This window comes from Salvelinus fontinalis, chromosome 30, assembly GCF_029448725.1.
Source record: "Salvelinus fontinalis isolate EN_2023a chromosome 30, ASM2944872v1, whole genome shotgun sequence".
NCBI classification, from domain to species: domain Eukaryota; kingdom Metazoa; phylum Chordata; class Actinopteri; order Salmoniformes; family Salmonidae; genus Salvelinus; species Salvelinus fontinalis.
Genome location: NC_074694.1, coordinates 29,459,855 through 29,581,750, shown reverse-complemented (window position 1 = coordinate 29,581,750; position 121,896 = coordinate 29,459,855). Strand labels below are relative to the sequence as shown.

The following is a 121,896-nucleotide window of genomic DNA, read 5'->3' as shown; positions in this document are numbered from 1 at the left end:
CCCCATATACTACCCACCACTGCAACCTGTATGATCTCGTTGGCTGGCACTCGCTTCATACTCGTCGCCAAACCCACTGGCTCAAGGTCACCTACAAGTCTCTGCTAGGTAAAGCCCCGCCTTATCTCAGCTCACTGGTCACCATAGCAGCAACCACCCGTAGCATGCGCTCCAGCAGGTATATCTCACTGGTCACCCCCAAAGCCAATTCTTCCTTTGGCCGCCTCTCCTTCCAGTTCTCTGCTGACAATGACTGGAACGAACTGCAAAAATCTCTGAAGCTGGAGACTCTTACCTCCCTCACTAGCTTTAGGCACCAGCTGTCAGAGCAGCTCACAGATCACTGCACCTGTACATAGCTCATCTGTAAATAGCCCATCCAATCTACCTCATCCCCATACTGTATTTATTTATTTATTTTGCTCCTATGCACCCCAGTATCTCAACTTGCACATTCATCTTCTGCACATCCTACCTTTCCAGTGTTTAATTGCTATTGTAACAGATGTATAATGTACTCTCCATGCGTTATGTTTTCTCAAAATAAATCACTTCGGCCAGTGGTCCCAGTTGAGCATCATTTATTTCTGTTGTTAAATAGGAAACAGCACGTTAGTTGTGCAGGGCTTAACACTATTGATGGCTGTCGATGGCAAAATCCCTTGCATCACATTTTCCTACTGGGCGAACAAAATACAAAAATACAATACAAAATATAACATGTGTAAATACCTGTTGTTAAATAGGAAACAGCACGTTAGTTGTGCAGGGCTTAACAGTATTGATGGCTGTCGATGGCAAAATCTGTAGCATGAAGACAACTGTGTTAGCAGTGGCTTATGTGACCATGACATCGGTGTATGCTAGCTAACACACTTATTTACAGCAATCATATGCCAAAGCACATCCCAGAAAGCCCCTCAATCCCTAACAGGTACCATATACCCACACATGTATAAATCAGTAACGTACAGCAAACTTGTACACATTGTAAAATAGAAAACAGTATTCAGAACGTGACCTACCCCTTGCATCACATTTTCCTACTGGGAAGACCTGACGTTCGCGATCTCCCCCTATCTGCAAGCGGGGCCAATCACAACACACCTTATTGTCATCAGAGTTGAACTAACCAATAAGAATACTTGAACATTAAATACACATATCTTTAGAGGGAAGTGGAAACATAACCAACCCCGTTACACTATATTGTAATTACTTTGCCACCATGGCCTATTTATTACCTTACCTCTCTTATTCTACCTCATTTGCACATGCTGTATAAACATTTTTCTACTGTATTATTGATTTTATGTCTGTTTATTCCATGTGTAACTCTGTGTCGAACTGCTTTGCTTTATCTTGGCCAGGTCGCAGTTGCAAATGAGAACTTGTTCTCAACTAGCCTACCTGGTTAAATAAAGGTGAGGGGGGAAAGGGTAGGGACGTCCCAAGGATTCTGGGTAGTACTAACCGTATTATTAGTAATGAAATCGCTGTTCGGCAGTCCTACTCTAAAATTATTCCCTATGGAATTGATTGCGCTGCTCAAATTTTCCGCTCCAGCGAACTTGTATCGGAACTATTACACTGTCGAAATAGCTTCCACACGGATGTAAAAGCGAGACATTTCGTATTTTGCAAACTTGGAGTAAACGTGGATATTATTAACCTCATTATCATACCAAACGTTTTCGGATGTAACTGCAAGGAACACTCAAGATGGAAAAACGCATCCGTGGGGCAAAAGGTAAAAACATACTAATCTAAGGAAGGTATATAGCTATAGTGGATAGACAGCTGTAGTAACCAGCAACATGGCGAGCGAGCGACCTAGATAGCTAGCTAAGTGGCTAACTTCCTGAAACCGAGTGTTGATTAACATGAACAAAACATTCTTATAAACCAACTTTCACAAGGTAGGTTCTATGTCGAGGTAGATGTTGTAATAGACGATTCCCCCCATCGGGAATTGAAAATATTGTTCCGATTGTTCAGGCAGTTGTCACAGACTTCAATAGGGTGGAATAATGTTTGAGATTATTTTTTTACATTTGTAGCACACAATTTGTCCTTGCAAATTGTGAAGAAAGTTGACATTATAGGCCATTTTAGACCTATACATGCCTCCTGTAAGATCCTATGATCCGTGAACAGTAGCTACATGATACAGACATCTTGGTATCATTATACTCATTATAGTGTGGTCCCAAATATGGAGTAAATCTAGATTCTGAAATAATTGTTTACGAAGAACTTATTCAACATATTAATATGAATATCTCAAAAGTACAATATACTCTTCAAATATGTCAAATTTACAAAGTGTGCTATCTGGTACTTTTGAAAATATTACCCATTTTATACTTAAATGTAACCAATCAGACCTTATATGCTCATATAATTGATCATTACTTAAAACGTAGCAGTGAGCTCACTCTGGAAATGGTATCTACTTATAGAGTGTAGTGTTTTAAACTATGTCTAAAAATGAACCAAATCAAAAAGGTACTTTTGATATTTTTTATGTTTAACAAATTTTCACATATATATTTCAGAATGTAGACTTACATATTTTAGAGCACACTATAAGGAGTATAATGACAGCAAGATGATGTCTGTATCATGTACTTTTCACAGATCGTAGGGTCTTACAGGAGACATGTATAGGCAGAGGCTAATGCTCTCCGTCACTGCAACGGATTTCCATCATATGGATTCTAGAGAGGTCGTTTTTGTGATCTGTGTAGATACGCAATAAAAATCTCCAGGGGGGATGGTTTGGAGATGACATTGCCTAATACAGACAGAAGCATGTCTGTTCTACGAAATATATTCCCAAATAAATGTATTCTCCCCCAAAAATAGCTGCTCTGTGCTCTGAACTGACATGCATGATTGTTGATGAAACGCTGATGTTAAAATGTAGGGAAATAAATAGTTTATAATGCACTGCTCAACTGCTGCCAAAGTAATTCAAAGCCTATACACTTTCACTCAGGATGTATCTTTCCAGTGCTGCTATTTTTGCCATGTAATGTTGTTATTAAAACAAAATCGGACAACCCTATAGAAGAATAGTTTTATCTAGTTGGCTTGTGTGTTCTATGAGAGATAAATATCCCTCTCGAGGCGCATTCTAGTTGGCTTGTGTGTTCTTTGAGAGATAAATATTCCTCGAGGCGCATTCTAGTTGCGAGAGCCATAGGAGGGAAATATGTGTTCTGACAAGCCGTCAAATGCACAGAAATTCTTAGTGCAATCGCGGAAAAAAACTTTTGAAGGCAGTTTTGGCAACTGTAGTTGAAGTCGATAGTTTACATACACCCTAGCCAAATACATTTTAACTCAGTTTTTCACAATTCCTGACATTTAATCCTAGTAAGAAGGTCCTGTCTTAGATCAGTTAGGATCACCACTTTATTTTAAGAATGTGAAATGTCAGAATAATAGTAGAGAATGATTTCTTTCATCACATTCCCAGTAGGTCGCACGTTTACACACACTCAATTAGTATTTTGTAGCATTGCCTTTAAATTGTGTAACTTGGGTCAAACGTTTCAGGTAGCCTTCCACAAGCTTCCCACAATAAGTTGGGTGAATTTGGCCCATTCCTCCTGACAGAGCTGGTGTAACTGAGTCAGGTTTGTAGGCCTCCTTACTCGCACACGCTTTTTCAGTTCTGCCCACAAATGTTCTATAGGATTGAGGTCAGGGCTTTGTGATGGCCACTCCAATACCTTGCCTTTGTTGTCCTTAAACCATTTTGCCACAACTTTGGAAGTATGCTTGGGGTCATTGTCCATTTGGAAGACCCATTTACGACCAAGCTTTAACTTCCTGACTGATATTGCTTCAATATATCCTCAAAATTTTCCTTCTCATGATGCCATATATTTTGTGAAGTGCACCAGTTACTCCTGCAGCAAAGCACCCCCACAACATGATGCTGCCACCCCCGTGTTTCACGGTTGGGATGGTGTTCTTCGGCTTGCAAGCGTCCCCCTTTTTCCTCCAAACATAACGATGGTCATTATGCCCAAACAGTTCTATTTTTGTTTCAGAGGACATTTCTCCAAGAAGTATAATCTTTGTCCCCATGTGCAGTTGCAAACTTTAGTCTGTTTTTTTTATGGCAGTTTTGGAGCAGTGGCTTCTTCCTTGCTGAGCGGCCTTTCAGGTTATGTCGATAGGACTTGATTTACTGTGGATATAGATACGTTTTCTCCAGCATCTTCACAAGGTCCTTTGCTGTTATTCTGGGATTGATTTGCACTTTTCGCACCAAAGTACGCTCATCTCTAGGAGACAGAACGCATCTCCTTCCTGAGCGGTATGACAGCTACGTGGTCCCATGGTGTTTCCACTTGTGTACTATTGTTTGTACCGCTGAACGTGGTACCTTCAGGCATTTGGAAATTGCTCCCAAGGATGAACTAGACTTGGGGGGGGTCTACAATTATTTTTCTGAGGTCTTGGCTGATTTCTTTTGATTTTCCCATAGTGCCGCATTGCTTGACATCGAGTTTGAAGGTATGCCTTGAAATACATCCACAGGTACACCCCCAATTGACTCAAATGATGCCAGTTAGCTTATCAGAAGCTTTTAAAGCCATGACATCATTTTCTGGAATTTTCCAAGCTGTTTAAAGGCACAGTCAACTTAGTGTATGTAAACTTCTGACCCACTGGAATTGTGATACAGTGAAATAATCTGTCTGTAAACAATTGTTGGAAAAATTACTTGTCATGCACAAAGTAGATGTCCTAACTGACTTGCCAAAACTGTAGTTTGTTAGCAAGAAATGTGTGGAGTGGTTGACAAACTATTTTTAATGACTCCAACCTAGGTGTTTGTAAACGTCCGACTTCAATTGTATATAGTGGTGTAATAATATTACATTATGTAGTGTTTTATATTTTGTTTTATGTGTGATGTAAATGCCTTAATGTGTTTAGACCCCAGGAAGAGAAGCAGCTGCCTTGGCAGCAGCTAATGGGGATCCCTAATAAATAGAAATACAAATCTCCATTTTTATAGGCACTATGTTTCATCAGTTGGGCAACAGGTGATAAATTATGCTTATTGCACATCTTATCATATAGACCACACATAGAATATATGCATCGTCCAATATGTTAAAATACGTAGAACACTTTTACCAATATGTTATTGGGCCCCTTTTTAGAGGTGGAAGTTCTATTTGAGATGGTGTCAGCATAATCTTTTCCATTGATTTGGAGTAGAATGTCCTTTTAAAAAGTCACCAGAACTAAGCCTCTCATTCCAACATACAAATTCTATAAACATTCTCCCTGGATCCCCTCAGCAAAGGGACTGGAATTGGTCAAACCTTTCTACATGTAAGCGGAGGTTAACTTGGCCCCAAACTATCGATCTGAGATTGACGTAAGTTTGTCATTGGATTTTTTTGTTGTTGCTTTAACCCCTGTGTCGGGACTAAAAGGAGCTTAAAATGGCCATTTACATCATGATTTAATAATAAAATAAATGTTTGTGAGACAAATGTAAAAAGCATATGAAACATTCTTCCTCCCATTTAAGTTTCTATGTGAGAATTGCCAAAACAATTGTAAGATACCCAAAATAGTTTCGTGCCACGCTGACGTGGAATCGCCCAAATCGATGATAACCAAGAAAATGTGAAGTCTGATCGTGACCAGTTCTGTAGCAATAAGGTAATTACTAAACAAAGATACTCAATGGCCTCTTTATTTTTCCAGATAACGTTGTTAGACCTAGCTAGCTAGCAAGCTAATATCTCTTTATATAATTTTCACTATCATTTTTTTACCTATTTGTTGTGATCATTGCCCATATGATTACATTTTTTAAACTAATTGATGTACGGTCAAAAGTTTTAGAACACCTACTCATTCAATGGTTTTTCTTAATTTTTACTATTTTCTACATTGTAGAATAATGGTGAAGACATCAACTATGAAATAACACAAGGAATCATGTAGTAACCAAAAAAGTGCTAAACAAATCTAAATATATTATATTTGAGGTTCTTCAAATAGCCACTCTTTGCCACGATGACAGCTTTGCACACGCTTGGCATTCTCTCAACCAGCTTCACCTGAAATGCTTTTCCAACCGTCTTGAAGGAATTCCCACATATGCTGAGCACTTTTTGGCTGCTTTTCCTTCACTCTGCGGTCCCGACTCATCCCAAACCATCTCAATTTGGTTGAGGTCGGGGGATTGTGGAGGCCAGGTCACCTAATGCAGCACACCATCACTCTTCTTCTTGGTCAAATAACCCTAACTCGGCCTGGAGGTGTGTTGGGCCATTGTCCTGTTGAAAAACAAATGATAGTCCTACTAAGCCTAAACCAGATGGGATGGCGTATCGCTGCAGAATGCTGTGGTAGCCATGCTGTATAAGTGTGCCTTGAATTCTAAATAAATCACTGACAGTGTCACCAGCAAAGCACCGCCACACCATAACACCTCCTCCTCCATGCTTTACGGTGGGAAATACACATGCGGAGATTATCCGTTCACCCACACAGCGTCTCCCAAAGACACAGTGGTTGGAACCAAAAATCTACAATTTGGACTCCAGACCAAAGGACAAATTTCCACCGGTCTAATGTCCATTGCTTGTGTTTCTTGGCCCAAGCAAGTCTCTTCTTATTATTGGTGTCCTTTAGTAGTGGTTTCTTTGCAGCAATACAACCATAAAGGCCTGATTTGCACAGTGCCCTCTGAACAGTTGATGTTGAGATGTCTGTTACCTGAACTCTGAAGAAATTATTTGGACTGCAATTTCTGAGGCTGGTAACTCCTGAACTTATCCTCTGCAGCAGAGGGAGCTCTGGGTCTTCCATTCATGTGGTGGTGCTCAGGAGAGCCAGTTTCATCATAGAGCTTGATGGTTTTTACGACTGCAATTGAAGAAACATTCAAAGTTCTTAATTTTCTGTATTGACTGACCTTCATCTTTTAAAGTAATGATGGACTGTCGTTTCTCTTTGCTTATTTGAGCTGTTCTTGCCATAATATGGACTTGGTCTTCTACCAAATAGGGCCATCTACTGTATTACCCACCTACCTTGTCACAACACAACAGACTGGCTCAAACACATTAAGAAGGAAAGAAATTCCACAAATTAACTTTTAAGAAGGCACACCTGTTGATTGAAATACATTCCAGGTGACTACCTCATGAAGCTGGTTGAGAGAATGCCAAGAGTGTGCAAAGCTGTCATCAAGGCAAAGGGTGGCTATTTGAAGATTCTGAAATGTAAAATATATTTTGATTTGTTTGGTTACTACATGATTCCATATGTGTTATTTCATAGTTTTGATGTCTTCGCTATAATTCTACAATGTATAAAATAGCACAAATAAAGAAAAACCCTTGAATGAGTAGGTGTTCTACAACTTTTGACTGGTAGTGTGTGTAACTTATTGTTCACTAGTCAGTACTCATTAATTCACTACTTGTTGCTCATCATTCAAACTCCTTTATTATTCTTTTATCGTTTGGTAAATTTCTGTGTTTCAGGTCCCTCGCTTCCTCTCCCCTCTCTGCGGCTTATGATTCCACCACTGCGGCTGGTCTCAGCAGCCATCTGGCAAACGATCCAGCAGAGACACGTGATGGATTATGGGATGCTGGAGGAGTTTGTTACCATGGTTACAGAGATGGTTCCAGAGCTTCTGAATGACAGTCAGAGGGCCCAACTTATTCTGGGTCTTCGAGCACGGGTGAGAGAGAGGGGTGGAGCTCGTGTTCATTATGACGGGAAAGATGAGATTAACATTTTTAGTAGTGTTTACTGTCTCAAGTACGTCTCCTGGACTGGTTTGCTCTGCTTTCAGCTGGTCCTGGAGTTGTGTCGCTCGAAGCCGATCGCTGACCTCCAGACCATTCAGCCACACCTGGACAGGATACAGACCCTTACACCTCTCTGGGGGACACAGGTGAGCTCCTTAAGGCAGAGCCTCAGCTAATGTTTAAATTGGTCAGTGATAGACATTTATGTATTTCTGATATGACAATGATATATTATGGAAAAAACATATGCAGACTAAATGTAGTGCTGAGCGATTGCTGTTTTTATGTAGTTTGTTACAAAATAATCACGGTTTTGAGTATTATATATTTTTTTACATTATGTGGGTTGAATGCTGTAACAACTATTTCACAACAAAGCATCCTTCACTCATGCTGCCAAACATACCCTTGTAAAACTGACCATCCTACCGATCCTCGACTTCGGCGATGTCATTTACAAAATAGCCTCCAATACCCTACTCAATAAATTGGATGCAGTCTATCACAGTGCCATCCGTTTTGTCACCAAAGCCCCATATACTACCCACCACTGCGACCTGTACGCGCTCGTTGGCTGGCCCTCACTTCATACTCGTCGCCAAACCCACTGGCTCAAGGTCATCTACAAGACCCTGCTAGGTAAAGCCCCCCCTTATCTCAGCTCGCTGGTCACCATCGCAGCACACACCTGTAGCACGCGCTCCAGCAGGTATATCTCTCTGGTCACCCCCAAAACCAATTCTTCCTTTGGCCGCCTCTCCTTCCAGTTCTCTGCTGCCAATGACTGGAACGAACTACAAAAATCTCTGAAACTGGAAAGACTTATCTCCCTCACTAGCTTTAAGCACCAGCTGTCAGAGCAGCTCACAGATTACTGCACCTGTACATAGCCCAACTATAATTTAGCCCAAACAACTACCTCAACCCCATACTGTATTTATTTATTTAGCTCCTTTGCACCCCATTATTTCTATCTCTACTTTGCACATTATTCCACTGCAAATCTACCATTCCAGTGTTTTACTTGCTATATTGTATTTACTTTGCCACCATGGCCTTTTTTTGCCTTTACCTCCCTTATCTCACCTCATTTGCTCACATTGTATATAGACTTATTTTTCTACTGTATTATTGACTGTATGTTTGTTTTACAACAACACAGAGTTACACATGGAGTATGTGTCGAACTGCTTTGCTTTATCTTGGCCAGGTCGCAATTGTAAATGAGAATTTGTTCTCAACTTGCCTACCTGGTTAAATAAAGAAATAAAATAAAAAAACTACGCAGAATAAAACAATTAATAAAAGTCCCATGATGGTAGTGACTGCCCATTAATGCTTATTAACCATCATTTATTCACTTTACTTTAATAAAATATCTCAGTTGTTGTGTATATTAGGCTACATTGGTTTTATTTGAAGACTATTGTTTCATTCCAAGTCATTTCATCCCTATAGAGCTGCTGTCTGACAAAATCAAAATTTTTCGAAGTACATGAGGCCTACTTTTACATCTGCTGAATACCAACTATCAATCACTTAGATCATGTATTTTCAGGTAGCGATACCTCACGAAGCAACAGCTGCTCTCTATATCACCTCAAGGTCACGCATTCTTCTCTTCGTAGCAGGCATAAAAGATACACAGACTGGACATGTAGATGCGCAATGAATTATGGTCATTGTAGTTAATTACTACGTTTGTTTGTGCTAAACTATGCAGAATATTGGCCTGTTGGAAACTACAACTCCCTACTACATTGCACAGTTCTGTCTAGATTTTATTTTTCTAGAGAAACTGCAATGTGTGCATTGAGCTCACAGAAGAAGGTGGAAAAAGAACAAAATGAATTCAAATAATTGAATCGAGGTTGGTCAATTAGTTGTTTAAAAACCAAAAATAATCATATTCTGTGTTTAAGGCGACTGATGCAGAGGTGGGATTATCTGAATCCAACTTCCTGGGGCTGGTTCAAACCCTTCTGAAAGACCCAGACGAGAGGGAACATTTCTTCCAGGTCAGTAAGTATTTGGCTATGGAATAGTTGTGGGTCATTTCCATTATGTGTATTTCCACTGCTGTGTATTTCCAGAAATTCAATAATACTCTTCTAAGATGTTTTCATAGCTTATTTTCCTTTACTCTGTTTTAGGATGTTTTTCCTGTAGAATTTGGTCCCAGTTATGACGTAAGCATACAGAAACTCATGTGGCAATTCCTTTCGAGACTGGAGAAGCTACTTCCTGTGTCAAACTTCCAACAGGTACTTGTAGAAATACAATTATATACAGTACCTTCGGAAAGTATTCAGACCCCTTGACTTGTTCAATATTTTTCTTAGAAATCTACACACAATACCCCAAAATGACAAAGCGAAAAACAGTTTTTTAATTTTTTTTTGCAAATGTATTAAAAATTAAAAATACCTTGTATTCAGACACTTTTTGCTATGAGACTCAAATTGAGCTCAGGTGCATCCTGTTTCTATTGATTATCCTTGATGTTTCTACAACTTTTTATTTTTTATTTAACCTCTAACTAGGCAAGTCAGTTAAGAACAAATTCTTATTTACAATGACGGCCTACCCCGGCCAAACCCTCCCCTAACCTGGACCATGCTGGGCCAATTGTACGCCCTATGGGACTCCTGATCACGGCTGGTTAAGATTGAACCCTGGTCAGTAGTGACGCCTCTAGCACAGCGATGCAGAGCCTTACACCGCTGCCCCACTCGGTCCCCCGCAACTTGGAGTCCACCTGTGGTAAATTCAATTGATTGGACATGATTTGGAAAGGCACACACCTGTCTATAAAAGGTTGACAGTTGACAGTGCATGTCAGAGCAAAAACCAAGCCATGAGGTTGAAGGAATTGTCCGTAGAGCTGCGAGACAGGATTGTGTCAAGGCACAGATCTGGGGAAGGCACAGATCTGGGGAAAGGTACCAAAATGATTCTGCAGCATTGAAGGTCGCCAAGAACACAGTGGCCTCCATCATTCTTAAATGGAAGAAGTTTGGAACCACCAAGACTCTTCCTAGAGCTGGCCACCAAGAACCCGGTGGTCACTTTTTAACAGAGCTCTAGAGTTTGTCTATCGAAATCGCTCCTCAGTAAAAGGCACATGACAGCCCGCTTGGAGAATGCCAAAAGGCACCTAAAGACTCTCAGACCACGAGAAACAAGATTCTTTGGTCTGATGAAACCAAGATTGAACTATTTGGCTGAATGCCAAGTGTCACATCTGGAAGAAAGCTGGCGCCATCCCTAAGGTGAAGCATGGTGGTGGCAGCATGCTTTGGGGATGTTTTTCAGCTGCAGGGACTGGGAGACAAGTCACGATCGAGGGAAGGAAGAACGGAGCAGAGTACAGTGATTGATGAAAACCTGTTCCAGAGCACTCAGTACCTCAGACTGGGGTGAAGGTTCACCTTCCAACAGGACCACAACCCTAAGCACACATCCAAGACTATGCAGGAGTGGCTTCGGAACAAGTCTCTGAATGTCCTTGAGTGGCCCAGCAAGAGAGGATCTGGACTTCTGTATACCTCCACTACCTTGTTACAACACAACAGATTGGCTCAACTGCATTAAGAAGGAAAGAAATTCCACAAATTATCTTTTAAAAAGGTACAACAGTTAATTGAAATGCATTCCAGGTGACTACCTCATAAAGCTGGTTGAGAGAATGCCAAGAGTTTGCGAAGCTGTCAAGGCAAAGGGTGGCTACTTTGAATAATCTGAAATATAAAATATATTTTGATTTGTTTAACACTTTGTTTAAGGTTACTACATGATTCCATGTGTTATTTCATAGTTTTGATGTCTTCACTATTATTCTACAATGTAGAAATTATAAAAATAAAGAAAAACCCTTGAATGAGTAGGTGTGTACAAACTTTTGACTGGTACAGTATATTCCTTCTAACTCTGTATTCCTTATTGTGTCAGGCTGCCTTGCTGCTCAGTGGCGTCCCCTCTGTTCTGGAGGAATGTGTTGAGTCCATATCTCACCCTCAGCAGCTGAAAACCCTGCTTCAGTACCACAGAGATCTCTGCCAGCTGGACAACCATGGTAGGCATCTCCCACAGGACCCATCATTTTCATGCTATATCATGGATTTGTTTTGGACACCCCATTGCAAATTTAAGTCTGTGTTGTGTTTTGGTTCTCCTTTTCAGACCCTCCATCTTCCACCGATGGGGACTGCATTCTCTCAGCTCTCTGTCTTCCTCCTGTGGAAAGGGTGGTAATTACAACAGAGGTGAAAAAAGAAGGAACACGAATGGATGTTAAAGAAAGAGAAGGGGTGGATAGCAGATCAGGGGAATGTGAGAAAAACAAAACATCCTCTGTTAGTGATGAGGAGGCAGAGGATGATGCAGAGTTTGCTGACCCAGGGACAGACAGGGTGGAACCAAAGTACGAAACAGTGATGGGTATAGGGGAAGATGGTATAGAGAAGCCTTTAAAACTAATCAAAACGCAAGAAGAAACCCATTATGAAAAATTCAGAAAAAAGCCCAAACCTGGACAAAAGAGAAGCATAGGCATGTCTAAAGAAATCAGATCCCCCATGATACAAAAGCCCTCGGTGGACCTACAAGGGATTGTCATCGCTAACATGACACAGACCCCCAAATCAAATCAACAGGTCCCAAGAGCCAAAAGGTCCTTGGAGCGTAGAACATGCAAGTTGTGCGGTAAGGTCGTACAGCGTCCTGCAGTCTTGAGGAAACACATGTTGACTCACACTGGTGACTGGCCCTATCAATGTCCTACCTGTAATAAGATTTACAAGGCCTTGGGAAGCTTCCAGGAACATACTGAAAGATGTGTCTTTCCTATTGAGGAAACACCTGAGGACAGTGAGTCATCCATATCAGTGATGCAATACAAGGGTCTGATGTTGAAGAAAATTTTACCACGTCCGCCAGGACAAAAAGCAGGCCCAAATGAAAAAAACCTCAAACGCATTGTCTGCAAGACATGTCCTGTTTGTGGGAAGACTTTTGCCACAGGTTCGAGCATGAAGCGGCATCAGATTATCCACACTGAGCCCAAAAAGTGCAGAGTGTGCGAACACATCTTCCCTAACTCTTCCGAACTGAAGATCCACATGGAGTCCCATCCGAAGAAAGGAATCCATCAATGTAGTAACTGTGAGAGGACCTTTAAGCACGATTACAGTGTGAAGGCTCATGAAGAGGCTTGTCTGTTTCTGAGTCGTCAACAGGGGGAGCTTGGAGAGAGCAGTGGTCTTCCAGCTACCGGGCAGACAGACCCAGGGCCATCGGGCAGTACACACCAGCAGAGCATGACATGTGAAGCTGGAATCATACAACTCTCTGCCACTCTGAGCAAACAGAATTCTGCCTTCACCTATATGCATTCTGTGGAGGGGTCATCAGCGAGAGCAAAAAGGTCCCTGGAGCGTAGGACATGCAAGGTGTGCGGTAAGGTTGTACAGCGTCCTGCAGTTCTGAGGAAACACATGGTGACCCACACTGGTGACTGGCCCTATCGATGTCCCACCTGTAAGAAGATTTACAAGACCCTGAGAAGCTTCCAGGAACATATTGAAAGATGTGTCTTTCCTATTGAGGAAACACCTGAGGACAGTGAGTTATCCTCCACCAATGCAACCACACACCCATCTTCTACCCCGGAACCAAACGCACCTATAGGATCATCCAAACGCTGTGCAAGGTGTCCTATTTGCCATAAATTTATATCAGGATACCTGAGATATCACATTCTCTCTCACTCCGATGAGCGCCCACACGCTTGCCCTCGTTGTGGGTCGAAATACAAGTTCGACTTTGTATTGAGGAGACACATGAGACTGTTCTGCAAGGTGAGGAAGGGTGAACCTGTTGAATTAGGGGAAAAGAAAATCCACAAGTGTAATGAATGTGGGAAGGAATTCGGGCTAAAATCCACACTGACGGCACACAAACGCATCCACAACCCGCTCCGCTGCGCCTATTGCCGAAGGATGTTCCCAGACCAAGAAACGCTTGCAATACACAAGGTAGAGCACAAACCGGTTCAATGCACCATGTGTGAGAAGAGCTTCAATGTGATAAGATACCTCTCCAGACACTACGTGGACGACCATCAGTTCAGCGGGCCGTTCCGCTGCACCTACTGCGAGAGAAGCTATGCTGAGTTATCTGTCTTCGTCCGACACGAGAGGACACACACCGGGGATCTTCCATATAAGTGCTCCCACTGTCCCAAGAAGTTCCATTTTGAAACTGCTCTTGTGACACACCAGAGAAAGCACACAGGAGAGAAACCGTGCCTTTGCTGGGAGTGTGGAAAGAGCTTCCAATCTAAGGGAATTCTGAAAACACACATGAATCGTGTTCACACTCCTCAGGTGAAACGTTTCCCTTGTTCCCAGTGTAACAAAGCTTTCAGGGACAAAGGTCAAATGAAGATGCATGAGAATGTATATCACAAAGGGGTGCGTTACCCGTGCTCCTACTGCGGTAAGGGATTCTATAGCCCTGCCCCATTGGCGAGACACGTGTTGATTCACACAGGGGAGAATCCTTATTCCTGCACATTTAAGGAATGTACCAGAGTTTTCAAATCTGCATCTGAACTGAGGATACACATGAGATACCATACTGGAGACCGGCCATTCAAGTGCAAGGACTGTGGGAAGGGTTTTGTTCAAGCCCATTATCTCACCATACACCGGCGAAGTCATACTGGGGAGAAACCGTATTCGTGTCTCACCTGCAACAAGTCCTTCAGCACCTCCCATCAGTTGAGCAGACACATGAAAACTCACACAGGTGAGAAGCCTTACCAATGTACGGATTGCGGGAAAGCTTTCAATCGTAGAGACCGTTTGCGGACTCATCAAGATAAATGCCATCCATCTTTTTAGTTGAAGTTAAGCTCCTTTTGTTCTCAATGTTCTATAAATGCTGATCGTGTTTTGCAATTGTTGTAAATTAACTGCTTATGTAGCCAGTAACAAATGACAGCCTAAACTCACCATGCATGTTTCTTTAGTTTTTGTTTTGCTATGGCTGTAATGACTTTCTCCTTCTGGGATTAATAAAATACCTTCAACACCCACCTCTTACTTCTCATTCAGTCAAGTCAGAGTCAAGTGTTTTCCATAAAATCTTTATTTGTGGTGGCAACAGCATGCAAAAGAACTCAGTAAAAAAATGGAATGATCTGCATGTGAGGCCAAATAAGTAAAGGCAGAAGTCTGGTTCCAATTCAACAATGCCCATAGAATCATGTGTCACGAAAATCAACAGATCTCTTCTAAAGTGAGCTCAACAATATGCACATCATGTAGACTAATCTATGGACATGGTTAAGAAACACTACATATGAATCTGCATAAAACATGACTGGTTTCAGGAGCTGATGTCTGCGTTGGTAGCCTACAGTATATTGCCTTTGAAATGACACTCAGGTAGTAAAGTATAGATACAGGTGATTTGATGGTGTAAATTTATATGAAGAAAGCCATTTACAGCAATGAAGATAAGGCAGTTTATCAATAGTTTATTTCAGTGAAACTCTTTGGGGGTGTAAGTGATAGATTTCAAATAGCTGGTGACAGTTACAGGTCAATTCAAACTTTTTAAATTGATTAGATTTGTTTAATCTTTTTGGAGGATATTTAGTATTGACCAGGGCATGAATGAACAGTAACTGGCTGTCTTTATACAGGAATGTACACTGGGTCAGAAAGCGAAACAAAAAGGTTTGCCAGCCAAAGCCAAGGGGATAACACTCCATTACACTTCCCCTCTTTCGGGAAGGGGGGAAAAAAGTACATTTGAGGTTGCAAATACTCTTAAACGGTTTTAGTCAATACTATCCCACCACAAGAAGTCCGCTCCAATATTTTACAGTGCCAAATCCCAGGCAATTTATCTTTTCAGCTCATTCCCTAATGTGTCGAATCATCATACAGAGTACACATTTTTATTTAGAAAACTGTTTTCTTCCTTTATACAGAGTAATAAAAAAAGGTCAGGCAAGATGCATCAAACAGAAGTCCGAAGGCTTCAGGATGGCCTTTTCGGGTTTGTTCTGGGTTGCATCCAGCAAGGTGGGAGTTAAAAGCATTGCAGATGGAAATATAATTAATAGAGCTGACAATTCCCTAGCTCTATACAATACATTTCTATCTGAACCCTCTGACATTTGCACCCTCCTGAACAGGTGTTGCTGATAGTGGTCAAAAAACAGGACAAACTAAGCGGCTCGCTCTGTCTCAGGCATCTTACACTGGCGGGGGGGGGGGGGGATGGGGGGCAACTGTGTCATGTGCCACCCCCCCAGCGAGTCTGCCAAATCGGTGATCTTTGGCACTTAGGCTGGTAGACTCAGCTTCTTTCCTTTCAGTACTGAAACAGAGGAGAGATTTTAGGTTCAACGCACCTGTTAACAGATGACCTTAGCACATTTTGTGACAAATACCAGAGGTTCCTGGTGAGTGTTTACAGTGAAGATGAGGGCAGTGGGCAGGTAATTCAAGAATGAACTTGAGAAAGAAGACGAGTAGGCGGCCAGTACATTGCAATAAACTTTAGTGAACTATTAACAGAAAATACTGACTAAAGAATACATATGAGCATATAAGCATCGTGCACAAGAATTCGAAATGCGGTGCAGTTGTGCGTCCTCATGTACAATGATGATCTGCTCCTATATGTAAATATTTTCTGTTAATAGTTCACAAAAGTTTATTGCAACATACTGGCCGCCTTCGTCTTTTTTCTTGAGTGTTTACAGTGACAAGGAAGTAGTATATACTGGAGTTTAAAGGTCCAATGCAGCCAGTTTTATCTCAATATTAAACAATTTTGGGATAACAAGTACCTTACTGGGATTGTTTTCAATTAAAATGGTCAAAAAACAAACAAAAATATCTTCACGAAGGGCAATTTCTCAAGCAGGAATTTTGCTAGGGCTGTCTGGGAATGGTCTGAGTGGGGGGGAAACTGAAAATGTGCTGTTATTGGCAGAGGGGTAACCTGCCACCCAGCATAACATGACCATGCCTGTACCTTCAACAGAAACCACTTCATGTCACTATTCCCCCAACACTTTCCCTGGTTGCCACTTCTTGCACAACTTTTTTTAAGTCACTCTCAGTGAATTGCAGAGCATGCTTAACCATGACCCTGCTAAAAACTCGGTTTAAAAATGGTGCAGGTCACACATTTGTGAGTTGAGAAATAAAGTAGGAATGGAAAGCTGGGATCACCCTCTTAACAAAGGCCATTAAAGCTGCTGTTTTCCTTGCGATTGCAATAATTTTTATACATTGACTGCTTGTCAGAATACATGTTTCCCTCCTATGGCTCTCGTAACTTGAATGCGCCTCGAGAGGAATATTTATCTTGTATAGAACACACAAGCCAACTAGGTAGATAGATAAAATATTCTACTACTACAAGGTTGTCTGATTTTTCTATTCATTACTTGTTTTGTTTGCAGAGGAAAAGTAAATGAAGACCGTTCTAACACCTTCAAAATGTGCCTCGACCAAAATATGTTTCCATGTTTTTTTGAGTGGTGGCAATTTTACCGTAGCCCAGTGCAACAGTTAAATGACTGCTGCGGAAATGCTGCACCAAACTTACTTAGTAAATAAGTCAGAAGACTGCAGCTCGACTCACCTTTTGTCACATACAGATAGAAGAAGTCGCAATAGAGGATCGTCTGAACAACACCGGCCACGATGGCGATCATGTCAAAGAATCCCTCGAAGTAGAAGCGCCAGATCCAGTTGATGAGGTAGAGAGCCCGGTACAGGCCCAGGAAGAACAGGTAGTGGGTGGTGATGGTCTCCGCCTCGCCCGTCTTACTGATCATGAAGAGCTGAGGCAAGATGGCCACCGACTCCAGGTAGATAGAGAACGTCCACAGGATCTAGAGGGAGAGGAGATGGGAGATAGTGAGAGGTGGAGTCTGTGGCTGTGTAGACACATTTCCCGGCTGTGTCATGAAAAGTTGAGTGCGCAGTTCCGAATCAGGAAGCAGTTTACATGAAAGTAAATACGATCACATCCGACTTATCGTCTTGACAACATCCCAAATGTCAGAGCATTGATTGCGGAGCAAGGTAAAATATCACAAGTGGAGCTAGAAGAACAATATACTTGTTGAGTATAGCTATAGTCATTAGTCTTGTGTGTTTTCATGGTCATCACTCACTGCTAAGTTTGAAGGTCCCGACATCAGCTACGGGCGTTTTGTTGCGAGAATGCGCACGCATCACTCGAATGTGACATTTGCTTTTAAACTATATCGGTTGCTGTATAATACGCTGATGCAGTATGCATTCATCTTAATGAGAGACAAGTAGGTGTGTCCTTACCTCGAGGGGAGAGAAGTCGTGGTTGACGAGGAACGCCAGCCCTCCTACGGGGACGACCAGGAACTCCACTCTGAAGGTGTCATGGTTACCATCATAGGTGGCCTTGAACTTAGCGTAGATCAGGTACACGGTGGCGTACGCACAGCCAATGTAGATTACCTGAAACATAATACAATACACCAATCACTAACTTGATCCCTTCACTGTAACTTGGAAGATGTGTGTATACATCCAATTAGGTTAAGCACACGGCAACCTCAGAAACCGATGAGAAAAGTGAGCAAATTAGCTGCTTGTGTTTTCAACGTACTAGCGCTTTCCATAATTAGAGGTACACATTCTTGATGCACCCACTCATACACCAATGAACCTTGGGTATACACGGGTGTGTCAACTTAACAGTACTTCAATATTGACTCGTGAGTAGATCTCTCTACTATAGAGAATGGGCAGGGTGTGTTGCTTGAAAAAAGATCTCTAAGAGGATTCGCCTGTCACCCTCACGAGGTCCATTGTTTGTGTGTGTGTGTGTCTCACCTTCATGGTGGTGTTGTAGAGGGAGATGAAGGAGGTGAGCAGGTCCAGGTAGCGACTGGTGAACACCAAGGCGAACAGGATCTGACTCTTCCCAGAGATACCTGTCAGAGAGACAAAAAACCAACAGGTGTATGAGACGTCAGATGTCTCTCTTCTCTTCCAAACTCACAACAGCCCACCATGAGTACATCTCAAAACCCCTAAGTGGCTTCACCTCCTTCAGTCTCATTTCCTTCATCTGAATTGTGAAAGAATTGAGATGTTAGCCTTGCATCTTTCCTTAGAGTAACCACTGATCTGACTGGACAGGGTTGGTGTGAGGCTATGAAGTTGAATCCTTGCTTTCACCTATCCAGTCAGGTCAGATCAGTGTTACTTCTCAGGGAGGCAGAAAGGAAAGAAGTGTTTTTGAACAGGGACTTTGGTGGCCCCTTGGTAGAAATCTAAACCTGGAAAGCTAATTTTGTCCCATTTCACTGGCTAACCCAGTTAGGACCTGCAGACTCATAACTACACAATGTTTTGTGTTCCATCTTACACTTGTCAATGTCATCAACTTGAAGGTACTGCTATGGCAATTCCTGACATTAGGCATTATGGCTGTGACTTATTCCACAAGCAGCAACATCAAATGAATATAAGGTGACCTTTGTTTGTGATGCTTGCGTACATTAATTTCTGATTCTAACTGCAGGAATGAAAACATGACAGATCAAATCCACTCAGCATCTGTGATGAGGTAAAAGCTAGTCGGACTCCATACAGGAGAATTGCAAACACACAACCAACTGAGGGTCTGATGAGAAGTAGGCTTAGTACAGTATTATCACATACAAATGCTTAGACCACCTGATGTACAATCCTGGGCTCGCCATGACAAAAACCTACTCGTTCAGACTGTGCTGAAAGAAGATCCATCCTCAACCTTCCTATGCCTGACCAATACACAAAGATATTATATGGCTACGGTCAGTGGCTACAATCTCAGTTATGTTTTGAGAACTTCTTTCCTCTCTAGCATGGCCAGGTAGTGACAACTGTGATTAAAATCCAAAGCATTTTATTACAGGTGATCTAAACACAGGCACAGAGACTTACAGCTGCTCCTGTAAGTCTATCTAGGCCAGCCTGGGCCAACCTGCAAACACTGGCAAGTGGTAGCACCCTCTTGTAGTCAAGAAGCTCACAATACATTAATAACATTGCTAGACTAGAGTATATGAAATATTTAATTCAACTTCAGTGCTGCGATTATGTTTCTAATGACAGGCCCAGTACCAGAGCACAAACTGATTTTTGCCTGACTGGAATGTCTCACAAATCCAATCTCTTGTGTGAGAAGCTACCTGCCTACTGAAGTTGTTGATTGTGACAGGTATCTGACAACTCAGATAATCTTAAACCTAACCTTCAACCCCACATGATTCGTAGACAACGGGTGTAGACTAACAGTGAAATGCTTACTTACAGGTCTATTTCCAACAATGCTGAGTTAAAGATTTAATAAATTGAAGTAATGACACAAGGAATAAATACACAGTGAATAACAAATAAAAATAACATGGCTATATATAGGGAGTAGAAAATAACAGTACCGAGTTCATGTGCAGGGAGGGGTACGAGTTAATTGAGGTACCTATGTACTGTACATTTAAGTAGGGGTGAAGTGACTAGGCAACAGGATAGATAAGACACTAGCAGCAGCATATGTGGTGAGTGTGAAAGTGTGTTTGTACGCATGTGTGTTGGGGTGTCAGTGTAAGTATGTCTGAGTGTGTGGGTAGAGTCAGTGCACGAGACAGTGCAAAAAAAGGTCAATGCAGGTAGTCCAGGTAGCCATTTGATTAGCTTGTTAGCAGTCTTGTTTAGAAGTCTTATGGCCTTACATAACAGACTGCAACAAGCCTTGTATTCCCAGGGGAAATTGGAAATGGACTACTTTAATTCTGTACAAGTTAAAGTAATAAAGTCCTGTATCAGCCGTGCATTTGACAGCAATTTGATTTTTTAAAACCATATTATCCGCGTTAAGTGACAGCGCTACCACGTCAAAGGACAGACCACCGTAGCGACGGCGAATTAGCGGACTAAGCTCAAAGGTTTCTGTACTACAACAGGGATGATGAGGCATGACATACCACACACACTGAAAAGCGTTTAGTGGGCCCTGTAAACTGACGTGCGCAGATGTTGACCTGATATCGCTAGCTAGCTAATAAATGAGCGGGGTACTCAACACAAGTCAACTAACGTTACTTAGCAACGGACATTGCATGCATTTCATTTGGGTATATTAGATTTGCTGGACTTTGTCCTTTCCCAACATTGTCCTGTTTACTAGGCCGTGCTAGCATCAAATGCTAACAATCTGATTTGATGAAGCCTCAAACTAACGTTAGTTGCCTAGTAGCAGTTAGCTTGTCAACAATAATCCACTGCAAGGAAACGTTGCTAGTTTAATAGTTAGATACATTGCACTGTAATTGAGATGGCAATCGGAGATGTATGCAGCTTGCAAATAGTCCAAATGTGAATCTTACTCACCGGCACAGGACCTGGTTTTCCATATTTTTAGCAGTAGGATGATGATGGCTGCTAAATGGGAGAGATCACCAGTGAGTCTGAAAATGTTCATGTTTCTGCTGGGTGCTGCAGGCGGCTGTGCCTTCGCTAGAACGAACCTATGCGGGTGAAATCAAATACGACCTTCAAGCCTCTGTTACTTGCAGGTTTAAAACCTTACAAGAGGGTCTGTCCGGCACCTAAATCGACGTTTTCCTCGGTCTGGATGGGAAAATGGCGAGTAATGCGCGACGTGGCCCGGAGACGTGGCCAAGGATAGTCGCGCCCAATGCAAGCCGGGAAAAAATTGACGTTCGCCTAATGAGAGGTTGGACACGCCCGTGATCACGGAAATGTATTTTATATTTTCAACTACTATATTTATAAAAACTAACCCACAGGCTCATTTGATAATTTGACAGTGGAATAAACAACAACTTTGCAGAACATATTCATATGAAAGTGAAATAATCACCAGTCAGTCAAATGCACATGATACATGATACATGACACACATCAAATACCCTTCATTCAAATGACATCCTAATCTGATACTGCATTTACCGTACACGTCATCTCAAACGTCTATTGCGCTTTCTAAAATATACAAAAGTTTACTATTGAATATGAAGATCAAGAATGACATGTCGCAGAAAAAAAACATGTATTTGTTGTTGAGGGGATATTATTTTTCAAGTAAAATACACAGTGAGTGGCACATTATTTAAAGTTAACGAGTTTCTGCCCACAACACTTCAGATGGGAGGTATTCACTGATAAGGCCTCGTATTGCTATCAATAATCAATCCAGATACCAGTGACATTGTAACAGAACGATAATGCCCAGTTGAAAATACAACAGGTAGAAAGAGCTTGACTGAATCAATGGAGATCCAACTATTCATATGTACAGTTTCACAATGTGATATTGCTGGAGAAATTAAGTATCAACCCAGAATAAGACAATAAATTTAAAGCAATATACTTCAACAAAGAACAGACAATTTGCAGAGTGATATGGAAAATTACTGAGGATAATAGCAGCCGATATTGCCACTCCTATTTGCCATATCTTCAATTTAAGCTTACTAGAAAGTGTGTGCCCTCAGGCTTGGAGGGAAGCAAAAGTTATCCCTCTACCTAAGCGTAGTAATGCCCCTTTACTGGTTCAAATAGCCAACCAATCAGCCTGTTACCAACCCGTAGTAAACTTTTGGGATTTTTTTGTTGTTGATCAGATACAATGCTACTTTCAGCATGCTTATAGGGAAGGACATACAAAAAGCAAAGCGCTTACATAATTGGCTGATGATTGGCTGAGAGAAATTGATGATAAAAAGATTGTGGGGGCTGTTTTGTTAGACTTCAGTGTGGCTTTTGACATTATCAACCATAGTCTGCTACTAGAACAAATGTATGTTTTAGGGTTTTACACCACCTGCTATATTGTGGATAAAGAGTTACCTGTCTAACATAACAAAGAGGTTGTTCTTTAATGGAAGCCTCTCCAACATAATCCAGGTAGAATCAGGAATTCCCCAGGGCAGCTTTTTTCAATCTTTACTAATGACATGTCACTGGCTTTGACTAAAGCCATGTGCCGTGTGTCTATGTATGCGGATGACTCAACACTATACACGTCAGCTAGTACAGTGACTGAAATGACTGCAACACTTAACAAAGAGCTGCAGTTAGTTTCAGAATGAGTGGCAAGGAATAAATTAGTCCTAAATATTTCATAAACTAAAAGCATTGTATTTGGGATTAATCATTTACTAAACCTCAACTAAATCTTGTAACGAATAATGTGGAAATCGAGCAAGTTGAGGTGACTAAACTGCTTGGAGTAATCCTGTATTGTAAACTGTCATGATCAAAACGTATTGATACAACAGTAGTTAAGATGGGTAGGAATCGATCCATAATAAAGCATTGCTCTGCCTTCTTAACGGCACTATCAACAAGGCAGGTCCTAGAAGCCCTTGTTTTGTCACACCTGGACTACTATTCAGTCGTGTGGTCAGGTGCCACAAAGAGGGAATTGCAATTGGCTCAGAACAGGGCAGCACAGCTGGCCCTTGGATGTACACAGAGAGCTAATGTTAATAATATGCATGTCAATCTCTCCTGGATGAAAGAGGAGAAATTGACTTCATCACTACTTGTATTTGTGAGCGGTTTTGACATGTTGAATGCACCGAGCTGTCTGTTTGAACTACTGGCACACAGCTCGGACACCAATGCATACCCCACAAGACATGCCAACAGAAGTCTCTTCACAGTCCCCAGGTCCAGAACAGACTATGGAAGGCGCACAGTACTACATAGAGCCACGACTACATGGAACTCTATTACACATCAAGTAACTCATGCAATCAGTAAAATTAGATTTAAAAAACTGATAAAAATACACCTTATGGTAAAGCGGGGACTGTGAAGGAACAAACACAGGCACAGACACATGCATACACACACACACACACAATAACATATGCACCATACACACACACGTACACATGGATTTTGTGTGGTAGTGGAGTATGTGCCTGAAGGCACACACTTGGTGTGTTGTGAAATCTTTTGTGAATGTGTTGTAATGTTTTAAAATTGTATAACGGACTTAATTTTGCTGGAACCCATGAAGAGTAGCAGCTAATGGGGATCCATAATAAATACTAGTAGTATATGACATCCTCCCTATCTCTCATTTACAGATCTATTACGTGTTTTTATATTCTATGGCAAACATCCATTTTGTGTGTTTCTTTGCTTAGAATGTAGAGGTATGACACGGTATGACACATGCTGGTTGGTAAACAGTGGAGCTACCTGAGTTTCAAACCAGGATTTAAAAAGATAATCAGAGTTTAAGAAAATATCTTGCTTCAGCTCCACCAGTTAAATAAAAATCCAGCACCCATTCAGATAGGGGCTTTTAGCAACACGGGTGTATTTACATTAGCGTTGCTTTCAATTATATTGGGTTGCACAAAAACAGTCCGCAGGAAGCCAGAAGTTAAATACAATTCCATTTTAACTGGCGGACAGGGCAGTTGATCATTATGACGGGAGGAATTTGAGACAAAATATCAGACTTTAAATAATACAATCCTTTAGATATTTTGTCTAAAATGTCTCCGTCATAATGACCAACCATCTTGCCACCCGGAACAGTATATTCAAATGGAATTGTATTTAACTTCTGGCTTCCTGCGGACTGTTTTTGTGCAACCCAATACAATTGAAAGCAAGTATGTAAGTATGTAAATACACCCGCGTTGCTAAAAGCACCTACCAGTAAGATTAAACCTTCTACTGTACACAGACGCTCTAGGAATATTCAGAGGATGCATCTCAATAGTCTGAAGTGGCTTCCTCTCTTCTACTCAGTCTGCATTCATCTGAAAACACAGGTTGGGTGAAAGCAACATTGCAAAAACCTCTCACTTGTTCAGTCCCGTTGGAAAGATAATCGGTTTAAGATTAGTGCTGATGAACGAAGGAAGAAATGGATGAAATTTTGGACAATTCAGAAGCATTTCAAGATACAGTAACTGACTTCACTCCTCCACAGGTTTCAGGACAAAGACGGCATCGTCCAGTACATAGTAATCTTTGTACGTGTCTCCCTCACACAGGTATGGCAGCCGAGTCCCTGTCTCCACCTCAAACCCCACCTCCTGGAACACCTCACTGACAGGTTGGTGACTTGCTCCTCTCACTTCTTCCCCGTCACTTTGATGTGCTCTCTGGGATGCTTCCTACCTATAGACAGAAAAAAAACTCATTCAGGAGACTAGTCTAGAAAAGGCCTTGTGGCAGCCGAAACAACAATAAAAGTATTCTACCTGTTCCCATGTCTTTGATTTTCAATACAGTTACTATCCAGCCCGAAAGGATAAAGGATGTTCCATGGCATTCACACAAATATCTCAAATGACATCAGTATATGATTTAGCTGAAAGTCTCAAGTAAGGACATGGCCCTAAGTCTTTATCCTGTCTCACTGATCTCTGCTCCATCTCACCTATCTACACCCAGGGCTGGAAGGGCAGGACAGTGGCCAGGATGAGTCTCCCTGTGCCGGGCACCAGCGAGCGATGGATGCCCCTGAGGAGATCCATGGGGCCGTCATAGCGGTCCAGCAGATTGAAACAGCTGATCAGGTCATACTGGAACCCAGTATGCTGCCACTCATCAATACCTAAAAGCCTGAGAGAAAGAAGAGACTGAGTGTTTGTTTGTTTGTGTGTTTGTGTGTCACTTACTTGCCACTTCATGGGAGGAGACCTCAGTAGTGTAGACTTCTCTGAAATGGGCTCCCATCACCTCAGTGACTCCCCTGTCCCCAACCCCTAGGTCCAGCAGTCTCTCCCCTCGCCACTCGGGAGCGACGCGGAGCAGCTGCTGAAACTGATTCGCAGTGAACACAAACAGAGACACGACCTAGGAACCTGGTAGCGAGGGAAAGAAGAATGAGTGAGGGGTGCAGCACCTGGCCAAAATACAATGAAAAGAGGTGAGAATAGAGAATAAGTGATGGGCATGGAAAGATCCAAGAAAGGAGAAGGGCGTGAGACAGACGGAGAGAGAAAATGACAGCATTAAAACGCTGTGTTTACCTACCCGTTGATGGACGTACGTGAGACCAGCGGGTTGAGGACAGTGGAGATGACAGAGTGGTAGAGCTGGGTGAACATCCAGCCAGACTTCTCTATGTTGCATCTCAGAAAAGCCTGGGTGTCCCGGTCCAGATGGCTCTGCGCAAACAGAGATGGATGCAACCTCAGGAGGCTGAAGAAATTTGGCTTGCCACCCAAAACCCTGACAAACTTTTACAGATGCACAATCGAGAACATCCTGTCGGGCTGTATCACAGCCTGGTACGGCAACTGCAGCGCCCTCAACTGCAAGGCTCTCCAGTGGGTGGTGCGATCTGCACAACGCATCACCGGAGGCAAACTACCTGCCCTCCATGACACCTACAGCACCCGATGTCGCAGGAAGGCCAAAAAGATCATCAAGGACATCAATCACCCGAGCCACTGCCTGTTCACACCGCTACCATCCAGAAGGCGAGGTCAGTACAGGTGCATCAAAGCTGAGACCGAGAGACTGAAAAACAGCTTATATCTCAAGGCCATCAGACTGTTAAACAGCAATCACTAACTCAGAGAGGCTGCTGCCTACATTGAGACCCAATCACTGGCCACTTTAATAAATGGATCACTAGTCACTTTATACAATGCCACTCTAAATAATGCCACTTTAATCATGTTTACATATCTTACATTACTCATCACATGTATATACTGTACGTTATACCATCTATTGCACCTTGTCTATACTGCTCTGCCATCGCTCATCCATATACTTACATGTACATATCTCATTTACCACTTTAGATTTGTGTATATTAGGTAGTTGTTGGGGATTGTTCGATTACTTGTTAGATATTACTGCACTGCCAGAACTGGAAACACAAGCATTTCGCTACACTTGCATTAACATCTGCTAACCGTGTGCATGTGACAAATCAAATTTGATTTTCTAACAGGTCTGGAGAGCACCTGTACCACTGATGGGGGGAGGGTCTGAGCGAGGGGGAGTCTGTGAGCAGGGGGGAGAGAGAGCAAAGGGGATAGTGCAAGAGCTGGGGAGAGGGGAAGGGAGATAGGAGAAAAACAGAGAGCGAAAGAGGGAGAGAATCGATAGCGAGATTTACAGTGATGACACCACTGGTTTATCAGGTTATTTGTATCAATCTCTTCATAAACAAGGACATCAAATTAAAAAGTATTGAATATGATTCAGAACGAATTATGACTTCTATTCCACCTGGCAACCAAGGGAATACGGTCTCTTGTTCTTGCTGATTGCACACTCCTGCCTTTAAATGCTCACTTCAGTAAAAATCATGACCGTGAGAAGTGTGATATCCTCTGACAGTAAATAGCTAGAGTTATTTATTTATTTAAAAGATAACTCTGTAACTAACTAATTACCTTCTGGGTTTCTTGTCCAGCTTCTGTGCTTTAGCTCATCATGTTCATGTAAGTGAACGGGCGGGTTGACTACGCACGTATTTCCCCATCCACATCGTTCTAGTACGAAGCAGCAAGGCAATGTAGCCAAACACCCACGCCACAAAAAGCAATGTGCTCACCTGCAGATGTTACATACCAACAATAACGCAACAGAATTGGCAGCTATAAAAGGTGCCTGTGGCAGCCTGGTTGTTGACTGACTGGCCATTAGATATTCAAGTTGTTAAACAGATGTAATATTAGCTATCCAGCTAGCCAGAGAGTCTCCCATTGTGATATCACACGAAGTGAATACCTTTAGGTTCAAACATAACATTCACACTAACCTGAGGGTGTGGTGAGCTTTTGGAGTCCGTATGTTATTTATTCAACATCTCAATCCGTTGTGCAAATATATACTCCGTTTATTAGGTACACCCATCTATTACCAGGTCGGAGCCCCCTTTGCCTCCAGAACAGCCTGAATTTTTCAGGGCGTGGTGTTCAATCGTTGCTCAATTGGTATCAAGGGATCTAATGTGTACCAGGAAAACATTCCCCACACCAGTACACCACCGGCACCAGCCTGTACCGTTGACACCAGGCAGGATGGGTCCATGGACGCATGCTGCTTACGCCAACTCCTAATTCTGCCATCAGCATGACGCAACAGAACCGGGATTCTTCGGACCAGGCGATGTTTTTCCACTCCTCAATTGTCCAGTGTTGGTGATTGGAGCTGCTGGAGCTGCTTCTTGTATAAGGACTGCTTGGATAGGTAAAAATCCTATGATATCGCCTATTGTGTTGAGGAAGTGGATCAATAGGGACTGCTTGGATAGGTAAAAATCCTGTATAATACCATTTCAGAGAAGGGCTGAATTTGCAGGAAAGCGTAAGAGGTGTGTGAAAGTGAGTGTGAAAGTTCTCTGCTGTTGCTGGTGAAGGGGTCGCGCACCTCTCCCGAATCATTGCTTAAGTGTGACCTGGTAGGGAGGACACACCCAGTCCCGCACTAAAGGAGAGGAGTGTGAATGGTACATGAATAACCATTTAAGTAATATAATAGAATTTTGAACAGTCAGGATAAATAAAAAAAATACATGAACATTATAGAATCAAATTAAATAGTCAAGACGACATCAGCGATTGCCCGGTAAGGCCATTAAAGATTGATTCGTGTGCTGCAAGGTAGAATAATATATAGTACAGAGAAACATAGAAGTAATAACATTTGAAGTAAGCACATACTCAAAAAGAGAGAACCGTTTTAAAAACTTAGAGACAGGGGTATAAACCAATAGACCGAATGCAATAATCAGAGAAAGAAAAATAACGTGGATATCAATAGGAGGGAATAGGGTGTGGTCAAGCCATCCAGGGCTTAACAGAACGTTAGGAAGATTTAACCCTGGACCAGTAGGGAGAAATATAAGAACAAGAGAAAGAGAGTGGTTTTAATAAAGTGAATAGCACAATAAAATTAAACTAGGAAGCAAAGAATAAATACGATTATCACAGGAATCTAAAGGAATAAACAGACAAATAAACTCGAAAACAAGAATATCAGTAGCGTTTGAACAAGATAAGGAAGATAATAAATTAAAGAGCATGTAACGATTTTCGTCTGAAGATGAGGACTCATCGGACCAAAGCGCAGCGTGGTAAGTGTTCATGTATTAAAAACAGACCACTAAACAAAAATAACAACGAGAACGAAACGAAACAGACCTGTCTGGTACAGACACAAAGACAGAAAACAACTACCCACAAAACAAAAATGGAAAATGGCAACCTAAATAGGATCCCCAATCAGAGACAACGATAAACAGCTGTCTCTGATTGGGAACCAATTCAGGCCACCATAAACCTACATTCCCCTAGACAATACAAAATCCCCATAGATAAACAAAAAAAACCTAGACAAGACAAAAAACCCTAAACAATACAAAAACTAAACAAACCACCCTTGTCACACCCTGACCTAACCAAATAATAAAGAAAACAAATATAACTAAAGTCAGGGCATGACAGAGCAGCAATAATAAAAGTATAAACTGTCATTAGACTAATATTAAAGAAAATACTAATAACTAGCAAACCTAACATAGAAAAAGGAATAAAACTGAGATTGATGGTAGGAAGACCAAAAATACAAACAGCAAAAATGAGTAAAACGGCAATAGAAATTCTGGGCGCTAGGCATCCCTTATGCAAGGAAGAACTAATATAAATATCTAAGAAATGGGAATAACGCACCAGGAAAATGGGTACTAAATGGCCAGAGGAGGGAACATTTGATGTCTCAGTGTGTGAGGAAATGGAAATTCGAATAAAAAAAATCATAAAACACATGATACAGGAAAGAAAAGGAAAAATAAAAGAGAAAGAGAAAATGAGGTGCTAAAAATGTTCAAAGCAGAAGGAGAAGGATTGCTGAAGAGCATGAAAACAGCAAGAGGAATGTTAAGGAAATGTCACGCACTGATCTGTTTCACCTGTCCTTGTTATTGACTCCACCCCCTCCAGGTGTCGCTTATTTTCCCCAGTGTATTTATCCTTGTGTTTCCTGTCTCTCTGTGCCAGTTTGTCTTGTATGTTTCCAAGTCAACCAGCGGTTTTCCCATTCTCCTGCTTTTTGCATTCTCTTTTTTTTTGTCCTCCCAGTTTTGACCCTTGCCTGTTTCTGGACTTTCCTGCCTGACCTCTCTGCCTGCCTTGACCACGAGCCTGTCTGCCACTCTGCACCTCCTGGAGTCTGATCTGGTTTTGACATTTTTGCCAGTCCACGACCATTCTCTTGCTTACCCCTTTGGATTAATAAACATTGGAAGATTCCAACCATCTGCCTCCTGTGTCTGAATTTGGGTCTCACCTTGTGCCTTGATAGGAAAGGTGATGAAAAAACAGACAAAAAGGAAGCCGTTTTTTTCAAAACCCCCACCATACACCAATGGACAATTTCCACTGGTGTCAGGGAAGGCAGAAATAAGGGGAAAAATAGAGATAGAGGATGAGAAGGAGACTCCCCCTACGCCCTCTCGGATAAAAGAAAAAGGAACTGAGCAAGCTACAGAAACAAGATTGGAAAGTTTTGACTGTTACAAAGGACTAAGGAAAGCCCTGGCAAAGATGCAAATAGGAGAAGAAGATCAGGATGAATAATCATTAGACAGAGATATAATGGCAGAACAGAGTGGTCTCAGAGAACAGGGTCTTAGGGAACTGAGTGAGGAAAGTGAACGGGAAGGATTTGACCTAAGGAAAGGACTCTTACAGAGAAAGAGAAGAAGAAGAACAGGAGAAAAGAAAAAGAAAATGAAAGAGGCCTTGGAAAGAAGGCAGGGTAGCAGAGAAGAATATGGGTGTGAGGAACCTCTGGAGGAAGACTCAGAGACTAATGAACACTTTAAATTGGTAAATAAAGAGTTAGAGAGAGTAGAATGACAACTAAGAGAGCAAAAACAACACTGGGCCCACAGGGAACAGAGTGGGGGAAGAAGAACTAGCATTGACAAAGAGCTAGAAGCAAGAACATGGGAAGACAGAAAGAAGCTGGAAAAAACTAACCGGCACCGAACGCATTGCCCAATTCTAATAAAAGGGACCTAAGGGCATTACGTTCCATGGGGCTCACAGGACCTGGAAGGGTTGGTTACCTGTCTACTTGACCTCCATGACGGAGCTGTAAAATAGATCAGAACCTTTGAAGAGCAAACCATGGGGAAACTACTGGCTGTGGGGGATCTGAAGGCACTGTTGGCGAGAGTAGTAGGAGCGGCAAAAATTGAGGATGTACTGGATGCCAGTGGCCTGAGAACGGCAGTATGGGATCCAATGAGGGATGGAGTAGACTTTGATACATACCGTCCTGGATTCTGGAGGGCCCTAAGAGAGGATTACCCTGCACGGATTGACCCAAAGTCAAAAAGGAATTTTAATTATGAGATTTTTGTTGTTTGAATTTGGCACCCTGCACTTTCACTGGCTGTTGTCATATCATCCCGTTAACGGGATTGCAACCATAAGAAGTTATTAAGGGCAATTAATGACATAGCACAGGACTGGGCTGCGGAAGTTCCTAACCCTCACATGCTGCTGACCAATGTTTCCCCAGATGTTTTTTTTTTTTACCGTTATTTTACCAGGTAAGTTGACTGAGAACACGTTCTCATTTGCAGCAACGACCTGGGGAATAGTTACAGGGGAGAGGAGGGGGATGAATGAGCCAATTGTAAACTGCCAAGATGCCAAGTACTTTACAGTGATTGATCTATGTGGAGCATTTTTTTGTGTGCCCCTGGCGGAGGAGTGTAGACATTTGTTTACGTTTACGTACAGAGGACAACAATATACGTATACTCATCTTCCCATGGATTTAAGTACTCACCTCATGTATTTAATCAAGTGCTGAGAGCAGATTTGGAAGAATTGGTGCTTGATGGAACGTTGAGTCAATACTTTGATGACTTACTAATCTGTGCTCCCTCTCTAGAGCAGTGTCACACAGACTCCATGAAAGTGCTAAAAAGACTGGCAGAGGGAGGACATAAAGTCTCAAAGAAAAAACTGCAATACTGCCAGCCCCAGGTTGAGTAACTAGGAAGAACTATAGCTCATGGAACCAAGGCAATAGCACCAGGACAGTTGGAAGGAATCAGTAAAGCACCGTTGCCACAAACAGTAGCTTAAATGATGACCTTTTTATGGATGACTGGATTTAGCTCAGACTGGATAGAAGAATATGTAGTGAAGACAGCCCCCTTGAGATAAATAATGAAAGAAGCAGGACAGCTTAATCTCAGGGCTAAACCAGACTGGAACATTGATGCCCTGGTTGCATTTGAAATACTAAAAAAGGAAATGCAAACAGCACCAGCTCAACTCTAGCGCCAGACTACACAAAACCATTTTTGTCATATTTAGCAAGCAGGTGCGATAAGTATGCAGCAGCAGTACTTATGCAGGAAACGTATAGTGGAAGACAGAAACAGCCTATTGCATACTACAGTACTAAACTGGACCCTGTTGCCCAGGGATATCCTCCTTGTTATCAGGGAGTGGCAGCATTGCAGTATGTGTATGACAAAGCTCTTACTGCAGCATGCGTTTAAAAAAAGGAAAAACAGTAAATATATATACTGACTCAGCATTTACACACGGAGTATGCCACTTATTTGGAGCTGTGTGGAAACAAAGAGGATTTAAGAAAAGTGATGGAACTCCCATACAACATCGCGTACAAATTCTAAAATTAATGATGGCATTGATGTATCCTAAAAGACTAGCGATAATTAAATGCCAAGCACATAAAAAAGGAAATTACTTTGTTGTTAAAGGAAACTGCTGATGAGGCGGCAAAAAAGGCATCTAAATGCACCATTCCAATTTTAACAGCCCCAATGGTTATCCTTGAACCCATACCTCAGCCAGATGATATCATTAGGATGCAGGAATGAGCCGGACCTTATGAGAAATCCATGTGGCACCAAAGGGGGCAACCAAAGATGACAGGGGATGTTGGAGATCTCATGAAGGGACCATAGTGGCACCTACTACATTACTTAATTTGGTTATTGCTGATGCACATGGTTTGGACCATTGCGCTAGGGGGTGCAAAGTGATAAGAAAGATTAAAAGACAAGGCTACTGGTCACCATACCTACAGGCAATGGTGGATGAGGCATTAGAAAAATGTGAGATATGTGCTCAAAACAATGTATGAAAAAGGATAACCACACCCATAGACCACATACCGGTCCCAGAAGGACCATTCCGACACCTAGTTATGGACTATGTGGATATGATAAAACCAGTAAATGGCAAGAGATACATGCTGGTTATCATAGACAGATTCAGCAGATGGGTAGAAGCAGTACCCTCAGCAGATCAGGGATCGGGAACAGTGATAAAATTCTTAACCAGAGAAGTAATACCTAGGTTTGGAATACCAACAGAAATGAGTTCAGACAATGGATCAGCATTTATTCAAAAGACAGTAAAACAGGTAATACAGCAGCTAAGGATTAAACAAAGACTAGGATGCGTTTATCATCCCCAGTCACAAGGAATGGTAGAAAGAATAATTGGAACTCTTAAGGCTAAGATAAATACAATTTGTGCTTGTGCAAGGCTTAATTGGGTGGATGCACTACAGCTTGCTCTAATGAGGTACCGCATGCAAATTAACAGAAATATGCATCTAACACCGCATGAAATGCTTACGGGTCAACCCATGCCAGTGCCAGATCTAAGAGGGCCCTATAAAGGTCCCCCATTAGAACAATTAGAAATGTAGTTAAAAGCATATATGAGACAACTAACTGCCGTACACAAAGTTATCTATCTCCAGGAAAAAGGGCGAGAACCTGAACCAGGATCAGAGGTTCCCCGGCCGGTGATACCAGGAGATCGGGTCTACATCCGAGTGTTCCGGAGGAAGTGCAACGAGCCAAGGCGAGAGGGTCCCTAAGAGGTGGTCAGAGCGACACGAACAGCCATCCAGGGGGAAGGAAGCACCACGTGGTACCATCTAAACCACTGCACCAAAGCTCAGAGGGTGATCGAGCGACCATTGAGCCCAGAGGGAACGTAAGGAGAGGATGCTGATACTCCCGGCAAGAGTCCGGAGGGAACAGAAGGAGATGATGCTAATACACCAGGCATGGGCCTGGAGGAAACAGAAGGAGAAGAGGACTAAGGCGCAACCCCCAATAGTCAACAGATACACTCGCCTGAAGATCCAGAGAGTCCAGGGATGGGGAGGTGTGACATGCCTGTTGCTCCTGATGACATACCTACTCTGGCAGATACCCCTGACGGAGGCGCTGTCCAAGGGGACGGAGAAACAACGACAGGAGAATGGGAAGGAGACTTCCCTACCATCGACTTCTCTTCCCTCACATGGTCTCCCTGACAGACAGTGGAAACCAAAACAACTGAAGAGTGGTGAAATGGCCTTGACAGCAACAGCAGCAAATCTAGGAAACATGGTAACAAACCCACCTACAACCATAAAGTATGTCAAAAGTAGGGTAAGAAAACAAGTTTCTACAAAATCTCCTTTAGAAAAAAATAGGATTAGCATCCCGATTCCATCCCAGACAATAACGAAAGCAGAAGTTCGGAGAGTTAGGAGAACCAGACCTCTACCAGAAATACGACTCTGTGGATGGACCCATCATCAGACGAGGGGAGAAGCCATCTGGGACTTAAAAGGATGCAACCTAAGAATAAACAAAGGAGAAGCTAATTGGCTGATTACCACGGAAAAGCGTGACCAAAAGAAAGGTGAAGAATATATGATAGAAATAGTTAGCACTAAATGGTCTGAAGGGAATAGTGTGACTATCATCCAGATTGACCCCATCCTAGAGCCTCTGACAAGACAGAAAATTGATAAGACTGCAACAAAAACAACAGCAGTAACGGCTGCGGAAAAAACAACAGCAGTAACGGCTGCGGAAAAAACAACAGCAGTAACGGCTGCGGAAAAAACAACAGCAGTAACGGCTGCGGAAAAAATAACAGCAGTAACGGCTGCAGAAAAAACAACAGCAGTAACGGCTATGGAAAAAACAACAGCAGTAACGGCTGCGGAAAAAACAACAGCAGTAACGGCTGCGGAAAAAACAACAGCAGTAAAGGCTGCGGAAAAAACAACAGCAGTAACGGCTATGGAAAAAACAACAGCAGTAACGGCTGCGGAAAAAACAACAGCAGTAACGGCTGCAGAAAAAACAACAGCAGTAACGGCTATGGAAAAAACAACAGCAGTAAAGGCTGCGGAAAAAACAACAGCAGTAAAGGCTGCGGAAAAAACAACAGTGGTAACGACTGCAGAAAAAACAACAGCAGTAACAACTCAGCTACCGTCCATTGCCGTTACAAAAAAGCCAGAAACATCAGAATCAGTTGGGTTCCTCCAAAACATTTGGAACCTTCTAACCAATCCCAGTAGTTTAAGTCAAGAAAAGGAGACTGTAACCCCAATTGGTGATTCAATCCCAGAACTATACAAGGACACATCTTTGAAGAAAGTAGCAAAAAATGAATGGTATGAATGGGCTCAATATACAGCATAAAATATTTTGACTGACAAATTGCTTATTGTGTGCGCCCTTTCCACTGAAATAATTAGTGGTGGTACATAATCCTTATGATTATAGGGCCTGTGCTGACTTTAATAAAAACTTTTGTTATTTGAGAAGATCAGAAAGGCCTTATTGTCCAGCTGAATGTTTGTCATATTTGGGTAATCCACACTATCAAAGATATTACAACCAAACTGGCTGGGGAAAATGGTGTCAAGAATTGGATGTACGGGTGGAAGCACAGAAGTTAGAGACCCCATATAAATATTGAATAGATTATAACCAACCATTTGAATGTTTTAACAGCACAGAAGGACAGCATGAGATGGGGAAGTTTAGAGGCACATGTGAGACCACATGGCACTCTATCTACTGTCCGTATAGATTTTTAGCACAAAGCAAAGCTGAGTAATATGATGCAGATCTGCAGTGGTCATATCAACAAAATGTCTGCAGGAAAGATGAACACACTAAAATCTTTTTGAATTAAACAGCATTTCATAATTGTGCAGGAAGCAAAGTGCCTCCCGTCCCATAGTGAGTTGTGTGTTCCTGTGCCCCCCTCCTCCACAGTTGGTTCTCCTAGGGTTCTACCTTAGTCCTGGTTTATTAACGGTTCTCCCTGACGTTCCCTTGCTTCGTCTAAATGTTCCTGTTTTTACATGAAACATGTTCTAAGCGTGATGAAAGTGTGTTGTCCAATAAGAAAGAGGATCATGAGAAACATTCTGGACAGAGTGACATGCGTGTGTCTCCTAGGCGACCCTGTAACAGTGACATGCGTGTCTCCTATGTGACCCTGTAACAGTGACATGCGTGTGTCTCCTAGGCGACCCTGTAACAGTGACATGCTTGTCTCCTAGGCGACCCTGTAACAGTGACATGCGTGTCTCCCCTAGTCTCCCCCACAGCAGTAGTGTGTGACAGCTCTCCATCTTGCTGTTTTTTTATTTTTTAGATGAGCGGTTCTCTGAGGTATCTGATGTTCTGGAATTCTCCAATAAAACAAGTCCTGTGAATTTTCCAAAAAAAAAAAAAAAAATCCTCCCTCGCCCTGCAAGTGTATACTCGTTAGACGTCATGAAACGTCACCAGAAGTGTCCACTTAATTTGAGGGTTGAGGGGATAGGGTGTGTATTTTAAATGTTTGGAATGATTGCACCCAAGTTGTTATGCCACAGAGGTACTTTAGTTATAAATGGTAGTTTACGAAATCCATGAGGCATTGTGGGTAAATGGTGACTGACTGATCTACAAATAATAACGAGTTGTTATTTATGATGGTTTGTAGATCAGTCAGCCGGCTGCAATGTCAAACAAGCCCGTTTACACGTTTCCCGCTACCTCATGTGTTACATTTAAATAGGTCCCCGCAATACGCACACACAGTGGCACCGAAGATTATTTCATATATTGGCAAGATTATCAAGTGTCCACTCCAAAAGTGGAACTGCATATCCTCAAAAATGGACGGCAGGTGGGAGGAGGCGAGATCAGGCGGCCCCATTCTAGCCAATGAGAAGGCAGATACGCGTGTGAACAGCATGCACTACTCCGATATAAAGTCATTGTTATCAAAGTTGCCGAAATGCCGCATGCGTTGCCTTATATCGGTGCATTCGTAACAACCTAACCATTACTAAACGTATATTCAATCAAATAAGCTGGACGTATCAAATTAGCAATTACATGTTTTGTTATCCAAATTGCCCTCCATACTAAAGTGCCTCACTTCCTGGCCTTATTTTCGTGGACAGATTTTGGGAGGTGTAAACCCTCTTGCTTCGCCTCTTCCTCGCTGGTGACGCCTTCTTATATGCAGTCATTGGGTGGCACACATTGGCAAAAACGATTGGCATTTTCGTGTGACTGCAGTGGAGAGACATGCAAAAACAAATGTCTGGGGGGAAAGGTAACATATGTATAGTTAGCTATGTATAAGATACTAGAGCTAGATAGGGCATAGTTAGCCATACTTAGCTAGCTAGCTAAGTATGGCTAACTTCCTGCTGTTTTGTGCGGGAACTGGACTCGTTCCAGAACGTCTATAATATGTTTTGCGGGTCTTTTATTTTGAATTATTGAAGTTGTGCAGCATTTCTAAACCTCTCTGATTTCATGCCCGGCCTTTTATTGAATAATGCAGTAGAAGAATTAAACTTCCTTGACGTTTTAGCTTGCTAGCTAACAAGCTAATTTATTTTCTGCTTTGCAGTCGTTTCACTGCTTCTCTAGGCCCTTCCAGAAACAACCCTACGACCTGTCCCCATTATTTTAGATCCACGCATTGATCAACTCCCCTAAGCTAATCAAAAGGAAGACTGACTCCAAGGGAAGGGCTAGGGGTTGTTTCTGGATGGACAAGGACAAGGTCTTCTCACTCACACACAACATTCTTGACAATGACACATAGTAGTTCCACACGCTAAAGTTTGATGTTCCGTGCAATAATAGGTGCTTGATTTGTAAACAACTTAAGTCAAATTCTCTGTTTCAGGGCCCCCTCTTCCTCTCCCCTCTCTGCGCCTCATGGTCCCACCACTGCGGCTGGTCTCAGCAGCCATCTGGCAAACGGTCCAGCAGAGACACGTGATGGATTATGGGATGCTGGAGGAGTTTGTTACCATGGTCACAGAGATGGTTCCAGAGCTTTTGAACCTCAGACAGAGGGCCCAACTTATTCTGGGTCTTCGAGCACGGGTGAGAGGGGTGGAGCTAGTGCTCATCATTAAGGGGGGGAATATGAGATATGATCATAATTAGTCATGTTTATGGTCTCAAATAAGTTTCCTGACTGGTTTGCTCTGGTTTCAGCTGGTCCTGGAGTTGTGTCGCTCCAAGCCGATCGCTGACCTCCAGACCATTCAGCCACACCTAGACAGGATACAGACCCTCACACCTCTCTGGGGGACACAGGTGAGCTCTTAAGGTCAGAGGCTCAGCAAAGGTTTACATCAGCCAGTCAGTCAGTCCCACACAACTGATTTGATAATGATCATTATAACAAAAGTGTTTTCTTTCTTGCAGACTGATGATGGAGATTTATCTGAATCTAACTTTCTGGGGCTGATTCAAAGCCTTCTGAACGACCCAAATGAGATGGAACACTTCTTCCAGGTCAGTGTGGCTTTGGAATAGCTGTGTAGGTATACTACTACCCAGAAGTGCACACTCGCAATCCGTCTTATTTATAAACAATGTTGACCTTTTTTTAAGACCTCCTTTTATTCTGATTACAGCTGTATGTGTCCATGTGAGTTGCAGGTGACAAATGTTCTTATATCAGATATGATTTATTTTATACTAATTTCTTATTCTCAGGATGTTTTTCCTGTGGAATTTGGTCCCAAGTATGATGCAGCAATAGAGAAACTCATGTGCCAGTTTCTGTCAAGACTTGAGAAGCTACTTCCAGTATCAAACTTTCAACAGGTACTGAAATTAGAATAGTACCTTCATCAAATCCGTGAAGGATCACTATTCACAAAGGTTCATTCATAGAGTATATTTTGAATCACCCCTAAATCGTATCTATTTTCCTTCCGTGTCAGGCTGCGTCCCTGCTCAGCGATGTCCCCTCTGTTCTGGAGGACTGTGTTCAGTCTGTGTCTCACCCTCAGCAGCTGAAAACCCTGCTTCAGTACCACAGAGACCTCAGCCAGCTGGACAACCATGGTAGACATCTCTCACAGGACCCATGTAGATATTGGCCAATCTTCTGTAGGGGACGTTGACATTTATCCACTATTTAACCATTGTCTTTAATTTCTCGCTTCCCTTTCTAGATACTCTGTCTTCTTCCGATGGGGACTGCATTCTTTCAGCTCTCTGTCTCCCTCCAGTAGAAAGGGTGGTGATTGCAACTGAACAGACAGAGTCAGAAACACAGACATTATCCTTGAATGTCTTCATGGATACATTCACCAAAGAGTTGGAGGTGGACTCAGCAACACTGACTGAGTACACAGAGATGGAACCCGGGACAAGTATGGATGTAATAAAAAGAGAGAAGCAGTTAGAATGTGAGAAAAACAACAAACAATCTATAGAGTTTGCTGACCCTGTGGAACATGAGGACATGGAGGTTTATGACGGTAATGAAGAAGAGAATGTTCTGGGGATTGGACAAGTACAAGTTGAGACTGAAGGTATTGTTGACGAAGTGGACCCCAGGTACGGAACAGTGATGGTTATCGGGGAAGATGGGGTGGCACAGCCTTATGAAGATTCAAGCATCAGAAAGCCCAAAATAAAGACTCATAAAGACAGTGGAAGTCATGGAGAGCAAATGAAAAGCATAGACGTATCTGATAAGATCATATCCTCAATGCTTCACAAGCCTTCAGTGGAGCTACAAAGAATTGACACTACTAACCTGATATTGCCATCTAGACCAGTTAGACAAAACAGGGGGCGTAAGATGAAGACATTGCTAGCACAAGAACGGCAACAAACCAAAACAGAACTTTCAGAAGAAAATATGTTCAAAAAATGCCCAATTTGTGGGAAGACTTTCAGTCGAGGTGCAGACATGAAGCGGCACCAGAAAATCCACACAGGTGAGCGCCCATTTCAGTGTCTCCAGTGTAAGAAACGCTTCCTGTACCATTTTGATCTGAGGAGACATCGGCAAAATGTGTGTAAAGTAGTTGTGTCAGAACCTAAAGGTGAAACATCTAAGCAGCTCAAAGGCAAGTTGAATATGTGTGATAAGAGTTACAAGGACCCACAAAGCTTGGAAAAACCGAGACTAAAGTGTGACAAAGACTCCAAGAAAAGGCGGAGTAGATCTCCAGCTAGTGATGAGAAGGACACAGTCCAGAAACCTGAGGGAGGAGACACGGAGCCGTCCAGTGGTGTTCCTCTTGTGGCAACACCTGAGGACAGTGACTCATCCTGCACCAGTACTCCCCAGGACCCATCTTACGACCCATCTGGCGAACCTAGCAAGACCGAAAAACACAAACAGTCAAAAGTGTGCTGCATTTGCAAAAAACGTTTGCCGAAATCTTACAGCATGAAAGTTCACATGAGATCCCACTCAGATCTGCGCCCTCACAAATGTCCTCATTGTGGACAGACGTTCAAGAACATCTATGATATGAGGAAGCACATTGTAAAGACTGTGTGCAAGGTGCTGCGAGCTGATCCTGAAGAGGCCCAGGCCCAGGTACATGCACTCACCCACAGCCCCCTCCACTGCACTGAGTGCAGTAGGATGTTTGCAGACCCAGTAAAGCTAGACAGGCACAAGCTGTCGCACAAGCCTTTGAAATGCACCATGTGTGAAAACAGCTTCAATGGGGTCAAGCCCCTTAAGAAACACTATCTGGATGCTCATAAATTCAGCGGGCCATTCCTCTGCACCTCCTGTGATAAAAGCTACACTGATCTAGCAGCTCTCATCAGACACGAGAGGACTCACACCGGAGATCTCCCATACCAGTGCTCCCACTGTCCACGGAAGTTCAACTTATCAGCGGTTCTTGTCGAACACGAGAGAATACATACAGGAGAGAAACGATGCCTTTGCTGGGAGTGTGGAAAGGGATTTATCAGCAATGCAAAACTGAAAATGCACATGCTGTGTGTTCACAAAAAACCTGGAGATAAACACTTTTCCTGCTCCCAGTGTGATAAATCATACGCATTACAAAGGACGTTACAAGTCCATGTGGCGAGACATCATGCTGGGGTGCGTTTCCCGTGCACATACTGCGGTAAGCTGTTTCTGAACATGTCCTCATTGACAAGGCATGACCTGATTCACACTCAGGAGAGGCCTTTTAAATGCACCGAATTGGAGTGCGGCAAAAGTTTCAAATCAAAATCTGAAGTGAAGGTACACATGAGATACCATACTGGGGAGCGGCCATTCAAGTGTAAAGTCTGTGGGAAGGGTTTTACTCAAAACTGTTATCTCACTCAACACATGCGAACTCATACGGGGGAGAAGCCATATCCTTGTTCTGTCTGTGGAAGAAAATTTGATGACTCTAGGAAACGGAAAAGGCACATGATGATTCACACTGGAGAGAAGCCCCACAAATGTTTGAAATGTGAGAAAGCTTTCAGTCGAGCAGACCTGTTGAAAGCACATGACAGGAAAGAACACTGAGCAAGTTCAAGTCAATTGTTTTTGTTGCTTTGTATTTTGTTTTCTGTATAGATGTTAGTAATGAAACATTTTGTCCCTCTGTTGTGAACTTATTCTAGATCTTTTCTGAAATATTGTTGTCTTAAAAATTAAGGATCTAAGAAACATGACATGTCTGGGAATATGTATCCCTGAGATGCTTTAAGGGACAAGAGTTGGAAATAATGCAAGCTATTAACACTGATGCAATAGATTGGATGGTTGTTAGGCAATGGGTTTTTATCTATCCCCATTCAAATAAAACCATGTGTATTTTGGTGCAGACCTGTACTCGCCGCTAGAGGGAGTTGGTAGTCTTTCTCAAGCATCCATTCACACTTCACCCTGAATAAAAGTAGATGGGGCCATGCTTTTGGAACGTATATTGTTTTTGTCAGTCAAAATAAGTTGTGCTTTCTGAAATGTATGGTGAAATGTATATTTTCAGTTTTGTATGTTACATAATTGGACAAAAACATGAGGGCAGCATCTGTTTATGAACAGTGATTATCAGCAGCATCACATCACAAAGGTGGAGCTCAAAGTTCAAGATGTTCAGGGGTTTTCTAAGATAAGGCTCTAACATTTTCATACTGTCAGATAGATACTAGACTAGTCTATGTATGCTGTAGTGTAGTGCATTCTACAGTGGAAGGGGTTTTCCGCCAATCATAGCCAATAGTGTTTCAGTTTTAATAATGGTCTGGCTGATTTTAGATGGGCAATTCTGATATATTTTTGACTAATTGTTCTTTTGACCAATCAGATCAGCTCTGAAAAATATCTGATGTGATTGATAAAATAAATTGTGGGAAAAATATCAGAATTGGTCTGCCTGTCTAAATGCAGCCTATGAGACCCCTGGGCCTGTTCTCATGCATAGGGCTTAGCTTTGTTGTTTCAAGTAAAAATAAAATGTATTGAATGATTGTGAATACAAAATAGTTTTTAAATAATGCTTTCAATGGTTAATTTGTATATTTATTATATGTATTTTATGGTCTGTGATAACTCTTTAATAGGTATATTCGGAGGTAGGTTATTAAGGTTGGCTGGAGTAGACATCAATGAACGAATCATGTGCACATGTTTTCCCAGACGCTACAAAATGCACATAGCTTAGTAGGCCTGTAAAGGAAGACAAGACTATTCATACTCGATAGTACAAGTCATTCAATGGCACACTCTTAGGATGCCTACGTCATTTCAACTTATCAGCAAAGGGAAGTGTGCAGTGCAATAGTAACTGATAGAAAAGAACAGTACAGTATGTTGCCAGGGACTTGTGTAATTGCAAGGTCAAGGGTGCAGCACGTTTTGCAAACATGGAGAAGTCAGAGATAGCCAGACTAGTAAATTGTGCTAAGGAACAGAAGTTGGGTATTGGAAAAAGGCCATCAGTGCATGTTCTGCAAACAATACAGTGGATGAAGGAGCAGCATGGGGATGGTGAACGGAACAGCGGATGAAGGCGCGGCATGAGCGTTGTGAACGGATAGATGTGGTTATGGACAGCGAGGAAGAAGGAGAAGTGCAGAGGGAAGATTGTGTGTTGAGGAAGAATACAAACCATGGCTCAGAAATTTTACCTGACGAGTGATGAAAATCTCAGAGTTCGAGCCTCACCCCGATGGTCATGCAAAGGATGATCCTTGCCTTTTGGCTGACCCACATGTAGTCTCAGGCTGGGTAGAAGTAACACAAACATAGGCACAGACACGTGCATACAAACATGATAACATATGCACTATACACACACGTACACATGGATTTTGCCTTGTAGATATGTGGTAGTGGAGTAGGGGCCTGAGGGCACACAGTGTTGTGAATTCTGTAATGAATATATTGTAATGTTTTTAAAATTGTATAACTGCATTAATTTTGTCAGACCCCAGGAAGAGTGCAGCTAATGGGGATCCATAATAAATACAAAATACATTGGGTACTGTTAAATTGCTGAAGGTAGCTCAAAGTGATGATTTTCTGTGTTTCACACGCCCTGGGATAAGACCTGAGAATTGCTTTGCTCTCCGGAGCATTGAAACGAGTGATGGCTTGGGTGGTATTAAGTGTTGAGGTGGAGCAACTGAAATTGACCCGGTGGCGAGCGTGGTGAAACTGAGAAGACACTGTTCTTTTGAGTTTTGAAGCAGAGTTTTTACCTGACAAAGTCATGTTAGGATATGTCAGTAGTGCCCAGTGCGAGAGAGACAGTTTAAGGTTGCCAGGGTCAGAGTTGAACAGATGGTGTCGTATGCTGAGGCAGTGAAGAGAGTAGAGGATGATGGGTCAAAGGTGAGTAGTAGGCCTAGGCCAATACAGAGTTATACGAATTTGTGCTTCAGTGAGGTTGGCTTTTTAGCATTCATTGCCATGGTTTTCAATTGTACCGCATAAATGTAATGTAAGTCACAGAAAATAGATGTGATGGCAGCTGCAGAGAAGTACTTAGGTGTACGACAGTGGAGGATGCTGAGGGGAGGACGGCTCATAATAATGTCTAAAATAAAGTGTTATGACTGGAATGGAGTGAATGGAATGGTATCAAACACATAAAAACCATGTGTTTGATACCATTCCATTCCAGCCAATATTATGAGCTGTCCTCCCCTCAGCAGCCTCCACTGCTGTACAAGGCTTTGCTGCAGAATAGTTACATGGTGTGTTGAACGAAAGAGTCTGTTGTTATGGTGTATGATCAATTAAGGTCAAAGTAGTGGAATGGGATGGTGTTATAATTATTATTTTTTTAAATAGTGGTATATAGGCGTAGAGATAGTCCCCCTTCCTTTTTTAGCATGTAATGTAACGCGAAAGACCACACACTACCGCACAGTAGGTGGCAGCATGCCCAAACAAAATGTGCGAACGTCATGATATCAAAGAAAGAGAAGAAGAATAGACCAGTGCGCGTTTACTGACGTGGTAAACTACGTTGCTGCTGGAGGGGATATGTGTGTGGAGTGCGATGCTTAGGCATTTTCATCATACTGTGGTTGTAGCCGGTGAATAGACATCCGCTTTAGACAGCACCAGTTGATGAGGGGAAACGCATTTGGTGGATTATTATATCTCAAAGGCATGTTGCATTGTCTGCTAAATTAGTATCCCACCAATTCCAATGAAAGCCCATTGATCAGTCGGGGATTCATTGTGGCCGAATATGCTTACAGATATGATTGAGGTGGAAGAATTCGAAATCAAGGAGGATGAACCTTGGTATGACAAGCAGGACCTTGAGCATGGTAAATATGATTATATCCATATTGATTACCGAGACTGGGAAAGCGCGGGTCGACCTGTGCTGTGCGTATCAGTGGCCGGCAGCAATAAACCAGGCAGTGGCCACAATTTGACACAGCGTAAAACAAAATTATTTTCAAGCAGGCGCTGAAACAATGAGCGCCTGGTGCACCGCCACTTTCATATGGCAGGTGTCATGTCACTAGCAAATGTAGTAGCCTACATGCTACGAGACACATTTGGTAGCCTACTGCGGCAGAACACACTGTCGGGCTTCGGACGAATATTTCAAGGTAGTCTCAGGCAGAATTTCCATCACCCCCGAGGCTATCATTCCATTGCCATGGATTTAGTAACCAACATTTGAAAAAAATAATCCTTTGTCTTAGATTTTCTACACATTTTAAAATGTTCATCTCTGCATATTAAGGTTTTATTCCACGAAATTGCATTGCTCAATATCTATCTTTGGCTATCTATTGATGAATGCTAGAATAGAAATAAGGAAACGGGAAATGGCTCTAGAAACATCTATTCATTTTTCATGCTCATAAACTCACCCCATCACAAATCCTGTACATGAGACATTCTCACAACGCATGAATTAGGCCAGAGTGATGAAGGTAGATACATATATATATAAATAGCTCTTACCTTTCTGATTGTAAATGCCCTGACTTGGGTCAAATAGCCTACATATCTCCAATATATTTGAGGTTTGTTTGATTTATCCCTTTTTGGGATTATATTCCATCAGTTCCATTGTAGGCAATTGTTGGCAAACTACTGTAAATCATGGGCAGCACAAGTAGCGTGTATTTGACACACCAACCCAGGTAGGATGTCTGCAAGATAGATGCATGTACCTGACCTTGAGCATTGAGGCACAGACACAGCCATAGATGCACACTGCACTCTGCAACCTCTTGTCGCACTAATGGACGTGTCTTTGCCCAAGCTATTATTTTGTTGGTGACACACAGTGATCATTTATCGATCCTATTCTCTGATCTCTCTTTCCTCCCATGTAGACCTGCACCTAGCTGCTGAGCTGGGGAAGACCCTACTGGACAGGAACAGAGAGCTGGAGCAGGGGCTGCAACAGATGTACTCCACCAATCAGGAACAGCTACAGGAGATAGAGGTAAGGGATTAACCAATCAGGTTGTAGCTACAAGGGTAGAGGTAACTGGGCTTGACCAATCAGGAGTCAGCAGAGACACAGTCCCAAACTATAGCTATAGGCATTTCCCGTAGTGTGTGCAAGTTTGTTTTCCATCCCAGCACAAGCACACATTATCCAAGTAATCGAGCACTAGTTGACACACCTGAGGCCTGTCCGTTAGGCTACAATCTGTTCCTGTTGAAAACAAGAGATGTTGAAAACAAAAGGATCTCTCCTCAGATTTATGCTCCTTTAATTCCTTAATCAAATCAGTGTTCCATATTGCCAAAAGACAGGCTACCATTAACTCCCTTTGAAGCTGAAATTAGAGGGTTGGACCCTGATGGACTGATTACTTCATCTCTCGGTTGCACCTGTTGTTTACCATGGGTCCATGTAGGGTAGGACCCTAGAAACACAAAGGTAACAGAATATAATGGCTATTTTATAATGCAGACTTCATCTGAAATGGTTTTGTCAAGACAAGGCTACAAAATCTATATTCCAATCCTTGTCTTTCTTTTTCTATACTATAAATCCCCAGGTAATAAGTTTACAAAACCATTATCAAACGGTAGTGCACCGATTGGGATCTCTTCCTCCTTTGAAAACAACATACCTCAATGCTTTTCACCTTGTTTAGGGAAGTTTCAGGTGCTTCTACACCTGCATTGCTAGCTGTTTGGGGTTTAGGCTGGGTTTCTGTGCAGCACTTTGATATATCAGCTGATGTAAGAAGGGCTATATAAATACATTTGATTTGATTTGACTAGGAAAGCTAGACTGCCCATATCAGTTGTCCTCTTTATTTTTTTCGGACATACCTTTGAACCAACATTGCCGCCATTGTATTGTTGTGACTCAAAATAACTTTAGAATAAATAGCCTCTCCATGCTAGAGAATCTATTAAGCCAATTATTGAGTTTGTATTTAAATATCACATTCAGTCTTGGTGTTTTCTTCTCTTGTATCAATACTAAATCTATATTGTATGGTCAGCAACCGCCACTCATTTCCAGATGAGCTCTGGATTTAATTTCCCTGAACAGGGTCAGCTCTGGTTGTGCGACTCCTAAATCCTTCCCCGTCTCTGAAACTGCTGACTGACAGAATTCATCTCTCTAAAGGTGCCATCCATTTCATGACCTGACTGCATGTAGAAACGGTATAGGAGAAAGCTGATACTGTGAATTATGTTACCTTTCCTATAATGTTATGTTACACTATAGATCATCGCCACAATTCTTCATGATATTAACATGCAGAATTCAAAATACTAAGTTATCTAAGTGAAATGCGTTGCAAGATCATTTATAGCTCCTATCTACTGTAGCAGTATTTGTTTTATTGCCAGGATTTATGTTTTTAGTAGGTGTTTTGTGGCTGATCTTACTTAATGAGCTGACTAAAGGTTCACAGCGTTCTCCATAGATATTGAACTGTTATTATCTATGACTTTCTCCCTGTTTTACCCTGATAAGATAAACTGTTCTCAAAGGAAAAGAGAGAGAGAGATGTATAGGGAGAAGCAGAGAAATGATGTGTGAGGAGAGATAGTGTTATGTTTACCCAGCACCATTGTTAGTGTATTTAGCTCTTCAGTCTGAATCAACCTGTGATAACGAGAAGAGCCTGACCTTTACCTTGTGTTGGTGCCTTTCTACATTCCTCAGGAGTCAGCCTCTCGCCAGAAGTGTTACGCTCTTACAGACACTCATTCAGACCACTCAAATGCTATTACAGACATGCTGCTATCAAAGCAATAATAGTCGCTCAGCCAGGAGGTAGTTGTCATTGATTCTGCCAAGTTTGATTGATCTCATTCATGGCTGAACAAGCAACCAAATTAAATAATGTGTATGCCTTGTATGTAGTGGCTTAACCAATCGTATTGACTTGAACAAGTACAATGGTGTAATCTCAATGGTAGAAAAAGTACTCACTTGTCATACTTGAGTTAAACTAAATATGCCTTAATAGAAAATGACTAAAGTGAAATTCACCCAGTAAAATACTACTTGACTAAAAGTCTAAAAGTATCTACACTGAACAAACTGTAAACGCAACATGTAAAGTGTTGGTCCCATGTTGCATGAGCTGAAATAAAAATGTGTCAAATGTTCCATACGCACAAAAACAATTATTTCTCAAATTCTGTGCACAAATTTGTTTAAATCCCTGTTAGTGAGCATTTCTCCTTTGACAAGATAATCCATCCACCTGACAGGTGTGGCATATTAAACAGCATGATCATTACACATGTGCACCTTGTGCTGGGTACAATAAAAGGCCACTCTAAAATGTGCAGTTTTGTCACACAACACAATGCCACAGATGTCTCAAGTTTTGAGTGAGTGTGCAATTGGCATGCTGACTGCAGGAATGTCCACCAGAGCTGTTGTCAAAGTATTTAATGTTAAGTTCTCTACCATAAGCCGCCCCAAACGTTGTTTTAGAGAATTTGGTAGTATATCCAACCGGCCTTTCAACCGCAGACCACGTGTATGGTGCTGTGTGGGCGAGCGGTTTGCTGATGTCAACGTTGTGAACAGAGTGCCCCATGGTGGCGGTGGGGTTAAGGTATGGGCAGGCATAATCTACGGACAATGAACACCATTGCATTTTATCGATGTCAATTTGAATGCACAGAGATACAGTGACGAGATCGTGAGGCCCATTGTCGTGCCATTCATCCGCCGCCATCACCTGCACAGTCCCATGCAAGCAGCATACCGCCATGCATCTCACTGCTGGCTTGCGTCTGAAGCTAAGCAGGGTTGGTCCCTGGATGGGAGATCAGATGCTCTCTATGATCTTTCATACCATCATGTCACCTAATCATCCCAGCTTACAATTGGCTGATTCACCCCCCTTCATCTCCCCTGTAACTTTTCCCCAGGTTGTTGCTGTAAATGAGAATGTGTTCTCAGTCAACTTACCTGGTAAAAAAAATGGTGCAAGGATCTGTACACAATTCCTGGAGCTGAACATGTCCCAGTTCTTCCATGGCCTGCATACTCACCAGAAATGTCACCCATGTCACCCTCTGGATCTATGTGTACACTAATATTCAGCAACTTCTCACAGCCATTGAAGAGGAGAGGGACAACAGGCCACAGTAACAGCCTGATAAACTCTATGCAAAGGAGATGTGTGGCGCTGCATGAGGAAAATGGTGGTAACACCAGATAGTGACTGGTTTTCTGATCCACACCCCTACTTTTTTTTTAAGGTATCAGTGACCAACAAATACATATCTGTATACCCAGTCATGTGAAATCCATAGATTAGGCCCTAATACATTTTTTTCAATTGACTGATTTCATTAAATGAACTTTAACTCAGTAAAATCTTTGAAATTGTTTCATGTTGCATTTTATATTTTTGTTCAGTATAGTTAAAAATGTACGGTGGTGTAAAAAGTACTAAATTGTCATAATTGAGTAAAATCAAATGCTATACATGAAGTTCCTTATATTAAAGCCAACAAGACGGCACTTTTTGTTTACGGACAGCCAAGGGCATACCAGCATATGTATAGAAGTAAAAAGTACAGATTTTCTTTAGGAAAGTAGTGGAGTATAAATTGTCAAAAATTGAAATAGTAAAGTACAGACACTCCCAAAAATGACTACATAGTACTTTAAAGTATTTTTACTTAAGTACTTTACACCAATGTGTAATCTGGATTCAAAGTAGAAATGAATTGTGAATTTGAAGGTGGCCGGTTATGTGATGATACTGAGTCCTGGTTCTCTCCTCCATCCCCCTCCCTCCAGTACCTGACTAAGCAGGTGGACCTCCTGAGACAGGTGAATGATCAGCATGCTAAGGTGTACGAGCAGCTAGATCAGTCCTCCAGAGAGCAGGAGCAGAGCAACACCCGCCTGGTACAGGACAACAGGACCGCCCAGCACAAGATCCAGGGGTGGGTTGAAACCTGAGGCTGCCTCCCAATTCTTCACCCTTCTCGCACATTTTCTCAAATTAATGTAACAGTAGTGGAAACTCCCTCCAGCCAATGCTTATATCAATCCTACGCATCTAAATCAATGACGGGGTGGAGAATCGGGACACAGCCCGAGTCTTTCTGCAGAGAATACAGATGGAATGGTGAACGACTTGAGTTGGTGAGATGAGAGCTAAATGTGTGAGGGCAAAAGCAACTTGATTAGTCAGTCTCTCTCCAGGCTCACAGAGATGATCGAGGTTCTGCAGACCCAGGTGGAGGATCTGCAATGTCAGGTAGAGGATCTGAAGACAGCCCCTGCTAATCCCCATAGGAAACCCCTTGCAGAATCATGGAGGCCCTACGGGGTGCAGAGTGTGTCCTGCCTGAATGAGTTGCAAAGCACACACAGGTGAGATCACAACACTCATACATGAAATACACACACTCTGCGTTCCCGTTCCTTGAGCTTGTGTGGCCTACCACTTCTAGACGTATCCACTTCACAATAACAGCACTTACAGCTGACTGGGGCAGCTCTAGCAGGGCAGAAATTTGACAAACTGACTTGTTGGAAAGGTGGCATCCTATGACTGTGCCATGTTGAAAGTCACTGAGCTCTTCAGTACGGGCCATTCTACTGCCAATGTTTGTCTATGGAGATTATGGAGATTGCATGGCTGTGTGCTTGATTTTATACACCTGTCAGCAACGGGTGTGGCTGAAATAGCTGAATCTAGTCATTTGAAGGGGTGTCCACATACTGTAGTGTATATACAATTGAAGTCAGAAGTTTACATACACTTAGGTTGGAGTCATTAAAACTAGTTTTTCAACCACTCCACACATTTCTTGTTAACAAACTATAGTTTTGGCAAGTCAGTTAGAACGTCTACTTTGTGCATGACACAAGTCAATTTTTCCAACAATTGTTTACAGACAGATTATTTCACTTATAATTCACTGCATCACAATTCCAGTGGGTCAGAAGTTTACATACACTAAGTTGACTGTGCCTTTAAACAGCTTGGAAAATTCCAGAAAATGATGTCATGGCTTTAGAAGCTTCTGATAGGCTAATTGACATAATTTTGAGTCTGTTGGAGGTGTACCTGTGGATGTATTTCAAGGCCTACCTTCAAACGCAGTGCCTCTTTGCTTGACATCATGGGAAAATCAAAAAGAAATCAGCCAAGACCTCAGAAAATAAATTGTAGACTTCCACAAGTCTAGTTCATCCTTGGGAGCAATTTCCAAATGCCTGAAGGTACCACGTTCATCTGTACAAACAATAGTACGCAAGTATAAACTCCATGGGACCACTCAGCCGTCATACTGCTCAGGAAGGAGACGCGTTCTGTCTCCTAGAGATGAACGTACTTTGGTGCGAAAAGTGCAAATCAATCCCAGAACAACAGCAAAGGACCTGGTGAAGATGCTGGAGGAAACGGGTACAAAGTATCTATACCACAGTAAAACGAGTCCTATATCGACATAACCTGAAAGGCCGCTCAGCAAGGAAGAAGCCACTGCTCCAAAACCGCCATAAAAAAGACAGACTACGGTTTGCAACTGCACATGGGGACAAAGATCATACTTTTTGGAGAAATGTCCTCTGGTCTGATGAAACAAAAATAGAACTGTTTGGCCAAAATGACCATCGTTATGTTTGGAGGAAAAAGGGGGATGCTTGCAAGCCGAAGAAAACCATCCCAACCATGAAGCATGGGGGTGGCAGCATCATGTTGTGGGGGTGCTTTGCTGCAGGAGGGACTGGTCACTTCACAAAATAGATGATAACATGAGGAAGGAAAATTTTGTGGATATATTGAAGCAACATCTCAAGACATCAATCAGGAAGTTAAAGCTTGGACGCAAATGGGTCTTCCAAATGGACAATGACCCCAAGCATACTTCCAAAGTTGTGGCAAAATGGCTAAAGGACCTGAATGTATTAACATTTAATATATTTACAGCTGAATAGCTTGTGCATTAATAATTGTTTTTAAGCTGCAGGTAGAAAGTGTTTTGTGATAAGACGTAGCCCCACTGAAGTTGCCATTAGTTTGTTCTATTCTAGATGGCCTAAGGCCCTAAGCCCCACTTTAGATTGCGTTCATTCAATACCACTATGTTTCAACAAGTCCCTCTTGGCCCTGCCCTAGCATTGCGGTTTGTCTCGCTCTCGCTCTCTTGCCGTACACTGCAGCTGTTGAAGGGGACTAGTGCTGCTGCTAGTACTCTAGCCCTATTCCTGTCCTCTGATGCCATAGCAGTTCAGACTGTGTTATTGAGTTAGGGATGGGCTCCTCTCCTTTAATCCAGGCCTAAACTCATAGGTCACTGATAAACACACATGCCAAGCAGATTATAGTACTCTCTCCCTACTGACCTCACTGGTCACAGTTGTCACCCACAGGATTTGATTTTGATTTGATTTAAGGTAATTTTCCACCCGTAAGGCCACTCATCTCTGCCTTCACTAAAGATCACTCCCTGATTAGTCTTATTGGCAGCTTATCAGTGACTTTATTACACTAATTAGGTGTAAGTGCTGGTCTGGACTGGAACAAAAGCTGTTTACCATCCTTTTTAAAGTTTGATTGGTTGGATTCTCTGACCCCTCTAAGGTACTCGAGTGTCGACTCTGGAGACCATTCGGATGACCTCTGGTCTCCCTCTGACGTCTCGTGGCAGGAGGAGGAGCAGGAGTCGCTACGGCGATCGCTCCGCTCCCTACAGACCCAGTTGGCCAATGAACGTGCTCGGAGGGAGGGGGCAGAGCGAGATGCAGACCACCTAGCCAATGAGAATGTTGCACTGGAGCAACGCCTGGGAATGATGGAGGGGTGCCAGGTGAGGAAGAGAAGCAACACACAGAATAGTTTGAAGCAGATGCGTGCTTCAAATTCAAATAGTATGTAGGGAAATGGTAAAGTCAAGAGTTCCATGTGACATTACTGAATCGTGTCTCTCTTTCTCTCTTCCGCCTTCTCTCTCTATCTCTCCTCTCTCTCTTTGTCCAGGCCAGACTAGTGGAGCTGGAGTGTGAAGCTGAGGAGCTTCGTCAGCTGTGGAGAGCCGACTACGGCAACAAAGCTTTGAGGTCAAGGGTCAGCCTGGGCATGCTGCCCAATGCCCTCTTCTTCCCCCTGAACCAGGAAAGGGGGATGGGGGAGGATGGAGAGAGTGAGGGAGAACTGATGGAGGTCAGCTACCATTCCAAGGTGAAAGGTTGTGATGTCCTAAAGCACTGCAACAGCGAGAAGCAGCTTAGGTCGCTGCGGGGTGAGGGGTCAGACGTATACGAGAGTCATGATCACGAGCGCTCGTGCGTCCGCCATTCGGAGGTGGTGAAGCAGCGTGGGATCTCCCTTCTCAACGAGGTTGACGCTCAGTACAGCGCCCTGCAGGTCAAATATGACGCGCTGCTGCGGCGCTGCCACCAGGGGGAGCCGGACCCAAGCCAACAGCACAGCCAAAAGGACGTCCAAAAGCCCAGTGGAGCCCCCTTGGTCCGCCCACGAAGCCCAGCCTCCCTCCGCCAGGGCCAGGAGGATGAACTTCACCAGCCTGAGTACAAGGCACTATTCAAGGAGATCTTTACCTGCATCCAGAAAACCAAAGAGGATCTGAGTGAGAACAGGGGAAAGTCTTGGCAGCTGGAGTAGCATTACTTTTGCAAATAAATGTAGAAAAATGGGTTTGTGTTGAACAAGCTATTTCTTTTCCCAATTGGAGCTGGGACGTACTGTATGTGCAAGCAAAGCACCATACTCAAACAATTTGAAAGAATTGTTTAAAAGTTTGCCTGGGAACTGACGTGTTAAATCTGGTAGAAGTGAAGATGAATTGATAACCTTCTCAAAGGGCTCATCGTTATCTATGGACGTTGGCACAGCTAAAGAAAGGCAAGATACACCAGCTCTTATGCATGGAAACAACAGTGCCTAACGTTCAGTCTATTGTACATAATTCTGCCTCAATCTCCCAGGTATACCTGAGCCAGTTGCTTAGCATCTAAGGGCAACTTTACTGTACACTGAGAAACCAAGGACCTCTGGAAACTATTTCTGTGGACTAGCTCTTTTCAATGGTACCTCTATGCACTGTTAAATCAAAAGTTGCATATCCTTTTAAAGTGAATTGTCTGAGCCTGATGGTCAAAACGGGAACTTGTTACCATCTTTGTGTGCCTAGAAATGCCACTGCTTCCTACTCTTGGTAATGAGTTACCTTGCAAGGCGAGGTGTGAAGGCAATCTGTGAATTTTAAAAAGGGAGAGCTTGTTATCGCTTTTGTTCAATGCAGCTATACAATAATCATCAATGCATCTTCAACTACAGCTATGAAATGTTTGGCCTAGATCTTTGTCATTATTAAAAGTTTCTGAATATTTTACCAGAAAAAACACCTGATGGTTTGTGGTGCTCATGTCAGGTCCATGATGCACTATAATTTCCGGAACTCTATCTTTCACAATTGTACTGTATGTCTTCAAAGTGTTTTGCCTGATCCTGAAGTTTAAAAACGAAAGTAATTGGGAACGAAGAATGAGTTGTTAATGAATAATGTAGTAGCTAGTGATAATCTACTGAGGCTATACCAAAACTCAGCTATATACTGTACGGTGCTATGATATTGATGTGCTTTACGAATACAATGACCGACAATGTAGACATTTCATAAGTGCTGTTCTGACTTTGTCAGAAACTGTCTGGTTAATCTTTTTTTTTTTTTTACTCATGCTATCCTAATTGTTCATGATAGCCACATCCTTAGTTGACATCACTGTAAAATCACATTGTATTGAGATGCACTTAAGACTTGCACAGGGATCGTTGTTCTTTTCTGACACTATGTAGCTTGCCACTGTATTGTATAACAAGTGCTATTAGTAGTTCCTGTTCATTGTATTAGATACCAAAATATTAAATGTATGTGTCATCTTTGATAAATGCAAACTCTGAGAGGATTCTGTGTTTCCATCCGTCAGTTATTACATGCCTAGTCATGTGGTTTGTCAAGGTGCTATCATCATCCATGCAATTTGAGCAAACCAGTTTATACACAGAGGGACATCACACTGGTATCACAAGACAGTGAAACCACTCTCACTTCGCAGAAGGGACAGGATGGAGGGCAGAGTACGGTGGGACTCTGTAAGTTGCTGTTTTGTACTGTATGCATGTGTATCATCCTGTGTGGCTCAGTTGGTAGAGCATGGTGCTTGCAACACCAGGGTTGTGGGGTTGATTCTCATGGGGAACCAGTACGAACATGTAACTTGCTCTGGGTAAGAGTGCTGCTAAATTACATTTATTTGTATTTAATAGTCTACATAGTAACAGATTCACTTGCCTTGTTTGGCATTTTACAAAATGGTTTAGTTGGAAGGAAGTAAAAAGTCTGGTGTATTGGAAATGAGGAGTAAGACAAATTCTGAGGGTTAGTATAATCTTTAGTTCCAGGCAATCTGTGCTCAAAATCAGTTTGTTGCAAATGCCAATAAGAATTGTATATTATGATTGTACCTGTACATAATTAGGCTATCTCTTTTGAAAGGAGAAAAGTTTGGTAAAATAGATAGATATAATTCAATGTATTTCCTGATGAAGTTTTATTTTATACATACTAAACACACGTAGCACTAACTGAAATGTAGACAAACCTTTTGCTGAACCTTACAGTATATGAATAGATTTGGTTTCTCGGTAAGAAATCAAACGGCATGAAGATAGCGGTGATGAGGACATATGGTGCTATGTTATAGATTTAAAAAGCTAAGAAACAAATAGACACGTTAATAATATCACTGACCTATTTTTTTTTAACAAATATGATTTCAAGATTTTCTGGGGGATAACTTTTTTTAAACTTTGTCTTCCATTGTTCCACTTCAAGACAAAACTGCATGTGTTCACTGTACACGGATGGGTTTCTGAAAGCCTTTATATCCGCCTCCAAAATCAGTCTCTCTGGGGAGAGAAGGGGACCACTGACTCTAAAAATTAGTCTCTGGGGAGAGTGAGAAGAGGACCACTGTCTCTCTGAGGAATGAATCAGGAGAGACCAGATTCACTTGTACCCAGCTGTGTGTCCATGAAGAATGACCAGTCTATGATACTGCCAATATAATTCAAGCATGGAGCCTTCTATGATAAACAAGTTTAAGACATTTGCATTCTTGGACATTGGCATTTTCTTAATGACTTTTCTTGGTAGAAACACCAATTCCCTGTAAATATTCATTTTCTGCTTAACCCTTTAGACTTGTGGGAATTGGCCTATATGAATAGGGCCAAATGTAAATGTTTCTAACAGAAGAAATATGAGAATTTTAAGCATAACCATTGTAACGATTGAAAAGGAACATTGGAGATAATTTCCCCATAATCAGACCAAACGTGGGGACACAACAGTTCACCTGACACAAGACTGAATCCAAACATTTTCATTTTACATTACTGTACTTTTGGCAGCATTTGTCGATAACTAAATCTAAAAATACTCTAGATACAATCAGTAGCATAACAATATTCATGAAAAATGTGGGGTAGGTGCAAAATAAGACAAATAAAAAGGCTGGGTTTAAGTGAGAGGTCTAGTTGGTGTCTTCAAGTGGCCACACACCTCTCCAAAGTGTGCACAGTTCCTAAGTCATTTCAATGGAGTTTTATGACTCGAGAAAAGAGCCTTCAACTATAAGGTGCTTTTTTGAGCTCACCGAGCTTTTCCATTAAATAACTGAAGCAAGTACACTTGTAGTTTTTGTTTGGAACACAGCCCTGCATCCCCACCATCACATATGGTGGTTTTTCTTTATTTTTACTATTTTCTGCATTGTAGAATAATAGTGAAGACATCAAAACTATTAAATAACACATGGAATCATGTAGTAACCAAACACGAGCAATGGACATTAGACCGGTGGAAATCTGTCCTTTGGTCTGATGAGTCCAAATTTGAGATTTTTGGTTCCAACCGCTGTGTCTGTGAGACGCAGAGTAGGTGAACGGATGATCTCTGCATGTGCGGAAGGAGAGTGACGGAGTGCTGCATCAGATGACCTGGCCTCCACAATTACCTGACATCAACCCAATTGAGATGGTTTGGGATAAGTTGGACCACAGAGTGAAGGAAAAGCAGCCAACAAGTGCTCAGTATATGTGGGAATTCCTTCAAGACTGTTGGAAAAGCATTGCAGGTGATGCTGGTTGAGATAATACCAAGAGTGTGCAAAGCTGTCATCAAAGCAAAGGGTAGCTACTTTGAAGAATCAAAAATCTAAAATATATTTTGATTTGTTTAACTCTTTTTTTGGTTAGTACATGATTCCATATGTGTTATTTCATAGTTTTGATGTCTTCACCATTATTCTACAATGTAGAACATAGGAAACATAAGGAAAAACCCTTGAATGAGTAGGTGTGTCCAAACGTTTGACTAGTACTGTACAAACACACATTTTAAAAGTAATATAGGATTGGATGAATCATTACAATATTTGTAAAACATAAATAGTGGTTGCAGTCTGGCATTTAATCTATTCTTTGTTTGTCAAAATAATATGGACTATAATGCAGGCTCAAACGCAGATGTACCAAATGTAAGTCCTGCCTACTATGGAGTCCAGGACTAAATTCAATTATGATATGTATAAAACCAACATATTATTTACATGAGAATATATTGTTAAAAAAAAAAAAAAAAATAGAAAACCTTTTAAGATTCATAGTTGAAATTTAGTGCAGTGGCATGATTGTTTGCGCTCACACTGGACACTAACACAGCACACAGACGCTCTCTTTCTGAAGACAACAAAAAGGTGACAGAGGTGAGAGAAGCAGCCCTGACCACCAAGAAAGATTTGAGCATTTGAAACAAATGCCGTGTAGAGAGGGTCTGTCAGGGATTTGTTACTGGGAGGCAGAGCGGGTTGGTATAGCTATGACATACAGTTGAAGTCGGAAGTTTACATACACCTTAGCCAAATACATTTAAACTCCGTTTTTTACAATTCCTGGCATTTAATCCTAGTAAAAATTCCCTGTCTTAGGTCAGTTAGTATCACCACTTTATTTTAAGAACGTGAAATGTCAGAATAATAGTAGAATGATTTATTTCAGCTTTTATTTCTTTCATCACATTTCCAGTGGGTCAGAAGTTTACATACACTCAATTAGTATTTGGTAGCATTGCCTTTAAATTGTTTAACTTGGGTCAAACATTTCAAGTAGCCTTCCACAAGCTTCCTACAATAAGTTGGGTCAATTCTGTCCCATTCCTCCTGACAGAGCTGGTGTAACTGAGTTAGGTTTGTAGGCCTCCTTGCTCGCACACGCTTTTTCAGTTCTGCCCACAAACTTTCTATAGGACTGAGGTCAGGGCTTTGTGATGGCCACTCCAATACCTTGACTTTGTTGTCCTTTAGCCATTTTGCCACAACTTTGGAAGCATGCTTGGGGTCATTGTCCATTTGGAAGACTCATTTGCGACCAAGCTTTAACTTCCCGACTGATTGATGTCTTGAGATGTTGCTTCAATATATCCACATAATTTTCCGTCCTCGTGATGCAATCTATTTTGTGAAGTGACCAGTCCCTCCTGCAGCAAAGCACCCCCACAACATGATGCTGCCACCCGTGCTTCATGGTTGGGATGGTGTTCTTCAGCTTGCAAGCCTCCCCCTTTTTCCTCCAAACATAACGATGGTCATTATGACCAAACATTTATATTTTTGTTTCATCAGACCAGAGGACATTTCTCCAAAAAGTACGATCTTTGTCCCCAAGTGCAGTTGCAAAACGTAGTCTGGCTTTTTAATGGCGGTTTTGGAGCAGTGGCTTCTTCCTTGCTGAGTGGCCTTTCAGGTTATGTCGATATAGGACTCGTTTTACTGTGGTATAGATTATTTTGTACCTGTTTCCTACAGCATCTTCACAATGTCCTTTGCTGTTGTTCTGGGATTGATTTGCACTTTTCGCACCAAAGTACGTTCATCTCTAGGAGACAGAACGCGTCTCCTTCCTGTGTGGTGTGACGGCTGAGTGGTCCCATGGTGGTTATACTTGCGTACTATTGTTTGTACAGATGAACGTGGTACCTTCAGGCATTTGGAAAATGCTCCCAAGGATGAACCAGACTTGTGGAGGTCTACAATTTATTTTCTGAGGTCTTGGCTGATTTCTTTTGATTTTCCCATGATGTCAAGCAAAGAGGCACTGAGTTTGAAGGTAGGCCTTGAAATACATCCACAGGTACACCTCCAATTGTCTCAAATGATGTCAATTAGTCTATCAGAAGCTTCTAAAGCCCTGACATCATTTTCTGGAATTTTCCAAGCTGTTTAAAGGTACAGTCAACTTAGTGTATGTAAACTTCTGACCCACTGGAATTGTGATACAGTGAATTATAAGTGAAATAACCTGCCTGTAAACAACTGTTGGAAAAATTACTTGTGTCATGCACAAAGTAGATGTCCTAACTGACTTGCCAAAACTATAGTTTCTTAACAAGAAATTTGTGGAGTGGTTGAAAAACTAGTTTTAATGACTCCAACCTAAGTGCATGTAAACTTCTGACTTTAACTGTATAAAGGAATCAGCAGAAAAGGAAGGGGTGACGATACCTGGCTCGGTTGCAATGCCAAGTCCTGGAGACTGCTGGTTTGCTCTGATGGCAACTACATTGCCTGGAACAATAATTAAAACACTACCTAACAAGTCCCCTCCTCCCACTCTTGCAGAATAAGGTGGTCTGGTCTGGTGGCACTCTGTCCTTTTACAGTCTTCTCTGATGCACTGAAACACCACGCCAAATTCACTGAGCCCCTCTATATAGGGTTTGGAGTTTGTGAAGGCTCTTCGGTAAGACGGAGAACAGCATTCTGTGTCCTGAGTCCTCAGGGAAGTCACGCTCCGGTTCAAACACAAACGTGCCATACATTTGCACATAGCATTTTTTCTTCCCATAAAACATGACCTTGTATAATCGGTTAACCCAGAAGTAAAATCTTGCGTACACGCAGAATCTGCCCACGGGAGATGAGTGATTGTGTGGGACATATGTACTACACTTCATTCACTGCTGTTTAAATGGTAATGTTGTATGTAATTAGCGTCTGCTAAATTACCAATGTTTTGTGTGATCATTCTGATAAATGCAGCATCATGATTTTTTTGTATGTAACATTAACTGTCCTATGATGCTGTTGCTGTTGATAGTAATCAAGGAATAAAATAGATTACCATTGAGTCCACACATCACTGCTTTAATCTGAGTGATAAAACACTGTTAACTGATGTATTTTACAGTTACTGTAAATGTCAACTGCAGTGTTCTTGGCAGACACATTATACTGATAAGGCTTGTACCAGTGGAGGCTGGTGGGAGGGGCTAAACTGGGGTCAGTCCCTGCACCTCTCCTGTTCCTCTGACTCACCTTAGACCTCACCACAAAATTGACCTTAGATCTGAGTCATTCAACTCAAAGGTCTTTAATTATACATGTTTAAAAATGGAACTGGCCACAGAGTAGACTGAATGATGGATGAAAGGGGCTGTGTTCTCTCCATTACAATTCAGTGAATCATTTATCACCACTAAAAGATCCTGTTTCCCTCTGATGTCGTTTGTGTCTCTGCTGTTTCTCATTAAATCACATCAAGACCTGTACATCAACGGGCTGGTAATACTGACATATCAGATAATCCACTCCTGTGTGTGACACCTACACCACCCGATGTCACAGGAAGGCCATAAAGATCACCATGGACAACAACCACCCGAGCCACTGCTTGTTCACCCCGCTATCATCCAGAAGGCGAGGTCAGTACAGGTGCATCACAGCAGGGACCGAGAGACTGAAAAACAGCTTCTGTCTCAAGGCCATCAGACTGTTAAACAGCCACCACTAACATCAAGTGACTGCTGCCAACATACTGACTCAACTCCAGCTCACTTTAATAATGGAATTGATCAAAAATGTATCACTAGCCACTTTTAAAATGCCACTTAATATAATGTATATACTGTACTCTATATCATCTACTGCATCTTGCCATTTTTATGTAATACATGTATCACTAGCCACTTTAAACTATGCACTTATGTTTACATACCCTGCATTACTCATCTCATATGTATAAACTGTACTCGATACCATCTACTGCATCTTGCCTATGCCGTTCTGTACCATCAGTCATTCATATATCTTTATGTACATATTCTTTATCCCTTTACACTTGTGTGTATAAGGTAGTAGTTGTGGAATTGTTAGGTTAGATTACCCGTTGGTTATTACTGCATTGTCGGAACTAGAAGCACAAGCATTTCGCTACACTCGCATTAACATCTGCTAACCATGTGTATGTGACAAATACAATTTGATTTGACATGTAATACTGACATATCAGGCAATCCACTCCTGTGTGACAGCTTATCTGAAGGAGATGAAAATCAGACAATAGGCTTTCCATTATTGCAATTTTTATTGAGCAAAAGAACATACCAACAGAAAAATAACCAATAGCCTATTGAGATCATTGATCAAATTAATTAACCTGAAAAACCTGAATATTGCATGGACAGAAAGTTGTGGAATGCTTCAGACGGTTGCACTGATTGTGCAAGTCTTCATGAAATGCCAGATAGATTCTTTTGTTGATGTTGAAAATAGCTATAGTCAGAAAAACATTCTAATTTGACCTCTTTTATATTAATATCAGTGATTACTTAGTTTGTCCTGAATGTCTGCGGAGGCACTTTTATAGAGACCTAAGATGGGAGCAAGGGGCGACACACAGCAGTAAGCATATCTTAACCAAATCATACCAGGTCCAAACAATGCTGGCAGATATTTTAACATGTACTCTGTTGGCTTCCTTTGAATGCGCCAACAATTAAATCCACTCATCTCCCAGACATCGCCAATCCTCTTTTCTTCTAAATACTCTAACCGTTAAATAATAGCAAACCAATCTCAACATTCAATTGTTTTTATTCACATTTTCCATGAGGATCCACTACCAAGTACATAACTGTGCAGTTTTGAAATATGTCTGTATCGAATATAAAATAAATTTGTTTAAGTTTCTTTCAAAGTAACATTCACCTCCACTCGTGGTACAACTTTGGGTTAACAGTTTAAAGGATTTGCTACCAGGCTGCGTCACATCCGGCTGTGATTGGGAGTCCTATAGGGCGGTGCACAATTGGCCCAGCGTCGGAGGGGTTTGGCCGTGGTAGGCTGTCATTGTAAATAAGAATTTGTTCTTAACTGACTTGCCTAGTTAAATAAAAGGTTCAATAAAAAAAATTACGTTTTATTCAGACAGTATTTGGTTGTAAATTATTGCGATAACTTCAACACCAATTCACTCCTGTATTATAATTCACCTCAGTCCTCGGCACACTCCTCTCTTTTAATTTACTCACAACAGTAGTTTAATGTGTCTATCTACTCATGTTGATCCAACTATTAATTGATCGCTGTACAACAATGTTTTCTAGACTAATTGTTTAGAAACAAAGCCAACGCGTGCGCAACTATGGGGAAAAATAGATGGGGGGTTAACGCCTTAGACTGTTGACATGTCAATTATATTCTCCAAATGTTAATTGAAAACAAATACATTAGCACAATGATCACTTGTCTCCTTAAATACATCATTAGAGTTGTTGGTTAGCGAGCTTGTGAATTTTTGCCATAATAGCATAGAAATGACATCAGTCAAAACATGACATTAACCTTTGGACACGCAAGTTCTAAATATGAATAAACAGCCCTTACAGAGTGAGTTTTTAGCACTTTAGGCTTTGGTATTAGCCTGTCTGCGGGGCTGCGTGTGAGATAGGGCGGGAAACCTGAGGCACTAAATCCGGTGTATTTGATACAATAGTGGCATACAACAAGTGAGAGAGTGGTATGAGCATATATAGTACATATGGCGACCATGTCTAAGGCCGGGAAAGGCTGGCATCCTAAATACTTTTTCTTCATTTTTAAAAATGACAAATTTATTCTCCCCTGGAAAAACTAGGCTATAGTGGTGGCTACATTTCATCACCATGTCAACGTATTATCACCACATGTAGCCTACAGATGCCTGCCTCGTCACCAAGCGAGGAAGATATTTCTCAAATGCGGTGAGTATTATGGCTTGGATAGGTTTTAGCCTGGTCGAGGCGGAGGATAATGAGAACAGGGTGGTGGACAAAGTCATGTAAGCAACAAAGTGAGGTAGTTTGTGCAGGCAATCAGATTGAATGGTGCGTGCGTCTAATCAGCTATATTGTATGCAGAGAACGTGGCATGAGTGAAGCGAGGTTGTAGATATAATGGGTTTTCGTAAACTATGGAGCTAGACAGGATTAAGCTTTGGTGCCATCTAAGGGGATGAATGTTGTGGGTGGATCAGTTATCATTCTCCTTCCAAAACTTGGTTACATTTATATAAACTTCAAGTATTACTAAGTACACAGTATATTTATAGTTTATAAACTTCTGTGTTTGTCCGCCAATTTATTGATAAATCCCCCTTCATAGTATTATTTCGTCCATCATATCCCCCCACGATACCTTCCCCCGTGCACTGAAACCCCCCCACAAATTAAATGAATGCCCCTCAAACTCCACTAAAATGGTTTCAACCAAATCTGTCAGCCCTGTTAGTGAAAACATGATATTTTCTGGGCAATGGGTGCAACCATCTTTGACTTTGTTTATTTGCGTCTTATGCTGTGTTCAAAACTACTTGGAACTCGGAAAAATACAAGGTAAAATCATGACACAAGTGATCTTCACATCGGAAAGTCAGAGCTTTAGAAAGAGGCCCCGAGTTGTACGATGTTCAAATCTATTTTTCACTAGTCGGAGCTCATTATTTTCAGAGTTCCCAGTGGTTTTCAATACACTGAAGTCGGAGATTTCCAATTTCCCAGCTTTGAATGCGGCATTATAGTGAAGTCTGGGATTAGGGAGTTCTCGCAAAACGTAAAGAAACATGGCTGCCATCATAAAGAATGTAGCTGCTGTTAGCTTAGCTGACACGCATTTATTTTCTAAACATTACATTAGTCTTTTGTGCCCACCAGAGATGTGGTATATTGTAAACTAGTCTAGCTGTTAGGTTGCCAACTTGTGTTTTGTTTTTTTGTCAGCGCAACTTAGACTGGTTTATTGAATGAGTTTGAGCTGTGGATGTGTTCCGTGTGATGCTTGGATGATGAAGTTCTTATCTTTGATATTTTATTGTAAAATGGAGGAATAAAGTTTAAGACCTTTACTTTCCATCAGTACAAAATAATATTTAGATGCTGTTCAGACAACGCGTTTGTTGCATCATACGTTATGTTGCTACTGTTCCAATCACGTATTTGAGATTGTACGCTGCAGGGACCACTCAACATTGATCACAAATAAGTGACTGTATGCGTCAAAGGGTTAACAAGTTACAAGCTGAAACGAGCCACCCACATGGCAACTTGTCATTGTTGCTAGCTATCTGACCGTTCAGAATCATAACAACTCACGCCTTCCAGCCACATCGATGCGCGCATCATGTTAGCCAACCGATCTATAACCCTCAACACGATGCTGGGCTGTCCTCTGTATCATTGACGGGGGAGTGAATATCTAACCAAAGTTATAATTCCTCCACTCTCCCTGAATTAAAAGTCAAGAAAAGAATAACGAGAATTTTAAAACTCAAGCCTGGCAATGTGCTACCCTGGTTACGGCCTTAAACTCCGGGGGAGGCGATTAGTAAAATGGATTTTTAAATATACATATTTTTTTTAGAGGCCACTATCAGGTTAAAATCATTGGACCTGGCCTCCCGAGTGACGCAGCGGTACAAGGCACTGTATCGCAGTGCTTGAGGTGTCACTACAGACCCGGGTTCAAGCGGGCGGGTGTTAAGCAGCGCAGTTTGGCAGGTCATGTTTCGGAGGACACATGACTCGACCTTCACCTCCCAAGCCGGCTGGAGAGTTGCAGCGATGAGACAAGATCGAAATTGTGGAGAAAAAAATAAAAAACAAATTGGACTATGAACTGCACTCACTTGCTTCCTTAGTGGACACCACCCTCAGTCTAGTAAAATACTTCTATTTAATTTCTTATTTAAATTTTTTGGATAATTTTCTTAACTGCATTGTTGGTTAAGGGCTTGTAAGTAAGCATTTCACTGTAAGGTCTACACATGTTGTATTTGAAGCATGTGACAAATACAATTTGATTTGCTTAATTCAAAAACAAAATAATTAAGGATCACTATCAAAATAGTCTAATTCTCAATGGCATAGTACAGTCATGACCAAAAGTTTTGAGAATGACACAAATATTAATTTCCACAAAGTTTGCTGCTTCAGTGTCTTTAGATATTTTTGTCAGATGTTACTATGGAATACTGAAGTATAATTACAGGCATTTCATAAGTGTCTAAGGCTTTTATTGACAATTACATGAAGTTGATGCAAAGAGTCAATATTTGCAGTGTTGACCCTTTTTCAAGACCTCTGCAATCCGCCCTGGCATGCTGTCAATTAACTTCTGGGCCACATCCTGACTGATGGCAGCCCATTCTTGCATAGTCAATGCTTGGAGTTTGTCAGAATTTGTGGGTTTTGTTTGTCCACCCGCCTCTTGAGGATTGACCACAAGTTCTCAATGGGATTAAGGTCTGGGGAATTCCCTGGCCATGGACCCAAAATATCGATATTTTGTTCCTCGAGCCACTTAGTTATCACTTCTGTATTATGGCAAGGTGCTCCATCATGCTGGAAAAGACATTGTTCATCACCAAACTGTTCCTGGATGGTTGGGAGAAGTTGCTCTCGGAGGATATATTGGTACCATTCTTTATTCATGGCTGTGTTCTTAGGCAAAATTGTGAGAGAGCCCACTCTCTTGGCTGAGAAGCAACCCCACACATGAATGGCCTCAGGATGCTTTACTGTTGGCATGTCACAAGACTGATGGTAGAGCTCACCTTTTCTTCTCAGGACAAGCTTTTTTTCCGGATTCCCCAAACAATTGGAAAGGGGATTCCCCAAACAATCGCAAAGTCATTTTTCATCAGAGAAAATGTCTTTACCCCAGTCCTCAGCAGTCTAATCCCTGTACCTTTTGCAGAATATCAGTCTGTCCCTGATGTTTTTCCTGGAGAGAAGTGGCTTCTTTGCTGCACTTCATCCAAAAGTCTTTGCCTCACTGTGCGTGCAGATGCACTTACACCTGCCTGCTGCCATTCCTGAGCAAGCTCTGTACTGGTGGTGCCCCACAGCGGAATCAACTTTATGAGATGGTCCTGGCGCTTGCTGGACTTTCTTGGGCGCCCTGAAGCCTTCTTCACAACAATTGAACCGCTCTCCTTGAAGTTCTTGATGATCCGATAAATGGTTGATTTAGGAACAATCTTACTGGCAGCAATATCCTTGCCTGTGAAGCCCTTTTTGTGCAAAGCAATGATGACGGCACGTGTTTCCTTGCAGGTAACCATGGTTGACAGAGGAAGAACAATGATTCCAAGCACCACCCTCCTTTTGAAGCTTCCAGTCTGTTATTCAAACTCAATCAGCATGACAGAGTGATCTCCAGCCTTGTCCTCGTCAACACTCACACCTGTGTTAACGAGAGAATCACTGACATGATGTCAGCTGGTCCTTTTGTGGCAGGGCTGAAATGCAGTGGAAATGTTTTTGGGGGATTCAGTTCATTTGCATGGCAAAGAGGGACTTTGCAATTAATTGCAATTCATCTGATCACTCTTCATAACATTCTGGAATATATGCAAATTGCCATGATACACACTGAGGCAGCAGACTTTGTGAAAATTAATGGGTGTGTCATTCTCAAAACTTTGGCCACGACTGTACAGTATTCCCCGATCCATTCCTCGAGTACCTCCAGGACTGCACATTTGTGCTCAGACCCTGAACCAGCCCACCTACATTAGTTGGATCAAGTGTACCGGTTCTGGGCTAGAGCAAAAATGTGCAGTTCTGGGGGTACTAGAGAAACAGATTGGGAAATAATGACATAGTACATCACCTCCAATTTTTTCAGTATTGTCTCGGTCATATACATCTCTTCTGCTCCTGCTCCAGCCCTTAGCGTGAATATGGAAGGTCTTCTGTCCAACAGATCGGCTCCGTTTGGGCCGAGCTTAGAAGTGACTTCTTTAGCTGCATTAACAACAAGTGTCATGTTCTGACCGGAGCAGATGACGGACATCTCAGTCCTCCAATCCCAGTCCGGAGAGCTGGGGGCAGGAGGGCTACAATTGGTTTGTGTGTCTGGCTGTCCCGCCTTCCCGTACAGAGCCCTCCCACTAGGCTCTGGGGGAGTGGGTTTGGTTGGTTGATGGTGGCCACAGGGGCGTGTCCTCAACGTTGTCAGGACTGTAGGGTACCCTTTAGGTACCACATCCCTCCAAAGCTCACACAGCACTCCTAATAAGAAAGGACCAGAGAACATAGGTTAGAAACACAGCTGGTTCTTGAGACATTTGCAAAGCTCTAGGAACCCCTTCAGAACTGTGTCAACTCTGTACCCACTCAGTTACTCAATGGCAACTCTATTATAAGTTGGTTCCCAGAACCCATTCTAAAGCTGGTTCCAGAGCCTATTATATAAAGTTGGTTCTAGAACCCATTCTAAAGCTGGTTCCAGAGCCTATTATAAAGTTGGTTCCAGAACCCATTCTAAAGCTGGTTCCAGAGCCTATTATAAAGTTGGTTCTAGAACCCATTCTAAAGCTGGTTCCAGAGCCTATTATAAAGTTGGTTCCAGAGCCTATTATAAAGTTGGTTCTAGAACCCATGCTAAAGCTGGTTCCAGAGCCTATTATAAAGTTGGTTCTAACAGCCCATTCTAGAGCCTGTTTCTAAAGCCAGTTTGAGACGCTGTTCAACAGTCTGTTCTATAACTATGTTCTGAGACCAGTCGTACCTTAAGCAGGCGGTCCACATCGGCCTTGGTAACCTGGTCTCCCATCTCCTGCGTCAGCCTGGTCTGGATCACGTTCCTCCTCACGCGGTAGTTCTTCATGAAGATCTCATACAGGACCTGACGATGCTGAGGGGCAGGACATACAACAAGATCTTAAATGTAGACTCCATAAACACATCCTGATCTCAAGTTAGAGAAGGCAAACGGCTTAAGACATGATCCATGTATTTCTCAATGACTTCAAAACCATAATACAGGACATACACATACTCCGAGTGATTCAGTAGGAAACAAACAGGGAAAAAAACATTTGTACAGACTTGATATAAAGAACCCCACCCTTGCCCCTGTCGTTGTTACCTTGTCGAAGGTCTCTCCTGTCTCCCACACAGCAAACACCTTCTGCTCATCAGCAGCTGCTGTGCTCTGGGCTGGAAACTACAGGGAAGAAAAGAGAGGAAGGAAACAACTATTGAAATGACAAGAAAGAGGAGAGGATAAAATAGATAGAACCAATGAAATGGAGTGAAGAGAAGAGAAAGACAACTGAAGAAACTAAGGGGACAGGAAAGAAACCGCTGAAGTGACCCACACAATCTCATTGCACTTGGATTTACAGACAGAAGAGACATTTTTTACAACACTTGTATTATTCCCAATCCCAACAAAACACTGAGGCAATGCACATCTACAGACAGGCGTGCTGTGTTCATAAAATGACTAAGAGCAACTGCTTGATAAGAGCAACTGCTAAATGACCAAAACAAATAAACCAATCACTAAATCAACCCTCTCCACTCCCAGTAAGCATTAAACCCTGCTGGGATAGGATGAAGTTGCCCTAGAGGGTGATCTAAAAGTTTTACCTTCCGTCTGCCTAATGTTTACGGTTAATCTGATCCTAGATCTGTGATTATGGCCAATTTCTAACCAGTAATAGGCTTTGTCCTCTCAGCCAATAACAGAAGCTATTTAACAGTGGGCTGGTTTCCTCCACCCCTCCAGGGCCTAAAATCCTACCACCTCCTGAGGAGAGAGAGGAGGATAAGAACCTAAGCCAGGTTGAAAGGGGATCTGGTACGAGGGAGAAGATGAGCTCCTTATCCATACAATAGGCATGTCTTGGTATTAATGCTAACAATGTTCATTCAACTGTTCCTCTGATGTGTCCTATGGAATTAAGACATAACAATGAGAGCAACGTTTGAAGAGCCACACCTCACAGGGAAATGTAGGCTTCGCCTAAGGTACAGTGCAGGCTGGTGGGTTGTAGTTCAATTGAACAGCTAGATTCTACAATCCCACAGTCATCAGGCTCTATTCAGAGCTGAACCTGAGAAGGCCAACCCTCCAGTGCATCACTGCTCTCTACCTACTACCCTCAGGAGCAAAGCTGGTGTGCTGCTACAGGGATAGGTCACATACCAAAACCACCGTTAGTTTGTTATTCTGTTTAGGAAAGGTGATAGCCGCACTCCTGAGGCAAGCAAGAGACCACCATTCAGGAGTAGCAGAGAGCCCAGGCAGGCTAAGTTTCATCTGGCTGGGAACCTAACGCCGATGTCTTTAGTTCAGGGAGAGGATGTTTCTTTGGATATCCAGGCTTACTCATCGGGTGGAAGAACAGGCCTGTCTAACTGAAATCATCCAGTACCACAGTGGGTTGTCAGTTTACGCTTTCCAGTGGAACTAACCCCATCCCCATGTCCTTTTCACAATCTTAAACCTCATCGGATAGTAATCCTGTAGCAGGGTTAGGGCTCTAATACTCACAGGCACCAGTATCTGTTTGCAGTGGCTCATCAGTATAGTATCCTGTAGCAGGCGGTCTGAGATGGAGTGGAACAGGCTGTCTCCGGGAGGCAGGGAGGCCAGGTGGAGGTTGAACAGCCTCTTGACTTCGCTCAGCGTCAGCACATGCTGCTTCCTGAACATGTTCCACACAAAGTCCCTCAGCTCAGGGGACGGTGAGTGCGTGTGAGTCCCGCCGTGCCCATTATGAGGATTCAAGGCAGCGGAAGTGGCGGCGGATGGGTAACCATTTACCAACCCGTTAGGGAGAGCGGAGGAGGAAGAGGATGTGTCCATAGGTTCGTCTTCACCGTCGCTGACAGGTTCCTCTTTGACTCTGACCCCGGTTCCACCGCTCGGTCCAGCTCCACCCTTTCCCTGTCGACGAGCGCTCAGGTCCTTCTGAAGAGAGGGCTGGTTCTGTCGTGCACGCTCATGGGCTGCCTTCAGACGCTGCTCGCCACTCACGTGCATAGCTTCTGTAACAGAGAGGCACACAGTTTTCAGCTAGAGACACATAAATACCTTATGCCAGAAGGACTTTCCTATGAGCACACAATCATTACACACCTGTTTGTGGGTGCTTTTTGGATACCACGTCCTCCTTAGAGAAGTTGAAGACCTTCTCCAATCTGCAAACAAAACCACCACAAACAATTAAATCAACCCAGTCTCTTTCCACATTACCATACCAAGAGAAACAGTGAGTGATAGTGTGTGTTCGCGTATATCGTCTCTTACTTGCTCTGTATCCCCATCCACAGCATGTGCTGCCGCTGGGCCACGTCAGGGTGCTTTTTGATGAAGTCACTGTCGCTTGGCAACATGAACTCCCAGCCACGGTTTATACGAGGCACCGCCATGTGTTCCAGGAAGTCCTTCACATCCTCCGGCGGGAGCTGAAAATAATAGGTGTGGACATAGATTTAGTAACACCCTCTAGGGATAACTGTTAGTGAGTGTGTTACACCATGTACTTTAAATAAAGTTGTACTTTAATTGGGTATATCATCTTTGGCCAGGTGAGAGACTAAAGGTCTATGTATCACTAGTAGTATCAACTGTTTAAACAGCTGATTACCTTGATGATGGCTGTGATCTCCTTCCTCATCACTGAGCGCTCCTGAGTGAATCTCCACATCTGAAAAGAGAAACCGGTAATTAACAGGATTCAAAACTGTTTTTTTTTCTTTCACCATGAATTCTCTTGAAATTTGAACGTGTGGTACATTTTACTGTGGACCTGTGCAGGAAGATATGCTATGAGATATGGTAGGGATATATACAGTGTAACTCACCACAAAGTCTCTTCCTCGACACAGCACTTCAGCAGGCACACCACTGTGGGGACTACAGCTGTTCTTAGGATACAGCACATCACTGAGGGAAGAAAAAAACTGTTCAATTGGTTTCAGGAACATGACCTGAAATATTTCTGGGACAATATAACTATATTTTTAGTATTCAAGCATTATCTCTGTTCATGAAATCACATATTTAGTTATTGAAAAACTAAACCCGAATTAGAACTACATTTTGGATCGATTTAATTTTGATGTGAACCTGGTCCCTAGGGCCTAGTGCCTCCACAGTCCTGCTCTGCTGGTCTCACCTCTTGACCACCCAGTTGCCCTGCACCAGTAGCGCCACCTGCTGGATGCAGCGCAGCACTGCAGTGGAGTCTGTCCCAGGGGTCAACAAACCCATCAGGTTGGCAAACGGTATCACTTTGACTAGAGGGGAAGAGAGAAATGATGGAAAGAATAAGATGGAGAAAAGCATGTACAAATATTTCAATTTCCGTTGGGGACAATAACAATTTATTGGATTGAAAGTAACAAGGTTAGCAGTTAGTGAGCGTACCATTCTTCAACAGGGTTTTGACCTGGTCACCTAGCGGCAGGGTCCGGAGCTGAGCCATGGACAGCACATTACTGGGACCTACGGGCCTCACACTGACACACACACAGGACATCGGTTTCATACCTGAAATTTTACATGGAATAAGTAGTACATTACACACTTCATGTAAGTGTTACTTACATCTTCTCCTCTGTGATAGGGGGCATGAGCATTGCCAGGTACTCCCTGAGAGAAGAGAGATGAATAAAGGGAGTGGGAGGAAAGAGACATAAGGGAGGTCACACAAAAGCAGCCCGACAGTCAAAAAACAGCACAAAAATAAAGCAAAAGCAGACACTTAAATAGGGACACTACAGGTTAGTACTCACTTTGGTGTTTTTACCAGTTCTGTGTTCTCAGAGCCTCCCATGGCCTGACAGTACAGGTATTGCCTCTCGTGGTCTGACCGGCCATCCTAAACACACACACATAAAGCAGGTGTTGAATTGGTATTGGCAGTGACTTGGATTAACAGAGGCCAGAAAAGAGTGCATGAGAACGCCTCATTACGTTGAGGCCGTGGTAATGCAGGTAGACCCAGGGCTCTTCTGCCTGTTTCTTCTGAAGGAAGTCATACGACTGGATACGCCGCTGACGAGCCTGGTCCGACTCAGGACGGGAAAACCTCACCTAGAGCGAAGAAACGGAGCTCAACAATTGTTTTAAGAGGATCATTGTGTGAGAACTGTGATTGTAACTGTGTGTTTCCTTACAGTGACGGCCTTGACGTCTTCCTCCACCTCATCCTGAGAAGAGTCTCCCCCTTCGTTAGCGGCCTCCCTCTCTCTGTGTTTGCCGTCAGCCTTATCCAGATAGGAGAAGCTGGGTCGCATCTGGAGGATACCCTGCAGCGGCGTGATGTGGAGCTCCCCTGGTGACAACACAAGTCAATGACAAACATTTAGATATTGACACTAACATAAACACAAGCAGGAGCAATGACAGTGCTGATCAGGGCCGATTGGATATGAATGTAGAGAAACACAGCTACCTTTCCTGAAGACAGCAGCAGCGTATCTGGAGGTGTTGGTTGTGGACTGGATGGATGTGAACGTCTGTTTGTCCATCATCTTCCTGCAAGGAGATTGATCAATGATCAGTGTCAATTCGCAGCATGCCACATACACAACTGAGACGTAAGGACTAACAGAGTACTAAGAAGCGAACCAGCACAACGTGCACTAAGTATTGCACTCACACAGAGTAGGTGTTGGAGTCCTCTGAGGTGGTTCCGTCCACATTGAGGGCAATCTGCTCTCCTTTACTTCGACAGTAGTTAGGACTCAGAGTGTTAATGGCCATCTCCAACTCCACCTACAGAGAGACAAATTGTAAGCCGAGAATGTTTTATAATTAACAGGCTGAGGAAGATAAATCATAAGTTGTCATTTAGGTATCAATGGGAGATGGAAATCTTTAACAAGGGAGCCCTGTCACACCTTCTGCTGCTTGGGCTTGATCTTGGCAGATAGATGAGTGACATCATCATAGGTCATAGAGGAAGGGCGTACTGGATACTATAAAAGGAGAAAAAAAATCAAGATAAAGAGTAACAAATTATTTTTTACCACAAACATATCAAATCGACACAGCTTGATGCCGAATAGATGTAGGTTTACCTGGAACAGATATAGCTTGTCCGCAAGGCTTTTAGCTAGGTATACATCAATCTAAAGACACAGAAAGAGAGAAAGCTTGGGTTCATATTCTTTTCATCACTCATCATGGCCTTGCCAAGAAGATCAAATCTAGGCTTGGGCAGAAACATACTGGAAAATGGGGAACCTAGTCACTCACCTCTTGTATGATGGGGTCATCGTCCTCCTCACTGGCCATAGTGAGGGGAGAGGTCTGGGGGAGACGTCAATGAGCAGCAGCAGACCTCTGGGGACCCAACCTAGGATGAAAGAAATGCTGAGTGACTGAGACACTCTAACAGAGGCTACTTTCCAATAAATATCAAGGGTCTTATTCTGGTTACATGATCAACGCTCGGCTTCCGCTTGACAAAAAGAATCTCGCTCTTTTTCCCATAATAATCTCATCATGTAGACTATACGTGCAGATACAGTGTAGAGCGCACGTGCCAATACCAGAGTGGGCACACTTGCTATACAACACAATGTTTCTTTGAGAAAACCATCAGTAGAGTTGATAATGCGATTAAAAAAAAAACTTTTTTTATTTGGTACGTGGGAATTTAACTCCCAAAGATATTTTTATGTGCACTCATCACACGCAGCCTTTTGTCAACTTGATGGAAACATCTCTGTTGGGAAAATGTGCATATTGTTTTAATGCAGATGATTAAATATTCACATGAAAATCTGTCACCAATTGGATGGAAAGCTAGCTAGAGATGCCACAGAATTGCTAAACCCAGAGGCCCAACATTGCGATACTTCCGGGAACCTTTCGTGAAGCAGATTCGACAGACCAGACGAGTTTGAGAAAATAACATTTCGTCCTTAGTTGTTAATTCTCAAAATCTAAAGGCACGACGTAAATTTGAGCCAATGTCTTAAGTAGCTCAACATCTTGTGAAAGTGACATGTTTTCCTTTGTCAAACATTTTCTAAAATCGACAGAGTGCCTTTCAAGGCCTGCACATGAACAGTTCGGCACGAGACAACCGTTAGACCTAATTACGTGTTTCTGCGCATAAGCTTAGCTAGCCAGGTGGAGACCGTGGCGAAGTTGGAGAGAAGTCTTGTGAATTATGACGCAGAAGAATGGCGCTAAAATCAAACCTGCGTCTTCAGAATATAGACCTACGTCTCCCGTATATACAGCTAGTACTGGAACTCGCAAATATAAAACAATGTCACGACTGACTACAAGAATCCAAATATGTCAGATCAGGTTTGCAATGAATAACTTCAATCAGACCCCCTGTCACCCAGAGGGGGAAGGAAAGAACTAGTGGTTTAAAGGACCAAAGCACACTCTTTGGTCCTTTAAAAACCTGCTGTATGTAATATCTTGTGTGCTATAGCTTAACTACATATAACTACATCTGACTCTGGATAACAAAATTGTTTGTTTCTAACATTAGGGCTGTTTTCCTAAAGAAGTTAAATCCGCTTCATGTTTTGTTTCCTTGCCAAGATACTAATGAGGATCGCGATACTGGTATCATCCCAGCCATAAGTTAATAGTGACAATGGAGGGAGTGTCATGGAGTTTAAGTATCAAAAAATTGTTGGAGTACGATTCAAGAAAAAAAACAAGTTTACATTTGAATATTTGTAGCTACTTTAACTAAGGAGGTATTTGGACATAAATGATGGACTTTATCGAACAAATCAAACATTTATTGTGGAACTGGGATTCCTGGGAGTGCATTCTGATGAAGATCATCAAAGGTAAGTGAATATTTATAATGTCATTTATGACTTCTGTTGACTACACAATATGGCGGATATCTGTTTTGGTTGTTTGTCTCTGAGCGCCGTACTCAGATTATTGCATGGTGTGCTTTTTCCGTAAAGTTTTTTTGAAATCTGACACAGTGGTTGCATAAGGAGAAGTGGATCTAAACTTCCATGCATAACAGTTGTATCTTTTAGCAATGTTTATTATGAGTATTTCTGTAAATTGATGTGGCTCTCTGCAAAATCACCGGATGTTTTGGAACTACTGAACATAATGCGCCAATGTAAACTCTGATTTTTGGATATAAATATGAACTTTACCGAACAAAACATACATGTATTGTGTAACATGAAGTCCTATGAGTGTCATCTGATGAAGATCATCAAAGGTTAGTGATTAATTGTATCTCTATTTCTGCTTTTTGTGACTCCTCTCTTTGGCTAGAAAAATGGCTGTGTTTTTCTGTGACTTGGATTTACAACAAGTGTATCTTTAAAATGGTGTAAAATACTTGTATGTTTGTGGAATTTTAATTATGGGCTTTCTGTCGTTTTGAATTTGGCGCCCTGCAGTTTCACTGTATGTTGACGAGGTGGGACGCCACCGTCCCACATACCCTAGTGAGGTTAACTTGTTTAAAAGTCTGGTTCGGTACCGAGAACATTAATCTGTTTTTTATTGGATATTTGGGTTTCTTTGTCAATAGCTATTGAACCAAGCATGCCATGAACATTTTATATTCTGAATCAGGGGAGGATTGAGATTTATTTAAAAAAAAATGTAGATATAAAAGTGTGTTCTCCATTCTCCCCTGATTCAGAATATACCATAATAATTGTCTCCCTCTGCAACTTGATTCTCGACTTTGATGGGCCACCCTCAGGTGGTGAGGGTAGGTAACAACATCTGCCATGCTGACCCTCAACACTGGGGCCCCTCAGGGGTGCGTGCTTAGTCCCCTCCTGTACTCCATGTTCACCCACGACTGTTTGACCATGAATGACTCCAACACCATCATCAAGTTTGCTGAGACGATGATGAGACTACAGGGAGAATGTCAGACACAACAACCACTTTCACACTCTCCACAAAAGCTGCTACTACTCTGTTTATTATCTATCCTGTTTGCCTAGTCACTTTTACCCCTATCTACATATTACCTCAACTACCTCGTACCTTCTTGTATATAGCCTTGTTATTGTTATGCATTACTTTTAAACTCTGCATTGTTGATCAAGGGTCAATAAGTTAGCAGCTCACAGTCAAGTTTACACACCTGTTGGGTTTTGGCGCATATGACAAATAACATTTCATTAGGTAAACAATACCTTCCTGAACCCACAGACAACTGGCAACTGGTCGAATAAGTGTAATTGTATTGAACATTCTGGCTGGTAAGGAACATTTCCCCTATTTTGCAGACGAACTATATAACGTTACCAATTACTTGTGTGTTACAGCCTGATTAATTAGACTACCATCGAGCTAGCTAACGTTAGCTACAGACACACATTATCACCATAAGCAACATAGCTAACTAGCCAACAACTAGCTATGTAGCTAAGTTAAAGGTGTAAGCTAAATACCTTTATCATCGTGTGTAGTTATCGCAGTAAAATAGCATGTGGAATTTGCTAGCGTTAGTGTACATAGCTTATTTACATTGACACATCATGACAAGTCACCTGTTTAAGACGGCTAGCGTTAGTAGCTAACGAGCTAGCATATCTGTGTTAGCGAGCTAGTCATTCGACCAAACCCAGTGACTCAAAACGAATCGCTAAAACAAAACGAATTCGTGAAATAACAAGAGTAACGCGGTCCAAAACCGCAAAGTAATTGTGGCTAGCTAGCTAACGTTATATCTGTAACGTTAGCTATTAATGTACCGAGCAATCAAAATAATTGAAAGTTATTTGCCAGGCCTCGATTGTTTTAAAATAAGTTTTCACTGGTATATCAATTAAACTGAGGACTAAATCTCACCTGCCCATTTGACCGTTCCCCTCCGTTTATGTCATTCACGTTCACTTCAAGTGAGCTGGCTAAAGTTGCGGTAGCTGTCTGCGAATGCTGCCATGTTGCTTGGCTAGAGCTTCACACAGACATGGCCACACGTGGGGAGGAGCTGCTATTTGTGTTCCCACAATGCAAAGCGATAAAAACGTTAACTTTCTTGCCTGCAGATGTCGCAAAAGCTCTTAAAATAAGATAATGTACTTGATGTCATAATACCGTGTGAAATTGAGTAGCATTGCTACGTTTTGTTAATACAGTGTATACATAATTATAGTCTGCTCTGTTCGCGAGTTATCGCTTGGACTGTCTGAGTACATCACCCGGGATAAAAAATAGCTTGGACTGTCTGAGTACATCACCCGGGATAAAAAATATACATATTGACAGCGGTGGGATTCGAACCCACGCCCCCGAAGAGACTGGAGCCTTAATCCAGCGCCTTAGACCGCTCGGCCACGCTATCATATAACATAAGAGTGGAAAATAACACAGTTAATATACAGATATTGTCGTCTTTAATTGTTTCCAAACAGTCAGTATTGCCGCTAAATATTGATAACTAAGCAGTAAGGCCCGAGGGGGTGTGGTACAGTGCCTGGATACAGCCCTTAGCCTTGGTATATTGGCCATGTCCCACAAGCCCCAGAGGTGCCTCGTTGCCATTATAAACTTGTTACCAATGTTTTTTTATTTTTTTTAATGTTTTTTTATTTTATTAACAACAAATCAATACAGAAAGTACATAAGGGAACACAAGTATATATAGATGATATATAATGGACAATCGAGCTAGGGGGTACAATATCACATTACAATTACACAAGGACCTTAATTAAGGGACATACATACACTTACAATTCAAACAGCTTTTTGTTAGTAGAGTGTTTAACTGTCTTAAAATACAGTTACAATGTGTTTTTTTGTTAGTAAATTTACATTTGTGTATATGAAATGTGGACAAAAGAATAATGAAATGAATTACATAAAAATGTTTCAGCTTATTTCTATCGTATGTAAAGAATCTCTCCACAATAGTGTAAAATCTTCATAAATGTGTTCAATTATAAATCTACTGATGTCTTGCCACAGTTTTCTTACGTGTATACAATGCCAAAAAAAGATGCAACACTGTTTCTGGGTCATCATTACAAAAGGAGCAATTTGAGCTGATGTTTTCCTTAAACTTCTTCATATAGTGGTTGGCAGGATAATATTTATGAATAATTTTAAAGGAAACTTCCTTAATTTTGTTAACAAGTAGGTATGTGTGTGGCAACATCCAAACTTTTTTCCAACAGATATTATCAATAAATCCATTCCAATAAGGCATGACATAAGGTATTGATACAACATCCTGCTGAAACAAGGTTCGTATCGCTCTGTTGTTGAATGGACCAAAAGAGAAACAAATCTTTCCTAATGATGAGTCAACAGGGTCAATAGAAGGTAGGCTCTGAGGATCAGGTCTTGACACGTTCCTGAATAACAGAGCAACACCTGAGGAAATGGCGTCTAAAACAATTGCAAAATCTTTAGGTGTTACAGGGACCTTGTAAAGTGATAAGAATTACTTATAACTGAGTAAAAGACCCTCTGCATTTACCAGTTGGCTCACCAATAGGATATTATTTCGGGAACCAATATTCTACAAACAAATAAGTATTTTTATACAATATATCCCGATTATTCTATATATAATATCTGTGTGGAGAAAAATTGTGTTTATAAATTAAGGACCATGATAAGAAAACCTGCCGATGAAAAGCAGAAAGTTTCACTGGAATTTTGTCAATATTATAATTGCAAAACAACATGAAGTTAAGGCCACCAAAAGTAGAGAAGACATGATGAGGAATAAAATTCCAGATAGAAGTGGGTCTTGTTTTATCCAATTGATCTTAAAAGTATTATTTAAAGTAGTAAAGTCCAGAAAATTCTGTCCACCATTCTCACAGTTTTCCTAATGTAATGGGTACGGTTTCTCCAAAGAAAGTTGAAAAGCATCTGGTCTATCTCCTTGCTTATTTTACTGTCAAGATATAAAGATAGAGCGCCATATGTTAGTCTAGAGATTCCTTCGGCCTTGGTTATTAGGACTCTACCTTTTAAAGATAAGTCCCTCTGTAGCCATTGATTTAGATTCTTCTGGGTATTTTTAATAAGAGGGTTAAAATTTAGTAAGCCTCTAGACTTCTGATCCTTTATAATGGTTATGCCTAAATATGTAAGTTCTTCTTTTACTGGAATACCATAATATGAAGGTGTCACACAATCTTTGACAGCTATGAGTTCACATTTATTAATGTTAAGGTATAGACCAGACGCTTTGGAAAAGGATTGTATCACATTGATCGATATGGGAATTTGGTTAGCATCTTTCAGAAAAAGTGTAGTATCATCAGCCAGCTGGCTGATAATAATTTCTTTACCAGCTATGGAAATACCTTGTACAGGACTATTTTTTAAAGAATTTGCAAGAAGTTGGGTGATTAATAAAAACAGGTACGGGGAGATAGGACAACCTTGCCTAATTCCTCTCTTTAACTCAAATCTAGGTGAGGTGCCATATTTCAATTTGATAGAGCTGTTACCATTTGCATAGAGAGTCTTAATAGCCTTACATAAAAAATCCCCAAAGCCAAGTCTCTCAAGGGAGTGGAAGAGAAACTGATGCTCTACTGTGTCAAATGCTTTATAAAAATCTAAAAATAATATGAAGCTATCCTCAGTTATTAGGTCTGAGTAGTCAAGTATGTCTAATACTAGTCTGACATTGTTAGAAATATGTCTGTTCCTCATGAAGCCAGACTGTGTTTCATCAATGATTGCATCCAGGACTTCTTTAATTATTTTTGCAAGTAGTAAGGCTAATATCTTATAGTCATTATTAAGAAGACAAATTGGACGCCAGTTATCGATGAGCAGCACTTATTTTTTAGGCTTAGGTATCAGTGTTATTAACCCCTGACTCATTGTAGGAGGGAGAACATTGTTTTTAATACTCTCTAAAAATACTTCAAATAGGAAGGGAGCTATTTGTTCAGAAAATAATTTGTAAAATTCTGATATAATTCCATCAACACCTGGTGATTTATTGTTCTTTAGATGTTTGATAGACTCTATAATCTCTTCAACTTTGATGGGTTCATCACACTGTTTAGATTCTATATCACTGATAGAGTGAACATTATTCAGTGAGTTAAGAAACCTATCTGTGGATTCCTGACAGTACGTAGAGCTATACAATTTTCTGTAAAAATTGCGACAGTATTTAGCAATTCATTTTTGGTCATCTGTAATAACACCATCAATGTTTAATTTATGGATAGTGTTATTTTTAGAGTGAAATTTCTCAAGTCAAAGAAATAGGATGAATTCTGTTCTCCCTCCTCAATCCATTTTTTCCTAGATCTAATAAAGGCTCCTTCTGCTTTTAATCTATATATATTATCCAGTTTATTTTGTAACTCAATCAGTTCCATCTTCTCCTCCCCCGAGAGGCCGGCTGGGGACCTCTGAGAAAGGGAAGTTATCTTAATGATCACCTTTTCCTCCTCAGCTCTTCTGGTCTTAGCAAGATTACTACCATATTTTCTAAGGTATTTGGACACCTCAAATTTAAAGAGCTCCCAGTTCTTGCAATAAGATTTTTCTTCACAAGCCCTTTCCCAAAAGTGTGAGAGCAGATCTTTAACCTCAAATAGAACTATATCATTATTTAATAATGAGCTATTTAGCTTCCAGTAGGATGCTCTGCCAAGGTTAGTATCAGGGGTAAATATTTTGATATCAATGTAAATGGCCCTATGGTCTGTGAGGGGAGTAGTACAGATATTTGTAGTAACACACTCACTATCAATACATTTGGATACAAGCCAAAAATCTATTCTGGACTGTCTGGAACCTGTTTTGTTACTCCAAGTGAATGATCTGTCGGCAGGAAACCTCTCTCTCCATATATCAGTAAGGTCAAACTTTTCCATAAAAGGTATTAAACCCAAATTCTGATTGGTTGGTCTACCTGGAGGCCATCTATCAGTTGAATTATCTATAGTAATGTTAAAGTCCCCTCCTATCAATAATAACAAATTGGTAAATTTAGATAACCAATGAAGTATATGTTTCTCTATAGATTCAAGCAACTCATCATTCTCATGTTTGGTGTTGTACCCATAGAAGTTTACAGTAATGAGCGTAATGTCATTGTAACTGATCACAAGACAAATAAAGTGACCAAAGGGGTCACATTCCGAGTGTAGAATATTACCACCAAAGGTATTTTTCGTTGTAGTGACACCAGCGGGGCGTTCAGATCCATGGGAAAGCCAAATATTGTTGCCCCACTGTGACCTCCAGAAGTTGGCATCGGCAGAAATTGAGTGAGACTCTTGAAGAAAGCAAAAATATGTTCGAAATTGTTTAGCAAATAAAAATAAGGCCTTGCGCTTCACATTGTTTCGTAACCCCCTAGCATTAAGAGAAACTAAAGACAAAGACAAAACAACAAAGATTATATACAAGTATAAACTGTAGTAGAATGAGTCAAAGACGTAGGAGCAGTGAACGTAAATGATAAGGAACCGAGATCTGCACCATTTAAGTCAATTTAAAGTGAAAATATCTTATTCCATAAACTTTGAGCTAGACGTTATCCGGCTTTGAAATTCAACTCAACTGAAAATTATGTTCAAGACCAAACCAAGGGTTCTTGTAGTAAGAGAGACTAAAAACCCTCTTTAGTGTAATCAGAAACTATTCTGAGAAATAAAATACAAAATAATAATTTAAATAAAAGGGTACCTACTATTTTAAGTGCATATGAAAACTGATCATAAAATAATTGAATAAGAAATGTTTTACATATACACGTTCCTAAGATCTTTTTTTGGAAATAAGTAATAATAACTAAATGGAACAATAACCGTGTAAAGTCAGAGCATACCTGTATGCCCTTTAAAACAGTATCTTAGTTACGGTATACATAAAAAATAAATCCAGCTTTCAATCTTCTTCATAAGTTTGTAAACAAAATAGGTCTTCTGGTCATACAAGAACAAACTAATAAATTGAAGTACCTGAGTATTCCTGAAAAATAGTCACCTGATGCTTGTTAGGTAAACAACATAAGGAAAATGAGAATACCATGGCTGAAACCTTCACCCTGTTCCTTCTGATGGGATTTTAGGGAGGAATATGGATTTCTGAACCGTTGATGAAGCCTCGTCCTCCGACGAAGTAAGCAGCCTTTCCCTCATTTCGTGCTATCTTGATCGTTGGCCACAACCTGTTCCTTCTTTCTATGTACTCCAGGCTGAGATGCTCGGCGAAACGCATACCATGGCTCTGAAGGAAGGCGTTCTTCCTAGCAGCTTTCCAGACAGCATCCCTGTAGAATCTGGCAGTGAACAGGATGATGATACCCCTTGGTCTTGAATCGTTTTGCTGTTGCTTCTTGTCGAGGCGATGCACAACGTCGATGGTATCACCAACTTTGTTCTTCTCTGCAGGCATAACTTCTTGGCAGATGCGGATGGCCTCTCCTCGCACATCTTCATTCTCCACCTCTGGCAAGCCGTAGAGTCTCAGGTTCCATCTTCGTGTGTATTGTTCCAGGTCAGTGAGACGTCTATGGTAGACATTGTTATTCTTTTCCATACTTTTTTCAACTTTTGCCACTCTCGTTTTCACATCCTTGATTTCACCACATGCAAACTCCAGTCTTTTTCAAGCCTTCGATAACCATGGTGTTCGCGCCAACCATTTTCTCAATGGCGTCAGACCTGGAGTTGATGAGTAAGGAGAGGGTAGCCACGATGTCAGAGTTCATGTTGGGTTTTTTGGAGGGTGGAGGTTTGCACGGAGTAACCGGTAAAGAGGGGAATTCGTCATCTTCAACAGCATTCGAAAGAATGAGATTATCCATAGGGCAAGCGTAGTTATGGCAGTTGTCTATAAGCACGTTCCTCTCTTGTTGATTAGCAATAGAACGGCTAACTTCTTCCTTTCTTTTTTTTGTCACGATTTTGCATGGACATGCCAAAATAAATTATCCAATTATTATTCCAGTAACAGGAAAGGTCTTATATCTTGAACAAATAAAAATAGTAATGACTGTAAACTTGTTGTTTTTTTCACAATCTTTCTGAAGTTTGGTACGGAGCTCGGTAAAAAAGCATCTGTTCAAGCCGCCATCTTGGCACCTTTCAACTGGTTACCAATGTAATTAGAGCAGTACAAATAACTGTTTCGTCATACCCGTTGTATATGGTCTGTTATAGCACAGACTGGAATATGTTTGGAGATTCATCAGATGGCATTGAGGATTTTACCACATCATCAGTCACCGGCTTCATTAATAATACGTGCTTTGACAACCTCCTCCCCACAGTGACCATACCGAGCTGGAGCCGAGCTGGAGAGCGTGCCCAATTTGAATCGAGCGCAGAGCGAGTTTCCCAAAGACTGGAGCTTTGGCTTTCTTGCCCTCTCCAATTTCGCTCCAGTACTATTAAAAGCGATTAAAGGGCTTTATAAATACATTTGATTTTGATTTGATTTTTGCTTTAGCTACTGTCATGGAGTTTGCTAAATATTTTCATAAATTAACATAATGAATGTACTAAGTGCACATGCTAACAGAATGGAATGAGGTGGATAGCTAGCTAAGTGTGTCAGTCACTGTAGCAAAGTATTTATAAACAAACAATCAAATCTCTTAAACGTTTAATTCATTTTCGTTATATTATCAATACAATAAACTATCATTGATTTTTCCCCGATAAGCCTGACATTACCTCTTTCAAGGAGCTTTCTGTTTTGATAGGGTTATTTTGCCTAAATGTTTTTGTTTTGTTGCCAAAAACAAGTCTGCATCCCTGCCCAGCCTGGCAAGAGTGGCCCGAAGGGTGTTTAGCATTCATAGTATGGTTCCTACCCCAGTGCCTCTGCAAGCACAGAGACGGTATTCTCCACTGCTGGCCTGCTCTCCAGGCACCATTGCATGAACCTGAACCTGAACCTGAAGCCACCAGACCCTGGACAAATTAGTGTTTCTAAAAGTGAATTCCAAGGCACTGCAAACGGAGCCTAATAAAGCAATTTCCATTTAATTTGTATTTAATTCTAAGTCACAGTAATTCACATTTATAGACTATAATGAATTATTACAAGGAAATGTTGTTTAAATGCTGAGCACATAATGTTCCTGCCAGCCTAGTGTGTTGCACTTGCATATGCTTGACAATGTATTTATTTGTAGGCTACAGCCTTGAAATAATTGAAATAACAGGCTAATAATAAAGCCTAAATTATTCAGTTTAGTTCCTTCTTTTGCTACCTGTCTGGCACCGGACCTATTTAGAGTGTTTATTTGATGTTTAATACGAGATGTAGACTATTTGAAATGATGAGCGCTTCTTACAGTCAGTTTTTCATGTTGTTTATTAAAATAATTTTCATTCAAATCATATGGTTTGCTATCAATACTTCAAAACCAAATGGTAGGTCCATGTAGTCACAAAAATAGATGGGTGTTTGTTAAATGGGGATTTTAATGAATGAAGCGAATTTGGAGCGACAGTTTTTTTTTTCTTCCTGTGAGCGATGCAGTTGAGCTGTCAACTCTGCACACATACTCTGGAGCATATGTACATATCCCAACCAGAAACCATGGATTACAGGCAACATCTGCACTGAGCTAAAGGCTAAAGCTGCCGCTTTCAATGAGCTGGACACTAACTGGACGCTTATAAGAAATCGCACGAACCATCAAACAGGCAAAGCATCAATATAGGTCTAAGATCGAATCCAACTACACCTGCTCTGACGTTCATTGTATGTGGCAGGGCCTTTACGGATTACAAAGGGAAACTCAGCCACAAGCTGCCCAGTGACAAGCCACGAGCTGCCCTACCAGACAAGCTAAATGCCTTCTACGCTCGCTTTGAGGCAAGCTGAACCATTCCTGAAAGCACCAGCTGTTCCGGATGACTGTGTGATCACTCTCTCTGAAGCCAATGTGAGTAAGATCTTCACAACATTCACAAGGCCGTAGGGCCAGACGGATAACCAGGAAGCTTACTCAGAGCATATGCTGACCAGCTGGCAAGACTCTTCACTGACATTTTCAACCCCTCCCTGACCCAGTCTGTAATACCTACATGTTAACAAGCAGACCACCATAGTCCCTGTGCCCAAGAACTGCAAGGTAACTTGTCTAAATGACTATCACCCCGTAGCACTCCGTGAAATGCTTTGAAAGGCTGGTCATGGCTCACATCAACACCAACATCCCAGATACCCTGGACCCACTCTAATTCGCATACTGCCCCAACAGATCCAGTGTACTTTTTGCTCCATACATTTTCCCTGACACCCAAAACTACTCATTACATTTTGAATGATTAGCAGGACAGAAAATTGTCAAATTCGCACACTTATCAAGAGAACATCCCTGGTCATCCCTACTGCCACTGATCTGGCGGACTCACTAAACACAATACCTTTTAAAATCAAAGTGGAATTATGTTTCTGGAAATGTTTACAAATTAATAAAAATGAAAAGCTGAAATGTCTTGAGTCAATAAGTATTCAAACCTTTTGTTATGGCAATCCTAAATCAGTTTAGGATAAAACATCTCACATAAGTTGCATGGACTCACTCTGTGTGCAATAATAGTGTTTAACATGATTTTTGAATGACTACCTCATCTCTGTACCCCACACATACAATTATCTCTAAGGTCCCTCAGTCAAGCAGTGCATTTCAAACACAGATTCAACCACAAAGACCAGGGAGGTTTTCCAATGCCTCAAAAATAAGGGCACCTATTGGTAGATGGGTAAAAAACAACAGACATTGAATATCCCTTTGAGCACAGGGAAGTTATTAATTACACTTTGGATGGTGTATAAATACACCCAAACACTACAAATATAAAGGCGTCCTTCTAATTCAGTTGCCGGAAAGGAAGGAAACCGCTCTGGGATTTCACCATGAGGCCAATGGTGACTTTAAAACAGTTACAGAGTTGGCCTCCCGAGTGGCACAGGGGTATAAGGTGTCACTACATACCTGGGTTCGATTCCAGGCTGTGTCACAGCCGGTCATGACCAGGAAACCCATGAAGCAGCACATAATTGGCCCAGCATCGTCCGGGTTAGGGGAGGGTTTGGCCTTGTGGCGGGCCGGGCTCCTGCAAGCTGACTTTGGTCGCCATCTGGACGGTGTTTCCTACGACACATTGGTGCGGCTGGCTTCTAGGTTAAGTGAGCAGTGTGTCAAGAAGCAGTGCAGCTTGGCAGGGAGGATGCATGGCTCTCGACCTTCACCTCTCCCGAGTCCGTAGTGGAGTTGCAGCAATGGGACAAGACTGTAACTACCAATTGGGGAGATTGTTTTTTAAAGAATAATAATAATAAGATATAAATAAATACAAATAAATAAAGTTTAATGGCTGTGATAGGAGAAAACTGAGGATGGATCAACCAAATTGTAGTTACTCCACAATACTAACCTAAATGACAGAGTGAAAAGAAGGAATCCTTTACCGAATAAAAAATGTATATATATATACATTTTTTGCAATAAGGCACTAAAGTAAAACTGCAAAAAATGTATTCAAAAAATTATCTTTATCATGAATATTTGGTATTTAATTAGGATCCCCATTAGCTGTTGCAAAAGCAGCAGCTACTCTTCCTGGGGTCCATACAAAACAGAATTACATATACAGAACATCATTAGACAAGAACTGCTCAAGGACAGAACTACATAAATTTTCTTTAAAGACACACATAGCCTACATATCAATGCATATACACAAACTATCTAGGTCAAATAGGGGAGAGGCGTTGTGCCACAAGGTGTTGCTTTATCTGTTTTTTGAAACCAGATTTGCTGTTTATTTGAGCAATATGAGATGGAAGGAAGTTCCATGCAATTAGGACTCTATATAATACTGAATGCTTTCTTGAATTTGTTCTGGATTTGGGGACTGTGAAAGACCCCTGGGGGCATGTCTGGTGGGATACATGTGTGTGTCTGAGCTGTGTGTAAGTTGACTATGCAAACAATTTGGGGGTTTTCAACACATTAATGTTTCTTATAAAATAAGAAGTGATGCAGTCAGTCTCTCCTCAACTCTTAGCCAAGAGAGACTGACATGCATAGTATCTATATCAGCCCTCTGACTACAATTAAGAGCAAAACGTGCCGCTCTGTTTTGGGACAACTGCAGTTTAACTAGGTCTTTCCTTGCACCACTGGACCACATAACTGGACAATAATCAAGATTAGACAAAACTAGAGCCTGCAGAACTTGCTTTTTGGAGTGTGGTGTCAAAAAAGCACAACTGTCACGAATCCTGCTTCCTGAGTCTGTTTTTGCCTGTGTTCTGTCCTGGAGTGTTTTTTCCGGTGTCCTGGAATGCACCCTGTCTGGTTGCCGGGCGACGTAGCTGGTTGGGAGATCTCTGATTTACCGTACCTGTTTCCAATCCGCTATCTGCACACCTGGTCCTGATCATCACCCCTCCACTTCATAAGCACTGACCTGACATCCATTCCCTGCCGGATCGTTAGCCATGAACAGTATGTTATGCCAGTGTATCAGCCTCCAGTTTGATAGAGTTTGTTTTGTTGTTTTGTACGTTTTGCTTGCCTTGAACTCACCTCCGTTTTTTCTGTCTACAGTCATTCACCCGGAACACTCATCGGTGACTTCAGTTACTTCATTGGATCTGCCTATTCAATCCCATCAACTCACCTCCGCTGCCCGCTCCGTCACTTGGATTTTTCTATCACTACATTCAAACTTGTAAATAAATACTCACCTTCGTCTTACTCTCCTTGTCCTGGTCTGCTTCTGGGTTCAACTTTAGAAAACCGTGACAACAACATATCTTTATTACGGCCAGACCTCTACTCATCTTTACAGCCATTGAATCTATATGTTTTGACCATGACAGTTTACAATCTAAAGTAACACCAAGTAAGGTCTAGAACTTAAGGAATGATTTGTACCAAATACAATGCTCTTAGTTTTAGAGATGTTTAGGACCAGTTTATTACTGGCCACCCATTCCAAAACAGACTGCAACTCTTTGTTAGCGTTTCAGTGACTTCTTAGCTGTGGATGCTGATGCGTATTTGGTTGAATCATCAGCATACATGGACACACATGCTTTGTTTAATGCCAGTGGCAGGTCATTGGTAAAAATAGAAAAGAGTAGAGAGCCTAGAGAGCTGCCCTGCGGTACACCACACTTTACATGTTTGACATTAGAGAAGGTTCCATTGAGTTCTATTAGATAGATAGCTCTGAATCCACGATATGTGTAATGAAAAGCCATAACACATATGTTTTTTCAACAGGTTATGGTCAATGGTCAACAGGTTATGGTCAATAATATCAAAGGCTGCACTGAAATCTAACAGTACAGCTCCCACAATCTTCTTATTATCAATTTCTATCAACCAATCATCAGTCATATGTGTTAGTGCAGTACATGTTGAGTTCCCTTCTCTATAAGCATGCTGAAAGTCTGTTGTTAATTTATTTACAGAGAAATATCATTGTATTTGGTCAAACACCATTTTTCCCAACAGTTTGCTTAGAGCTGTCAGAAAGCTTATAGGTCTGCTGTTAGAACCAGTAAAGGCCTGTTTAACACTCTTGGGTAGTGTAGTAGTGTAGTAGTAACATAAGATACATGGATAACATATAAAGATAAAAGATAGCTGAACATTAAAGTAACGAACCACATGTTAACATAGATCATGAGACCGTGGTAATGGAAATCTACTAAGGGACGTTCTGACCCTCTGACCCTTGTATATTCTCCATTGTGCTGACAGATTGACCAGACATACGGGCGCCTACTAGGCGCTTTGACACACTAGATTTATAGTCTACCCATTCCACTAAAAAAAACATACATACCAGAGAAATATGCCTAAAGTAACTGGACACTAATGAACAAGAAACACATAGTCTGCTGATTCCATTTAAGTGAAACTGACCAGACACATAGACGCCTATAAGCAATTGGATACCCTAAGGATAGGGGCGCACAAAGAGTGCATTGATTTAGTGGTGAAGGGACACAGAGTATGTTGATACACTAAGATAGAGGGTCTGACCACTATTATAATTTAACTGAAAGCAGATGATGGGCGTTAGTATGCGTGAACAAGCAGGAAGCCTGAACTAAAAAGATAATGATGTTGAAGAATTAGGGGAAGTATGTTTATTTGCATATGGGGTGGACTCATATGCTATTTGGGTATAAAGAGCGAACCAGTGCTCTGGGTGGGGGTGTGTTCCGCGGGACATTCGAGATGGTTATACAATTGTAAATAAAAGCATGTTTTGATTTCACAAGTTCTGATAAAGCGTTATATTTCTGAGATGATTTTCCACGACAGTAGCGGAATTACTTTGTCTTCCCTCCAGGCCTGAGGACAAAGACTTTCTTCTTGGCTCAGATCAAAAATATGACAGATAGGAGTGGCTATAGAGTCAGCTACCATCCTCAGTATCTTTCCATCGATAATAATTTTAAATTATTAATAATAATAATAATTTTTCCACTTCTCCCACACTAACTTTACAATATTCAAACTTGCAATGCTTTCTGTCATTATTTGTTTGTTTTTTATGCATGAATACAATTGCTCACTGTTCGTTGTTGGCATTTCCTGCCTAAGTTCGCACACTTTGCTAATGAAATAATAATTTAAATAATCGGCAACATCAAATGGTTTCGTGATGAATAAGCCATCTGATTCGATGAAAGATGGAGTTGAATTAGTCTTTCTGGCCATAATTTCATTTAAAGTACTCCAAAGTTTTATATCATTGTTCTTGGCTTCATAATACAGTTTCTTCTTCTTTTTGTTGAGTTTAGTCACATAATTTCTCAATTTGCAGTAAGTAAGCCAGTCAGATGTGCAGCCAGACTTATTAGCCACTCCTTTTGCCCCATCTCTTTCAACCATAGTTTTTCAATTCCTCATCAATCCATGGAGCCTTAGCAGGTCTAACAGCCAGTTTCTTAACAGGTGCATGTTTATCAATAATTGGAAGAAGCAATTTCATAAATTCATCAAGTGCAGCGTCTGGATGCTCCTAATTAATCACATCAGACCAACAAATACTTTTATCATCATCCACATAAGGGTCACAGCAAAATCTTTTGTATGATCTCTTATACACTATTTTAGGTCCGGCTGTTGGAACTTTGGCTTTTTCTGGATATAGCCACTATATTGTGATCACTGCTAGGGCTTGGCGCTATACCGTAATTTACTATATACCGATATTGATGCACGGACCGGTTTGGGTTTTTACTTTACCTTCTGTAACGGTATTTGAATGTTTGGTTTGTTAAATGTGATACGCCGTGTGTAACGTCCATTTGTATAGTTTACTCCGCTACTTGAGTCATCCCTCTCTGCTCTCTCTCTCTCTCTCCATGCCGCTTTCCACACAGACCTAGTCCCACCCCCTGTCACTCAAGGAGCACATTTATTGTTGCTTGACCACGAGACACTTTCGTTCAGTCTGCAGGGTCAATGCAGCACATGCAACAATGTTGATGACAACAATGTTGTTTCCACTTTGATCTTAATATAAATCCACAAGTGTTCTATAATTACAAAATTAGTTTGTTTTTTACATCTGCAAACAGTTAGTTTGTATTTTCTTAGCAAGTTAAGCTAAATTGTGTTGGCCACTAATGCCAATTGCTAGTTAACTGTATTCTAACTATAGAATTAGAAAAAACATCTATTTCCATGATTCCAAAAGTTCACCCAAGTGTTTTGATCTAAATCGCAATTGCAACATTTGGTTAAAAATAAGGTCTAGTTTTTTTGCCCATATTGTGGCAGTATGGAAATTATCTCAAATGAGTGCAGGAAATGCAGAAATTGATGGAAATGCAGGAAATTATTTTAGGTTGAAGTTGAATTGAACAGTATAAAACAATCAGAATGGAGAAAGACCCATTGAAATAATTTAGAATGTATGTGTTGCCACCCTAAGGTCACGCACCACTCATAAAGCAAATGTAGAACTTTTATCAATATAAAACACAGTCAAATACCGTCATATCATCAAAAAAAATGAAAAATACCATGATATGATATTTTTGCCATATCGCCCAGCCCTAATCACTGCATCCAATGGGTATGGATATAGCCTTAGAACAAAGTTCTACAGTATTAGTAAAAATGTGATTGATACATGTTGATGATCTTGTTCCTGTAGTGTTTGTAAACACCCTGGTAGATTGATTAATAACCTGAACCAGATTGCAGGCGCTGGTTACAGTAAGAAGCTTCCTCTTGAGCGGACAGCTTGATGAAAACCAGTCAATATTCAGGTCCCAAAGAAAGTAGACGTCTCTGTTTACATCACATACACTATCAAGCATTTCACACACCACAACTCTTCAATAACAATTGACATAAGATCTTTTCTAAGCATTACAGGGATATGGCTCTGAATATATACAGCAACACCTCCCCCATTAGCATTTCTATCTCTTCTATAGATGTTATATCTTTGTATTGCTACTGCTGTATCATCAAATTAATTATCTAAGTGAGTCTCAGAAATGGCTAATATATGAATGTTATCTGATGTTAGCAAGTTATTGATTTCATTAACCTCATTTCTAAGGCTACAAATATTAATATGGGCTATTTTCAGCCCTTTCCTGGGTAGCTTATCAGATATAGATATAACACTGAAAAGAGCAAACAAAGCAAGAGAAACAATATATTAATTCAGCAGTCCATTAATCAATTGGTGTGTGTGTGTGCTGCGGGGTTGAAGCTACGAACCCATAGACTCGGCTCTTTCATCCTTCCAGGCTTCTGGGAGGGAGGGTGGACAATGAGGCTGTCATAGTGGATGTAAGCAATATCCCCACCCGCTTTGGCAGCTTTCATGGCTGGGATCAGATCTTTCCTCTTCTGTGGCACAGCTTCAGGATAGTCCTTGTTGAGGAAGATATACGTTCCTCTCAAGTTCTTGGCTCTTTCCAGAACTGCTACCTTGTCCGTGAACCTCAGGAACTTGACCACTATTGGCCTGGGCCTATCACCTGGGCCGGTGGTGGGTTTTCCAGTCCTGTAGGCAGCGTCTACCTCAATATTCCTGTGGTCCATCTTCAATTTCTCAGAGATCGTTTCCCTCACTTTGTCCTCAGACTCTGTCCAGGTCTCATGTGGAGATTCTGCAATTCCATCCACAGCCATGTTGTTCCGCCTTGATTGTCCCTCAAGATAGTCTGATTTACTGGTCATTGTTATCATGGATTCACACACAGAACTGATGTCCTCTCTCAATGACTTACAGATTGCTGTCATCTTGCCATTCTCCTGTTTCAACTCATCAAGCTGACTCTCGGAGAACTGCAAACTGTTCTTCAGGTCCTGGGCCTCTCTGGTCAGGTCGTCCATTCTTTTATTAGTAGAATCCACAAGTATTTGGACAAAACACTTGAAGCTATTTTCTTGTTGTTGTAACAACTGCTTGTAGGTCTATATTTGTTCATTTAAAAGATCTTTCACGTGTGATAGAGAGACACCACTGTCCTCAACGGTACTCCTGCCGGCTTTGGTCTTTGTCACGGTAGCTAGCAACGTAGGTTATGCTGTTACTCCTCGCAGTTCCAGACAGGGCAGGTCATGGTGAAGATTCAAAACAACAAACAGCAGGATTCTAGACAGCCACAAACCCGGGACAATCCACGGTCCCAGCTACAATGGCTAATAGCGTCACGGGCTGCGTTCAAGAAAACCCCGCTAGCTTGATATGCAGCTAGCTAGCAGGTAGGCTAGCTGCGATGCCAAATAGCTCCTCAGACCCGTCCTTGGTCGGCAGGATCACTGGAGAGACAACCAGTCCCAGCAACTGATGCCAACTGCGTCACGGGATACAAACTAAGAAGCTAGCTAGCTACCAAGAATACAAAGCGTTATGTTTTGAGCAAATCCAACACAACACATCACTGACTACCACTCATATTTTCAAGCATGGTGGTTGCATCATGTTATGTGTATGCTTGTCATTTAGCAAGGACTAGGGAGTTTTTTAGGACAAAATGAAACGGAATAGAGCTAAGCACGGGCAAAATCCTAAAGGAAAACCTGGTTCAGTCTGCTTTCCAACAGACACTGGGAGACAAATTCCTCTTTCAGCAGGACAATAACCTAAAACACAAGGCCAAGTATACACTGGAGTTGAAGACGCCATTGAATGTTCTTGAGTGGCCTAGTTACCGTTTTGACTTAAATCATCTTGAAAATCTAGCAATAATCAAAACCAACTTGACAGAGCTTGAATAAAAAAAATAATAATAAAGTGCAAATATTGTACAATCCAGGTGTGCAAAGCTCTAAGAGACTTACCCAGAAAGACTCACAGCTGTAATCGCTGCCAAAGAGGATTCAAACACGTATTGACTCAGGGGGTTGAATACTTATCTAATCAAATCATGTTTATTTTTATTTTTTTACAAATGTTAGAATTTTGTGTAGATCGTTGACAATTTGTAAAACGTTTAAATTCATTTAAATCCCACTTTGTAACACAACAAAATGTAAGCAGTGTGAATACTTTCTGAAGGCACAAATATACACACACACACATACTGACACACACACACACACACACACACACTACGCTGTTGCTAGTCACTTACCTGCAGTATATATATATTTTTTATTTAACCTTTATTTAACCTTTATTTAACTAACAAATCAAGAAAGAATTCTTACTTACAGTGACGGCCTACTTGTAAAGCCCCCCCGGCCAAACCCTCCCATAAACCGGACGATGCAGGGCCAATTGTGCGCCGTTTGTGATAGAGCCTGGGATCAAACCTGGGTCTGTAGTGATGCCTCTAGCACTGTGATACAGTGCCTTTAGACCACTGTGCCACTCTGGAAGCCAAAATATATGTACATAGCTACCTTAATTACCTCGTACCGTTGCATATCAACTCAGTACAGGTACTCCTTGCATACAGTGCATTCGGAAAGTATTCCCCTTCACTTTTTCCACATTTTGTGATGTTACAGCCTTATTCTAAAATCGATAAAATTAATGTTTTTCCTCATGTACACACAATATCCAATAATGACTAAGCGAAAACAAGTTTTTAAAAATACCTTATTTACATAAGTATTCAGAACATTTGCTTTGAGATTCGAAATTGAGCTCAGGTGCATCCTGTTACCATTTATCATCCTTGACATGTTTCTACAACTTGATTGGAGTCCACCCATGGTAAATTCAATTGATTGGACAGGATTTGGAAAGGCACATACCTGTCTATATAAGGTCCCACAGTTGACAATGAATGTCAGAGCAAAAACCAAGCCATGAGGTCGAAGGAATTGTCTGTAAAACTCAGGATTTTGTCGAGGCATAGATCTGGGGAAGGGTACCAAAAAACTTCTGCAGCTTTGAAGGTCCAAGAACACAGTGGCCTACATCATTCTTAAATGGAAAAAGTTTGGAACCACCAACTCCTCCTAGAGCTGGGCTCCCGACCAAACTGAGCAATCGAGGGAGAAGGACCTTGGTCAGGGAGGTGACCAAGAACCTGATGGTCACTCTGACATAGCTCCAGAATTCCTCTGTGGAGATGGGAGAACCTTCCAGAAGGACAGCCATCTCTGCAGCACTCCACCAATCAAGCCTTTATATATTTTTTATTTAACTAGGCAAGTCAGTTAAGAACAAATTATTATTTACGATGAAAGCCTACCCCGGCCGACACTGGGCCAATTGTTTGCCACCCTATGGGACTGCCAATCACGGCCGGATGTGATACAGCCTGGATTCGAATCAGGGACTGGTAGCCCTATGGTAGAGTGGCCAGACGGAAGCCACTCCTCAGTAAATGGCACATGACAGCCTGCTTGGGGGTTTGCCAAAAGGCACCTAAAGGACAGACCATGAGAAACAAGATTCTCTGGTCTGATGAAACCAAGATTGAATGCCAAGTGTCACGTCTGGAGGAAACGAGGCACCGCTCATCACCTGGCATATACCAGGGGATGTTTTTCAGCAGCAGGAACTGGGAGACTAGTCAGGATGGAGGAAAAGATGAACGGAACAAAGTACAGAGCGATCCTTGATGAAAACCTGCTCCAGAGCACTCAGGACCTCAGACTGAGGATGAAGGTTCACCTTCCAACAGGACAAGACCCTAAGCACACAGCCAAGACAATACAGGAGTGACTTTGGGACAAGTCTCTGCATGTCCTTGAGTGTACCAGCCAGCGCCTGGACTTGAAACCGATTGAACATCTCTGGAGACCTGCAAATAGCAGTGCAGCGACGCTCCCCATCCAACCTAACAGCGCTTGAGAGGATCGGCAGAGAAGAATGGGAGACACTCCAAAAATACAGGTGCGCCAAGCTTGTAGCGTCAAACCCAAGAAGACTCTATAATCGCTGCCAAAGGTGCTCCAGAAAAGTACTGAGTAAAGGGTCTGAATACTTATGTAGATGTAATATTTCAGTCAATAATTAATACATTTGCAAAAATGTCTAAATCTGTATTTTCTTTGTCATTATGGGATATTGTGTGTAGATTGGGGGGAAAAAAACATGTAATCAATTTTAGAATAAGGCTGTAACCTAACAAAATCTGGAAAAGGTGATGGGGTCAGAATACTCGCCGAAGGCACTGTGTGTGTCTGTGTGTATATATGTATATAATAAAAAAAACATTTACAATGTCATTTAAATTATATTATATTTATTCCAAAGTCAAGAGACATTTACATATAGCTACTTCCATGCATTCATATACACAAGTATGCAAACAATGCAACAAGTGCCCTCTATTACAAAAGTGTTAGGCAAAACCAACACAAAGTAAACATTTGTTGATGAAATGTTTATTTCATGAATCAAACATTAATTAATGTGCTTGCTGAAGGCACGACCCCTCTAGACTTCTTAAAATGTAATATGCATTCTTATGATTGGATTTCTTCCTCCCGCTCTAGAGCTTAAATGATTTAAGTTATGAACTCATAACCAACTTTAAAAACATACAACCAGTCCAAACTTAGATTGCTTGAGAATTTGTATTCATTTTAGAGCATTTATACTTTTTGAACTACATTTTTACATTTTCTCCAATGCATTTAATGGCAATAAAAGGGCCATTACCTTTGAGTTAATGGCCCTTTTAGTTAAAAGTCAAAACGCATCTCCTCTTGAACCGTTTAAGAGTCTATTCTCATTGACGAGTATTAAGGAGAATTGAGGGATTCTCGAGAGACATAATCGTAATGTAAACTTGCACTTCTCACGTCTCGAACGCTACCTCCGGAGGTCGCGCACGACACTCGGCCGACCGTTGCCCTCTAAGCAGAAGCAGGGCAGTGTAAGCAGAATTGGCTCGTTGAGCCCAACATTTATACAGTAAAAATACTAATAGCAGAGCAATGTTTTTGAAATAGCTGAAATGTATAGACATTTTCATTATATTTGAGAGTTGTTTTGTGTTCACCTGAACTTGCAGTAACAGCCTGTTTCATTTCTAAAATTGTCACCGTATTTTTAAAAGGCCTCTGCACACTTTCCAGCCGAAACAGTTTGGTAGAGTTCGTGCACATATGACGACATTTTGTGACGTTTCTGACTCGGGCACACATTTCCTTCTGGAGGCAAGCCGAAGTTTGGAGCTGAACGAAGTCTACTGTAGGTCAACAGTAGGGATTCTTCCATAACGTCTGTCATTCAACGAGAGATGACTCGTTTTCATAAAATAATACTGCACCAAACATCCTAGTTAGATGTAAAATTGCAGGTCTAAGATCTCCTAGGCAAAAGCATCAAAATTAATGACATTTCTTGAGTTATCTTAGATTAATTCTGACTATTTTGAAGAAGTGTATACTTGCTACTTCATCTCAAAATGGACAAACCGTACTATTGGCGCTTTTTCCCCCTCTTTTTCAAGCGAATGTATTGTAAGGGAGTATGTGAGCACACTCGTTCAGTTTGGCTAGCCGAGTTTGGCTAAGGGCCAGCCGACCAGAAGCACGCCTTAAGAAAGGGATGCTGTACAGTGTCGGGATGCTTAGCTATCAACTCCAACCAGACTTTGAAATAAACTTAGCGTGCTTGCATTCTGATTTTTTAAACTATAACAATTTCACATTACCATATATTAACATGGGTTTGAATGAGACCCATGGAATAAGTTACAATACCAAATTTAAAACATTTAGGCTATCCCAAATTCAATTAATTTGTATAAACTATCATGAAACTTCATGAATTCAATGCCAACCATAAGAACACAATGGTAGACACTTCCAATGCTAATTATCTGTAACAATTTCAGCTTACAAATATTAACACAACTAGCTTTAACACAATGACTCTAAGTCTATGGGTATCTACTAGCATGCTAGCATAGACTTTGTCATTGTGCTAATCCAGTAAGAAGAACTTCCTTCTTACTGGACACAAAGACTTAAAAATGGCATACACAAGTGCATCTGACTCTGGGGAAGTAGATGAAGGGCCTCATTGAAAAAAATAAAAATATCCCTTTACGCTAGCAAGCACAATTTTTGGGGGGAAATTTACTTTTCTAGTTTGAAATGGCTTATTTTCAGTTAGGTAAATTGCCTCAAATGCAACCATATTCATCAGTCCAAAAGGAAATGGGGACAGGAATAGAAAAGGGGAAAAAAATGTACAAGACCAGGACCAGACATAATTCCCTCTGAAGCACCAAGAAAGATAGCTAGGCCGGAGGACGGCTGCATAAAAGGTCATATACAGATCAAACAATTACACAGCATTTTGGAAATCACACAGTAAATGTGTCTGTAAACTTTAAACCATTAGGGAGGAAAATCCATCACAACATTATCCTGGGTGCCAGCTTGTTTCTGCTTTAGCCGATTCCTTTGGCCTTGCAGAGTGCCAGCCCGTCTCCTACTCCTCTTCCTCCATCATGCCCCAGGCCTCCTCTGCTTTCATATAGTACTGGTTGGCCAGTCGGCCCTTCATCGCCTCCATGGCTGCGTCTGCTGCCTCTGTGAACAGATCACCTGCACAGGAGAGAGAGAGAAAGTGAGTCTTTGGTTAGTTACTGTAATTACAACAAAGGTTATCACACTGAAGGCTCAAGTTAGGACTGTTGGCTAATAGTTCTAGGTTCTAAGCTCAGGTGTGGTTCTCTCTGCTGTTTCTTACCTGCTCTCTGTGGGTCTGGGTCCAGGCTGTGGCCCCCCTCCTGGTACATCTCAGCCTCTCTGGCCAGCAGCTGGTAGCAAGGCTCGTCCTGCATGCCGTCAAACTCGCCCCCCTCATCATAGTCTGTCATGTTCAGGGCACAGTTGTACCATCTCATCGCCTCCTTCCAGTCCTGGGACCTGAGAACCACAGAGAAGGCTTATAATAGTTTTTATAATATCCATTTCACAGTCCTGATCAATTCTAATCTTTCTCAGATCTCTAGGTAGATATCACCATGTAGGCTAATCAATAAATATGGTGCCATTTTAGTCACAGCCCATCACAAGTTGATACTGTATCTGATATGTTCCACCAGTCTCTGACCTGTCTGGTGAGAGGTTGATGCCGGTGTCGAAGGCCCTGGCCACCAGGACCATGCAGGATCTGTGTCCTGCCTCAGCAGCCTGCAGCAGGAACTTAAAGCCCTTCATACGGCTCCCTGAGTTGTCCTGATGACAAGACAGCAACATATAGCATGTAATAAAAGAGAAATTCAAAAGACACCTCTCTAATACACATTATGTTACTGCCTTATTCGAAAATGGATTTAAAAAAAATTGAAATCCTCAAATCTACACACACAATAATGACAAAGTCATTTACAACTTGATTTGAGTCCACCTGTGGTAATTTCAATTGATTGTATATGTTTTGGAAAGGCACATGTCTATATAAGGTCCCACAGTTGACAGTGCATGTCAGAGCAAAAACCAAGCCATGAGCTCGTAAAGGATTGTCTATAGTGCTCTGAGACAGGATTGTGTCGAGGCACAGATCTGGGGAAGGGTACTAAAACATTTCTGAAGCATTGAAGGTCCATGAACAGTGGCCTACATCATTGTTAAATGGAATAAGTTTGGACCCACCAAGACTCTTCCTAGAGCTGGCTGCGCGGCCAAACTGAGTATTCGGGGAAGAAGGGCCTTGGTCACACTGACAGAGCTTCAGAGTTCTTCTGTGGAGATGTGAGAACCTTCCAGAAGGACAACCATCTCTGCAACACTCCACCAACTAGGCCTTTATGGTAGTGTGGCCTGATGGAAGCCACTCCTCAGTAAAAAGGCACATGAAGGCCCGCTTGGAGTTTGCCAAAAGGCACCTAAAGGACAGACCATGAATAACAAGATTCTCTGGTCTGATGAAACCAATATTGAATGCCAAGTGTCACATCTGGAGGAAACCAGGCACCGCTCATCACCTGGCATATACCAGGGGATGTTTTTCAGCAGCAGGAACTGGGAGACTAGTCAGGATGGAGGAAAAGATGAACGGAACAAAGTACAGAGAGATCCTTAATGAAAACCTACTCCAGAGCGCTCAGGACCTCAGACTGAGGATGAAGGTTCACCTTCCAACAGGACAAGACCCTAAGCACACAGCCAAGACAATACAGGAGTGACTTTGAGACAAGTCTCTGCATGTCCTTGAGTGGACCAGCCAGAGCCCGGACTTGAACCCAATCGAACATCTCTGGAGAGACCTGAAAACAGCTGTGCAGCGACGCACCCCATCCAAACTGACAGAGCTTGAGAGGATCTGCAGAGAACGGGAGAAACTCCCCAAATACAGGTGTGCCAAGCTTGTAGCGTCACACCCAAGAATACTCGAGGCTGTAATCGTTGCCAAAAGTGCTTCAACAAAGTACTGAGTAAAAGGTCTGAATACTTACGTAAATGTGATATTTCAGTTTTTTACTTTTTTATAAATTTGTTATGGGGTATTGTGTGCAATTTGATGAGGGGAAAAAGCAATCTAATACATTTTAGAATAAGGCTGTAATGTATTTTTTAAGTCAAGGGGTCTGAATATTTTCCGAATGCACTGTAAAAAAACTAACATCTTATGCTTCACGGAGTCGTGGCTGAACGACGTCAACATCAACCTACAGCTGGCTGGTTATACAATGTACCGGCAGGATAGAACAGTGGCACCTGATAAGACAAGGGGCGGCGGTCTATGTATTTTTGTAAACAACAGCTCGTGCACGATATCTAAGTCTCAAGCCATTGCTCGCCTGAGGTAGAGTTTCTCATGATAAGCTGTAGACCACACTACCTAACGAGAGAGTTTATCTTTATTCTTTGTAGCTGTTTACATACTGCCACAGTCAGAGGCTGGCACTAAGACAGCATTGAATGAGCTGTATTCCCCCATAAGCAAACAAGAAAACGCTCACCCAGAGGCGGCGCTCATAGTAGCCGGGGACTTTAATGCAGGGAAACTTAAATTAATTTTTCCACATTTCTATCAGCATGTTAAATGTACAACCAGAGGAAAAAGAACTCTGGACCACCTATACTCACACACAGAGATGCATACAAAGCTCTCCCTCGCACTCCATTTGGCAAATCTGACCATAATTCTATCCTCCTGATTCCTGCTTACAAGCAAAAATTAAAGCAGGAAGCACCGGTGACTATATCAATAAAAAAGTGGTCAGATGAAGCAGATACTAAGCTACAGGACTGTTTTGCTAGCACAGACTGGAATATGTTCCAGGATTCCTCCGATGGCATTGAGGAGTATTAGTCATTGGCTTCATCAATAAGTGCATTGATGACGTCGTCCCCACAGTGACCGTACGCACATACCCCAACCAGAAGCTATGGATTACAGGCAGCATCCGCACTGAGCTAAAGGCTAGAGCTGCCGCTTTCAAGGAGTGGGACTCGAACCCGGAAGCTTATAAGAAATCCTGCTATGCCCTGCGACGAACCATCAAACAGGCAAAGCATCAATACAGGACTAAGATCGAATCGTACTACACCGGCTCTGACGCTCATCGGATGTGGCAGGGCTTGCAAACTATTAGACTACAAAGGGAAGCACAGCCAAGAGCTGCTCAGAAACACAAGACGAGCTAAACTACTTCTAGCTCGCTTAGATGCAAATAACACTGAAACATGCACGAGAGCACCAGCTGTTCCGGAAGACTGTGATCACGCTCTCCGCAGCCAATGTAAGTAAGACCTTAAACTTCTTATGGCTGGGGGCAGTATTGAGTAGCTTGGATGAATAAGGTGCCCAGAGTAAACTGCCTGCTACTCAGTCCCAGAAGCTAAGATACGCATATTATTAGTAGATTTGGATAGAAAACACTGAAGTTTCTAAAACTGTTTGAATGATGTCTGAGTATAACAGAACTCATATGGCAGGCAAAAACCAGAGAAAAAATCCAACCAGGAAGTAGGAAATCTAAGGTTTGTAGGTTTGCCTATCCAATATACAGTAGGGCAAAAAAGTATTTAATCAGCCACCAATTGTGCAAGTTCTCCCACTTAAAAAGATGAGGCCTGTAATTTTCATCATAGGTACACTTCAACTATGACAGACAAAATGAGAAAAAAAATCCAGAAAATCACATTGTAGGATTTTTAATGAATTTATTTGCAAATTATGGTGGAAAATAAGTATTTGGTCACCTACAAACAAGCAAGATTTCTGTCTTTCACAGACCTGTAACTTCTTCTTTAAGAGGCTCCTCTGTCCTCCACTCGTTACCTGTATTAATGGCACCTGTTTGAACTTGTTATCAGTATAAAAGAAACCTGTCCACAACCTCAAACAGTCACACTCCAAACTCCACTATTGGCAAGACCAAAGAGCTGTCAAAGGCCACCAGAAACAAAATTGTAGACCTGCACCAGGCTGGGAAGACTGAATCTGCAATAGGTAAGCAGCTTGGTTTGAAGAAATCAACTGTGGGAGCAATTATTAGGAAATGGAAGACATACAAGACCACTGATAATCTCCCTCGATCTGGGGCTCCACGCAAGATCTCACCCCGTGGGGTCAAAATTATCACAAGAACGGTGAGCAAAAATCCCAGAACCACACGGGGGGACCTAGTGAATGACCTGCAGAGAGCTGGGACCAAAGTAACAAAGCCTACCATCAGTAACACACTACGCCGCCAGGGACTCAAATCCTGCAGTGCCAGACGTGTCCCCCTGCTTAAGCCAGTACATGTCCAGGCCCGTCTGAAGTTTGCTAGAGAGCATTTGGATGATCCAGAAGAAGATTGGGAGAATGTCATATGGTCAGATGAAACCAAAATAGAACTTTTTGGTAAAAACTCAACTCGTCGTGTTTGGAGGACAAAGAATGCTGAGTTGCATCCAAAGAACACCGAGGGAGTTGAAAGTCCGTGTTGCCCAGCAACAGCCCCAAAACATCACTGCTCTAGAGGAGATCTGCATGGAGGAATGGGCCAAAATACCAGCAACAGTGTGTGAAAACCTTTTGAAGACTTCCAGAAAACGTTTGACCTCTGTCATTGCCAACAAAGGGTATATAACAAAGTATTGAGATAAGTATTTGGTCAATAACAAAAGTTTATTTTCCACCATAATTTGCAAATAAATTAATTAAAAATCCTACAATGTGATTTTCTGGATTTTTTTCTCATTTTGTCTGTCATAGTTGAAGTGATGAAAATTACATGCCTCTCATCTTTTTAAGTGGGAGAACTTGCACAATTGGTGGCTGACTAAATACTTTTTTGCCCCACTGTACAGTGTCTATGGGATCATATTGCACTTCCTAATGCTTCCACTAGATGTCAACAGTCTTTAGAACCTTGTTTGATGCTTCTACTGTGAAGGATGAGGGAATGGGAGCTGTTTGAGTCAGGGCTCTGGCAGAGTGCCACGAGCTCACTCAGGTGCGCCCCCGTGAGAGGTAGCTGCGTTCCATCGCAGTTCTACAGACAAAGGAATTCTCCGGTTGAAACATTATTGAAGATTTATGTTAAACATCCTAAAGATTGATTCTATACTTCGTTTGACATGTTTCTACGAACTGTAATGGAATTTTTGACTTTGTCTGGCCTGCGCGTCATCAATTTGGATTTTGGAACTAAACGTGCGAACAAAACAAACATTTATTGTGGAACTGGGAGTCCTGGGAGTGCATTCTGATGAAGATCATCAAAGTGAATATTTATAATGCTATTTCTGACTTCTGTTGACTCCACAACATAGCGGATATTTGTATGGCTTGTTTTGGTCTCTGAGCGCTGTACTCAGATTATAGCATGGTGTGCTTTTTCCATAAAGTCTTTTTGAAATCTGACACAGAGGTTGCATTAAGTAGAAGTTTATCTAAAGTTTCTTTTATAATACTATTATCTTATATCAATGTTTATTATGAGTATTTCTGTAAATTGATGTGACTCTGCAAAATCACCGGATGTTTTGGAGACAAAACATTACTGAACATAACGCGCCAATGTAAACTAAGATTTTTGGATATAAATATGAACTTCATCAAACAAAACATACATGTATTGTGTAACATGAAGTCCTATGAGTGTCATCTGATGAAGATCATTAAAGGTTAGTGATTCATTTGATCTCTATTTCTGCTTTTTGTGAATCCTCTCTTCGGCTGGAAAAAATGGCTGTGTTTTTCTGTGACTAAGTATTGACCTAACATAATCGTTTAGTGTGCTTTCGTCGTAAAGCCTTTTTGAAATCGGACACTGTGGTGGGATTAACAACAAGTTTATCTTTAAAATGGTGTAAAATACTGGTATGTTTGAGGAATTTTAATTATGAGATTTATGTTGTTTGAATTTGGCGCCCTGCACTTTCACTGGCTGTTGTCAAGTCAATCCCGTTAACGGGATCTCAGCCGTAAGAAGTTAAACAGGTCCACATTCACAAGGCCGCAGGGCCAGACAGATTACCAAGACGTGTACTGCGAGCATGCGCTGACCAACTGGAAAGTGTCTTCACTGACATTTTCAACCTATCCCTGTTCGAGTCTGTAATACCAACATGTTTTAAGCAGACCACCATAGTCCATGTGCCCAAGAACACTAAGGTAACCTGCCTAAATGACTACTAACCCGTAGCACTCACGTCTGTAGCCATGAAGTGCTTTGAAAGGCTGGTCATGGCTCACATCAACACCATCATCCCAGAAACCCTAGACCCACTCCAATTTGCATACCGCCCCAACAGATCCGCAGATGATGCAATCTCCATTGCACTCCACACTGCCCTTTCCCACCTAGACAAAAGGAACACCTATGTGAGAATGCTATTCATTGACTACAGCGCAGCGTTCAACACCATAGTGCCCTCAAAGCTCATCAATAAGCTAAGGACTATGGGACTAAACACCTCCCTCTGCAACTGGATCCTGGACTTCCTGATGGGCCGCCCCCAGGTGGTAAGGGTAGGTAACAACACATCCGCTACGCTGATCCTCAACACAGGAGCCCCTCAGGGGTGCGTGCTCAGTCCCCTCCTGTACTCCCTGTTTACTCATGACTGCACGGCGAGGCACGACTCCAACACCATCATTCAATTTGCAGATGACACAACAGTGGTATGCCTGATGAACGACAACAACGAGACAGCCTATAGGGAGGAGGTCAGATACCTGGCCGTGTGTTGCCAGGACAACAACCTCTCCCTCAAAGTAATCAAGACAAAAGAGATGATTGTGGACTAGAGGAAAAAGAGGACTGAGCACTCCCCCATTCTCATCGACGGGGCTACAGTGCAGCAGGTTGAGAGCGGCAAGTTCCTTGGTGTCCACATCACCAGCAAACTAGAATGGTCCAAAAACACCAAGACAGTCGTGAAGAGGGCACGACAAAGCCAATTCCCCCTCAGGATACTGAAAAGATTTGGTATGGGTCCTCAGAGTTTCTACTGCCTCACCAACGAGAGCATCCTGACTGGTTGCATCACTGCCTGGTATGGCAACTGCTCGGCCTCCGACCGCAAGGCACTACAGAGGGTAGTGCGAACGGCCCAGTACATCACCGGGGACAAGCTTCCTGCCATCCAGCGCCTCTCTACCAGGCAGTGTCAGCGGAAGGCCCTAAAAATAGTCAAAGACTCCAGCCACCCTAGTCATAGACTGTTCCCTCTGCTACCGCACGGCAAGCGGTACCCGGAGCGCCAAGTCTAGGTCCAAGAGGCTTCTAAACAGCTTCTACCCCCAAGCCATTAGACTCCTGAACATCTAGTCAAATGGCTACCCAGACTATTTTCAGAACCCCCTCCCCTTTCACAACACTGCTACTCTCTGTTGTCATCTATGCATAGTCACTTTAATAACTCTACCTACATGTACATACTACCTCAAATAACCGGTGCCCCCGCACATTGTATCAGTACCCCCCTGTATATAGTCTCGCTATTGTTATTTCACTGCTGCTCTTTAATTACTTGTTACTTTTCTGTTATTCTTATCGTAATTTTTTAAAACTGCATTGTTGGTTAGGGGCTCGTAAGTAAGCATTTCACTGTAATACCTGTTGTATTCGACGCATGTGACTAATACAATTTGATTAAATACCTCGAGCACCATCTCTGACAATATATGGTGTGGCAGCTGTAGGTAACACTGTCCCAGGGCAACGATAGCCTCTAGTTCCCCACACATGGCAGCTCTCTCCAGGTGGTACATGGCTGAGTCCTGGTCCCACTGCTCCTCCTTGTCACAGAACCGACCAGCCTCGTGGTAATGCACCATCGCCAGGTGCACCTGGGGGAGAGGCCAGAGGAGATATAGTGTGTGTTTTTAGTGTGTGTGTGTGTGTGTGTGTGCGCACGTCACTCACCTTCCCCAGGATGGACTTGCCAATCTTCCTCTCCAGGATCAGCGAGTCAAGTCTCTCCATCTCCACAGCAACACAGGATGGCCGGTGGACGTGAGAACGAGACGAGTGGTAGACACTCCATTTATCATCTGTCAGCTGGGACACAGAAACACAGAGCTTAGGAAAGGACAACGAAGCACTGTATCTATAGTATTGCTTGTTCAAAGTAACAACAACTCAAGCACTAATGCAAATCATATTTCACACTCTAGGCATGCACTAAGAGACAGAACATGATTCTGGTGAACAGGCAGTTAGACTGATTGATTGGTTAGGTGATTTGATACGTATTGGGGCAGGTAGACATGGACAGGCCAAACAAGGAATTAGACTAAAACACAGGGCTGCTGGTGATTTCTCTGTTGTGTTTCAACAAGTTTGCATTCCCTTTCTTGGGTGTACTCAAACTTTTGCCAATACTAAGCATGTATCGTTAGAAAACAAGCAAGTGTCAAATCAACAGCTGCTCAACACTAGAGGGAGAGGCCTGTGTTAGAGGCCTTCATGCAGAGGGCAGGGAATCACCGGTTGGCTGTTGGGGGTGTTTACAGCAGGAGAGTTTAAGTTTGGGGAAGATCTGCTGGGAACCTTTCTCTAGTAAGGAGATAGACAGCAGCAAGAACTCAAGTTAGCTCATGGATGAAGGCATAGATTAGATAGCAGGAACACTACACTAGTGAGCAAGGGGATAGTGGGTGACAGAGGGATGAGTACAGGATTATTTGATTATGGCGACGGTGGCTTTGTTGATTATTATGATTATGGTGGTGATGAAGATTAGACATCGTTATTTTGTTTACCCGTCTCACACTGTCCTCGTCCGACTCAGAGTAGTATCTGTTGTAGCGGTGGGGGCGGGCCTACATGGTGACATCATACAGTATAAAACCTACTGCTAAAAGGCCATAAACAGAGCTAAAGAGAGGGCCAAGTTCACACTAACATCACTATACAAAGGGTAATAGTTGAACAGCTTTTAATGCTGGTGAGTTAAGAAAGAATCCATGTCATGGTGAGCAAACATGAACAATAACTTTGGTGTCAGCTACAGATAACCAATAGAAGACAAAAAAGGAGGAGTACAAAGTGTTACAGCATTTGACTGTTTCCATAAAGCATTTATGATGGCCAGGCTCACTAAGACCAAGTGTTGGTGTGGAGAAGATGTACCCCATCTGCATGGTCAGTTGGGTCCCCTTCACTCCTCCTCTCACTCGGACAACCACTGTCTCCTCCATTCTCTGAGTCCTACAGGAAAAAAAAACAAAAAAAAACAGCCCTCAGTACATGCCAACCAACCATAACTAATGTCATTCTTGTGATCAGAATCATTTCCACAAAGCCTTGACTGACCTTGTGTTCTGGGCTGTGGCTGCGGTTCTGTTTCTCCCGTTCATCCATCTCATTTATGAAAGACCAACCTGAGGGTGAGAAACGAGACGTTAGATTAAAATGTTTAATGGCTGATAATTCTTATTTAAAAAAAAAAATCAAGTTGAAGTAGTTCAACCATATCTCAAACAGGGGACTCAAGCCTATGGTACCAAATAAAACTGTTTTGAAGTTAGTTTAATGGGGATTTAGGCATGCTATTTGGAACATAATGCTAATGCTGGGCTGAAAATAAGAAAACAAACCCATATGGTGGGTCATTGACTTTATAGGCCCACAGATTACCTTCTAGATCTTCAAAGAATTTGATACGTTTGTAATTTGGGTGAACTATAACCTCGTAAAACTGTTCTTACCCAGAGGAGACCTGCCCATGGAGCCCATAGAGAAGTGCTGTCCTAGTGGAGAGCCGGGGAAGGCGAGGGGCGAGCAGGGGATGGAGTCACTTACGTCACTCATAGAGTCGTCCCCAGACGAGGTCTCCGACAGGTGGGAGAGAAGTGGGGGCACACGGCCCCCTGATATAGTACGAAAACGAGCGAAACCACACTGTTCCTCACTACCCCTCAGTACCGTCTGGGCCGACTTCTGATTGGAGTAGAGGGTTGAAAATATTGTTAAAAGATGACTAAAATGACCATTCTAAATTGTTGCATTAAAGCTGAAAACAGGTCTTAGCCTGTGGTGAGGTAGTATTCTGTCTGATGTACTGATAATCATTTCTGTGGTAATATGACGACTGTGGGTATACCTAGGAGATGTGATGCTGTGTCAGCCACACGCCCTTCAATATAATTATACAGTGCATTTGGAAAGTATTCAGACCCCTTGAGTTTTTCCACATTTTGTCACGTTACAGGTTTGTTCTAAAAATGTATTTAATCGTTTTTGAATACATTTATTCAATGACAGAGCAAAAACTTTTTTTTAGAAATGTTTGCAAATTTATCAAAAATAGAAAACTGAAGCTATTTTCAGGTCTCTCCAGAGATGTTCGATTGGGTTCAAGTCCGGGCTCTGGCTGGGTCACTCAAGGACATTGAGACTTTTTTTTTTACGTTCATCTTTCCCTCGATCCTGACTAGTCCCCCAGTCCCTGCAGCTGAAAAACATCCCCACAACATGATGCTGCCACCACCACACCACCACGCCAAACATCTTCCATTTAAGAATAATGGAGGCCACGGTGTTCTTGGGGACCTTCAATGTGCATAAATGTTTTGGACCCTTCCCCAGATCTGTGCCTAGGCACAATCCTGTCTCGGAGCTCTACGGACAATTCCTTCGATCTCATGGCTTGGTTTTTGCTCTGACATGCACTGTCAACTGTGGAACCTTATATAGACAGGTGTGTGCCTTTCCAAATCATGTCCAATCAATTTACCACAGTTGCACTCCAATCAAGTTGTAGAAACATCAAGGATGATCAATGGAAACAGGATGCACCTGAGCTCCATTTCGAATCTCATAGCAAAGGGTCTGTATACTTATGTAAATAAGGTTATTAATAAGGTTAAGGCTATTGTGTGTCGATGAGGAAAACTATTTATTTCATACATTTTAGAATAACAGAACAAAATGTTGAAAAAGGGAAGGGGCCTGAATACTTTTCAAATGCACTGTATTTCTATGGTCTCACCAGCAGTGTGTTGGTGCAGTCTAGCTGGCTTTTCTCTGCAGTGGAGAGGTCAAAGGGTGTGAGCCCCATACTCTTACATATCTTATTACACAGGTGGGAGTGGAAGAACAGTGCCATGCCCCGCACACCTGTAACACACACACACACACGTATGTTGTAATCTATTTGAAAGTCTTTCGCTAGGTGGGTCACAACTCAAAATGTCAGTCTACCTCATTGTGTTGCTAACACTGACTGTGTGAGAGAAAGCCGTACCCAGGTTTCCGTCTCCGAAGTCCGTCCCCCTCTCTGAGTGGATCTGAGGGTCCGTGTAGAGGTCTCCCACCCCCTGGATGTCTACCACAATCAGCTGGTGGGCCGAACGTTCAAACGAGAAGTGACTGAATGCCTGCAGGCAGAAAGAAAAATACTAGGGTTACTGGCAGACGACAAAAAGATGGCGGCTTACAGATATTTTGGAAAGGTTGCAGGTTCACACACACAGAACAAAGGGGGGGAAAAGCATAGATATGGTAAAGAGGTCAATGCAACACAGACCATGAGGGATAGAAGGACGCTGGATTGGCGCACATTCAACAAATCTGATCTAACAAAGTGGATATTCGCCATGACTGATGTATTGTAGAAGGCCCACAATGTGGTTACTAAAGTCCCATTTGGATCTATTTGGCCGTTTTCGCTGCATAACATTAGAAGTTGTTCCTTTTCAGGTTTAGAAGAAGTGACTGCTAAATGCTAACTCCCGTTCGTATAAGCTGGTAGCATAGCTAATATACAGAAATTGGTGTTGGTAGTCAGTCTTTTTTAACAGGAATGCAGTTGATTGGTGATGATAAACATGTATTGGGGTTGACATCCATCCAAGCTAGGAGTGTGCCGACATGGCCATACTCGTATCCATAAATTGACAGTTGATAGTTGGATCGAATGATACTCGTGATCGAAAAAAACTAAATGTTTTAATATGCCTCAGTAGAAAATACTCACGTCCATGCACGTTTATAGACCAAACAAGCTGCAGATTAAACTCAGTGGAGGGATGTGCATATCTGACCTGTGTCTGTCCTCAACGTCTTTACCATTTGATTTATGGGCTCCCGAGTGGCGCAGCGGTCTAAGGCACTGCATCTCAGTGCTAGAGGCGTCACTACAGACCCTGCTTCGATCCTGGGCTGTATCACAACCGGCCGTGACTGGGAGTCCCATAGGATGGCGCACAATTGGTCCAGTGTCGTCCGGGTTTGGCCGGGGTAGGCCATCATTGAAAATAAGAATTTGTTCTTAACCGACTTGCCTAGTTCAATAAAGGTCAAATATCATAGGAGGAGGCAGCAGCAGTCTGAATGATCAGACCAAAACAGAGAAGTGAAAGTGATCGGGTGAAATTATGAAGCGAGTGAACAGAGAAATACAGCTTCACTCTATCCAATCAGAGCATCAGGATTAATTTACAGCCCCCCCCCCTCTCTTTACAAACAGGCAAACTAGCCTGTTGAGTTATTTAGACCATGTAGAGCCTCACTTGACTGACTAGAAAGAGTTAGATGCGTGCTGGCACCCAAAAATTGGCACGGATAATAAACAATGTAAACATAATTGAGTTCTATTGACGTCTTTACCGCATCTATTATATTGAAAAATCTAGCAATTGATAACAGAAAGATGAAGATGCATCTTCGGGTTCTGCAGCTCAGGAGTAATCCATAAAGTTTGACAATACATTTACAGTAGTAACACCCAGTGTACCTGTGGAGTGAGCCTGATGTTGTCATCCTTGACGAAGCCAGAGTTGGAGTTGTATTTGATGTACTTCCCCTCTATGTAGTGTTCCAGGTGGTACAGAGGTTTACCTGGACGCTCCATCATCTCAATCACACACATCTGCATGATGTCCACCTGGGGAGGGGGGGGTTAGTTTCATTTAGGATTGTGGATTTTCCACAATTTCCTATCAATCAATCAATCCATCAAATGACTCATTGGTTAATTAAATGTTCCATCCATACCTGTTTGGGTGGCCTGTGGCGGTTGTACTCTTCTCCCCAGAGTTTGGCCTCCATCTGCAGCCTGACATCCTCAAAGTACACATCCCTGTCCACAGGCTCCATGTAGCGCTTCGTCACATAGTTACACGCACACTTCCAGTTACTACTGTGGGAGAAGTTAGAGAGCTTCTTCCTGCAGAAGAAGGAAAGGAAATATGGAAAAAAAGGCATCGAAAGACAAGAACGGCACTGCACTAAAACGAAAGGAACATTTAAAAAAATAAACCCTGAAGAATGTTAGTTGTGTATCAGACTGACAACAAACTAAGATGGTATTACCCAACTAAATCATACAATATTCCTAAGGTTTTGAAATTGTGGATCTCTTGGACATTGTGTATTTTTGATGATAAACCATAAACATGTTTTTTGTGGTTAGAAACAGTGTTTGGGCTTGTTAGTGAATAAGGGCTTATTTCCTCTATGTGTTGTTTGTGAAAGGGATGTTCTTCTGTGGAAGGCATGGACTGCCAGTGGTGTGATCTAGACATGACGGATGCCTCATTGCCTCCCCTACACTGTTCCCACAGAAAGAGATCAAATCATAAAAAGGTCACAAAATTAATAATATTCCCGCTGCCTAAAGCTGCAAATGTCAGGCTAGACCAGAGTTACGTACTATATACACAGAGTTCAGCAAACTCGGTTTGAGATAGAGAACTCTACCGGGTGCCATGGCAAGTTTAATGGTGATCACATTCCATAAAAAATGTGAACTAGAATGTTGTAGTTATGGAATGTTTGGTTCCATCTTGATATCTATGTGTTGCTCTAAGCTGGACTAAATGGGTCTGAGAGCGATATTTCTGGAATGTGAATTGGGGACCTGTGAATCTTGTGCCGTCTTTTCATTTTATTTAGACTACATGAAGAGGACTGTGCACATGGCTCTGAAACTATCAGGAACAAAAGGCCAACCGCCTCAGAAATAGGAAATCAGACTGTATGGCAAATATGACTAATTATTCTGAACGATAATCAAATTATTTCCAAATCAAATTGTATTTGTCACCTTTGCCGAATACGTTAATACACCTTAACGTGAAATGCTTACTTACAAGCCCTTAACCAACAATGCAGTTCAAGAAATAGAATTAAGAAAATATATTTACTAAATAAAGTAAAAAATATAAGAAACATTAATAACAATAACGAGGCTATATACAGGGAGGTACCAGTATCGAGTCAATGTGCGGGGGGTACAGGTTAGATAATGAGTGAAACTTACGTTCTGAAGCATTCCCTCATGGCCCCGCGTCCAAAAGGCTGTGAGAAACAACAATTACAAATCAATCATTTGAGAAAAACAATCAATTCACCAAGCTTTTGTAAACTTTCACATTCAAGTAAACAGTGTCACTACACTGAACAAAAATATGAAAAACACAACATGCAACAATTTCTAAGAGTTACAGTTCATATAAGGAAATCAGTCAATTAAAATAAATGTATTAGGCCCTAATCTATTGGTTTCACATGACTGGAAATACATATTTGAATCAGTTGGTCACAGATACCTTAAAATAAAAAAAATAAACTAAGAGTGTGGATCAGAAAACCAGTCAGTATCTGGTGTGACCACCCTTTTTCCTCATGTAGTGCGACATCTCATTTGCATAGAGTTGATCAGGCTGTTGATTGTGGCCTGTGGAATGCTGTCCGACTCCTCTTCAATGGCTGTGTGAAGTTGCTGTATATTGGCCGGAACTTGAAAACGCTGTCATACATATTGATACAGAGCATCCCAAACATGCTCAATGGGTGACATGTCTAGTGAGTATACAGGCCATGAAAGAACTGGGACCTTTTCAGCTTCATGGAATTGTTTACAGATCCTTGTGACATGGGGCTGTGCATTATCATGCTGAAACATGAGGTGATGGCGGCGGACGAATGGCACGACAATGGGCCTCAGGATCTCATCACGGCATCTCGGAGCATTCAAATTAACATTGATAAAGTGTAATTGTGTTTGTTGTCCATAGCTTATGCTGGACCATACCATAACCACACCGCCACCATGGGGCACTGTTCACAACATTTCTGACAGTTTGTGGAGAAATTCTTTGGTTGTGCGAACCCACAGTTTCATCAGCTGTACAGGTTGCTGGTCTCATACGATCCCGCAGGTGAAGAAGCTGGATGTGGAGGTCCTGGGATAGCGTGGTTACACGTGGTCTGTTGTTGTGAGGCCGGTTGGACGTACTGCTAAATTCTCTAAAACAACGAGGCAGCTTATGATAGAAAAATGAACAATCAATTCTCTGGCAACAGCTCTGGTGGACATTCCTGCAGTCAGCATGCCAATTGCATGCTCCCTCAACTTGAGACATCTGTGCATTGTGTTACGTGACAAAACTGCACATTTTAGAGTGACCTTTTATTGTCCCAGCACAAAGTTCCCCATATGAAATGATCATGCTGTTTAATCATCTTCTTGATAATCCTTCCACTTGACAGGTGTGGCATATCTTGGCAAAGGAGAAATGCTCACTAAAAGGGATGTAAACACATTTGTGCACAAAATTTGAGACTAATAAACTTTGTGTGTGTATGGAACATTTCTGGGATCTTTTATTTCAGCTCATGACACCAAAACTTTACATGTTGCATTTCTATTTTTGTTCAGTGTATATTCCACATACATATGTTCTGATCAATAATTCAATTATAGATTACTGATGATTTAGGAGCGGAGGCATACCTGGCCAGAAACCTTGATGTGCACTGTGTCTTGAGACCACGCCGCCGTGATAGCATTGTACCTGAGGAAAGATAAAGCAAATAACATTCAAACATTATTATTCCATTCTATATGGGCCAGAATTCTGGACTTGTGTAACCAATATGGTGATATATGACTAGGAAGTGTAACTTCGACCACAATGATCTATGTACACTGAAGGGGTCAGGATTAGGACAGAAAATAGAAACAGAGTACATGGATTTGTTCTGACCAGGACCTGAGCTGCTTATCCTCAGGTCTGTGGTAATAGCCTGTTATTATTGTCAACCAATTGTGTGTGTTTACCAACAACAAACTCAACAAATATGCCTGTTTGTACTCTGTTCTGTCGGAATACCATTATCACCAATGTGATATTGACGTTACATGTCACAATAAACTAGGGGAACATTTCAAACACGCCCACTGATATCGAAAGCTTGGTTTGACTGAGACTGGGTCAGCCATACACAGATAAGAAGATACACAGCATACCCAGAGGCTAAGGCTAATATTTACACAGTCGGTCCTGCCCTTCCGTGCGTATTTCTCGGGCCTAGAACTCTGTGTACCATGGTTGACATATTAGGCGCATGGGAAAGGAAGATAGCTATTGGCATCGTGCCATGAGACCAGAGGCTTAGGAAGAGTAAGGTTACAACCGGGTTAAAAATCAACCCAGACACACCTCTCCCCTAACCTGGCTCCGTCTAGGCAGGGTTTTGTCATACAGTAAGAGGTGATTAGTACTACAAACAAACACGTTAGAGAATGCAGAAGTCTAACCCCTATTATCTAAGCGCGGGGGGGGGGGGGGGGGGGGGGGGCATCCCTCTAGTTGTTCTCGCCTGAAGAATTTGGGCGAGTTCCATGTAATCACAATGCCTGTAGAAATGTTCAACGTCTCAGGAACAACGATATAGCATTATTCTTAGTTGTGCAACGTTACTGGAAAGATTGACCCGGAATGCACCTTTTGGCTTCAAACAAAGTGTTTTGGTGTGGGCAGGCAGCCCTGATATCTGCCACGAGGGAACTTTGCGCACTGGCCAAGAAAACTTGGAAGGGCCATTGGAAATGGAGTGATATCATGTACTGTACCTTCAGAAAGGGCAGGGGTGGGGGATGGTGTGTATGTCAACAACTCCAGTACAGGGTAGGGATCAAGCCCACTGATACACAAACACAGGAATATGTACCTGTATCGTATGCATGGCTCTGTCTTGACTTCCTCCAGGTGAAACTCAGCCCATGGGTCAGGCATGGCCCTGGCCTTCTCTATGGCTCTTTTCCACACCGCCTGGGACAATGGGAAATATGGCATATATTTTAGGTAACTATCACACTCACTGTGTAATACTGCTTATGTTAAGGGAAGCTGCAGACACTGGGGATATATACATGAAACAGACAGATACATTGTCTACACACAAACCCAGATAGAAGGATTAAAGCTGGACTCCTTAATGGTGAAACTGCCACGACAGTTTGCAATATTACAAAAACAAAGAAGTTACTGCAAACAACGAACAGTTTTTCCCCTCCAACATCATTTCACGCGCAATAGAACAGCAGAATATGAGCTGCCATTTTTATTTACCACATTGCGTAACGCTTCTCACATCCGGTTCATCAACAAAATAAATACCATAACACTGGTGGGGCACCCTACTGCAGGTTTCCATCTTTAAGTGTCCTGACAGGTGGATTGCTAATCTTTCTGGTTCTGTGGAAGTGTTGAGGAACATGCAAATCACTCTTTTGAATTGATAGAGGAAAACAAAATACAGGGAGAGATATGACAAACAGACACACACATCAACAGAGGATCATGAGGAGGTTGCTTCAGGAACTTTTATCATAAGAAAAGCGTAATCAATCATGATTATATGATACAGGGCCAAAAGTATTTTCTGACCACATATGACCTACTAGAAAATTAAGAAGTCTCACACTAGCTGTCCTATCTGGCAGTCACCCATGAGCCATACATTGCACAATAACCAGCTAATAAACACAGCCAGCACATGGGCCAGGGGTTTTCCCAATCAAAAACTCTGGACTGTTGTACTCCACTTTCTCAGAACTAACAGTGGTTCAAGTGGCATTAGCTATTAACCTGTTGGTAACCTGAACCTCCCCTACAGTAGCACCCTCCTACTCACAAACATGTGGCATTTTAGGCTGGTGTATATTTAGCCTGAACTATTCACATTGATATATGAAGGTCATGTTTTAACAGGCTGAGGGCCACTGCTGGTTGGTGAGAAACATACACCAGATATTGCACGTCAGTCCCTGGTCACTTGACGTTTGTGTGTCCCTTCACACGTCCCAATTGGTAGTATATACTGTGTCTCTGGTGCAGTTGTACCCTTGTGATTATAGACACTATCCCCTCACAAAACTGGACCACATAAGATATAGTAGTGGTATGGTAGTGGTAAACTATGGTACTGTATAAACAGCCTGCCTGGTTGTTGCTTTTCTACTGCACTGGAGCTGAAAATTACATTTAGGATAAGAGAAACAATACTGTTTGTTCCAACCATTATCATAATGTGCTTACTTGCTGCTTATTACATTTACATAACTCTTCATAAGATTCCTGAGGACTGCTGCATGGGTTAGGGGAGATTAAAAATGACAGTTAGGTGGGTTAAGGATCTAGATTTTTGTTTAATAACTAAAGGAAAAAACACATTTCTTGGGTAGGGAAACGATCATGCAAGTACAATGGAGAAAAAAAAAAAGAGGAAGGAATAAATTATTTAAAGAGTAAATTAATGTTAGGAAGGTGAGGAGGGAGGAGGCAGTCACTGATGCAAAAGGAGGGGTAAATGAAACAACATGATGATTAACGTACCCGTGCATTGTCAGAAAACGCCCCAAACCTGACAGACTGTTGTTGTGGAGTTTCATTCTATGTGGAGTAGAGAAATTAACTGATTTATATCAGCAAATTAACCATACACGAGCAGGAGAGAAAAATACTTATTGAGTTAAGTTGACTATGTTGTTGAACATTCCATGAAAACAGAATTCTTGGTCTTATTGACAGTAGAATGTGTTTTGGAACTTGGTTCCAACCTTGCGACTCATACATTCTACATCTCAAACAGAGTCTTCCCAACTCTGTATGTATATCTATAACTCTGATGAGGAAGGGCTATTAATTCCTTCACATCAAGCCCACTCTACAGGCTGGCCTACTGGATCAGAAGGCCAAGGGTCGCACTGTGAGAGGGATGTTTACATATGACATCATCATGCGAAGGGAGAGACGCTCTTTGGGTACTTACTGTTCTGAGAGAGAGAAAGAGCACACAGATGAGAGGCAGCTGAGCTGCTGCTGTCAGCCACAGCAGATGCACACACAGACAGACACACACATGCAGAGATGGATATAAGGAGAAAGCCCTCTCTCTAAGGCAGAGTGGTTCTGACCACATCTCTAGCAGTGAGAGCAGGGGCACCACTTTGCATACTGACAATAGAGCAACAGTACAAAGCAACAAGTCAGCTCTTGTCCTGTCAGCTTTTGCCCAGCACACCATTCAGAATGTACTGAACCGTGTGAATATTGCACCTACACTACTGCTGCTCACCTTGTAAGAGAAGGAGTTTTTGGGGGAGTTAGACGGCTGTTTGCTGTGGACGAGATTCTTTAAATAGCCACAGATGTCTTCGGCCTGGCTGACAGGGTCGTCTGTGATTGGACAGATGTAGTAGTCGTCCTCGTCGCTATCGTAAGCGTTGCTAAGAGATGGGGCCCGTTGATCAGGGGTCCTCTGTTGCAGTGGGTTACGCTGGGCACTGCCCACCTCGTCCATACTGAACATCAGTTCATCCTCCATGTTGACTGGTAGGGTTCTGTGTGATGAGTACTGGGATGGGTTAACACAAGAAAAAAATACACACACACAAAGATGTGAATATTAATGTACACACAGAGACAAACCGACAGATGGCTGCTTTTGAGTCAATGACAATCTAGCTAAGTGTGTTTAACTGTGTTCAATCAATCACAAATACAACAATGAAATTGTCCCATGTGGAAGATAGTATTACTTCGCATACAGGAACAATTTTGAAAATAACAATATTACAACTATTTTATACCTAAATTATATTTATTACTACAGGCATTACCATTTTAAAAAATGCAGCAGAACTGTAGGACTGCTCGGTCAGGGTTCACTCAATCACACCTGTCAATTCCATGTCTATCTACGGACTGCAGTTCCTACAAGGTACACCTCCACACGAAACGTTCATTAGCATTTTACTACATGCCACGCCCACATTTCAATCATTTTGGATAATGGTATAATTAGGGGTACAGCAACATCTTCCATCCTTATATTGAGGTATGTTTTCCCCAAAATATCCCGAGCCGCTTCAGAATAAAAGAACGGTACCACCATAATACATAACTCTAAATACACACCAACCACCTCTGTAGCCAAAATGTCAATATTTACAGGCCTACTTATTTTATGCAACACAGGCACTCCTGACATTCTTAGCAAGCAAGTGCCAGCTAGGCATTTTAACTTGACTACTGGAGACAATTGACTTCAGGAAAAGAGAAGCTATCAGCTGATAGCGAATGATGAGGTCTATCGGCTGCCTCTTAAAAAAAAATCAAATTGCCCTCTTCTCTGTCCATAAGTGAAAGACAAACATGACAGATACATCTGAAATGTAGGCAAATAGCCACTTAAGCAATAAGGCCTGAGGGGGTGTGGTATATGGCCAACATACCACGGCTAAGGGCTGTTCTTATGCACGACCCAACGCTACAGCCCTTAGCCGTGGAAAATTGGCCATATACCACAAACCCCTGAGGTGCCTTATTGCTATTATAAACTGGTTACCAACTAGTTAGAGCAGTAAAAATAAATGTTTTGTCATAACGTGTGGTATATGGCTGTCAGCCAATCAGCATTCAGGGCTCGAACCCCCCAGTTAATACTGCTGACATGGGGCGGGGAATATTCATTGGTTCAAGAGTTTACGAAATTAGCTAATTTGATTTGCAATTCGATACATTTAAAATTAAAACATTGAAAATAAACACAAAAAAATTACTCAAAAGTTATTCATAAATTTAAATAAAAAAACCATGAGCTGCGATGGCACTTATTTATAGGAGGTCAAAGGGGCCGATGCTCGGGCACAGGCCCGGCAGCTGTACATTCCAACCTGAAAGGTTAAAATGTATTTACTGCCTGCCTGAATCTCAGATCGGAACAGTTCTGGCTAACCCTTGTATCAAGGTGCCTGCCGAATTGAGGTGTTTCCCACTGGGCAGCTGTTTCACGGTGCCAGTGTTGTGCCGAAAATCTCCCCTCTGCCAGAATTTTCCCCCCATTCGCGTTCTTCATTGCTGCGACTTGCTTACTAGTTGGGATTTCTGCTCTTCACTCCGTTGTCAGTTTAGCCTACATTTCACTGATCTTAAAAGCCTTTTTTATTTAGGTCCTTCAAGGCAGCTGTCAATGATCACGTTAGGCTGCGTTTCATTTTTTTTTTAAATGGAGGTTTGATCGCAGGGGAGGCACTAGCAATGTCTGCAGTTTTCGGTTTAGCTATGTTTCAAGTGCATTAGTTTATAAATAAATCTGCCAAAATTCATAATCTCTCCCATGTCTTACTCGACTAGTAGTTGTTCTGAAATGTTTATCACTTGCCTACATTTTACTCCCTCTGTGTTTAATATAACACACATACATTCATTATTAATTTAGGTTGCCTATCCTGACGTGAAGTTCGTTCTACAGAAAGTATTTGACTAGTTACAAAATTGGGTGGGGTGTCGGTCGGTAAGGCCATTTTCTTGCCTGCCGAAAATAATAAATGTATGTATGCGTGTCATATTAAACAGGGAGTAAAATGTAGGCAAGCAATAAAAAGTTAAGAACAACTACTAGTCGAATAAGACATGGGAGAGATGACGAATTTTGGCAGAGATGTAATTATAGACTAATACACTTGAAACAAATAGCCAAACCGAAAACTGCACATTACCTCCCCTGCGATCAAACCGCCAGAAAAAAATATAATGAAATGCTGCCTAACGTGATCATTGACAGCTGCCTTGCCTTGAAGGGACACTAATAAAAAATACTTTCTGCTACTAAGATCAGTGAAATGTAGGCTAAACTGACAACGGAGGGAAGAACAAAGATCTCAAATTGCAAGCAAGTCGAAGCGTGGAAGAATTTAGTGTGTGCGCGTTCACGCGAAGGGGGGGGGGGGTTTGGCAGGTGGATATTTTCGGCACAACGCCGGCAGTAGTTAACTTGGCCAAATATTTTCTTCCAAGTTTAAATAAAAATAGCATAGCAGCCTGCACGGAAAGTCCGATTTTCACAACAGCACTGCTTTCCCGTAGTTCTGATAACGTTATGGCGTGAGAAGTTAAGTTAGCTTCCTAGTGTAGCCAAACCAACTCTCGCGTGGCACGTATTGGTGTGCAGGCGATCGTCACGACACAAATCCCCCACACGACACACCCCCAGTCTGCTGTACGCTGATACTAGACCCTTCTCACCAATTCACCTGTTAACAATATTATTGTAAAGACATTTGCTGCAGTGCAGTTACGTAACACGTGTGTGCAAAGACAGACAGTACTGCTATTGCTTACCTAATCTGAACAACGGTGGACAGAGACTACTTGATGAAAATATGCATGCCCTGAAAATCCTCCACCAATTTCCTCTTCGTCTCCTGCGTTTTGTCTGTCTGGTGGTATTTGCAGTTTCCAGGTATTTCTGCTAGCTTGACAGCTGTTAAACCAGGTGCATGCCAAATCAGAGGATCACTGCTGGACTGTGGTGGATTCTGGCCCTCGGATCCAGGGCGAGTCGCGCTTCTCTGTTTTGTCTGTTCCCTGGGCCACGTTCAGTTGTCGAACGTTGCAGAAATAAATATATAGAAGAACAAGACCAAGCAATCATGTTGCATCTATTCATGACATCTCTATCTGAACATTCCAAAACGTTTTTTTTTGTTGAACGCACCCTTGGTCCACCCGTCCGCCACCGCGACTTGTACTCCCTGCACGTATCCTTGCAGTCTAGGACAGCCACAAAGTATTTCTGGCTACACCCCTTCTTGTGCAGCTGGCAGTGAGCCAATATAAACTGCAAGTACTGTACACAAATACACAAGGTTATTTACTGAGATAAAATGTGTTTTATATTTGATATTCGGTGGATATTTGGTTTTCTCTCGTCAAAAGCTATTGACCCAAGCATATGACGGAAGATGGTACAGTATATTCTGAACAATGGAGAACGATCCACACCTTAGTAATAAATAAATCTTCAATAGCTCTTACACAAAGCGTGCCATGACTATGTTAATGATATATCCTGAATCGGGAGGGTTGACAAAAATCCACAACTTTTTGGGGGTGAAATGTGTGTTTTTTTTCTTTTTCCGGCTTTTAATCTTTTTGATTTTATAGTTCGACAGAGTGGGCGTGTCATAGATTTTATAGTTCGCTAGGGTGGGCGTGTCATAATATCCATAAAACCTAGCAGTAAAACACGGAAATCGTTATAATCGTTTTTCCGCCATTCATTTTTGACATCGTGAATTTTACAAACATTTCAAATATTTCGTACACACACACTCACTAGGCTCCCAGAATAGGTTATATTACATACAAGCAGGGGTGACCCAATATATTATATTACAAACAAGCAGGGGCGACCCATCATTTTGAGCCCCACCTGTTTAGCTATATATATATATATATATAAATGTCAAAAGATTGTACACACCTACTCATTCAAGGGTTTTTCTTTATTTTACTATTTTCTACATTGTAGAATAATAATGAAGACATCAAAACTATGAAATAACACATATGGAATCATGTAGTTACCAAAAAAGTGTTGAACATATCAATATATATTTTATATTTGAGATTCTTCAGTAGCCAACCTTTGCCTTGATGACAGCTTTGCACACTTTTGGCATTCCCTGTAACGCACAGTGTTGAGATTGCTTGCAATGACAACAAGCTCAGTCCGATGATGCCGTGACACACTGCCCCAGACCATGATGGACACTCCACCTCCAAATCGATTCCGCTCCAGAGTACAGGCCTCGGTGTAACGCTCATTCCTTCGACGATAAACACGAATCCGACCATCACCCCTGGTGAGACAAAACCGCGACTCGTCAGTGAAGAGCATTTTTCGCCAGTCCTGTCAGGTCCAGC

The 121,896-nt window shown here is 41.9% G+C and overlaps 6 protein-coding genes, 1 long non-coding RNA gene, 1 other non-coding gene and 1 pseudogene across 16 annotated transcripts in view; 3 read left to right on the top strand and 6 right to left on the bottom strand.

Annotated features, from left to right (window-relative positions):
- Positions 1 to 774: 774 nt before the first annotated feature.
- LOC129828994 (zinc finger protein 420-like) lies at positions 775 to 14,910 on the top strand. Of its 3 annotated transcripts, none has more exons than XM_055890373.1 (7): positions 775 to 1,211; positions 7,539 to 7,741; positions 7,856 to 7,957; positions 9,734 to 9,829; positions 9,965 to 10,075; positions 11,763 to 11,886; positions 11,994 to 14,910. In XM_055890373.1, exons 2-7 carry the CDS (start codon positions 7,571 to 7,573, stop codon positions 14,714 to 14,716), a joined length of 3,327 nt encoding a protein of 1,108 aa, XP_055746348.1. In that variant the 5' UTR covers positions 775 to 1,211; positions 7,539 to 7,570; the 3' UTR covers positions 14,717 to 14,910. The 3 variants fall into 3 exon arrangements, with proteins under 3 accessions (XP_055746348.1, XP_055746347.1, XP_055746349.1); XM_055890372.1 differs by lacking the exon at positions 775 to 1,211 and adding an exon at positions 1,427 to 1,750; XM_055890374.1 differs by lacking the exons at positions 775 to 1,211; positions 7,539 to 7,741; positions 7,856 to 7,957 and having other exon boundaries at positions 9,749 to 9,833.
- Positions 14,911 to 14,945: 35 nt separating this feature from the next.
- On the bottom strand, positions 14,946 to 21,587 carry kdelr2b (KDEL endoplasmic reticulum protein retention receptor 2b). Its single transcript, XM_055890375.1, has 5 exons — positions 21,266 to 21,587; positions 18,722 to 18,822; positions 18,185 to 18,343; positions 17,484 to 17,736; positions 14,946 to 16,205 (listed from the first exon to the last, which is right to left on the bottom strand). Exons 1-5 carry the CDS (start codon positions 21,354 to 21,356, stop codon positions 16,171 to 16,173), a joined length of 639 nt encoding a protein of 212 aa, XP_055746350.1. The 5' UTR covers positions 21,357 to 21,587; the 3' UTR covers positions 14,946 to 16,170.
- Positions 21,588 to 24,513: 2,926 nt separating this feature from the next.
- LOC129828506 (protein-L-histidine N-pros-methyltransferase-like) lies at positions 24,514 to 30,894 on the bottom strand (annotated as a pseudogene).
- A 6,276-nt stretch (positions 30,895 to 37,170) lies between these two features.
- Positions 37,171 to 43,481, top strand: LOC129828993 (zinc finger protein 135-like). Its single transcript, XM_055890371.1, has 7 exons — positions 37,171 to 37,314; positions 37,900 to 38,102; positions 38,217 to 38,318; positions 38,430 to 38,519; positions 38,724 to 38,834; positions 38,954 to 39,077; positions 39,188 to 43,481. Exons 1-7 carry the CDS (start codon positions 37,287 to 37,289, stop codon positions 41,518 to 41,520), a joined length of 2,991 nt encoding a protein of 996 aa, XP_055746346.1. The 5' UTR covers positions 37,171 to 37,286; the 3' UTR covers positions 41,521 to 43,481.
- A 960-nt stretch (positions 43,482 to 44,441) lies between these two features.
- LOC129828992 (cerebellar degeneration-related protein 2-like) lies at positions 44,442 to 54,871 on the top strand. The gene is made up of 6 exons (XM_055890370.1): positions 44,442 to 44,783; positions 45,813 to 45,925; positions 49,727 to 49,875; positions 50,138 to 50,308; positions 52,527 to 52,752; positions 52,923 to 54,871. The coding sequence occupies exons 1-6, from the start codon at positions 44,702 to 44,704 to the stop codon at positions 53,565 to 53,567; spliced, it is 1,386 nt and encodes a 461-aa protein (XP_055746345.1). The 5' UTR covers positions 44,442 to 44,701; the 3' UTR covers positions 53,568 to 54,871.
- Positions 54,872 to 61,369: 6,498 nt separating this feature from the next.
- On the bottom strand, positions 61,370 to 77,059 carry LOC129828991 (DNA-directed RNA polymerase III subunit RPC5-like). Its single transcript, XM_055890369.1, has 20 exons — positions 76,907 to 77,059; positions 73,343 to 73,442; positions 73,165 to 73,215; positions 72,985 to 73,062; positions 72,744 to 72,859; positions 72,537 to 72,619; positions 72,259 to 72,416; positions 72,056 to 72,175; positions 71,875 to 71,960; positions 71,687 to 71,731; positions 71,507 to 71,598; positions 71,256 to 71,376; positions 70,942 to 71,023; positions 70,725 to 70,784; positions 70,385 to 70,542; positions 70,214 to 70,275; positions 69,626 to 70,122; positions 68,213 to 68,290; positions 67,853 to 67,978; positions 61,370 to 67,353 (listed from the first exon to the last, which is right to left on the bottom strand). The coding sequence occupies exons 2-20, from the start codon at positions 73,379 to 73,381 to the stop codon at positions 67,297 to 67,299; spliced, it is 2,109 nt and encodes a 702-aa protein (XP_055746344.1). The 5' UTR covers positions 73,382 to 73,442; positions 76,907 to 77,059; the 3' UTR covers positions 61,370 to 67,296.
- Positions 77,060 to 77,320: 261 nt separating this feature from the next.
- Positions 77,321 to 77,402, bottom strand: trnal-aag (transfer RNA leucine (anticodon AAG)). Its single transcript has one exon. It is a non-coding gene; the product is annotated as a tRNA-Leu (tRNA).
- An 18,306-nt stretch (positions 77,403 to 95,708) lies between these two features.
- On the bottom strand, positions 95,709 to 120,754 carry LOC129828990 (eukaryotic elongation factor 2 kinase-like). Of its 7 annotated transcripts, none has more exons than XM_055890362.1 (19): positions 120,310 to 120,754; positions 117,263 to 117,541; positions 116,521 to 116,577; positions 114,854 to 114,954; positions 113,634 to 113,694; positions 112,158 to 112,195; positions 110,891 to 111,062; positions 110,631 to 110,780; positions 109,140 to 109,272; positions 108,885 to 109,012; positions 107,602 to 107,833; positions 107,207 to 107,274; positions 107,024 to 107,101; positions 106,379 to 106,447; positions 105,815 to 105,949; positions 105,550 to 105,738; positions 98,557 to 98,681; positions 98,191 to 98,369; positions 95,709 to 98,045 (listed from the first exon to the last, which is right to left on the bottom strand). In XM_055890362.1, the coding sequence occupies exons 2-19, from the start codon at positions 117,509 to 117,511 to the stop codon at positions 97,930 to 97,932; spliced, it is 2,280 nt and encodes a 759-aa protein (XP_055746337.1). In that variant the 5' UTR covers positions 117,512 to 117,541; positions 120,310 to 120,754; the 3' UTR covers positions 95,709 to 97,929. The 7 variants fall into 7 exon arrangements, with proteins under 7 accessions (XP_055746337.1, XP_055746338.1, XP_055746335.1 ...); XM_055890363.1 differs by having other exon boundaries at positions 120,359 to 120,754; XM_055890360.1 differs by lacking the exon at positions 120,310 to 120,754 and adding an exon at positions 117,807 to 118,748.
- A 742-nt stretch (positions 120,755 to 121,496) lies between these two features.
- Positions 121,497 to 121,896, bottom strand: part of LOC129828989 (uncharacterized) — a 4,324-nt gene continuing 3,924 nt past the window's right edge. Inside the window, exon 3 of the long non-coding RNA XR_008755326.1 lies at positions 121,497 to 121,896. This exon is cut by the window's right edge and continues 2,885 nt beyond it. This is a non-coding gene — a long non-coding RNA (uncharacterized LOC129828989).

Bases quoted from the DNA above. Each gene is read 5' to 3' on its own strand.
- LOC129828994 (XM_055890372.1), top strand. From the start codon at position 1,723: ATGGAAAAACGCATCCGTGGGGCAAAAG. The intron at 9,830-9,964 runs GTCAGTAAGTAT...ACTCTGTTTTAG, and splicing joins AGAGGGAACATTTCTTCCAG to GATGTTTTTCCTGTAGAATT. The intron at 11,887-11,993 runs GTAGGCATCTCC...TCTCCTTTTCAG, and splicing joins CTGCCAGCTGGACAACCATG to ACCCTCCATCTTCCACCGAT.
- kdelr2b (XM_055890375.1), bottom strand. From the start codon at position 21,356: ATGAACATTTTCAGACTCACTGGTGATCTCTCCCATTTAGCAGCCATC. The intron at 18,823-21,265 runs GTGAGTAAGATT...TCTCTCTGACAG, and splicing joins GAAAACCAGGTCCTGTGCCG to GTATCTCTGGGAAGAGTCAG. The intron at 17,737-18,184 runs GTAAGGACACAC...CTCTCCCTCTAG, and splicing joins ACGACTTCTCTCCCCTCGAG to ATCCTGTGGACGTTCTCTAT.
- LOC129828993 (XM_055890371.1), top strand. From the start codon at position 37,287: ATGCAAAAACAAATGTCTGGGGGGAAAG. The intron at 38,520-38,723 runs GTCAGTGTGGCT...TCTTATTCTCAG, and splicing joins AGATGGAACACTTCTTCCAG to GATGTTTTTCCTGTGGAATT. The intron at 39,078-39,187 runs GTAGACATCTCT...TTCCCTTTCTAG, and splicing joins CAGCCAGCTGGACAACCATG to ATACTCTGTCTTCTTCCGAT.
- LOC129828992 (XM_055890370.1), top strand. From the start codon at position 44,702: ATGCTTACAGATATGATTGAGGTGGAAGAATTCGAAATCAAGGAGGAT. The intron at 45,926-49,726 runs GTAAGGGATTAA...CCCTCCCTCCAG, and splicing joins AACAGCTACAGGAGATAGAG to TACCTGACTAAGCAGGTGGA. The intron at 50,309-52,526 runs GTGAGATCACAA...GACCCCTCTAAG, and splicing joins GAGTTGCAAAGCACACACAG to GTACTCGAGTGTCGACTCTG.
- LOC129828991 (XM_055890369.1), bottom strand. From the start codon at position 73,381: ATGGCCAGTGAGGAGGACGATGACCCCATCATACAAGAG. The intron at 70,123-70,213 runs GTGTGTAATGAT...TCTCTGTTACAG, and splicing joins CAAAAAGCACCCACAAACAG to AAGCTATGCACGTGAGTGGC. The intron at 67,354-67,852 runs GTACGACTGGTC...CTTTCTTATTAG, and splicing joins ATGTGGACCGCCTGCTTAAG to GAGTGCTGTGTGAGCTTTGG.
- LOC129828990 (XM_055890360.1), bottom strand. The intron at 114,955-116,520 runs GTACGTTAATCA...CCATTGTCCCAG, and splicing joins CGTTTTCTGACAATGCACGG to GCGGTGTGGAAAAGAGCCAT. The intron at 105,950-106,378 runs GTGATTCCCTGC...TCTGTGTCCCAG, and splicing joins ACACCCCCAACAGCCAACCG to CTGACAGATGATAAATGGAG.